Below are 144,179 nucleotides of genomic sequence, written 5' to 3'. Positions count from 1 at the left end.
TAAAAACACAATTAGACAATGCCGTTAAATAGGGTACCTAATTATCACCTGTCTGCTGTCTCCCCATTTTGGATTAAGTGATTAGTTTAAAGAACTTTGGGTAGTTTTCATGGAGAATGATACACATAACACAACAATATTATAGGGTTTTGAGTAAAAATATTTTTATTTATTTATAGGAATTAACACCAACTTTTTGTTGTCTTACGTAGAGCTAATAATCTATGTTTTTTCTCCACTGTCACTTCCTTTTTATTTTTTTAAGCAGTAAGGGGTAGGAACGGTAATCAAACTTATTTTCGACGGATTTCGATTCGATTCGATTTTATTGGATCGATTTTTTTTTTGAAATTCGAGTTTCGAGTCAAGTCCGATCATATAAAATTAGGAAATAATTGGGGTCGGGTCGGGTTTACCTCAAACTCGATCCGACCCGACATTATATAAAATTTTTTAAATTAATTATTTAATTTTTTATTTATATATATATATTTATATAATTATATTTTTAAATATTTATATTTAAAAAATAATATTTTATATTTTTAAAAAATAATATTTTATTAATTTCGGGTCGGATACGATTTATATAGTATCGGATTAAGTCGGGTTCGGATATAAAAAAATAAAAAATTTTTTAGATAAGATCAGATTCGAATTTAATAAAATATAAAATCGAATCGAATTCGAGACGAATTTTACCTTAAGGGTTTATAAATTTGCTCAATATTTTTTTATTAGTTTAAATAAATATAAAAAAAAATTAATTAACTGCATCTTTTTTTTAAAAAAATTACTTTCATTCGTTGCAATTTATACAAGTAACCAAACATAAATTCATATTTGCAAACATGTATAGCACTAATTACATGATTAATATGGTAGTTGTTAATAGAGAAAAACACAGACATTTCAGCAGAACAGATAGTTTATGTTGCAATTGAATGATTGATTAACAGACATCATTAATTATTGAATGGGCAAGTTTAATTAATAATATTATGTAGATGTAACACATGACATGCTGGTGATAAAAAATTCAAAGTGAATCCTCATTAATGTATATGGACTTTGATTTTTTTTTCAAAAACAAACAGTACAATCATTGCAAAAACATATGCATATAGATCTCAAGAAAAAGATTAATAAAATTATGTAATAATTTTTAAAAATAATATTTAATAAATTTAAGATTTAATTTTAAATTTTTTTATTTTTATACTCATGATTTTTTTTATATAAAAAAACCTCAATAAAGGTTAGTACAATGAAAAATATTCATAACGTACTGTATAATCCAGTCAAATATAAGCTAAATTAAATGTTCAGGTGAATTTTTTTATGGAATTCGTTTTCTATTAATAGTAGATATCATATGATTTATTTACAATTCAAGAGGAAGAAAGAGAAAGAGGATAGCGGGCTTGGTGTTTTTTTTTTTTTGTTAGAGAGGGAGATGAACTTGGATGAGAAAGGCAAGCGTGTGGGTCAGTCGATGTGACCTAGATTTCAGGATTGGAAGGGCAGCAAGCACGGAGCAAAGCCACGTGTAGGGCGAAATGACTGTCGTAAGAGGTAGGAACGCGGGTTTAGACGTGTCCAACGGACCAATAACATCGCTGCCACCCAAGCCCTTTTTAGTCATAATGGTCCAATAGCCTAATACTCAATCCCCCCTACCCTGCCCTACCTTACTTTTTTTTTTTAGTTATTTATTTTTAATAAATAAGGGATAAATCTCTTTATTTATTTATTTTTTATTTATAAGGGATAGATAAATCTCTAATTATTTATTTATTTCAGTATATAAGGGATAGATAAATCTCTTTAATTATTAATTTTTTATTTTTAAAATTATTATTAATTAAATTTCAATCATTAAAATTAAAATTTTAATATTTTATTAACAAATCATATAATTATGGATATAAATTAGCTTAATTATAAATGTTACTAACAAAAAAAATTATCTATACTTAAAATCACATCCTCTTATTGACAAGATAAATAAACTAAGCATTTGAAGCAATATGCCATTGATAATATATGATTTTAAGGTTTTTTTTTTCTAGCATCAAATAATTAAATATAAAAATAAGTAAAGATAGATAAATTGCTCTAATTATTAATAATACTACCAAGAGATGGACACACTCAATGTCATATTCTCTTATTGACAATACAATGAATTGAGTGTTTAAATCAATCTGATTTTGACAATGTAGTATGATTTAAGCTTATTGTTGTTTTCTCTATTTTTTTATACAAAAGATATCATAATTTTAAAATAAAAAAATTATAAATCCCATTATTATTCATGTGTTACTGTTATTATTTTAAATTTAACGTCTTTTTTTCTTTATTTTATAATAAATTAATTTTAAATATTTTTAAAATTTAAAATTAAAATTAAAATTTATATACTAATAATATATCATATATAAAAATTCTAAAATTAAACTAATATTAAATACTCAACTGGGGAAGGGAGTGATCGTGTCAAAGGAATAAGCAACTATGTCCCGCAACCCTTTCCCCAGACCTCGTTTAAATGTCACTCCTTTTGAGTCGCCCATTTGTCTCTTGACTCTTCCAAAGTGCAACACGTGGTCTTCTTAAATGTCTTAGGTGGACATGCTTGCCTCTCTTTTTTTTCTATATATATCATGTCTCTCCCATTCCCTCTTCAAAACACACTCAATCCATTCTCTTCTCTTAAATCAAACATCAATTAAAAGTTTCTTGCAATTCCAATACTTATAAAGTGAATCTCACATTCAAATTTTTACTCTTTCAAAGCCAATCAAGTTTCACCATTCACTCTAATTGGCCAAAATTGAGCACCCATGGCTTCATATGCATCTGCATCAACAGCGGCAGCTACTGGCAATTGTGTTAAGCCTAAATTTCTAGTTTCAAACTCGTCTTCATCTCCAGACTCGAGCCCCATTTCTTCTTCTATACCTTTCAAAAGGCCTAGTAGAAAGTCTAACATTTCATGCTCTCTTCAAACTCCTTCCATTCTTCATTTGCCTAAACAATCACCAACATATCCTCCATCACCATCTCCAGCTTCTAGTCCAACCTCAAAACACCCCAAAAACATTTCTTCAACTGAGAAAACACAATCCCAACAATGGAATCCTTTTCAAAGAGCTGCAGCTATGGCTTTAGATGTGGTAGAGAATGCTTTGGTCTCCCATGAGCGTCAACATCCTCTACCTAAAACAGCTGACCCCAGAGTCCAAATCTCGGGCAACTTTGCTCCAGTACCAGAGCAACCAGTCAAGCATAGGCTTCCTGTTACTGGAATAATCCCAGAATGCATACAAGGAGTCTACGTTCGAAACGGAGCCAACCCACTTCACGAACCGGTCGCCGGACACCATTTCTTTGATGGGGATGGGATGGTTCATGCAGTTCAGTTCAAAAATGGTTCTGCTAGCTATGCTTGTAGGTTCACTGAAACAAACCGTCTGGTCCAAGAACGAGCTTTGGGGCGTCCAGTTTTCCCCAAGGCAATAGGTGAACTCCATGGTCACTCTGGCATAGCTAGACTGTTACTTTTCTATGCTCGTGGCTTGTTTGGGCTGGTTGATCATAGCCATGGTACTGGAGTTGCTAACGCTGGAGTTGTTTACTTTAACGGTCATCTCCTTGCTATGTCTGAAGATGATTTGCCTTACCATGTTCGTATCACTCCATCTGGGGACTTGAAAACCGTTGGCAGATATGATTTCAATTGTCAGTTAAAGTCTACAATGATTGCTCACCCCAAAGTTGACCCTGAAACGGGTGAATTCTTTGCTCTTAGCTATGATGTCATTCAAAAACCGTATCTTAAGTACTTTCGTTTTTCACCGGATGGTAAGAAATCGCCTGATGTTGAAATTCCAATCGATGGTCCAACAATGATGCACGATTTTGCAATCACAGAAAATTTTGTGGTGATTCCTGACCAGCAAGTCGTTTTCAAATTGCCTGAAATGATTCATGGTGGTTCACCAGTTGTCTATGACAAGAACAAGATTTCAAGGTTTGGGATATTGGACAAGAATGCCACTGATGCTTCTGGGATTAGGTGGATTGAAGCACCTGATTGCTTCTGTTTTCATCTTTGGAATGCTTGGGAGGAGCCAGAGACTGATGAAGTTGTGGTAATTGGCTCCTGCATGACACCCCCAGATTCCATTTTCAATGAATGTGATGAGAGTCTCAAGAGTGTTCTGTCTGAAATTAGATTGAATTTGAAGACTGGCAAGTCAACGCGCCGTCCCATCATTTCAGAATCTGAACAAGTGAACTTGGAGGCAGGGATGGTGAACAGGAATTTACTGGGAAGAAAAACTCGGTTCGCATATTTAGCTCTTGCTGAGCCTTGGCCTAAAGTGTCAGGATTTGCCAAAGTTGACCTTTCAACAGGAGAAGTTAAAAAATATATCTATGGAGACCAAAGGTATGGTGGTGAGCCTTTGTTCTTTCCTCGAAACCCCAATTCGAAGAAAGAAGATGAGGGCTATGTTTTGGCTTTTGTTCACGACGAGAAGACCTCGAAATCAGAACTGCAGATTGTGAATGCTATGAATTTACAGCTAGAAGCCACAGTGAAGCTCCCATCTCGAGTTCCATATGGTTTTCATGGAACATTCATAAGCTCCAAGGACTTGGAAAAGCAGGCCTGATTCAGCTTGAACAGCCTTGTTATCATCAAGTTTTTTAGATGGTTTAACAGGTTAGGGGGAGAGATTTACTGGAGGGACTTTTGCATATATTGTGCCCGGAATCTCTTCCTCTGCTTCACAGCTTGGCAACCCTGTTTTTGGGCTATTCCTAGGCTTTTAACTTTTTGGTTATTTTAAAGTGGAAGGTTTTGATAGACCAGCTTGTAGCTTTGGGGTATAGGTAGTGTTGAAGCTCAGCTGGCTTCTGCTTATTCTTTCACCTATGTGCATGAAACAGTACATAAATTACAAGAACATATGTAGTGTGTATTTCTCTGTTTATCCCTGTAATTCTCTGTTTTGTTGTAATTACTTAAAATTTTCAGCACATATATAAAAATAGCAGTATCTTTTCTCCAATTACCCAATCTTTAGTCTTTTTTTGTATACTATTAATTTCTTTGTTTTAGTATTGAACATCAACCTTGAGCAATCTTATCGATGTTTGGCCAAAGAGATTTAATCTAGAGTGAACAATTAAAAAGAAGAAAAAAGAAAAATCTAACATTGCGAAGAAAAGTGCCTAGATTATGTTTGCACAGACAGCCGACAAGAAGTCAATTTGCCTCTGATGGTTGGTCTATTTTAAAATGAACGTAAGTAGAATTTAGAACAATGAACAAATGAGAAATCAGCACGATTAAATCTTAAATCATTTGAGGATTGGTTAAAAAGACACAGTGGAGTCTTGACCTCCTTTTTTTGAGTCATCAAATCTGTTAATTTATAACCCTTTTCACAGTTTTCGAGTTTTAACTGATCCGCTGGAAATCCTGAAGTTGATAGTCGCGACATACCATTGGCAGTGTAAGGTTCATTTGCTACCCAATCACGGCTCGAAACATCATGGTGGGAAGAAACTAAACACCTAAGATATTGAACAATAACTGAGATATTTAACATGGGGAGCATAAAGGGTGATTTGACTTAATCTGTCCAATCTCAAAGTTGAAGAGATGATGATTTCAGGTCCACTTTGATATCCATTTGATTTTTAGAAGAAGTTGAAAAAGTGATAAATCCAGATTATCTCGGTGAAAGTAGCCAAGCTTGTTTCAGACGTAGAAATCATAACTCAACAGTTAAAGATGGGAATGGTGTTCACAAAAGAAATGAACTATGCCTTTAAAATATTGGTCACATTAAGAAATATCAGTGATATTTTATTGAATGCACATTCCAGATGATGAGATAAACTGATGCAACAATATATAGCACCATGTGGGCATGCCATTTGTTGATGAAAATTTTAACTTTTCTAGTACTTGAAGGAAATGAAACTCTACGCATTACTGGGGACTGAATTTCAGTCATAGATTGTGGTTTATCCATGAAACTCAATTATTGGGGTGACTAGGGAGAGCTTTAAGCTTTTATACAGATAATATTAGTAGTGCTGTAATGCTTGGAGGGTCCATATATCCAATACAAAGTTTTTCAATCTGAAATGAGGTTTTGCCATCATTGTTACTTTGCCATGAAGGATATGGGCTAGCTATCCGTTGAGTTTGGATGGTGTTTCAGCATATGGGATAAGTGTCCTTTCCTTTCTATTCTGTTCACTGGGTTGTGGTTGGTCTTTCAGGTTTCTACATTGTTAGTGCTGGCTCAAAGTCATGGCCTCGTTTTGTTTTTATATCCCAAGAGCAATGCGCAACATGCGTGCAATGAGCAGCTTCAAATTAAACATATGAGGTGCCGCCCCGTAGCTATCTTTTCTTGCTATTCATCCTGGTGGAGCTGTCTATCTATATAGCAATGGCCTGCTTGAATATGGTAAAGCAAAATCCTCTTTGGGTTATCAAATTTACCGGGAAGAATAAATCAAAACAGAGATTTGGCAACGCCTTGTCTCAGGAGAGTAGTAGTAAGAAGGGTTAGAATAGTCATTAAGCGAGAGTTTAACCAAGTTTGATCCTTGAGCACTTAGAAGTAAAATCTTAAATAGATTAGAATGATGTGAGGGTTTATGCCCTTAAGACCGTTCGGAGAGTGAATTAGACTTAGACAAAACTTGAAACACCCTAAACAGTTGTATGATCATAAAATAAAATCTCTGTGGAGTATATATATGACAAAATTTTTCATTTTCAATAAAATGAATGATTTTTAAGAAAAGTTTCTTTAGCTTAAACACATGTTAGACTAGGACCATTAGTATAACTTAAAATATACAATACTGCCATTTTTTTTTTTTGGAAATTATGTTAATTAGTTATTCCACATATAGGTCAAATTTATTGACTTGTGAATCCTACCAGTTGACTCATATGAAATCGGACATTAACAATGTAAAAGAAATCATATCAAACTCGAAAATACCCACTCAATAATAAATTTAATAAGCAGATTAATTTTTATATCAATTGGTATAATATTGAAGTTGGCACTTGAAATTTACGAATTTAAATAAATTTTTACGCGTAATATTTTTTTTAAATTAGATGAGTGTTCAAGGGTAGATTAAGAATTAAAAAATAAAAAATTTGATAAGTGGCTGCTCTATCAACATATTTAATTAGAAACAAACTACAAAAGAAAAGCATAAAATGTAGGCAAAAGTTCTGCATTGATGAAGCCATCCTGGGATGAAAACTAAACTTTTATTCACCTTGTTGAATGCCTTTTTATTAGTTGGTGCACGTGAGGAAACCAATATTCTTTCATAAACCTTACATGTATCAACTGGTCAAGGGAAATTCAGAGGCTGCTACTAGGGAGGCTAAAAGACAGAGAAAATTGCAAAAAGGCTCCAATAAAATTGAGTCATGGCTTATTCTTCACATGAAGGTCATGTGCCCCCAACAACTTATTTCGGGTGTGAAGTCTTTTTCTTTGTCTAACCATGTCTGATTGCTGAAATCTCTTTATTAGGCCAACCGCCGTGTGATTTGGTATTAGATTTTTTATTTTAATCGTCAGAATTTAATTTTTGAAAACCTTTAATATTTAAAAAAAAATTCTCTTTAGCCCAAACAATTTATACTAATTAAATGTTATAAGGTGAAATCTAATATTGGTTTTCTATTGATGTTTTATTTAGTTTACATATGATGATTAAATAAACAGCGGAAACTTGGCCGCCGGAGGATGCTGTTGCTTTTGGCCTGGCATCATCGTTTGTGTCTGCATGGAAGACTAAGGGCTAACCGTGTCCTTCAATTTCCACCATTTAGTCATCCTTGGTCGTGGTCTCCACCAGTAAAGGGAAGAGGATATGCAAACAAGAAAAAAAAAAGCTTGTGAATAAATATTGTTGACATTCATTTTCATTATTCCATGATTTTCTCAGCTAATCCCATATTTAGTGGAGAGGAAAATTTTACAACATAAATGATATTGACACATTTATAGCCCAAATGTAAGAAGAATGGAAAAGAAGAGAGAAACTTTTTAATTTAAAATTAATTTCATAAAGAAAATGTGGTTATAAAACATTATTATTAAATTAAAAAAATTATTGGGAAAAAAAGTCATCGTTCTCTTTTTAATAATTCAATAATATGCACTTGGAATCGAACCATATGGCCAAATAGAGCAATATTGAAGGTCAAAATTACCTTTAATAATTAGATTGATGCATCATTTGGATGGATGTTAGAAAGGGATTCTCACCACACCATTCAAAGGAGGCCAGAAATTGCTAAGTGTCAATCTTTCACATTTAAGGTAATAATTTTAGGATCTTTATCTTGACTTTAATGATTCTGAAATCCACCAAATAAAGGGCATAGTCCCTTGACTTAGATATCCACTTGAGTAATTTGTCAATGTAATTCTTTTATGCCTTGGATTCTTGGTGTTGTTATCCAAAAAAATTTTTTATGAAAATTCAACTTAAAATTAATTAACACTAGATAAAGAAAATTTGTTCATTTTAAGATTCATTTTGGCTAGAACACCTCAAATTTAATCTATATGAATTTACTTTGGCTAAACGCTCATTTTAAGATTTAATATTTATAAATTCTTCATGTTAAAATTCAATTAATTATTATTTCTTTAAAGTTAGATGCAAATTTTTTTTTAATTTTATCTTTTTAAGAAAAATTGATGGAAAAAAAATTTAGCTTAAACAGTTAATGGAATAAACGGTTGCAATGTGATAGTAACTTTTAACAATTATATAGGCTAATCCTTAACTCTTTTTATCAAGTTTCTTTAAAGGATAAAATTGAAAAAGGTTATATCTCAAAATTGAAAAACAAAAAAAAAAGGTTGAGACTTTACCAATTTATTTTTCATACCATTGTTTACCTAGTTTGAGGAAGGGGAATTTATGTTAGAATTTTTTCTACTTGTGGGTTAATTGAAATCTTGCTTTATAAAGTAACAAATTAAATAAGTCCATAGATTTAATTTTAAGAGAAACATGCTGTAAGCTCAATTAAGTTAAAGGAATCGATTTAGTTATAAATTTTACGCATCTTATTTGGGTTTGATTAATCCATATATGTAGACCTAAACCCAATAAGAGTCTTGATGGGATTCTATTAAGGTTTATATAAATATGACTAAGTCTTCTCTTGACTCCTTACTAACAGATTGTATCCACTTGGAGCTACTTAAAAGAAGATATATAGTGAAGCAGAAGATATTAGCCCTAATCAAGAAATTTTTTATAGCTACCATTTAATTTGTAGGTGTCAATATCCATGCATGTTATATTATTGATGTTAATTTAGTGTTCTATCTTCCATAAATGTGATTTAGAAATTAACTTACACTATTTAAATTCGCTTTTTGAGCATGAAATAGCATCAATAATCGCTAAACTAAATGTTCGGATGCTTTTTATATATCTTTAACAGTATCCAACTTTCTATAAATAAGAACAACCAGAACAAAAGCTGAAGTTCAGTATGGAATCCCATTTTGCCGACTTCAACATATAATCGTAAACGTGGAAACCATGTAAAATTATTGGTGCAATAGTAAACGAGGAAAAAAAACGTGGAAAAAAACTTCTAGGGTTTTCATCTTTTTCTCTTCTGACACTCCAAAATAAATCAATTTTGGTATATATTGTCATGATGCACAAGAATAACATGATTATATAATACAATCGTGAGAAGAAATATGTTAATAAAATTAAAAAATTGCAAGAGATCTTTGGCAATAATATTTTTTGTCGTTAGTTTTGTTGTCAAGTGTTCGATTGATATTTTAGGGAAAAAAGTCATTTAATTGATGATCAAAAAGCATTATTGTACTTTTAGATAAAAAGAAAATGCAATATATATATATATATATATATATATATAAGTGGGAGATATGTTCATAGGTCAATGCTTTTTTCATCATCACGAGGGAGGGAAAAATTGCCTTTAGCTACTGAATTATCAATGTCGGCCCTTCGTTAAATAGAACCTCATATACTTGCAATTGTGTTTACATATAACTTTATTTAAATAAATTTATTATTAATAATTAAAAAAAAATCACTGCACTTAAACATGAAGGATATGGTCTAGTTATATACTTTTTGTCATTGTAAGTAAATAATATGTCATCCACATAAAAATGATAAGATCACAAATTTATTTTTGTCTATTTTGATATATATATATATATATATATATAGTGATTCCCATAAATCATGATAAAATTATATAAAATTATCACTTGATGAAATTTAATATGCCACTGGCTGAAAGATTATTTAAGACTATAAATCGATTTGAACAACCTGCATAATTTGTGCTCTTGATATTTATCAATGAAACCTACAGGTTATTCCATTTAGATTTTTTTTTCATTCATTCATTTAAAAAGATAGTTTTCACATCCATTTGATGTAACTCCAAATATAAACTGGTTATAGTGGCTAAAATTAAACGTATTGAAGTAAATCTCACAACAAGAAAGAAAGTCTTTTCATAATCAATTCTTTCTTATTGAGTATACCTTTTTGCTACCAAACAGGCCTTATCTCTTTCAATGGTCCCATCCAGCTTAATATTTCTTGGCTTTTCTTCATATTGTAAGGTAATAAAAAAGCGCTTCGCCCTTCTATGTTAAAATGATGTCAGAGAATATTTGCATGATTATTTTGCGTGACTTATGATTCTTGGGAAACTAATTTATCAAATTTATCATCTTTAGTCATGCTCCCACTTATATAAAATAATGTTGGTTTTTAATCAGGAACATGCATTAATTGATTTGGAACTAACAAATCATTTACTTCTTTAATCTCATAAAGAGATATTTCTTGATTTATCTCACCTCTATTTGGAAACTCACTTTTCAGAAAAATGGTATCCTGAGATCCAAATTCAATTACACTCACACTTAACTGTTCATAAATGAACACGTATATCTTCAAATGCATGGAGTATCTTACAAATATACTTTTTTTACCTTAAGTACTTAGTTTGCCATGTGGGTAAGCTATATCATATACATAGGCAACATAACCCCAATGTCTCAAATTACTGAGTCCATAATTAATAAGGGATAGATGTAACTGACTTGAAAGATACTTTATTGAGTATATAAACAATAGTTAATAACGTATCACCCTAAAAGGTGATTGACAAATTTGCTTGGGTCATCATAAACCTTACCATTTCCAAAAGAGTTCTATTTCTTCTCTCTATAATACCATTTTGTTGTGGAGTCATTGGAATGGTCAACTACCTATCAATATCCTTTTCACCACCTAATTGTTTAATTGATGATAAGTACTCATGTCCTCAATCTATTCTTAACGCCTTAACATTTATGTTTAATTGATTTTGTTTTGTTTTGTATTACACATAACTTTTATTCTTAGGTATTTCCTACAAGAAAGTAGACGAAGTTGTACCTAAGATTGGTTTCCTAGGCTTATTACATGCTAGGTTTGGATTGACACGTGTCTAAAAGTTTTCAAATTGTTCCTCACTGTCATCCACGTTGGACTAGTAAGGGACCTCGATCCTCACCCATTACAGGCTATGAAAGAAAATGATTCAATTTGAGTGAAAGTATTTCGCTTGTCATTGCGGAGGTTATCACCTCACGAGGGCATAGGTACTTTACTTTCCTCCTATAAGGGACAAAGCTCGGATATAGAGCTCATGTATGAGATGCAGCATGTAATTGTGTGTGCAAATGTATCTTAATTTATTGAGAGTAATATATACAGAAAAATAAAGTACAAAAAGAAACATAGTAAAAGAAATGTGTGTGAACTTTTTGGTTTTTGATTTGGTTTTTTTTGTTGAAAATAAAAATCTAAAAAATCAATTAGGATTGTTTAAATCAAAATTTAAGGATAACACGTAGTTAATTTTAGCCTGACTCTTAAAAACAAATGTTTTCCCAGCGGAGTCACCAAGCTGTTGTAACGGTTTTGTGTCCGCTCGACGAATTTGAAAACGAAAAAAAAAAATAACGGAGTCGCCATCAATATTTTTTTTGGCTAGGTGCGATTGGTCACCTATTAAAACATATCATTTTAATGAAATCTTAAAATTAATTAAATTTATTAAAAAGATAATTTTAGGGTCTGCGTAACAGTCTGGGTTCGAGAGTCGATTATGTGTGAAAAAAAGATTAGCACCCCCACAGCGCTCATTTAAACAGTACCAATTAACTACATGTTATCCTTCGATTTTGATAAAAACAGTCTTATTTTCAGTATTTGAAAATTAATTTCCTTGATTTTTTTATTTTTTTATTTATTGTTTTTATATTCAAATATTATTTGAGAAAAATAAATTAGAACTTTTTTATTAAAATAATTCCTAAAATATTTTAGTACGTTGGTAACATTAGAAAAACTCTTTTTTACCTAGAGATTTTTTAGGCATCACTTCTCGAAATACCTTAGAATCTTATATTTGGAAGTCTGAATTTACTTTTCGTAAAAAAATTATGCATGTATGCAATGCAAATAATAACATGTTGATGCACACATTTTATTCTTTTTGAAAAATTTTATTAATTTTTTTTTATTTTTAATTTTGAAAAAGAAAAAAAGATTTTTTATCATATTGAAGTTTTTCTATAAATATTTCAGTACACTGGTAATATTTTAAAAAAAATCTTCTCACCTAAAAATTGTTTAAAGCATCTCTACTCGGAATACTTTTGAAATCCCATCATTGGATAAATTTTCTTTTTTTTTTCTTATTTATATTATTATTTTTTAATATATTAATTAATTTTTATTTATTGTTAACAAAAAGAAAATTTTTATTGTATTGAAAAATTTTTATAAATACTCTAATACGCTGGTAGTATTTAAAAAAAATTCTTCTTACCTAGAGATTTCATAGGCATCACTACTCGGAATACCTTTAAATCCCATCATTGGATAAAATTTTTTTTTCTTATTTTTTTATCAATATTATTATTATAAAGTTTCATTATTTTTCATTTTATTATATTTTAAATTTTATTTTAAAATTAACAAAATTATAGAAATTTTAACTACATAACAAATTATTCTAAAAAATTTAAATATTTTAGTATGCATAAATATTATAAAAATAATATATAAAAAAAATTTAAAAATATTTTTTTTACCTGAATCAGACCAATCAATGATCCAATCAACGCGAGTCCGATTAGATCGACGGCTCAGTTTGGTCTGACAGTTTAGAGACGGTTCGGTTCTAATGTTACCGGTTTAGCGATGGTCTGGTTCGATTCACCTGAACCGGTAGGGTCTGAGGATGAGTCAGGTAATCGAGTCGATTGCACGGACCCCGGGTCAAGTCATGGGTCGACGCGCGGATCTTCAGAGGCTAAAACAATGTCGTTTTGGGCTTTAGTGAAATGACGTCGTTTGGGTTTTGGCTGCTTATATAAAATTAAAAATTTTTATTTTTGGTCATTTTTTCTTTTCCCCACAAAAAAATTTTTTTTTTTCTCTCAGACAAAAAAAAAAACTAGGAAATCGATCTGCCTTCGTCGCTGTCGTACACCGGTAGTAAAAAAATCCCAAAAAACCTAAAAAAATCATCATCGTCCCTCTAAACACAGATCTGGACTTGGTTTCACCTGAAAGTATCCAAAGTGACCTAGATCGACCTTCAAAGTTTCGACCAAAAAAAATAATTTTTTTGTGTTTTTTTGGTTTGCCTTTTTTGTGTATAGGTATATTTTGGTGCTGGGTTCCCCGTTCTAGGGGACTGTTTCTGTTTTTTTTTGTTTCTACAAAAAGCTCTATTTTTTTTTGCAATTTTTTCTTAGTTTTTTCGATTTCTTCTTTTCGTTTTTTTCGTAGATTACAAGCTCTATTTATAGAGCTTGCTAGGATTCAAATCCCAAATCTTCAGGGATTCGAGTCCCAATTTTTCAACTGGCGTGATAAGCTGATATTCACGTGTTGGCTAGTGTCGACAACTGTCGATGGTGGTTTTGGATTTTAAAGAGAGTGCATTTAATGCACTCATGCTTAGTCAACTTGAATCGGATAAGGAAGAAAAAAAAGGAAAAAGAAAAAAGAAAGAAAAAAAAATAAAAAATAGAAAACGAAAAAGGAAGAAAAAAATTAAATAAATAATAACAATAATAATAATTAAAAAAATGATGTTTACGAATATAGGTTTATACCGATAAGAGATTACTGACAGTTAAAAGTTCATCAGAATACATATTTTGATCATCGATATAAAATTTATGATACTATACCGATAGATTTTGAAATTTTACTGATATTTTTTTTAATTTCACTATATGTCAGATTTTTTATAGTGTTGATTGTAATGGCCTCTCGTTATTATGAATAAAAACATATATTTTACTTAAAACAAAAAAACCTAATACTTATTGGCTTTAGGTTATATACTTAAGATGGTATGTACTAGAGCTCAGGTTTGTTCTGTTCTTTCTTGCACGTTACCTTCTATTATGTGGTAAGCCACTCTATTTCAATTGTTGGTGGTGAGTTTACACGTGGAACGGCATGTTAAGTGGTGTTATTTTACATTTATTAAGCTTTAAATTTTTTGTTTTTTTTTTTTTATATTTAAGTTAAATCTTTTCAATTATAACTAATTGTTTCTAAGTTAGATATTTTAATTGCCGAATTCAATTATATAAAAAAAATCGAATGCAAATCTCCTTTGTATCAAATTAAATAAGTTTATTAGATCAACTTTATATTTCAATAATTAGAATTCTATTCTTATAATTTTAAATATATATAATATATAAATAAAGGTTAGATTTGTTCACCAAACCCCATCTCCCGCACTTGTAATCTCATAAGTTTTTTTAATCCAATAATGTGGCTAACGTTACCCATAATAAAGGAACAATAAAAGTTTTAAAATTAATATCTCAAAAAAATTAATTTAAAATTTTAAAATCTTAAAAAATAAATATACTTAGTCTTAAAAATATATTTAAAATTATTTTATTGTGGAGTGTCATTATTAATTTATTGATAGTGTATACCATTTATATATATTTTGATTAATTTACTAATAGTGTATACTATTTATATATACTAATAGTACATTAAATATTAATTCTTTAAATAATTATATTAATTTTATTAATCTTTTTAAATAGTTAAGTAGCTATTTTAAAACTGTTCATGAGAGCATTCTAGAGTAGAAAACATCTTGGAGATCAATATATAAATAAAATTTCAGGCGTTCATCTAAATAATCGAAAAGCAAAAAAAAATTTCCTGCATGGAAGTCGCCAGGAAGCCAGAACTAGAACAGAAGCATCGGCATAAATCAGTAAGCAAATGGTTGAACAAGAAAATGTTTAGACCACACAATTCCATGCCTTGGCCATGCTTAATAAAAGCTGTTAGAATTTCTTACCATTTGGTACCTTCAAGTCGTATTAATTATATATTAAACAATTAATTGGTGGTTCATGGCTTCAAAATTGTGAAAGTTTCTAGCTAGCTTGATGAATATATGACGGCATCTCATTCTTTTTCTTTTTCTTTTTTAATTTTTAAGAAAGAGAAATTCGAACTTGTCCTTTGATGGGAGATACAAGCATTCACCATTGTTTTATACGTGTGTTCAATCACATGCATTTCATATTATCTTTGAAATCAGTTGACTATATATATATATATATATATATGTACGTGTGTGTGAAGTTATGCTACGGCCACACAAACAAAAATGTAACAAATACAAAAAAATTTTGAAAATATTATTAAACAATAATCCAAATCGAATCGGGTTGGATTCAAACTTAAAAAACCTTGTTTAGTCGACCAGTGGACAAGTCTACTACAGCCGGCAGTTTCTGAAGGTAGAGATAGGTTGCCAAAATTTCTTCATGGATTGCATGGATGACCGGAAACCCCTCGTTTCCACACAAATTAAGGTGACATCATTGGCATTGCTCAAAACTTTTGGTGAAAACTATGTGCAAAAAGTTAATTGTCTTGTCTAAGCTGCCGCAAATGAATAATGATTTACAATATTTGTTGGAGAAAGATTCAGGAAACTGGAAACTGTTGAAGCGTGAAACATGCATCACCATGGATATATGTGCGACTGACACTCATAAATGTGGTGAAAAATGGGGTGAGATCATCGATCGATGCATCAGCTTTGGTACGTAATAATTTGTACCAAAAAAATTAAACAATTTGCATCAATTCGTGCATACATTTTGGTTTATCATGGTATTTTAATTTTCCATGAAACAGATTCTCACCGTACCCTTCTGAAGATTTGCATCTAACCTTTGTTGACAAGTTCAAACTGGAGTTGTTTCAATTATCACCTGTTTGGGGCTGCTGGTGTAAAGTGACAACTAAGAAATGGAAGGTTGTGAAATTAGAAAAACGCGCATCGTCATGGTTCAAAGCATGCAGGCTGAAGGTAAATTAATGTGCCTGACATTTTGATGACTTCTTCCTAAGAAAATGTCCATCGAGCATTTAAAAAATTGGATAATTCAGGTGAAAGAAAATGTTGAATAAGGCAATGAAGAATGCCTTTTCAGGAAGGGTATATATACCAAATAAGAGATAAATAATAATATGTCACAACTTTCACAATTCACACACCACAACCATAGAATCAACTGGTCCACACCACACAACAAAACCAAACACCCTTTTTCTCCCTACAAATTTCTAAATTACTCTGAAATAACACTCAATTAATATTAGACTGATGAATCACTAACTAGCTAGAACAGTATAATGCTTTTAGACGAAATATTTGAAAGCTGTTTTCATTTCCCCTCTTAAAGAATCCAGGAGAAAGGATGATACAAGAGACAAAATTTTTGTCCAATGGAGAAAATTTGGTCCCCCCTCTCCCCTTGATCAAGGTTGACATGGAATTCAGGAAGGCATAAAAAGACACTTTTGGGTCCTTTTCAGGCAATTTGCAATGTGTCATCTCGCCATTGATTGATTGGATCCAGCTCATTTTTCTTTCTCTCTCTCTTTTTCTGGGATGAGTACTTGCAATTCTGCTTGCATCATGGTTCATTGTATGTCTCATCGACATGGTTATCCGAAATGAAAGACGATTGATTTCGGAAAAAAAAAATCTATGTATGCATATGTAGAAGAAAATGTTTTAATGATTGAAAATGAATCAACGTGGCGAGTGTAAGGCCAGGAAGAACATTAACATATAGAATTGCTACCAAATGGAAACGACATGGACAAATCAATAGTACTAAAATGGTGATGGTATGAAAACCACAGCCCACCCAAATTCGAAGCAAGCTGAGAAAAGAAATTGTGGCATAAATGCAATCTTCAATGCTGATCAAGAGAAGTAAAAGCAGCTAAAAGGGCAAAGAAAAAATTGGAAATTTGATCTTTTTATCAAGTGATTGGCTCGGATGATGATGATAGACGGCGGCTATATATCCCATTTCTTGCAGGTCCAAGCGAACCGTTCCAATCCCCATCCAAATTCCAAAGGCATCAACAGTAATATATCTATATAGTACTATTCTAATCTCTATTGGGCCTTGCCTAAAAGTTCTTTTGATCCAAAAAATTTTTTAAAACAAAACTTGGGTACACTTTCAGCCCTAAAGAGGATATTGGCCCTTCATACACATATTAAATATTTTAATTGTTTGTCCTGGTCTTCACTTTTAACAAGTTTCAAATTACTCATCAGGGAAAGGAAAACATTTTATTTTTGCCCATTTGCTTTTAAGCTATAATGCAACATTTTTTTAAAAGTTATTTTGCAATGATTTTCTATAATGTATAAAATATACGGATGGGAAGAATTTTTTAAACCGACAAAGCTTGTATATATACACGATCATCAAAACTACCAAAATTTTTTTGAAAGCATTTTTGTTGTCTCAAAATTGGATTTGTATGATTAGAGTAAATCATCAATACAGATATAGAATTCTTCTGACAATCCCTGCCGATGCCTTGTTGTAAACCATCACTGCTGTTATTCCCATTAACCAAATGTGCTCAAGCAAAAACTATATACTGCCAATTGTTTAAAGAAAGAATATACAGTGAAGGCAGCAGTAGCCATGATCATCATTACAAAAGTTTTTTACTCATTGAAACAGAAATGTGTTTCAAAGAAAAGGCAGTGTGTCGAAGACCAAGTAAAATAAACCAATCTATCATCATTAATTTATGCCATAATTGCATTGCAGATGCTAATACTCGAACCATGGATCTATAACCTGGGGAGTGGACGACGGTGAGGACTGTCCCATTCAGTCACAATGTGCTCACGGGTGATTTCTTTGAGTGAACGACAACCACTCAGCGCCATGGTTAGTTCGAACTCCTCACGCAGCATTGAAAGCACTTTCCTCACACCAGCTTCTCCTTCAGCAGCCAATGAAAACACCACAGGTCGTCCAATCTGAGAGGACGATGATATTTTTGTGATGAAGATAAAAAGGATTATTTCAGTGGTGAAGAACAGAAACTGTGTGAAATATAACGACTGTTCCACGAGGCAGTCTTATACTTACAAATATACCAGAGGCTCCCAGGGCTAAAGCTTTGAAAACATCCGTTCCACGCCTAACACCACCATCCAAGAAGACAGGCACCCGCCCTTGTGCAGCTTTGACAACCTTGAAGTTAAGGATTTGTTAAACAATTGTTTTGGTATCGTTGTCCCATGCAAAATAAGTATGAAGCATTGGCTTACCTCTTCTAGGGCCATGATAGTGGCAGGAACATAATCAAGCTGGCGAGCTCCATGGTTAGAGACAATGATACCAGCTGCTCCAGCCTGTATCGCAATCCTTGCTGCAAGAGAATCATAGATCGTTCAAAATCAGCACCATATGTTATCAAAATGGCCCAAGATGCAGATGAATTCAATCTTTCTTACTATCTTCAGCAGTGAGTACACCCTTCACAAGAATTGGCAATTTGGTAATGGTCTGAAGCCATTGCACATCCTGGACATAGCCAATAGAGTTCATTTAATGCACTGTTAATTGAAAGAATCTTCAGACATAGCCAAACCATAACAAGCTCACGGTATTCAAATATCTGCAGCAGAAACAACGGCTTGGATTCCCATTACTACCAACTAGAATGAAGAATTTAAACCCGAATTCTAGAATGTATCGTAGATAAATTAGTTACAACATTTCATCTTTTCAAAGCTTTTTAGACAAATTTTAAATTTAAAAATTTGAGCGGTATCAAGAAAACAATATAGCATATAGATTATAGATCAACCAAAAAATCTCCCGATGTCATGCATGTACGTACCTTCCAGCTAAGGGTACGATCAATTTGTCCAGCAACATATGAAGCAAGTCCTGAGTCATCAGCCTGCATGGCTCGCAAGAACAAATTAACTCATTATTTGAATAGAAAAATTATATGGCTCTTTACTAGGTTGATAGCTGTACAGTTAAAAGGACTACTCACTTTATCCATCTTGCCAAGGTCCAAACCTTCAAAGTTCTTCAATGTCAAAAATGGTGGTAGAGTAAATCTGCAAGAGAATATTGAAGCAGAAGAATTCTTGAGTGTAACTTGACTTTCACATTTACATAATCGAACATCTAATGCGAAGTTGAACCAACTGTCACATGAGATATTTCAGAGAATGTTTCAAGGGAAACTGAGACTCTGAGAGAAAATGCTACCTGTTCTTGATGTCAGCTTCTCTGCGGCCGAGCCTTGGAGTATCAACTGTAAGAGCAATTGCCTTGAAACCGGCCCTTTCAGCTCTTCTCACGAGCTGGGCAACTACATTCCTGTCCCTATATACCTGGAGGTTACACATGCATTAGAGATCAGTTATCACATAAAGCCTAAAAACTTATCCCCAATGAATAAATAGGAAGATAAATCAATTGATTTTAAAAGATAAGACATCAATATACCATTTTAAACTTACATAGAGTTGGAAAAATCTAATGCCTGGTCCTGTTGAAGCAACCTCCTCAACACTAGAAGTGGCCCATGAGGATAATGTCTGAAATGATTACCGAGCAATTTATAAATGAAGTAGATTTAAAAAATCTGGTTGGATGATGAAGAGCAAATGAATAACAGCAATATCATGTAAATAAAAGAGTTCCAATATTTTGTCAAAGATTGGAACTTACCTATAAAGTCTGGCTAAAAGTTGTATTTAAAGTACTCAAAATATGATGGTTGTTTCTTTTTCATTTAGAAAAGCATGATGTGCAAAATGCAACTGATATTCGAAAATGGGTAAGCTCTAGGTTCATAACTAGCCATAGCAAGAAAGATGCAGCAGAAAGTATACATCTTAGACTTTTAACCAACATTACAACATTCTTGAGGCTTTGGGAGCACCACTAAGTTAATTGACAATTCTAATGTACTCGCATCACTTAAGATTTGCAGGTTATATCATTCATATCGCCAATTAAACTGGCTCGTATGGGTCATTTGGCGGTGTGAATATCCATTATGAAACTATGAACAAGAAATCAACTAAATTGGTCTTAAATATATATTTATATATATACATATTATTTTTTTATGAGAAAAATATATTATTTTATGAATTGGCCTTCTTTTCAAAAAAGGGAATGTTAAAAAACATAGTCAGAAAGGAAATACATGTATTTTTCTTCTTTTTCCATCAATTTCTTCTAAAATTGATAGTATAAAAACATTTACCAATTTGAAATTTTATGCTTCCCGTTAAACGGTGTCCTTTTCAGATTAGCTAAGGATAAATAAATATTAAATGGAAAGCTGGAGTGGGAAGCCAAACCATAATTGTTCCAGCTGCTGATGCAGCCCTTGCTGTTGCATACTCCCCTGTCACAAATTGAAAGATCTAATCATTAGACTGTCAAATCAAAATGCTTTCCATGAGACTATGAAGATTCATATTAAATTATGTTAAAAGAAAAATATGCTCCAGCACTAATGACAAATAAAAAAGCAGATCAGATATGCACATGATGTAATGGTTCAGTTACAGCTCTTCTTATAAATGCAATAAGATGTACCACGAAAGAAGCAACAAAAGTGAGTTTAATAACATGGCTATGCACTTGGAGAAAGTGTTTTTTCAATAAGAGAAGTACAATTAGGTCAATCATGGCTAATCCACCGAAGGTATCTGACTTTCTAGTTTGTCTACTTAAGCATATATGAAGTGATATGGTCTCATCCAATTCCTTGATTATAATAAAAATGTTCAACATAAAGGAGGGTAATCCTTTGAGAAAACAGTGCCATACCTTCAGGATGAGCCATTTTCTGCATTGCTGTTGGGGCAATCATGATGGGCATTGATATCTTGAAACCCAAAACAGTGGTAGTCATGTCTATCTTGCTTACATCAATAAGAATGCGAGGACGAAACCTATGCATTATAGGAATAAAGATTTCAAGAAATGAGACCTAAAACATTTGGACATAAAGGAATAATCTATTGTTGTTTTGCAATAACAGATAGAAAGCTCACAGGATCCTTGAGAATGCATTTCTGTTCTCCTGCAAAGTCCATTGGTCCTCTGCACCAGATGCATAGTAGTCATACACCATCTTCGGCAACTTTTGCTTTGCAATTGCCTCATACTCACTGACATTGGTTATCTCCATCTTTGCTACGAAATTTTAGTGTTCTGCCTGAAAATTTTACACTTGTTAGCACTTCAGCAACAAAAAGAATATGAAAGACTGATGGTTTACTCATTAGGACAATGATCCAATCAAATAGTGGGCTTAAAACTAGACCTGTTTTCTTCTAGACCATATCAAAAGAATATAACAAAAGAGTTTCAAATGCATGCATAAAACTACAGAGAAGGGAAAAAAAACTGATTTTCAAATGCATCCATTCACCAGAATTGACTGGATAAAATATATAAGATACAAATCCAGGTAAGTAAATGAATCTTTCATGTTTGAAATTGAGATTTTTGAGTTGACAGTATACAAGAAAGCAAGCAAACTCATATAATCTCGTATCCAAAATACATATACAATCAAGAAATCGACTATTCTGGGACATTTACTACACTTTAAGCACTTGCCTGATACAAAAATTATTGAAGCTCTTCCATTTGGTTGCTAGAAGAAAGATATCAAAAGAAAGAAATGAAAAGTAAATGAAGCAACCATTTTCAGCATTACAACAAGCGTACTTTGTTATTAGACCTTAAAATAAGGCAATTAAGTTTAGTTTTTGTTCTGGGAAACAAAGAATTAAGGTAAGTCTGTTGTCTTTGTATCATCTTACATATAACTCAAAAGTAAAAATTATGAAAGAAGGAAGGAGGAAAAGCAAAGACGTAAACATAAACGTAAACAGAGTGAAAACACATAATCATAAACATGGTAATCTGAGAGAAGTGTTGAGCCAAAAACGTAAACATGGTAAAATGTCACGTTATAAGAGAATTGAAGCAGAATCATGACAAGTATTTTAGCCTACTGTCTGAACCAACATACGGAAAAAAAGTAATGAAAAGAGAATGAAATGGAGTACATAGAAGCATACCTTTCCAAGACTATGCACCAGAGTGCATGCAGAGAAACCAGATAGAGATAAACTCTACTATATATTTTAATGTAAGAGAAAGAAAAGGATTGGCTATGAAAAAAAAAAAACAAAGGGCTTATATATGAGTTTGAATGTGACAAAAAAATAGTGGGGTACATATTATAGCATGTAGAATACATAAACCATACAAAAAAGGAAAGAGAAAAAAGTAGGAAATGATAAGTTAAGTGGATGAGCATTTGGAGGTGAGAATTTGAGACCAAATCCCGTTAGCTATTAGGGAACTCTCGTCCACATAACCTTTATGTGTTTCACGGTTTTTCTTTCTCTATTATCAATTCTTATCCAAAATAAATATAAATAAAAGGATACGGAAAAAAGATTAGTATAAAGAAGAGATATAATCAATCAAGAAATTTGTGAGAAGTGAAAGTGACAATGGTGGTTCTCTCTTCATATATATAAAATTTGAATGCAACGTTTTTTAATTTTTTTTTTTTATTTTACAAAAGAGATCACAGTAGTATCTGTTTAAATTTAAACTCAAATAGCTTTATAAATAATCAGAGTGAAGGTCCGGATTCATTTTCAAGTAGTCCTGTCATTTGTGTTTTGATTAGTTAATTCTTTTTAATTGGGACAAAGATTGTTTTTATAAGTCATAGGAAGTGTTACCACTGCTTTAAATTTAAATTAATTCCATGCTTTATTTGGGCTTGACCAACCAAAAGCCCAACGAAAGTTCAAAGAATCAAAAGCACGCCAACTTTGTAAGGTCAACAAATTATCAAAATATCCATTTGAACAATACGTGTCACGCAATGGATGGTCTACCACTTCAATTTTTTTTTGGGATCTAAATCTAAAAGAAGAGGTAGTATACCTTTCAAAAGAGAAAAAAAATTAGTGTAGATTCAACCAAAAATATATATAATGGTTGAAAAATGGTTAAATGATATAAAAACTCTATAACTATAATTAAAAATTCATATAAAATTTTTTTTATTATAATTAATCACTCCCTATAACAATTATTTGTATTTATTTAAATTTTAAATTAGTTTTTTATTAAATTAAATCGGATACGAATTATATGTATATATATATATATGATAGATTTGAATTGAGTATAAAAAATAATAATTTGATATCGAGTTGAAGTTAAAATGAATATAAATTTATTCTTATAAGTTCAGTTATCACTTTTAAGTGAAAGTATATATGTGATGGGTTTTTTTTTTTTTTTTTTAATTTTGAAAAGATAAATTTAAAAGAATAAATTTGTATGATTGATTATGCAAGTTATGAGAATGAAATGCATTCCTTATCTATAAATTAATTCATAAATTTTCACTTATCATAATTTTTATTAAAAATTTATATAAAATTATATTCATTAATTTACTAAATTTAATATTTTTAAGTAAAAATAAAAAAATTTTGGATCCGGGATAAAGTGTAAATACATTAGTTATCTTATATTTGGTTTCAATAATTAGGTTTAAACAAGTTTAGGTGTTGACAAATTTAGTAGAATTAATTGGCTTACACCATGCTCCATCAATCGCATTGACTAAAAAAAATTGTTAGAAAGGCATAAATATGTTCGGTTTTAGTTTGGGGCCTCCTAGATATTGGGTTTGGTCCGCATCGTTTATTTGATGGCATGGATATTAAATTTATTCAAGCCTTAGTTTAAGTTTGAAATTCTATCCTAATTAACTTTCATACACTTGTATAGTTATCGTTGCATAATGCAAGATTTTTTTTTCACTTAAAGATAAAAAATGTTCTTGAATTATAATTTAATAATTATTTGAAATTTTAAAATTTTATTATAATTAATTAAATCTTTAATTTTATATTCCAACTCAATTGAATATTTAAAATGAATAAAATCTGATAAACTTTAATCAATCAACTTTTGAATTATAATTAATTAAATCTTACAAGATTTTAAAGAGAAAATGGAAGAAAAAAAATAAGAAAAACAAAAGAAAAATAAAAGAAAATTATTTTATTTAAATTTTACATATATTAAATACAATACATTACAAACTTTAATATATTTTATTGACATTACATTAAATTTTATCTTTATTAAAAAAATTAATGATATTAACTTTTTATCTTGATTTAATTAAATGTAAATAAATCTTAAAAAAATAATTAATTATAATAAAGAGATAAAAAGTTTGAATTTTTTTAATTATAGTTCATGAGTTTTTTTTACCCTTAACAAACTTTATGTATTTATGATTGCAATACTTTTAAGTTTTGTTTATGCGTTATCTTTAAGAAGCAATTATGATGAACATCAAATTTTTTGGTTGATGAATCAATTTGAAATTTAATAATCATTATTTTTGAAAAATAAATTATTGATGTTATTAATAAAATATTAAGTTTTTAATTTTAGTGATTAAAAGATAATTTCAAACAAAAAAAAAAATAACACTCATAATTTTTATGAAAATATTCAAATGTTTATATTTCTAAAATGTAATGATTTATTATGTACTTTTGTCATCCTTATAACCAAGCTATACGGAGAGACCCAATTAAAAAGGACTTTAAAAGCCCAAAGCCCCAAACTCAAATAAATAAATAAATAAATAAAAATCTTCGTTTTTAAGGTTCTCAATTTTTGACCGCATTTGAAGCTCAACTTGCATCAAAGGTCTTCCTTTCGTTTTCAATATTCAATTACAGAGTGAAAGACAGTACAGCAAAGCCACAGCAATGGCGGATCCAATTAAGAAGAAAATGTTGAAAGAAGAAATCGTTACTTATGCTTACCTCCTCCTCTACATCGCTCTCTCCAGCGGTCAAATCTTCTTCAACAAGGTCGTTGTTCTTCCTCTCTTCTGGATCTCTCGTTTTCATTAACTTCATTGAGATTGAGAAAGTTTAATTTTTTAGACTTTATATTGTTGAAATTTTTATATTTTCGTAGAAATTAAGATTGTGTTTCTGATGTTTGTAAATGGTAAATTTGTGATGTAAAACTTTGCCTTTTTTGAGGTAATGCTTCGTATGTAACTTGATAAATACATCGATATTGAAGGCGTGCTGTTGTTTTATCAAACTTGCTTAAAGAAACATTGTTTTATTTGTTTAATTTGTCATGCCTTCCCCAATTTGAAATACATATTTTGCTGGTATTCTTGGTGGAAATGAGTGTCAAGGCAGTTTGAAGGCGACAATATAATAATTTATTTCGATGATTTTATGCAAGGAGACATATTTTCTTAATAGTATTCTAGCTTGCTTGTACTCCTCATGCTTGATGGGCCTTAGTTTTACATTATGTTTGGTAGGAAGGAGGGAAAATGGAGGAAAAAGAAAAAGGTGAGGAAAGAAAAAAGGAAGGAGCGGAAAGTAATTTTTCCTTTGTTTTGCTTAGCAGGAAGGATGAAAAATAGAGAGAAAGAAAGAAGTTAGGAGTAAAGTTGTAAATAAAATTTTTAATTTTAAGTGGAATGAGTTTTTGACTTTTTTCCTACCTCATTTGGAAGCATTGGATTTTGAGGGAAGGGAAATGTGCAAATCCACTGATTTTCCTTCCCTCTTCCTATTTACATCCTACCAAACAAAGGGAAAGATGGAAATAGGGGAGTTTTTTCTTCCACCCCTTTTTCCTTCCTTCCTCCTTTCCCTCTTACCAAGCACAATTTAGGATAGCTATATGCATTTGTGAATGATGTTTGACAATATGTTGGTAACTACTTAGATCCTCATGTGAGAAAATGCGGTTTTACTTATACTTTGTTATATGTGTCTGAAAAATGGTGACTCTTCAGTGGAATGGCGTAAATTGCAGTTAGTAACTATCTTTACTGCTTATGCATAATCTTTTTCCACAAACTTTTGCAACTTCAGAGTTTAGAGACTATGTTGTTAATGTCTAATACAATGTTTTCTCTATAAGTTCAAGCATTTTGTGCATTATTAACTGGACCATGTTGTCCTTCAATTTTCAACGTTGCTTGTTATTTTTGAACTATAGAATGGTTGTTTGATATGGTAAACAACAAGAAACTCTTATAACTTTGATTCATAAGGCTGATATTGGGTTTTTGTTTTCTTCCATTTCTTTGGAAATTGCAGTGGGTTTTGTCATCTAAGGAAATAAATTTTCCTTATCCCCTTGGGTTGACTCTGCTTCACATGGTCTTCTCTTCTGTACTATGTTTTTTACTCACTAAAGTCTTCAAGGTGCCCACAACACTATATATTTATGATAGACTGGTACTGTGCTATGATTTTTTAGTTTATTCGTTTGGCAAATTTTGATGGTTCTTTCTCTATTTTCCCCCCATCTCAGATTATGAAAGTTGAGGAAGGAATGACCATAGAAATGTAAGTTACTAACAGAGCACCTTATATATGATGCTTGAATTCTTAAGTTTAGTTCTATGTATTATTAGCTGCATGTTTCTTTACTTGCTGATTCATTAGTGTCTTTAATAGTAACTGAATATGAACAGACGCACTCTTGCTGAAAGTTGAAAGGTCACAGATGTGATCCGTTTTATTGATAAAAGGAAAGAAAAATGTTTCTTTGATGATACAAATGCACAAAACTTCTTGCTATGTCAGTTCGACAAGCCTCTAAGTACTTTATTACATTAAATTGCAAACTCTTATCTGGATGTGATCAAGATGGAAGCAGTTTTATGAAGAAGAGAAAGATAACAATTTTCTGATGATAAATTGAAATGCATCTCATACCATCTCTTTGGTCATAACATATCTTCCTAAGCTGTCTGATATATATCTTTTGTCATACATCTGATCTTTAATTGAGATTATTTTCAGAATAGCAGTACATCCTTGTTGCTATTTCATCATTTCTTGTATATTCTTCTTTTTCATTTTATGTATACATTTAATTTGATGAAGTTATATATGCTCAGATACACAACATCTGTTATCCCTATTGGTGCCATGTTTGCAATGACTCTTTGGCTGGGAAACACTGCCTACCTGTATATATCTGTTGCATTTGCACAAATGCTGAAGGCAATTAGTAAGTTGTCAAAATTCATTAGGCAAATTATGCTTAAACCCTATGTGCTTTTTGTGGGATTCATTTTAAGTGCATGTGCTTTTAAAATTTATTCTTAACCCCGTGCTTTTTTGCCTTTTGACTAATGGGGTTATGCTGTTAAAAGATGGCACATATGTGACAGCTTCTTCTGGTTTCTCTTTTTAAGCAAAAAGGCAGTCCTTGCTTCAGTTTGTTATGCCTTTTTCTTGATTTTTGAAGATCCAATAATCGTTATATGGAACCTTTAGAGACCAAAACACAGAAGGAACAAAGTGTTAAAGGAGATAACATATTCCTTTGATTCACATCAATTTGTTATAACAGTGAGCCCTTTCCTCAGTTTCTTCAGCAACAAAGAGAGCGAAATAGAATTATAAAGGGTATGAAGGAGAATTAGAAAATAAACATAGCTTAAGAACTAAAACCCTTCTTTTCTATATCAACTAAGTCGAAGAAAACAAAAACCTGAAGGCTCGAAAGCTCATTTTCTTCAAGCCACAATAGAGAGCACCAAGAGGGAAAAAATTTACGCAAAGAACCTTTCAAGCAATCACAACCCTGATACCTCGAGTGGTATAACAGTCAGCTATATTTCCTCAACATAATGCCCCTCGGTGTGCCATAGTGATACCCTCTCAGCAGAAAAGAGAAATGATAATATGGAAGCTGTTAGAAATATTAAAAGAAGAGGAAACAGAAAGAAAAATATCAACTAAATAAATTATTTTCAAGGTTCACTTGCTTCCTGTTCATAAGTCATATTGCTCATGAACCACAGCAGGGAGTCAAAACCTGTATGTTATTTGAATGCACACCACCTACATCTTTGAAGGAGCAGTTTGGCCACATTTGAAGCCATTGACTCGATGGACTAGTAAGTGGAGCAGCCATGAAACTTGACAAAAAAGACCAAAATCCTTGTCCAAGTGCATGTTCATGGTGGGTTTTGCATGTCAAAACTTGTCCATGTTTTCCATTCTGAATCGTATCTGCTTTTTCTTCTTCATTCACCTCAGTTTCTCTGTACTTACCAAAACAGTGGTTGAATGCTGGATCAAATACACACGCACACACACAGGTGTGCATGCATATATATTGACGAGGTTGTTTTTGCAAATTCATTCAAGTGGGTAATGGTTTGACTTGTTGATAAGTCAAACAGTGAGATGCGTGAGGTTAAGTGAAACTTTTATAGCATGTTATATGAAGTTAATTCTGCCCAAACCACGAGGGATTAAGTGTAATTGACTCTTTGTTGGGTTTTTCTACCTTTTCAGGTGGATAAGTAATGCCTGTATAAAAGTAAATGGGTCTCCACAGCTGTAAATTGTTTTTTGATTTTGCGTCAGATGTTAGTTTGGTGATTAACTCCTAGGTAATTCAAACACTGTGAATTAGGGTCAAGACTATGTGAATAAATACTTTTATTTTATATGTTACTTGTTATTTAGATGGTAGGTTGTGATATCACTACTTTTCTTGAATGATTTTTGCAGTGCCAGTGGCTGTTTTCATCCTTGGAGTTGCAGCAGGACTGGAGGTAATGAGCTGCAGAATGCTTTTAATAATGTCCGTGATAAGTTTTGGTGTTCTTGTGGCATCTTATGGAGAAATAAATATTAGCTGGATTGGAGTTGTTTACCAAATGGGTGGTGTTGTTGGAGAAGCTTTAAGACTTATATTCATGGAGATTTTGGTTAAGCGAAAGGGCCTCAAATTAAACCCTATATCTCTCATGTATTATGTTAGTCCTTGCAGGTATGTATTACATTATTCTTCTAATTTAGCCAGTATCCTCTTCACAATATTTCACTTTCATTTCTCTATATAGAATTGATGCCAGTTAGGATTGAATTTTGAATTTTTCCGTTCTTTGCAGCGCTATTTGTCTGTTTATTCCTTGGATCTTTCTGGAGAAACCAAAAATGGAAACCCATGGGATGTGGAACCTTCAGCCTGTTGTGCTAACACTCAACTCTCTTTGCACATTTGCACTCAACTTATCAGTTTTCCTAGTGATCTCACACACTAGTGCTCTAACCATTCGGGTTGCTGGAGTTGTCAAGGATTGGGTGGTTGTTTTATTATCTGCCCTTCTTTTTGCAGATACAAAGTTGACAGTCATAAATTTATTTGGTTATGGCATTGGTTAGTATCTGAAAGTACATTATCTTTTGTATCTTTACCTTTTCTAATGAGCATTTATCTATTATCATTTTGAGGATATAGCCAAGGGCTGACAATCCATTTACGTTATGGAGGGTTAGGATGTAGCTCAGTCATTCAGGTTATTCTTAAAAATTGACCTTAACTGCAGATGGTTTAGGTAGAATGAATTAAAGAATTCTGAATTGGTTGATAGGAAGAATGACTCCTTCAGGCATGGTTGGGCTTATCCGTGGGTTTGTTGGACTGGCCATGAATTTTTATGCTTTAAATATGCCAAAACTGCTTAATTTGTCTTGTTTTTCCAGTATCTTATCATGGCATTGCGGGACTGTTTAGTAGTATTTATGCCTTTCATAAACCAAATCTCTGCATTAGCTGTTTAATCTGTTCTTAGGGATATCTGATGCTACACGCTATTATTGATTTACTCCTGTTTTTTTTTTTTTTTTTTTTTGTTGCATTTAGTGTCAGTTCATTGTTGAAATTTATTTTAAAGGTTGGAATGACCATGGTAGACTGAGTGTTCTTGCTTTGGTTGCAATGGAAGAAAGGGTTCACATAAGTCATAACTGAACTAACTAGTTTGAGATTAAGGCTTACTTGAGTTTGATAGCTTTGAGATTCGGAAGACGTATAGGATTTACAGGATTATACTCTTCTGTCAGAAGTTTAGTTATCATTTTTGATGGCTACATTTCTCTTTAGTTTTAATTTCCAACTAGGTATATCTATAATCTTGGAGCTTACCCTGCTTAAGAAAAATTATTTTAACAATTAGATGCAAGCCATTTCTCACATACCTAATTTGTAGCTTGTCTAAACTAATATCTTATGCATGGTCATTTCGATGAAGTATGTAGTACATTTATTTCATTATGAGCTTGAATGACTTTTAAATGTTTCGGAAGTTATTCTCTCTAAAGCAGTTTCTTTGCAGGAATTATCCTGGTGCAGTCCTAGCCTTCAAAAAACTTGCATGTATCAATATTGTTAGATATTGGAGCAACTTCTTGCCTATTTCTTTTCGATGAATTAATTGAATTTATTTATTTTATGTAGCCATTGTTGGTGTGGCTGCATATAATAATCACAAGTTGAAGAAAGAAGCTTCTCGTCGTGTCTCTGATGACTCCCAAGAGGGGCAGGCCATACTGATGGCTGCATCCTCAACTCCAAATAGATAGTTATGTACAAGATGATTTTGAAGTATATAATTGCATCCGACAGAGCTATTCCGAATTGCCAGTTGATCACATTGGTCTCTATTTATTTTTTTTGCCACTACCAAGCTGCAGCCATTGTTATATTGGAGAAAGTGACATGTTGAGATCTAAGGTAAAGAAGAAAAACTGTAAAGAAATACTTGGAAGCTATAGTGATATGACTTTTACCTTTGATGTCTTGAATTTTATACACATTGACAATTGAAATGCACATGGTTTTATTGGTATGGATTTAGCAGGGTAAAACTTTCAGCTTATTTTGGGATATATTTTCAGTTTTTTTTTTTTTTTTTTGTGATATTGGACTACAGAATGTAAAGTAGTCTTCTCGCATTCCCTAAATCTCATTCAATCGATTTTCATAATTCGATGCTACAAAAACCAAAAAAAAAAAAAAAACACACACACACACACACGCACACAATACCTACTTGTCTGACGCATGAGGTGGGGCAACTCGAATGTACCAAGTCAAGGCCACCGTGCAAAATTTGGACAATCTGATGTGGACTGAGGTTATGAGCTGTAACAAGTCACCAAAGTCCACTTGAATTGCACTGAACTTTTCCACCTCTCCCACTTGTGGTAGTGCATTTGTGTCTAATAAATCCTATGTGTCCCCTCCATTTCCTTTTCTTGGTGTCTTATGCAATATGGCATTTTTCGTGTTTCTAGCTCTAGAAGAAGGAAAGCAAATGTTCCTATTAGTGATGTCCTTTTGCTTTGCTCCTTTTTTTTTTCCTCTAATTTATTGTAACATTGGTTTTTGTTCGTGTAAACTAAAATGACGTCATTTTTAAAAGAGTTTATAATTTTGAATACGATATAATAGAATATATAATTTTAAATAAGATATAATAATATAATATAAAAATTATAAAAAAAAAACATAAAAATGATTTGATTTAAAATTTTAATAAAAATAATATATATTTAACAAAAATAAAAAATAAATTTCATGTTTGACATATTTACATGAATTATTAAATAATAATTTTTGTATTTTATATATATTTTACATAAAACATGTATGACATAAATACATAAATTATTATTGTATAATTTCTAATACTTTAAATGAACCTAATCTATTCCTGTATAATTCGGGACGGAGGGATGAGAATGGAAAAAAAGGGCATATGATAAAAATGGATTATTGCCGAGTAGCTAAACGGGTATGGGAAAAGTGGGGTCCAATTTTCTTTGTCCAATTTCTGTCTGGGGGCCCACCACAAATTATTGATCCAGCTATAAATATGCTGTTACAAATAGAAAAAGGCCCAAAATAACAATTAATTAAGGGGAAAAAAGGGCTTTTTTTTTTTTGTTTTTTAAATGAAATAACGAACCCACACGAGATTTTTCTCCTTCTTTTGAAAGGCTAGCAAAGGGGAAATTTTGATTTTGAAAGCAAATTTTCCCTAAAAAAAATTAAAAGGAGATGCGACTACAGCGGTGTGGGTGGGCGTCCGATGAGAGATCGTCGAAGGAGGACCACCACCGTTGATGGGATTTGTCAAGTTGCAAATGACTTGGCAGCCGAGTCTACTCAGTGAAAAACGGAAGAAAGGTCCTCCATTAGGCTTAAGAAACCTCGGCAACTCTTGTTACCTCAACAGCGTTCTTCAGTGTCTCACCTACACTCCACCACTCGCCAATTTCTGCCTCCGTTCCCAACACTCCTCCTTCTGCGACGCCTCCGCCTCCAAAAATCCCCGCGACTGTCCGTTCTGTATCCTTGAAGCTTGGATTACACGCTCCTTAACCCTTGATCTCACCCTCGACGCGCCTTCCAAGATCCAAAGTTGCCTTAAAATATTCGCCCAGCATTTCCGGTTCGGTCGACAAGAGGACGCTCACGAGTTCTTGCGCTATGTAATCGATGCTTGCCATAACACGTGTCTGCGTTTGAGGAAATTGCGGCGAAAGGGAAGGGATGAAGAAGGAGGAGAACCGGTGAATGGCAATACCGTAGTTAAGGAGATCTTTGGAGGTGCTTTGCAAAGCCAGGTTAAGTGTTTGGGGTGTGGTGGGGAGTCAAATAAAGTTGATGACGTTATGGATATTAGCCTTGATATATTGAATAGCGGTTCACTAAACGAAGCTATGCATAAGTTTTTTCAGCCTGAGGTTTTGGATGGGAACAATAAGTACAATTGTGACCAGTAAGCTCAAATTTCAACTTAATTTAATTATTAGTATTAAGGTTTAGGGTAAGTAGCAAAAGCAGCCTTATTTGTTTAGGTGTTGTTGTTTGTTGTTTGATTTTGTTACATGCTTTTACTTTCTGAAGCAGAAAAGTAAAGTAGGAATTTTAAAGACTAGTACTATAGCTTTTCTAGAGAACAAAATATGTGGTTTAAATTGTTGTAATGTATTATGTTAGAATTGGTGTTATATGATTTTAGTCTATTATGATTTTGTATCTTTTATCATTGTTTTTGGCTTTATATAGACTTTTTAGGGAGACAAAAAAAAAAAAAAAAAGAAAGCAAAATTCAAGAGGAAAGCAACAACCAAATTGAGCCTGATTAAACACTTTTGTTTTTCTTTTGCTTATTGATTGTTTTTGAATGAGAAACTTATGGTTGTTTAGTTGCAAGAAATTGGTGGCAGCAAGGAAGCAGTTGTCAATATGTCAAGCACCGAATATACTTGTTATCCAACTGAAGGCAGGTTATGTATTTCTTTAAATTCATGATCATGGTTTTCATTGCCAATATTATAGTTGCTTAAGTTATTTTTTTATTGGTTTTTGGAGTAAAGGAGTATTGTTGGATCATTATGGCAGAGATTTGAGGGGATATTTGGTACGAAGATTGATAGACTCATTAAATTTGAAGAAGTTTTGGTTCTTTCAAGTTTCATGTGTAAAGCAAGCCAGGTGTGTTAAGTTTCCAATTCAACATATAAGTTTGTTTGGTTGGTACAAGTTGCATTTGGAGCATTATATGAGAATCTTAGTTTATCTTGGTGAATAATAATGATATAATATGAGTTGGAAGTTGACTAATAATATCTCTCCATAATGATAATGATAACTTGGGATGGTTTCCACTTTACTGAAAGAAGATAACCAATTAGAAAACTTAGATGAGAATGATGGTAAAGGAGGATGGAGCGGCAGACTAGCACAAGCTGAATAATCTGATTTGGCTGAATCAAGTTGGTTGCTGCTGAGAGAGTGCTGTGGATGTCATATTAGCATTAACGGCTTATGGGCTTTTCTTTTGCTTTTGTGGAGACTAGCTACAGAGCTTGCCTTGTTTGTTTTACTGAATGATTGTGGAATATTGTAGCATCTTAATGTGTTTGCTAGCAATCTTTATTATTTGACTTTTCTAGGACCGTTATGTCAAACATATGTTTATATTTAGTGAATGATGAAAATAGCCCTGGACTTTGTTATAGATAAGAGGTATGTTTTAGGGGTTAGTACTTATCCTATTCAATATTGCATATGCTTCAGTCATTTCATTGGTTGGTCAGCAATGTCGAGTAAGTCTGTCACCCTTATGTTAGAAGAAGAAAAGTGAATGGTAGTGATCGTCAAGGAGTGCATGATCTGTTTGAGGGAATTTCTGCATGTTTCTACCCAACAGAATTTGCTACTGTCAAAAACATTTTCTTTGTTAACCCCTATAAACTAATGGATTCTACTTGTTATATGACATATATCCTTTCTTTTGCTTTTTTTTTTCTTTTTGTAATTTTGTGTCATTTTCAATGCAGGATCGGCAACCAGAGTATAATCTATTTGGTACTATTGTGCACTCAGGATACTCACCAGAATCGGGACATTATTATGCATATATCAAGGTGCTTATGCTGTCCTGTTTCTTTCACTTTATATGTTTGCTTCAGTGCAGCAATGTTGATTAGTTGCTGACATTAGTTCACTGTTTTTAAAGGATGCAATGGGAAGGTGGTATCGCTGCAATGACTCCTTTGTCTCACTTTCAACTCTGCAGGAGGTCTTGTCAGAGAAGGCTTATATTCTTTTCTTCTCTCGCACTAACCCGAGGCCAGGGTATTTAGGTTCCACATTTTCTTCCAATGGAGTTAAACCACATGATTCTAATGGAAGTGAGGCATCCAAAATACTGAAAGCTGTTCAATTGAAACCGGTCCAAACAAAACATTGTATCGAACAATATTCACAGGAGGATAAGGTTGAAAAACTGTCTTCAAGCCCACAGGTTAAATTCAGTATTTCTGAAAATCCTGGTCCCAAAAAGCTTCCTGTTACAAATAATGGAAAAGTTGGCTTCCATAAGACTCAGAACATCGCTGTGAATGGAGTTTCGAAGGAGTCAATCCCTGTGGAGAAGAATGTGAAAGATATGTTGTCATTCATGAGCAGGAATGGTATTGACAAGAGTAGAAAAGTTGATGCTGTTGGTAGTGAAAAAAGCCAACCATTTGCACTGGCAAATGGAAATTCTATGAAATCTGATCCTTTTGCAGCTAATGGTAACAGGAGCAAGGTTGTTGGGGGGCAGGTTGATACTGCTATTTTTGATGCATGTAACAAATCAGTGCAAAAGAAAATTTCAGAAAATTCTTGTGATATTTCAGGGCCAAAGAGAAAATCAGAAGATTCTTGTGACACCTCAAAGCCAAAGCAAAAATTAGAAGATTCTTGTGATATCTCAGTGCCAAAGAGAAAATCAGAATCCTCTTGTGATATTTTGGGGTCGAAGAGAAAACCAGAAGGCTCTTGTGATAACTCAGGTCCAATGATTAAACCAAAAGAGTCCTTTGTTAACTCAGGGCCAATGAAAAAGTCAAAAGACTCCTGTGATTACTCAGGGCCAAAGAAAACAGAAGACTCCTGTGATTACTCATGGTCAAAGAAAACAGAAGACTCCTGTGAATTCTCCAGGCCAAAGGGAACATCCTGCATTTTGCTTTCCCAGGATGCTCAATCTCATGCCGAAGTTGAAAATATGAAAGAAATGTATGCAACAATTCTATCTCAATTGCTTTAGAGAAGCCTTTTATGGTATAATATTTACTAATTACTCTGTTGGTGCTGCATATTAGTCGTTTGCGATTATGAGGTTTTCTTTTAATGGCATTGTTTTTTCATGTCATACCTAAAATCTCTTTGGTTCTGAGATCAATTAGTTTGAACTAGAGCGTGGCTTAGCTGGTCTGAGAATTGTGGATTTAATCATTCTAGTTTTCCTTTTTGGAATTATATTAGAAATCACTTGTCAAGCAAGTGTCCTCTGCCCCCTTACTTGCTGTTAACTTGCACAGATAAGCAAGAACTTTTGTGTGTTAGTTTCTTAATTAGTTGAATTATAACCAAATTTTTGTTAGTGTGAATGTATACTTTATTGATACATATATTTATATATCTATCAAAATAGTTGTCTTTGCTTGTTTGTTATACTGTATCTGACAATAGTTATCCAGGTTTAGAGAATTGATTCCCTTACTGGCGTCAATACATTTTAGTTATGTAGGATTTCTTTACTGTTCAGCTATTCCTGGGTTGTGTTTAACTTTTCAAAAAAAATTTTTATTTACTTAATTTTATTTATTAATTTGGCTTGTTTTCAATTCGATGCACTATTTACCAGGTTGAAAAAAGAAGCTTCTTCAGTTTTGCGATCATGTGGCTGGTATGGTGATGTTTACAATTTCATGTTTTCGAGGAAGCAGTTGTGCTCACTGGAGATTGGAAGCACTCTGAGTGGCAATGATTTAGTGTAAGCCTTTCTTAAACTGTTTTGTAACATGTTTATTTATGCACAATTTAATTCTATGTTCACTTCAAGTATGCATGAATTTTTTAGGAATTTATGAACTTTGATGTAACAAGTTTTTGATACATTTGAGTTTTGACCAATTTCAATAAAATTGGTCTAAATTGTTTTTAGGTCTGACAAACTTCTGCTGAAACGTACTTACATAAAAAAGCAAGATTTTTTTTTGTTTCTAACAACCTAAAGCTGATTTGACTTTGGATTTGTGTTGCCATAGCCCGGTTTGGACCACATATATAATGCTGATTGGATTTAGAGTTTTCTGCTCAAACTAGCTTTTGAATCAAGAAAGTGCTTTGCACCACTTTTTTCCAAACCACAGTATTTTACTCCACCACGGGACCTGACTAAACCTTTTTCAAATTAACAATTATGCATTGAATTTATGTAGGTTTGTTATCCAGTTTTTTTACTTGTAGTTTAAAATATATATATATATATATATAACCTGTACTATTGTTTATGTACTATTAGTCAGAAACAAAAACCAAAAGATTGTTAATAAGATGCATTCCTTTTTCTTTTAATATTTAGTTTGTGTGAGGTGCTATTTTATGAGATTGATGTGATAGAGTGGGAGACAATTGCAGAAGTAAAAATCCTTTGGAGTAGAAGTCAATTCTAAAGGAGCTGAGGTGTAGTGGCTGGAAAAGGAATAAAATGATTGGAAAATAATGCAAGCTGACTGAGCAAGTCGGGGAGGTGAATAGTGTGAAGTACACCGTTGGTGACTAGGACTGGTGTAGTTGACTTGTAACCTTTTAGTTTTGGTTTCTAGATAATTAATGCAGAGCAAGGGTGGGGAAAAGGGAGAATGTAGAGATCAGGAAAAAAAAAAAAAAAGAGGGAAGGGGAGACAACCATAAGAAACTTAGAGAGAAAGAAAGACAGAGGAAAAGGGGGAAGCAGGAGATGCCCCAAAAATAACCGGCTAAAGTATCGATTCGTACAAACCATAATTCCCTGACACACACACACACACACACACTTAGGCACTGGACAAATAGAAAGAGAAGTTTTGCTGTGTGGAACTAATATGCATTAGTGGTTAATATTGGGTCTCAACAGAAGCATCTGTAGTAGTAGCATCTGAAATTGGTATCCCCTGCTCGCTGGCACGTATTGGCATCCTTTTCCCACGAAGCTTTGGTATTAATCTTTCCTTCTTGTCTGCAAAAAGGTTGCTGGCATCCTTCAGAATGTATTGATTTAGGGTAATTGGGCATTTTCAGATTTGGTTTTATTAGGGACACCATTTACGCGCATTTATAATCAGTTCCCTTTGACTGTGGATTTCAATTTGTACATCTGTTATACTCGCAGTTAGTTTTTTCCTTTTCCTTCAATTACTTTTGTAAGGGCATTTGCATTTATTTCATTAAAACATTAAAAATGGCTTTTTATTTCCTTTGCTAGATGCACTATCCAAAATTCATTTATGAATTTCATATTCTATTTTACTGGCAAGCAATCTCCCATCCTCTTATTACCGTTGTATACAATATCAGCATTATTAGGTTTCATGGATAGGAAACTTTGATTCATGCCTTTGCAACTTTTATGCAGGAAGAAGTTGATTGCAGATGCAAAGCCAACTTTTATTCCACAAATACCTGAGTCACTGAAGGAGGAATTAATTAAACGTCTTCAATCTTTTAACCAAACAAAACAAGATCCTTGATCAGCATAGTTGGTATTGAAGCAAATAAAACAACTTTTCAATTCTCAAAATTCAGTTATTCTGATTTCTGGTAATCATGGATTTGACTTCTTGGCTAACTTCTATTCTTGCCAATGTCTTTTGCAGTCCTTTAGCCTGGAACCTTGTTGTAGCATCTGTATTACTAATTGGTGTTTTAGAGAAAGAATATCATTTTGTGCATGTTACTCCTGTCGGGATCAACTGCCAGCAGTGGCAGGAGATTGCCTTCTTGTCGCATCAACATTTGCTGATGGCAGCAAGCATGATGCTCGTCGGTGCCCTATGAATGATTTTGAGATGACATGGCTGAGTTCAAATATTGCCTAAAGTTTTGATATTCAAGGCCTGAGCTATTTTTTTTTGGCAGAGAATTGAGGAAGCTTATTCATTTTGTATTATATCCATTTTGAATAAATCAGTAACATAAAATCTTCATTTTATGGTTGCATTAACAAATTTCCCATCAAAATGTGGTCGGATGATACACTCTGTATGTACTACTACCAATGAGTCAAAATCCTACCATGGCTGTTTCCTCATCTTTCGGTTCTTCCCCGTCGTTCGGAACTGTTGTAAATTGTAGGTAATTCATGGGCATTCTGTGGTGAGGTCTCTGCCTGGGTTTGCCATTTTCTTATTTTTGGTTTGCAGGCATGGTCGGAATGGCATTAGCAATAACGTACCATTTTAGGTGTACAGACGTAGGTGCTTGTTCTCTTGAATTTTCGGCCTGGCCTTTATGCAACGAGAGTGAGGATGGCCTTGGCAGAGAAAGGAGTGGAATATGAGACCAAGGAAGAGAATGTGTTTCAGTACCAAAAGCCAACTGCTTCTGAAGATGAACCCAATTTACCAGAAAGTCCCAGTTTTGATCCAAAAAGAAAAACTTATTTGTGAATCACTCATCATTGTTGAATACATTGATGAGGTTTGGAATCAGAATTCTCCATTGCTGCCTTCTGATTCTTAGCAGAGAACTCATGCCAGGTGTTGAGCTAATTATATTGACAAAAAGTTATCCTATTTATCCTTTATTTACTCCTACTTGATTATTTGTTTTACATTTATAAGCAAAACTTTGAGATAGATAGGATTTAAATCTTGATTATTAGAATTAAGAATTCAACACTTGGATTATGTAACTATTGGCAAAAGAATTGTGTAAATAGTTACATAAAAAAAATGTTAATCCGTGCCTAATAATATTGGTAAGGAAGATATTTAATTAGAAAAAACTGGGACTAAAATAATTGCATTTCAAATTCGACCTAAATAGTGAATACTGTGATAAATTGGATACAATTTCGGGACTAGAAATCACATATGGTTTTATAAGATTACTTTTTCAAGTTTAATTTTGGATTATTTAATAAATAATTAGCAAGGTGTTATTATATGCAGATTTTCCTTATTGGAAGCAAGTTATGGACAACAGCAAGTGATGAAGCCAAGAAGGCCGCAAAGGAACTAGTTGAGAGCTTTAAATATTTAAACATTAGGAGAACTTGGAGACAAGCCACATTTTGGGGGTGAAACCTTTAGCTTCATAGATTTAGCTCTCATTGCTCTCTCCAGCTTTTTCCATTCATTCGAGACCCTTGGAAGCTTCTACATAGAAGTTGAGTGCCTTAAGATTGTGGAATGGGCAAAGAGATGCATGGAAAAGGAGAGTGTCTCTCAGTCTTTATTTGACAAATTTAAGACCCATGAAGCTGTTCTAGAGATCACAAAGATGTTGGGTTTTGCGTTATACAAATTTATTTTGCTCATGCTTTAGCAATTTAAATAAGGGTTATGGCAATTAAAAAAAAGAAAGTCTTTTAGTTGGTTTTATAACGTCTTCAATGGGTTTTCCCTAATGGGCTATTCATTTCATTGTTATTACTAGAGATATAAAACTATTTGATTAAATTTATTAGATGCAAAGTTTGGTTTATCTTATAATAAAAAAGTTTGGCTTCTTCTTTTGACTCCAATTAAGAATTAAGTTGGATATTCTATTTTGTAATTAATACAGAGTTATGTTACGAGCCGTGTATTATTACCATAGATGTTAAGTAAAAGTGTAGTGATGTATTCAGTTAAGGTATCTAAAGCATTTTATCTGTAATTTTTTTTTATTATAATCTTATAATTATTTAATTATAATAAAAAAAATTATAAAAGAATACATTACTTACAAATGAAGGATCCATATAAAACTTTGAAAAACCTTATATAATTTTGAATTTAATTGATTAATTATAATACAATAATAATAATGATATACTCCCTCTAAGAAATCGATAGTCTTGAATCTTATTCCTACTCTTAATTTGATTAGGTACTCATGATTTATTTTCATTGTTCAATTTTTTGAAAAAAAAAAAATCTCATTGTTCAACTTTTTGCATGTTTGATTCTACATAAAAAAAAAATAAAAAGCTCTTGTTCCTACTTTTGTTTATTCTTTGCTCTCCTTAGTTGATTAGGTGGTTGATATATAGTATCATAATATATATGTCTGTAAACCTATTGTTAAATATGACTTTAGGAGTCGTCATTAATTTTTTTTTAAGTGCGATTAACCATCTAATTGAATTTTTCTATTTTTAACGAGAATTTTCAAACTTGACTTAAGTATCTTTAAAAGAAAGATTCTAGTTTACAAAACCAAAACTATCTTATTCCTACTCTTAATTTAATTAGATACTCATGATTTATTTTCATTGTTCAACTCTTTGCATGTTTGATTCTACATAAAAAAAAACTTTTGTTCCTACTTGTGTTTAGTCTTTGCTCTCCTTAGTTGATTAGGTGGTTGATATATAGTATCATAATATATAGGTTTGTAAACCTATTGTTAAATATGACTTTAGGAGTCATCACTAATATTTCTTTTAAGTGCGATTAACCATCTATTTGAATCTTTTCATTTTTTACGAGAATTTTCAAATTTGACTTAGGTATCTTTAAAAGATAGATTTTAGTTTACAAAATCAAAATTAGGCTTGAAAGTATGGTTACACGTAAGAAAAGATATAACATCCTTACAACACCTATCCAAAAGATGGTATTAGTTGATTTCATATTATCTAAAGCCTTAAAACATGTTTCTAATTTACCAAATAATTTAATTATTAAAAATTATTCTTAAAATTACTTCAATAGCTTGGTAGCAATTTAAGAAAATTTTCTTATCTTAGGAGTATTTATGGAGACTAGTGTCTCACTCTAAAGAGCCTCTGAGTCAGATTCATGAAGGTTTCCTGAAAAATTTATTATTTTCAAAATCAATAAAATCTTTCAATAGTTTATAAGATTTTATTTTATGGCACATGTAGATACTTCATTTAGTCTAGGGTTAATTTTATGTTTAGGAATTAAATGTTTAGATATTTTTATTGTTGTTTTTCATTTTATTTTGAGCAGTTTAATTAATTACAAAAACAAAATTAAAAATTAAAAAAAAAAGAAAAAAATTTTAAAAAAGTTTGGTCGAGAACAACATTAAGAGATTGAATTGAAAGTTTAATTAATAAAAGAGTGTATTTAGGAAGAAGAACAAGAAAGAGACATGGATTAAAATACAAAATTGAGTTTGATTAGGAAATGGAAACCAAGAAAAACTTATTCTATTGTGATTATAATTAGAGGCCTATAAAAAAAATTCTCATTAGTAGTCATAAAAATCAATTAGAAACAATCAAGAAATAAGTACAAAAAGAATAAAAAAAATAAAAAAAGTTGGCAAGAAAGCAAGAAAAAAATCGTGGGTCAATTGGTAAAAAAATTTAGGTATTGTTGTTTTCTTATTGATTTTTGGAAAGTTCTTAGTTAGATTATATGATTATTTGGGAATTAAGGGATTTAAGTTTGGGAAAACAAAACTAGAGGAAGAAATAGAAAAAAAAATTTATGGGTTTTTTTTTTGAAAAAAATTTTGGGTTTATTGAATATTTCGACGGCCAATCTGAATTTTTTGGTGACTTTTTGTTAGATTTTATGTTTTTACGCTGTGATATAGGTTGCGTTGGAGTTTTTAGCTAGTGTTTAAAGGTTTCTTAGAGAGAAGTAAAAGGAAAATTTTTTGAAGAGAGAGAGAGCCAAAGCAAAAAAATGAAGGGAAAGAAAAATGTTCGCTTTCATATTCTCACTAAAATGGTACCGTTTTGGCTTAAAATTTTTTTGAAGATCCACACTTGACCGATTGCAGCCACGTGCCTACCTAGGTACATCCCAACCAATTTGGCATAAAATCTCTTTTCAATTTTCATTTGATTTTTCGTTTTGATTTGATTTGATTTAATTTAAATTTTTTATTTTTTATTTTATTTAAATTTTGATTAATTTATGTTGATTAAGTTATTTACTATTCATAAAAATTTTAATTTAAAAAATAAAGCAAAACAATTAGGGATAAATAAAATTTCATGCAATGATGAAATTCTAAGGAAGATACGAATATGTAATTTTTTTGAAAATTTCTAGATGAGAACTTTTTCTAAATTCGATCAATGTGTTAGAGAATTTAGAAATTGGTCTCAATATAAGAAATTTTTTTTATTTTTAATTTGAAAAAATTAACATTAGAAACAAATTATGATTTTATTTAATTGCATGATTGATTATTGGATAAATTGTGATTACATGTAAGGAGTTTTGTATTGGATAAATTGTATTTTATAAATTATTATGCAATAAACTCTATAAAATATTTAATAAATCCGACAATGAACCTATTCAAGAAAATAGGCGTACTACTTGAATATTCTTGAGGTGAAAAATATTTTTAGGGGGTCGATTAAAATGTTGGGAAAAACTTAAAAATATGTCTAATATGTAAATATTAAAATTAACAAAAATAATAAAAAAATAAGAGTAAGTTAGGACTTTGGAATTAAGGCTAACTAGATAATTTAAGATTAGTTGATACAAATTTATGGGCATTATAGAGGTGCTATGACCTTTCTAACATGTAATTAAACTCACAAACCTAATTTTGTTTAGAAGACGAAAACTTATTCTTTTTAGGAATTCTTAGTCAAGTTAGGAAACCTTAAAATGGTAGATTCATTTAGGTGATCAATCACACCTAGTTATAAAAGATTGTCAGTGACTTCATATGTTGTATTTTATAGGTTAGTTTTCAGATTTACACGTTATGATAGTTTAACGACCCACTGGGGACTTAGAGAGCCGAGCTAATTTTTAATGTTAGATTATTTAAGCTTTATTTGGATGGTCTTAATTTAATTATGTTTGTTATTTCATGTTTACTTATTTGTTTGTTCTTTATGTTTCATCTATTTGTTTGGACAAGGAAGTTTGTTTAATTGTTTTTATGTTCCTTAACACATATTGCACATGTACTTCATACGTAAGCTTTTTACTCGAGCTTTATCCTCTTTTAAGAGGGAACAAGTAACTAAAATCTTGTAAGGTGATAACTTTCGTGTAAGCTAGTGAAAACTCTCACTTAAATTGAATATTTTTCGTTTGAAACTTATTATGAGTGAGGATTGGGATACCTTACTAGTTTGTAATGGACGATGATGTAGGAAACAATTTAAAAATCTTTAGATTATCAAAATATCCTAATCCTGCAGAAAACCATAAAAAGCCAACCTTACGTTAAAGCCATGTCCACCCATTGTTAGAATGTAATCCAAATTAGGACACATGAAAGAACTTTTGTAGTTTCATTTGTATGAATTTAGTGATAAAGAGTTTAAGTTTATATAATCTTTCATGTGTTGTTATGCGACAAATATTAAGACATTCATACATTTATTCACCCATGCATCATTGAATTTTTATGTATCTATCATCTAATATATGTATTCATCCATTAATGCATTATTAAATTTTTATGTTAACATGCATCATTGTAGGGGCAAACATTAACTCATGCATCTATTCATGCAGTCATTTATTAATCTATGCATCATTAAATTGTTATGTGCAAGCATTTATTCATTTATGCATCATTGAATTATTGTGTATCACATCTAATACATACATTCATCTATTCATTCACGCATGTAGAAGAATTTTTCTAACAAGTTAGGATAATTCTTGGCACCTAGCAACATATCATCCTAATTGTGGTAAAAAAATTCAAGGATAGCTCAGTCATCACATAATCTCTGACAGTCTACTCATCATTGCTATAGCACTCATTTTCAAGTGAAGCTTATGGAACAGAAATAAGCTAGTCAAATTAAAAAGGTTGAGAAAGCCTAAATGGAAATTAAGGGAGAGTTAGAAATGATTATGGATATACTTAATAAGATGAATAAAGGAAAGCCTATATATGACACTCTCGCTTTGCTAGATCACCCATCCTAAGATGTTGTAGACCCTTTATACCCTATTGGGTATAACTTATACCAAGCCCAAACATCTCAAGGGGCGTAAAGACAATAATTTTTTTGGGGCATATCTATATGCAAATCCTAGAATGCTATCTACAATTCCCTAAAGATCATTCCAAACTTATACCAATCCTTCATTTAGTGGGAAAGAATTTAATCCTGTTCAAGTTCTTAATCTAGATGGTCCTAAGGAACAAAAAAAATTAAAGATAAGTACTTTTAAGGTAATGGAAGATTTTTTCACTCAAAAGATGAATATATTAGAAGAGAGATTTTAGGTTGTTAAAGGGATGAACTTTTATGGGTTTATGGATGCTTCTGAATTATGTTTAGCGTCTGATGTGATGATCTCTACTAAATTTAAAGTCTTTGAATTTGAGAAATACAATGTGACCAAATGCTCTGTGACTCATGTCACCATATATTATTGTAAAATGGTTGCATATACTCGTAATAAGAAGCTTATAATTCATGTATTTCAAAACTATCTAATAGGTTATATCATTAAATGATATGTCTAATTTGATAGAACTCACATCAAAATGATGAAAAGTGTTGGCAAGGGCATTCATTAGTCCATATTGCCATATTAAAGATTTGGCTTTTGATTGATTGTCTTTACAGAATATGAAAAAGATAGCTATTATGAGCTTTAAAGAGAATGCACAAAGGTAGAGAGGCATGGCTGCTTAAGTCCAACTATCTCTTACCGAGAAAAAAATCACTATTCTATTTGTTAGTACCCTAAAGGCTCCTTACTATGAAAAAATGATTGGAAATGTCACTAAAAATTCTGTTAACATGGTGGTCTTTGGTGAAAGTATTGAAAATACTGTAAATAATAAGTTATGGATATGAAACTATCGATGTAAAGAAAGTTGATGCACCAAAGAAGAATGAAGGTAAAGCTTAAACTATGAGCTATGAGGGGTAAGAAATTGAAAGTTTCGCCTCATATTACCATAATCCAATACACCAAGCCCATATAGCAGTAGCATATTATCAGCCAGTGCCAATATCAATTTTTCAACCAACCTTTAAGCCTCCCACTTATATGTGTAGGCCTACCTTCCTACCAATTGTTAAACCCACCAACCAGACAAGTAATTTGAGGAAACTTTGAAACAATCAAGAAAGAACTTGCATTGACCCAATTCCTATAATATATACTGAGTTATTCCTAGAACTTGTTGTTAAAAATCACTTGGTAGCACCTATTCAGTTGAAATTGTTAAAGCTGCCCTATCCAAGTGGTATGATACAAATGCCACTTGTGATTATCATAATGAAAATGTAAGTCATTCAATAGAAAGTTGCCCAGCTTTCAAGCACAATATGCAAAATTTTATTTGAGCAAGCTTGGTGAGTTTTGATAAGCCAAGTAGGTTGAACATTGATAAAAACCTTTTTACCTAACCACATGGGGGCATATTTTGATAATGATAAGGATAATTGGAGCTATTTAAAGTTGCTTGCTATTTTAAGATTTTTTTGAAGTAATGTTAAGATTTCTTTTATGTATTAAAATTTTATTTTATTATTTTATTATTTTAATAAAAGTGGCAAATAAGATGTATTTTCATGACATTTTTTCTTTTATGAGAATTACTAATAATTATATGCTTTTATCTTCACATATATTTTTCTATACCTATTCTCATATTTCAAATAGTGAATGTTTAGACAATAATGATAACAATATATGATTCAATTTTAGGAATTCATTCATATTGATAAACTTGATCTAAGAAAATTATTTAAGTAAGTTGTGTAAAAAAGAGTTCAAAAGCAAGTTGTGAAATTATTTGATCATTTATTTAAAAGCAAAATAGAGATGTCTCATAAGCATTGGTCCTTTATGATGATTTATCCACAAGACAAGTCTATGTTTAATATATGGCCTTTAAAAAAAATTCATATTTGAGATGAGAGACGTCCATATTTCGTTTACCTTTCACAAAAATGAAATTTGTTTATTTGCTACCCCTTTGAGCCTATTATGATTTTTTTTTAAAAAACCTAACCAAAGATCACCTTTTACATTAAGAACAAATTTTATGAAAGATTTGTTTGTAAAAAAAAAAAGAAAAAGAAAGAAAATATCACAAAAGGTCTCAAAGATGAAGATTAAAAAAAAAAAAACCCTTCATTAAAAGAAAGACAAATGTCACAAATGATTTGAAGGGTAAAATAGAAAGAATTCTTTGTGAGTAAATTCTTTTGGAAAAGAAAATAATAAAGAAGAATAGATATAAAGAAATAAAAAAATGAAAAAGAATAATTAAAGGAAATGTAAAGAAATGATGAAGAATGGGGCAAAATGCCGGGGTGTTTCAAATGATGAAATGAACTTTTGGTTTACAATCCTTCAAGCACATGTTTAAAGCCTATTTTATCATTTTTTTGATAACCTTTTACCTTAGTCTATGTTATGTGCTTTAAAAGTCCATTTTGATCAAATATGAATGCTTGAATTGGAGAGTCAAATATTGAACTAAGGCATGCTTGTGAAAGGATAATGAAACCATGATTTGTTTCAGTATTTTGGGATTGGTTTGAAATTAAATGGGGATATCAAGAAATGATGAAAAATAAAAATAAAATAAAATAAAAAGATAATGAAAAGTGAAAAATGAAAAAAAAAAGAAAAAAGGAAGACTTAAATTAAAAATCTGAAAAGGCGATTTGGGTAAAAAATATTTGAGTTAAAAATATCAGTGTCATTTGAAGATCCTACTAAATTGGGGTAAGATTTGATGTGTTCAAAATGCTATGAAAATTCAATGGAATGAGTTTTTAAGAAAGAATTCTAAATTAAAATTCAAAATTGTTTGAATATTCATTATTTGGATGTTGATATCTTATCCAAATAGTCACAGTAATTTGCTTTTATTCATTCTTTATTTATTCTTGACTAGATTTCTTTTGTTCTTTTCAATAATAAATAGCCATTTTCTCTAATTTTTCTTGTTCTTTACTAGTTTTGCATTTCTGAATGAATTGAGAAAATTTATGATTACATTACATTTGTTGTAAGATTGAAATAATAATGAATAAATGAATGATAATATTTAAAAAAAATTATTGCATTCATTTGAAAAGAAATCTAAAATGATAGGGGCAAGAAAAAAATGAAATGAGAAAGGTGAAAGAAGCTTGAGAAGATAATTTGCAAATATGATGACCAAGTGATGAAAACAATGATGGATCAATCTATGGAGTTTGTAAGTTTTGACTAAATGATGGAAATGATAATGGATAAATTGATGGAATTTATAAGTTAATTATGAAATTATTAGTATTGAGAATCTGAAAAGAAATATTATGAACGATGAGATTAAAAAGAGATCATAAGGTAGTTATGATTACCTAAGAGATGAAAAATAAGGACTTAGAAGTTGAGTAATGAAGGCCATGAAGGGGTCTTAAGAACTTTTTTGCCATGATTAGAGTTTCATTGATGCATTGCATTCATAAACATTGAATTCATTAAATTTGTTAGATGAGAAGTTATGACCTTGGATCTTGAAATGATGATTAATGAGGGTGTGAAATGTTTTTACTTGATTTTTATCCTTGGTAGGGGATAATTTTTTGAGAATATGATTTGATTCCTGATGGAAAATTTTTTTTGAAAGAATAAGTAAGGTAATAATCCTTGATTCAGGAAATATTTTTCAAAAATAAGACATGATGAGATTTTTGAGGAAAACTTGGCAAAGATAAAGTTTGAAACCTTTGGATGAAGAAAATGATCTCAAAAAGGGTGGTAAACCTTGGTTAATGAGCTCTTCATTTTTCATAACCTTTGTTTAGAGGAGTTTTGTCATCACAAGATGAGAATCTCTTATATAAATCTTTGAGACATTGAAGTTTAGATTTGAACTTATCAAATGAAAACCTTTTGAATTTTGAATGTGAATATCTAAGATTTTAAATGTGAATCTTTGAATCCTTGATGTGAATGTTAAAAACTTATGTAAATCTCAAGAATCATTTGGTGAGGATCCAGAATCTTTGATTTGAATATTTGAATGAATCCCTAATCTTTTTCAAATAAGAGTCCCTTTTATATTTTTCAAAGTTGTTGAATCTCTAATGAGATGAGCTTTTTAAATTTTGAAAGTTGTTGAGCCTCTGATGAAATGGTTTTTTATATTTTTAAAGTTGTTGAGCCTTTAATGAGAGGACTTTTTTTTTATATTTTTAAAAAGTTGTTGAGCTTCTAATGGAAGAAGCTTTTTATATTTTTCAAAAGTTCTTGAACCTTTAATAAGAGGAACCTTTTATATTTTTCAAATTTGTTGGGTCTTTGTCTATGGTGTTTTATTAAGATGAGATTTTAAAACTATTAAGAAATTTTTTTTAAATGCGAATCTTTGATAAGAATCTCTAAATTTTTTGAATGTGAATTTTTGAATTTTAAAAAATTTTCAAATGCAAATCTTTGAGCTTCAAATGCGAATCTTTGGATGAGAAATGAAAAACTTTGAAAATTTGGATGTGAATCCTTAAATTTTGTCGAATGTGAATATTTGAACCTTAGATATGAATCTCTAATGTGAATTTTTGAATCTTGAATGTGAATCTTTAAGACTATTTGGATGAGAATCTATGAGATTTTTCAAATGTGAACCTTTTAATCTTTAAGACTTTTTGAATATAAATCTTTGAAACTTTGGATGTGAATCTCAAACTTTTTTAAATCTGAATCTTTGAATTTTAGATTTGAAGCTTTAAAATTTTATTTGTGAATTTTGAATTTTTTTGTGAATCTTAAATCGTTGCAAATTTTGAATCTTTACGGTCTTGAATCTTTTATGAATTTTTGAATGTTTTACAAATCTTAAATTTTTTGCGAATATTTGAAATTTGTAAATTTTTGAATTCTTTATGAATCTTAAATTGTTTGTGAATCTTGAACTTTTATGAAACTTTGATCTTTTGTGAATCTTTAACATGTTACGAATCCTTAAATTCTTATGAATCTTTAATCTTTGCGAATCTTAAAACTTTTTTTCGAACCTTTGAATCTTGCGAATATGAAAGCTCTTGCGAATCTTTGAAATTTTGTAAATCTTTAAATTCCTACGAGTCTTTAAAACTTTGAATTTATTTGTAAATCTTTGAATTTTTAAGAGAACCTCAAATGTTTTACAAGTCTTTAAATTCAAATTGAGAATCTTTGAACTTAATTGTGAACTTTTAAAGTTCAAGATGCGAATCCTTGATTTCAAATTGCTAATATTTGAATTTTGAGTTGTGAATTTTTGAATATCAATTGTAAATTGCGAATCTTTATTTTAGATGAAAATCTTTAGACTTTTTTTTTTTTGTATCAAACCTGGATGTAATAGATGTTTATATCTTTGCATAATTTCTATTTTATAGAAAATACGCAAATAGGAGTAGCTATAGATACCCATTTAGTTTAGGGTTAATTTTATTTTTTAAGATTAAATGTTTAGATTCTTTTTATTGTTATTTTATTTTATTTTGAGCAGTTTGATTAATTACAAAAATAAAATATTAAATATTAAATAAAAAAAAGAGTTTGGTTGATAACGAAATTGGGAGGTTGAATTGAAAGTTTAATTGATAAATGAGTATATTTGAGAAAAAGGACAAGAAAGAGATTTGGACTAAAAATCCAAAACCTAGTTTTATTAAGAAATGGAAATTAAGAAAATCTTGTTCTATTGTGATTAGAATTAGAGGCCTATAAAAAGATCCCATTAGTAGTCATAAAAATAAATTAAAAACAATCAAGAAATATGCAGAAAAAAATTTTGAAAAAGAAATCAAGAAAGTTGGCAAGAAAGCAAGAAAAAAATCGTGGGTCAATTGGCAAAAAATTTTAGGCAATGTTGTTTTCTTATTGAGTTTTGGAAAAGTTCTTGGTTAAGTTATAGAATTAAATGGAAATTAAGGGATTTAGATTTGGGAAAACAAAAATAGAAGAAGAAATTGAAAATTTTTTTGGGTCTTTTTGAAAACAATTCTGAACTTGTTGAAGATTTCAGCGGCCAATTGGAAATTTTCGGTGACTTCTTGCCAAATTTTGCATTTTTTTTGTCGTGATTTGGCTTACGTTGGAGTTTTTGACTGGCATTCAAGGATTTTTTAGAGAGAATTCAGAGGAAAATTTTAAGAAAGAAACCCAAAGTAGAAAAGTAAAGGGATAGAAAAAATTTGGCTTTTATTCTGGTTGAAATGATACTGTTTTGATTTAAAATTTTTTTGAAGATTTGTGCCTGACCCATTGCAACCCACGTGCCTACTCATGTATGACTTGACCCGTTTAGCATAAAACTTATTTTCTATTTTCATTTGATTTATCGTTTGATTTCGTTTTGATTTGATTTTATTATAGTTGATTTATTTTTTTCTTTTATTTATATTATGAATAATTTATGTTGGTTAAGTTATTTACTGTTAACTAAAATTTTAATTTGAAAATAAAGTAAAATAATTAAAGATAAATAAAATTAAGAAAGTTACAAACACGTAAATTTTTTGAAAATTTTTAAGTGAAATGACTTTTTTTAAATTCGGTTAAAGTGTTTGAGGCTTCAAAATTTTGTTTTAATATAAGAATTTTTATTCATTTCTAATTTGAAAAAATTAAGATTAAGAACAAATTATGATTTTGTTTAATTGCATGATTGATTATTAGATAAATTGTGATTATATATAATAAATTTTGTATTGGATAAATTGTGTTATGTAAGTTATTATGTATTAAATTTCATAAAATATTTTAATAAATTTGACTATAAAATTAAAAAAAAAAAAAAATGAGCGTGTTACTTATATAGTATTGAGGTGAGAAATATTTTTTAAGGATGACCAAAGTGTTACACCCTCACGGAAAGGAATGGGTATCTCAAGCTTTCACCTCCAATGCTTGCATTTCACTATGTTGATGAGTTGGTCCAAGCAACCTGACGAACCAGCATTACTGTGGTGAGAAAATGATTACTGAAATCATTGATTCTTCAATAACTTCGAACAGCTCCAAAGAAATTTCCACTCCCCTTGAAAGAAAGGATAAGCACTAATTTCTTTCCGTTGCAAAGCATGATGTAACTGATTTATAAAGAGATCGGGTGTCTCCACGTCGGTAACTCAGAAAAACATCATGCTTTGGTTGAGGGGAGGAGGCATCAGGAGAGGAAAGGGCCATAGGACAACAAGAAGATACCCTAAATCTGTATGAGAGAGCAAAATCTATGAACGGAGGCAATTTTATACTAACCTTAATTTAAATTCTCGGCTTATCTTGTTAGAATTGTAAAGTAGAATAGGTTATGTAAGAAATTTGAGGTAACTACTGGCATGTATCTTTGAAAAAAATATGCAAAGGGGAAAGGAAATTAAGACGCCTTTTTTCCTTATCTTTGTAAACCGTTCGTGTTCACCACCACAGGCAAAAAAAAAAAAAAAAAAACTTCAAATTTGTCATTTTGTCTTAGTGCATTTGTTTAGTGCTAATAACATTTATAATATAATAACACCTTTGGATTCCATTAAATTATTCTGCAATGGTCTTTATTTAGTGTAGCTTCCTTAAAAATTCTACAAAATAAGAAAGAAAGATAAAACATTTTTTTTTTGTAAAAAAGTGTATTTTTGACCAATAAAAAAAATCTTAAAAGAAAAAAGCACATTTTTTTCATAAAAAACGCATTTTTACCAACAAAGCAATCATTTGTAATCCTTAGTATAAAAGATTTTGTTTTAGTATAATTTGGATTGAATCATAAAATTAATATCGATGAGATTAAAAAAATAATGATAATAAAATTAATTACAATAAGATAAGATATTATAAAAATAAAAATAAAATTAATGATGATATATGTATTTTATGCATAAATAGTTTTGATAATAATAATAATAACAGGAACGACATTAATAAAAATGAACTAAAAAATTATGTTCATGCATATTTTTCTCCGTATAAAGTAGGGGCATACGCCTTTGAAACTAAACTAATCTAAAATAACCTATTCCCATTTCATGTGCCAACAACATGGCTAGTTCTTCTTGCACAAACTCGAGAATTATGATTCCTCTTGGTTGGTTCAGGTTCTACCCTATCAGCCAATCAGCAAAATTATCGTCTTGTCTTAAAATATAATTGAGTCCCCAATTCAAACCATTGTCTAGAAGTTGGCTTATCTTTTTTTCCATTGAATGTTGTACCTTGGATGTGCCTCCTCTTACTAGCTTGACTGATGTTAAATAGTCGGATTCAATTTCCAACCTGTTGATATTCATGGATTTAACAGGAGTAACCCCACTAAAAATGGCCCATAGTTCAGTAAAGTCAATAGAGAAATCCCCATTTAAGCTTGTAAATCCTACAACTCTTTTGCATGTTTGATTTTACAAAAAAAAAAAAAAAAAAAACTCGTCCCTACGACTGCTTATTCTTTGCTCTCCTTAGTTTATTTGATAGTTGATATATACATCTCCTGTAAGGTGAGATTTGGATCAGGAATCCAGAAGTTTTTGAGCTTATTCCTTGCCACCAACACAAGGGATCTTTGGCCTGTTTTGTCTTTAATAGGAAACCTTATACTTGGGTCTTTGCCTACAAGAGAAGGGACTTTGTTAAGAACACATAGAAATAGATAATGAACATGACAGAAGTCACAGAACTATAGATTATTTCCTCTGCAGAAGCAAATAGATCAATCCTTTACTGTGAAAAGTTATACCTCAAATCCCCGTTTAAATGATGGTGATACAACATTCTCATTGCTAGTAAATTTAGAAAGGGCCATGCATATGATGAAGATGACAGAAACAACAGATACTTTGATAGGATTCTCGCGGCCCCTGCGATGATAGCAATATGCCACAACTGAAAAGATGTACTGCACAAGGCCAGAAATCAAAGCAAACATGTCGATGAAGGAATAGAACGACTTTTCACTTGAAGATGGGTGGTAAAACCAACTTCTCAGGCCCTGTCGTTTGAATGCAACTTTAGCTTTTCGTCCCCTGTCAAAGAGCTCAATGATGCAAGTAAACATGGCCACAATGGACACGACCATAGCGATTAGCGAAAATTGAGGTCTTTTAGGGGAGGCGCATTGCTCCAAAGCCACCAACAATACCTCTAGAACTACATTGATGAGCAAAAATATCCATTCCTCGTTAACCTACGATCTTGAAATGCATTAATAAAATAAACAAATTAAGATGGTGCTAAGAAGGCATATTCAAACAAAAAGTTGAAAGGTTCCACTAGTGGGTAACTAAATCATAATTTAACTGAATTTTCAATTTACTTTATCCATTAATTAAAAAACTTCGAATAAAATATTAAATTTTTAAAAACTTGAAAAACTTTAAAATACTGAATTCATGATTATAAAAATTATTTCGCTTGCTAGTGAAATTTATAGATTGTGACGCTATAAAAATGTAGGTTTTTCCAATTGAAATTAAGTTTAAAAGAAATAAAAAAAACAAAAACTCATAGTAGTAGTAATCTAATTGGATCAGTTGCTTTTAAGTATGCAATTAACTCTTTGTATTAAGCAAGAAAAAAAATCGAGAATATGATTTTTCGACTTTATTTGATAAAGTACAAATAAAAATGAAAAAAATAACAAGAACAGAAAAGTATAAAGATAAAAAAATTATATATTTTTTTCATTCGTTGCCTTTTTTTTTTCTTTTTTAACAAAAGAACACGACAACGATGTGCCTTCGACGGTCAGTTTTCCAAGCCTGTTGTTTTGCCTACAAATTCGTTTATAAAATAAACAAAAATGATGTTAAAAAATAAAGATGTGAATTTTATTTATATTTAACGATGAATTATATTTTTTATCTTAACAGAGATGAATATATATATTATATTATGAGAATAAAAATAAATATAATTTTAAATTTTTTATTGAGTATAAAGATAAAAAAAAAAGTTATATAACGATCATTCCATACTTATACTTTATATATTTATTTATATATATTTAATAAATAAATTTTTTATTAAATAATATAAATTATTATTTTAAATTAATTAAAATTAATATATTTTTATCTAAAATATATATTAACATATTTATAAAAAAATTACATAAATATGAAAAATAAAAATTTTATAAAAAAATTAAAAAATATATTTTGATTTTGATTTTTTTAAAATTTATAAATACAAAAATTATTCGTATATATTAAATACTTACAAAAATGAAGATAAATTTAAAATATTCATTAAATATGAATATAGAAATGAATATAATATAAAAATTTAAAAATAACGATGAAGAATATTTGATCCAATTTCTACTCTAGTCATTAACATCCTTATTAAAAAACAAAAATAGTAAATCAAAAGGTGAAATGTTAAGTCTATGGAAGAAGAATCCATTTAAATTAATAATGACGAATCCAAAATTTTTTAGGGATGTTTATTTACAATATATATAAAAAATTATTGATAGATTTATCATCAAGTATGATGTTCAAAAATTTTTTTTCTTTTAATTTTTTTTTTCATTTTCGGGTTGTTCAAAAATTTTTTTCGAAAATGTCTAGTGAATTTTTTTTAATTTTACTACTTTTTAATTTTGGGATGTCTATGTACACAATCTCATTAAAAGTTGATCTGTCACTGTAAATTAGTATAAATGTTATACTTTTTTATAATATTAAATCAGAATTAAATTCATAATTAATTTGAATTAAAATAATATTTTTAATTTTAACTAGTTTGAACTAATAATAAAAAAAATTTTAAAAATATAAAACTTCTTTTAATGCAAAAATATATATTATATAAAAAAGCTTATGCTTTGTGCAAAATAACACTTGGCCACTAAATAACCTTCGTATCTCGACTTCTACTGCATTTCATACCAAGTAAACAATTCATCAGCTACTTAACCCCCTTAATAAAGGTATTTTATAAAACAATTAAGTAAGACTCATTAAAAAGTTACCTCCCAATGTCCGATTCGAAGAATGGAAGCTAGAAATTTTAAGGCTTTAAGCTTATCGGTAGCAGCAGCAGTTTTAGCCTTCGTTTTTACTCCAGAGCTCAAGTCTTCAGCTTGGGAAGCTGAGACACTGCTTTGGGAAGGACTCTTACTTAGCCTCAATTCAGGGGGGATCAGCTCATCCGACAGATCGTTCTGCGATGGCGGGATCGGTTGGGAAGCTGAGACACTGCTTTGGGAAGGACTCTTACTTAGCCTCGATTCAAGGGGGTTCAGCTCATCCGACAGATCGTTTTGCGATGGCGGGATCGGATGGGAAGCTGAGACACTGCTTTGGGAAGGTCTCTTCGTTGGCCTCGATTCAATGGGGTTCAGCTCATCCGACAGATCGTTTTGCGATGGCGGGATCAGGAAAGCATTAGCATCGGAGTTCCGCTGACAAAAAAATCATCACCACCAAAATACAGCAAAAAAAAAAAAAAGAAAAAAATAAACCTCTCAATAACACTGAAACAAAATATTTAAAAATTTAAACGTCCAATAATAAGCTCTTATTTTTTCCCAAATAGTTGAGATCTCTCTCCAAAATTAGGTAAATGTTTTATTTCATTTTAAAAAAAGGTAAACTAAATTGAAAAAGAAATTACGTGTTGAAGATCCGGAGAAGAAACTATGGGCATTACTGTTTGAGGTATCTCATTTAATATCTTTTGATGAATCCGTCTTCTTTTCGGGGGTAGCCTCATCTCAGGCCTCCGCCAAAGATTTCTCGGTATCATCGATATCTCCATCCAATCCCAGCGAAATCCCGAGTTTCCCAATACCAATCCCAAAAACCACGGAAATCTAATTTTAAGTTTTCTCTGTCAAAATTGAAGGAAAGAAAGAAAATTTCGGAGAATCTGAAAACCGTAGAAAATTAAGGGAAATCTAATTAACGGTATTAAAAGAAGAGAGAGGAAAGGGCCATAGGAGAACAAGAAGGTTACCCTAATTCAGTACAAGAGAGCAAAACCGATGATCGAAGGAAATTTGCTACTAAATTTAAATGCTCGGATCTTCTTGTTTGAATGGTGAAGTAGAATAGATTAAGAATTTCGCGGTAACTACTGATATGTTTCTTTGAAAGGAAATGTAAAGAAAAGAGGAAATTAAGACGTACTTTCCTTCCTGACCTTTTAAACAGTTCGTGTTGACTACCGTATGCTTTTGTGTTGGTTTGACGATGACATTACAATAATAGGTCTGGATTCAATGCACAAAAAGGGCTTTTGCGAATTTAATTGATCGCACTAAACAGAGCGGTAATTGTCAAAAAAAAAAAATCTTCTCGAAAATTCTGCAAAATAAGAAAGAAAGAGAAGAAAAAGCATTTCTTCATAAAAAAGGCATTTTTGACCGACAAAGGAGTAGGTCATGATACTTCACATTAATATAAAAAGGAATTAAAAAATTATTTTCATGCATATTCTTCTTCGGACAAAGGAGGGCCGTACACCCTTGAAACTAAACTAATCTAAAATAACTTATTCCCATTTCATGTGCCAACAACATGGCTAGTTCGTCAGGCACATACTTGAGAATTATGATTTCTCTTGGTTGGTTCAGGTTTCTACCATTGAATGTTGTACCTTGGATTTGTCTCGTCTTACTAGCTTGACTGATGTTACAGAGTCGGATTCAATTTCCAACAAGTTGATATTCATGGATTTAACAAGACTAACCCAGCTAAAATGGCCCATAGTTCAGTAAGGTCAATAGAGAAATCCCATTGAAGCTTGCAAATCCTGCAGCCCACTTACTTCCCCTTTCATCTTTGATAACTCCTCCAGGTCTCACCTTGTTGTTCTGCTGGTCGAACTTCCATATATATTAAGCTCATGCCAACCTTTTTCAGGCTTCCTCCAATGAACTAAGATTTTTTTGTTTCCTATTCCTGGCATCAATACTTGGGGTTAAGAACTTTCCATTCCTGCATTACTTTACTCACCAGCATCCCATTTAGTATCCTCCGAAATTTTATTCTTTGATCATCTCTGCTCTGTTTCTTCACTTCCTGCAAAGACCATTGTCCAATCGCAATCTCCTACCACCACATATTTCCACTGGGACATAATAGTATCAAACCGATCTAAATTCGAAATGACTCAGTGTTGTAAAATCTATCCTTTTGTCTTTCTTTTAGTACTTTGTTCCATATTACTTTTGCCTTGGGGCAAAATCTTAAGATGTGTAATTAAGGTACTTTCCATGGCTCCTCCACAAAGACAACAACTTGCATCTTGATGCATGTTTATTTTCATTCTAAGCTGCAAGCCAAACAAAAGGGTTGTATTTTTTGTTGAACTTGTAGTTTCCAAATAATTTTGAACAGAGGGCAACTTAGAATGGAGAACGCGTACTTGACTGAGAAAATTCCACTTGGTGTGAATCCCTATCTGGCCATATAATGTTGTGGACTGTGAGTATTAATTAGTAAACCAACAGTTCTATTAACGATTGCTTCTGGAAGACAATTCAATAACTTTGTCACATCCCAATTTAATTTTTTATTAAAATTCCAAAGTTTATTTGGACGTTACTGATTACCCCTAATTTTTTTTGCTATAATTCTATAAATAATAAACAGTGCCAGTACTTGATTTGGTGGCCCAAAATCGAAATTCTAAAAGCAAGAAGCCCACTGGAAAGGTTTCTTTTTCAAAATCCGAAATGGGACGGGGTCGGGCTCAGATTCTCGGACCTATACCTTTACTTTTTACACGTTCGACTTTCCAGTTTTCATACCTCTTCCCTATCAAACCAACCAAGACCCTACGGTCTACGCATTTGTTTTAACTTTCTTTTTTCTCTGTTCAAAATCGATGGCACCGAAGCGCTCAAACCCTATTGAAAACCCACCAGCTGCTTCTTCATCTGAAGAAGAAGAAGAAGAGGAGGAGACTTCTGAAGAAGAAGAAGAAGAAGGATCTTCCTCTGAAGAAGAAGAGGAAGAACCAAAAACCCAAAATGCTCCACTAACCCAGAAAGCCCAACCTCCCAAAAAGCCTGAAGCTGCTGCCCCATCCGTCGCTGTTGACGAATCTGACGAATCTGATTCCGAGTCTGAGTCTGAATCCGATACACCGTCTCCCAATGTCAAGCCTATTACTACAAAATCCATTGAGGAAACTTCACATGTCAAAAAACCTAGATCCAAACCTTTGGCTTCATCCGTTAAGGTTTCTTCAGTCAAGAGGGCAAACGAGTCTGAGCAAGAGCCCAAGGAAGCCAAAAGGGCCAAGAAGAAAACAGGGGAAGAAGGGACTGCTGCTGTTGTTGTGGAGGAGGTGAAAAAGACTGGAGAAGACGCAAAGAAGCAGCTTTTCCAACGGCTCTTCAGTGAAGACGATGAAATTGCTGTGTTAAAAGGTATGCTGGATTATTCTGAAAAAAATGGATCTGATCCTATTGCTGATATGAATACATTTTATGATTTTGTTAAGAAATCAATTCATACTGATGTTACCAAAGCACAATTGATGGATAAGATTAGGAGGTTAAGAAAAAAGTTCGAAAACAATGCAAAAGGTAAAAAGGGTGAGGATCGGACTTTCTCTAAGCCCCATGAACAGAAAGCATTTGAGTTGTCAAAAAAGATATGGGGTAAAGATGGAATTACTGTGAAAGTTGAGTCCTCTAGTGCTAAGTTGAATGGGAAAGCAAAGGGAAATGCCAAACCATTGACTGAATTGAAAGGAGAGTTGCTTTTTTCAGCTGTAAAGAAAGTTGATCCAATGGAGGTTGATAAGAAGGGATCTAAGAGTTTGGGTAGCTTGTTTGATAAGAGATTTGGTGTGGCTGGCTTGGAAGGAGAAGTTCTAAAACATGGATTGGATATGATTGATGGAGAAACGAGGGCAGCTTTGGACGTAAAGTGGAGGAAACTGCAAATTGCTGAGTTGGAGCTGTTTTTGCAACGAAATGAGTTGGTCAAGGAGCATGCCAAGTTGATGCTGGAGTTTTACAAGTCTGAAGATAAATAGAGTGTTGGTATAAGTGATGATATTTTTATGTGCATTTTAAACAAATGTAATTTTGTGGTTATTTGGTATTTTGTTTATGTTTTGCCAATTGTGGGGTATAATAGTGCTTACTTTTGATAACTGGGATTATATTAATGTCTTTTAGACAGTAACTTCTCTGTTTATGTGCGTAATAGCAGTTCTGAAACTGTTGCTTTGCTGCTTTTGTGCATAATAGCATGCTGTTGGGCCTAATTTGTCATGCTTGGATTTGCTTAATGTTTGGATTATAGGTTATCTTGATGTTTCCTCTATATGAATTGCCTGATTGCTTCTTATATTGTTGATTTTTTTATGTTGCTCCCTTCTTCAATAGTAGTTTATGTGAAAGGTAATTGGAGAGGAAATATCAGTGTTAATGAGTTAGATATCATTTTGCAAATTTAAACTTTTGCTTCTTGATTGACTTGGAAGACCTTAGCTTTCATGAAAATGCCATATTTTCTTTTGATCCACTAGCTCTTCTTGCTCTATGAATGTATTATGCCGTGCTCTAATAGTCACTACACTTAGTCTTCACACTTTATATGAGTGATGGCAGTTAGTACAAACATGTTCTAGTCTAGTCTTTGCAACCAGAAACCTTTGTTAAAGTTGACCTTATTGATTATCAATATGTTTTCAAAAATGAATGTAACAATATAAAGTTTTGCCTAGTTATATTAATAGGTATGATGATTGCTGTATTTGCTTTGGTTTCAATTTTAGTTTTATAGTAGCTTATACTTATGTTTGTATTGTCCTTTATTCTGACATATCTTAATAAACATTCCATTTAGCTATTTATGGAATACATATCTCTTTCATTTTACAAAGAATTATGGAACTTTTTACTGCTTCAAATAAGATTTTTTTCAAATATTGTGAGCATGTTAAAACTTAAAGCATTTTGCTGTGCCTTGTCCAAGCATATATTGCTAAGGTTTAAATCTGAAAATATCTTCAACTTTTTAGCATTGGTATTTGGGATATTTTGGTTTTTTCCCTGTGATACTTCTTGAACATTATATTTCAAGTTGAGGTTATTGAATGTCTGCTACACTGCTTTTTCTGTTAGTTTTTTATATAGGAATATAAGTATGTTGGCTAGCAACTTAAGTTGGAGAGTAAGGGTGATAATTTTGGAAACATTACTGCTTAAAATTGATGGTTTTGCTTAAGATTGGGGTGATTGGATCTAGTTTCTTTTGTTGAGATGGTGGCTTTGCTTTTTTATTTCTGCATAATAACCTAATTATAGGATATTTTTATCATTACTGCTGAGAAACTTGGAATCAAGGATCCCAAATTAACTTAGATCATATTATTCTTTACTTACGTTTTGGATCATTACATGTGGAGCTGTCCAAGTCAAGTCCTAGTAAATGTGCATAGACATAAAGGAGATTCATTATCTAGGGTTGAGTTTAAGGTTAGTAAGAAGTGTGCTGGTATTGGTATATCAGTGAGTTGGTTGAGTTCTCTATAGGAATGAGTTGTACTAGGCAAGTTTCTATGGCTGTTGAGAAGCACTAAAGTGATCATACTGTTTTATTTACAAGGTCTTTTAACCTCTTTTTTCCATTATGATAATGCATGCTTACTTGCTTTTTAAGTTTTATTTTGATCATTACTTTGAGCTAGTTTTATTTCTGTTCATGTATAAAATTTGAGGATTTTGGACTGTGTTTTAAATTTGCAAAAATCTACTGGAATAGCAGCTGTTTTGGTTGATCTGGACTGATAAATGAATTTCTGGCCAATGCACCCCTAAGAGAAAATTATTGTCTATGATTTTCAACATAACTTTGATACAACCAGACATCTTGGCTTATGTACCAGTTTTATGTATGAAAATTGTCTGTTATAGTCAAGAATTGTACTGATGCTGGTATTTTACTTGTTCAAATTCATAATTCATTTATCTTGGGAGCAAGAAGGATGACAATGTTGAATTCTTAACAAAAAAGCATGCAAAGCTATTTCAATAAGATACAAACAAGTTATCTATTGTTTCTTAGTTCCCTATGGAGATGGAATGGTGGTTGATTGGGTTTTTACAAGCATTATTAGTTTGTCACTATAAACCGACCTATGCTATTAGGTATGTTTTGATTCATGATATGCATAATCGAAATTATCCACACCAGATTATATGTTTCATTAAATTTTATATTCATAATAAAGAATAATGTCAGCCTCTGTAACACTTTTCTGTTAAGTTTGATTATGATCAGTAGTTATTTTAAGCTAAGTTTATTTGGCTGACAAAAATATGCTAGCATCCTTTATCTGTAATTATTTGCTCTATGTTCCATTTGTGTCTGTCTATACTCTATATACAAAAAACAGATCAATCTTATTGTGAGGTACTGTCCAAGGAAAAGGTTACTTTCGGATCAGGGATAATAAATAAAATTGAAACAAGATAAAATCGTATATTGAAACGATTTCTGGCATCATCGAAAGAATCGAAACAGTATTCGTAGGCCGGCAATTTTTCTGGACAGGTCGAAGTATTGGAAGCAAATGGAAAAGGAAGACCGAGTAGGATCAAAGAAACTGGCGGACTTATCACTAAATAGATAGAAATAGGTGTAAATTCTGACATCACCACAGCCCACTTGGTCCTCTCGCTCCTTGTTAGCGGAGCGGCATAGCGTAAAAAAAAATGATAAAAGGGTGCCGTAGCAACAACTACTGAGGCTCGACAAGAAGTTTGGTTTTGGACTGTGTCTGAATTTGCACAGTTGCTACGAGATTGCAGTTGTTTTGGTTAGTCTGATCGGAATTGTTGCCAATGCACCCAAAGAGAATGCATGCAGTCATTTTGTATGTTTTCTGCAACTTCTTTTAAGTATTAGAGTGAGTGAATGAAAGTGTGAAATTCAATCAGAATCTTGATCATAATGCCATTACTCATGGTTTATGTACTAATTTTATGAAACAAAAAATAAGTAGACAAGTTTGTCATGGTCATACATAAATGCACAGAAAGAAGTAAAAGAGCTGGGAGCTTTATTATCCTGATACTACTAGTCTCATCATATGCTGTCAAGAAATTTTCCAGGCAAAACAAAATGGAAAATAATGTAAACAAGGCAAAAACAACACAATGCTGCATGCATAGCAAATTTGGTTTTTCTCCTTATCTACTTATTCAGGTTAATTATAGTCTTAATAATTTTCCTAAACAACCATATCAAAACCGGCTGTTTCCTTTGCCCATTACAGCTTGGTAATGAGAAATAACATTGACCTCTCCAGCTGCCTTGAGAGACGAAATGTGGCAACTTCACACATTGATGAGGATGCTACTGCTCTGATTTCATCATCCCTGAAATCCTTTTCTTCCTCAGCTATGGTAGCTAGCATTTTTCTCGGTGGACGCTTGACGACTGAGATAAGCTGAGGAGGAGCAACTTCGGTCATGAACCTTTCATGGTTTTGAAACTTACCCATTGTTTGTTCCATAGAACAGGTAAAAATACTAGCAAATTGATGGGCTGAAGATTGATACGGTTTGAGGAGAAAGGTAGAGGAAAAAAGCATGTAGAGGAACAAACCTTGTAAAGGGTCATAAAAGATAAAAGAGAAGGATTGGAAAAGAGATTGATTCATGCCTCAATTGCACTAGAGGCAAAGGACTTATATAGGAGTAATTGGGGTGAAGTTTGAGAATTGAGACGAGGAAAATGTAGCTTTCATTAGGTCGGTTGGCATGTGGGGGCATATGCTTTTTTCTATTAAACATTGATGCTTAATCACCATGGAATTTCTTTTTATAAGAGTCAGCCATCTTTTGAAGAGTTCAAATTTGTCATTAGCTATAACACCTCTAATTAATTAGCTTAATAATAAAATTATTGATTTAGTTTAAATGTTCATGTATAAATTCATACATTTTAATTTCACCCATGGTTCTTAAATTTTTACTCTAGTTCCATTTTGGTTTCTAATTTTTGAATTGTTCCACTTAGATCTTTAACATTTTAATCAAAGTGGTTTAATTTTGGTCTTTTGTCACATTTTTCTATTAATAATTGAAAAAAAAAAAAAAAAAAAACACACGAGGCATGTCAAAGGAATATCCAGCTACAACATGGACGATGTTTCCATTTTAAAAGTCTAGGAAAATGGACCAATTCAAAAGTTAAGGATTAAAGTGAAATCAAAATAAAAAGTTAGGGGATTATGGATGTAATTGACCCCTAAAATTGGATTTAAAATTTCAAAGTAAATTGAATAATTAGTCTTTGATCTTTTCATAATGTTCCATTTTCATTCTTATTAAAAAGAAACTTGATTTTTTCATCTACAACCTTTTCAATTTGTTTCAAATCCATTATGTGTCAATACCCTGCTAGAATTTAGATGAAATATGAATGAACATATCAAGTGGCACTTTGGTGAATACATACATGACAAAATGTTACTCTGGTAAGTTCAAACGGTGCGTGATGAATGAATTTAAAATAAATTCAAAAGGTCAAAAATGAAAAGATCAAAGTTTTTAGGTCATAGAATGAAAATAAAATCTTGCCAAAAAAATTACGAAATTACCATGAAATTTATGATAAGACCTATTTATTTCGCGAAAAATAATTTTTGAAAAATATTTATATTTTTTGAATTAAAATTTTTTTTATTATTTGGATGAGTTAATAAAAAATATATTTCATTTTGTAGAATTTTTTTTTCAAATAAAATTAATATAACTATTAAATTTTTAAAAATTATTTGTTATTAAAATTATTAATATTAAAAAATAATTATATTTTAATAATAATATTTAATATTAAAATATTATATTAACATAAAATACTTAAAATAAAACTATTTATTATTGTTATATTATTTATTAATATATGAATATATTATTTATTAATATATTATTATAATATTTGTTAATTAATATAATAATATTTATTAATATATTATTTATTACTATAATATTATTTATTAAAAGATTATAATATTATATATTAATATATTATATTAATAGTATATTATTTATTATTATATTATAATATTATTTATTAATATAATATTATTTATAAGTAAAATTATACTCAAAATCATCAATAAATAATTTCACTCATAAACAGTTTTTTTGCAAATTTTTTTTTCTTTTCAAATCCATAAGATAATTTTTTAAAAAATAACATTATTTTTTATTGACTAATAAATCATTTTTCCTTAATTAGCTAGTTTTCCATCAAATATACACTTGAAAATGTAAAAATTATTTTTTGAAAATCATTTTTCGCAAAACAAATGGAGCTTAAATTTTCATGTATAACAAGTTTATAATTAAAATTAAAAAGCGATTCTTATTTCTTACAAGAAAGTATAAATAATCAAGAGAAACTATAAATAATCAAATTTAAGTTGAGCTTTTCGTTACTATAATAATAGTAATAATAAAGTTTCCTCAATACATTTCCAAGTCAAATGGTTGGAATTATCTCGTCATTCCCTCATGCTTCATTTTTTTCCTCTTCCAAACAATTTCTTTACATGACATGTCCATTGTCAAACTAGAATTGAACATTCAAACAACTTTGAGCATTGATTGCAAAAGATATGGCAAGAGATTGTTTTTGGCCGTAGGGAAGAGACCATACCTTCGAGGAAGCAGCCTGAGGCACCCATCCACACCACAAACTATGACTTTTACACAAGAGACCAAATCTTAATAAAATATTTTACGTACATTCATTGCAAGTATAACTTAGCAATGAAATTATGTATTTGATATGTTATGGCATGTAAAGATTACCCGAATATACAATATTTCATTGACTTAGGAATGAAATTAATGGGCTTTTACATACATATCTAAAAAATATTACTTAAGTTTTAATTATTGTGATTCCACCGTGACAAAGTTTTGTCTTCACAAATGAATTATTAAAATAGGATTAGTTTTATATATACTTTTCTATTGATGCAAGAATTATTGAATTGCGTTTGGTTATAACGTGTTTTACTAGAGTTTGCCAAAAAGTTTTATTATTAAAAAAAAAGTTTCTAAAATAGGACTTTACTTATAAACCACATTTTAATTCTTTGATTTATTAATAATGTGAATAGAGATATTAATGAGTAGAATATGAGATGGATAGAACATTTTTAATCTTTATCTTAATTTTTTATCTTATATTTATCTCTATGCGTATTTCAAACTCATCTACATCTCCATCCTATGGGTATGATAATTTTTGTACCCATCATTTTTAAAAATAAATAAATAAATAAATTTGTTTAGTTATTTATTTTTATCTTGCACATTTAAATATTTTTTTATAAATATGTATTGAATACAAATATATTAATTCTAATAAATCTAAAATAAAATTTATATTATTAAATAAAAAATTAATTTATTAAATATATATAAGGTATATGTACAAAGCAAGAGTTATATTAACTGTACCTATGTCTGATAAAAATTTTAAAACTATATCCGTCCACATTTTCATCCCCAAAATTTAATATCTAAACTAAGTAACAAATCAAATTTTTTTGTTGAATTTGAGTAAAATCAATATATCTAAATATCAGATCTTTTCTCATCAACACTAATGCTCCAAATAATTATAAGCCACAAACTATTACTCTCGTTATGAATGTATGAGATATTTTCTTTTCAACACTAACCTCAATTATGCGTGTGGACTCAATCATATTTCGAAATCATCATATGTTGATTCAAAGATTGTTGGATATTTAGTTTGGAAGATGATAAATCATTGTTTATAAATCACACGACATTTCACTTTCAAGACAATAAAATTATTATTCTATATACATATGGTAGAAATTTTAAAATCCACAAATAGACTTATATAATTAACATGGATCAGTTTGATAATTATTTTAATGTATTAATTTTCTTAATTACAATTTAAATGATATATGAAAATCTTGTAAATCGAGTCTTAAAGTTTAAGTTTTAAAATTTTATCTTTAAATTTTTAATTCAAATATTTAATCTAATGATTAAATGCGCTTGAAAAAACATAAAGAATCAAATTTTAAATTAAATATTTTCCCGTTCTCTTATTTATACTAAAATTTTATTCTTCTATATAATAAAAAAAAAAGTTTTAAATTCCATGGCAGATATAAACAAAATATATAAGTGCAACGGGCATGTACTGAAATGTACAAAAATTAACGAGTGTTGGACATGGCCACACATATCACTGAAAGGACTGAACGGTTTTGAGTCTATACATTCAACGACAAAGCAGTGATGATAAATGGGAGGGACCAAGAATACTGTGGTTGAAAATTCTAACGGCATCAACACGTCGTAGGGCAAAGAGCGGCCAATGTCAGTAGTGGTGTCTTGTAATTGTCCGTCAAAAAGCTGGTTTTGTACTGTTTATTTCAAATTGTTTTCACCATTGCCGGCCTTTGAATGCAAAACACTTGGCTTTAGCATGCATTTTCTGCGAAAACGCTGGATTCAAATATATCTCATCGATGAAATTTGGAAGAATGTGTTAAGCATTCAATTTATGATATTTATTAGATATAAAATAATTTATTTTAACAAGCTTTATCTTATGTAGGTAAAAATAAAAAATACTTATTACGTGACAGATTAAAAAAAAACAATTAAAAATTTTTTTTACTTTGATATTATGTTAAGCATCCACTCGTTAAAGTGAATTATCTCATATATAATAAATATATGATTTCTTATAGTTTTTTATTTAGGTTGGACCTCTAATTTATCGTCAATTATTCTAAATTGAATGTATAATATGGTATCAGGGTCAAGATTTTTTATTTTATCTTTTCTTAATTTATCACATAAAATGTTTTTTTCATCTTCACTAATGAGAGCCTATTAAAATGGGTTATTTCACATATAATAAATTAGATATTTATTAGATGTTAGATAACTCACTTTAATAGGTCATTATCACATTAAATTGAATGCTTAACATGGTATCAAAGCTAAGATTTTTTTTCATTATGCTTTCTTAATCTGTCACGTAATAGGCTTCATTTATCTTTGTCTATATATAATGGAAGCTTGTTAAAGTGAGTTTATCTCATATTTAATAAACATCCAATTTCTTATAGTCTTATATTTAAGTTATGTCTCTCAATTTATTGCTAATTATTTTAAGTTGAATGCTTAATATAGTATCAAGCCAAAACCTTTTTTGTTCGTTACCTTTTCCTAATTTATCATATGTAAGGCTTTTTTTTCGTTGTCTTTTTCTAATTTGTCACATATAAGACTTTTTTTATTTTCCTTTACTCATGATGAGAGCTTATTAAAATAAATTATCTCATATCTAATAAATTTTTAATATATTATAATTTTATATTTAGGCTAGATCATTCACTTACTATCAATTGACTTTAAGCTGAATGCTTAATAAAATGTATAATTAATTGATCACTTTGCAATCACCTTTTTTAATTTTATTTCCACTAAGATAAAATTTTTTTCACTATTCATACAAATTGTATTCTTTCAGATTTTTGTACATGTAAAAGAATAATCTACTAGTTTGATGAAAAACAAAAATGTAAAATTTAATTTTAACTCCAAGTTGAAAAGAAAAAGTGAAATGTTGTAATAAAATTTTTTTACTAGAAAAAGTTGCAAGTAATTAACAGGATTTAAAAAACAAATTTTAGGAGTTGTTCAATATTTGTTTATTAAAAAAGTATCGAAAAATTTATCAATTCTACTAAAAAAAAGTATCTAGAAAAAAATATTAAATACCTAAATTCCTTTTGTTTTTTAATCTTTGAGTGTGTCTATAAACATTCTATTAATAGACTTGTGTCTACCTATAATAATTAAAATCAGCAAAATTAGTACGAATTCAAAAATTCATCTAATTTGTTTTAACATGACTTAATCCAATTTGATAATGAAAATCAACAATATAAACTCATCTAACCCAAATTTTTTATAAAAAAAACCCTGTAGTTAAATTAATTAAATTTTATTCAATCAATTGAATAAAAATTTATATAAACTCGAATAACTCTAAAGTTAAATTCAAAAAATCCAACTTGAAACTATCCAAAATTTCTTTGACCTCACCCCAACCCAACCTAATTGCCACCGCTAGTAACAGCAGCAACAGATATCGGGCAAAGCTAGATTGCTTACAAAAGTAATGGTCTAAAAGCAATACAATAAAAATCGCATTGAAGTTTTATTTTTATTATAAGTACTTCTTCGATATCATCATATGTAGTTGGATCACCACAACATTACCCTGTTCTCCAACGCTTGCTGACAAGGATGAGTAGAAGTCGTTCAAAAAGGCAAATACGGCTTAATACGGTGATAACAAATTACATAATATAAAATGATAGTACAATTTTGTGATAACAGATAAATTGTAATAGTAACAAAATTTAGTATTATTAGCTTTTTATTACATAACATAATAATTAAAAAAAAAAAAACTAATTCGATTATTTGACATAGCATTTTTCCCACCAATTTCATATTTTTCCCCAAACAAAAAAAATTTGTCACTCTCAAAACTCCGGTAAACCAAAATGACCTCTTATGTTTTATTTATAAGGTACATAGCACCCAATAGAAACCAGCGAAAAAAAAAAATCAAACAGAGTGAAGAAGATTCAAAACAGATTTCCTGTCAGGCATGCTAGGAATGGCTCCCTTCACTTGAACACAAAGAGAGGCTGCTGCGGCTGCAAAATTGTTATAACAAAATATATGAGAGGATATATATGTTGCATTAAAAAATCAATTAAGAAAATAAAAAAACATATAAAGCTTTTAACCCTTGTGTGGTGTTAGCTACAAAGATCATATTATGCCATTGTACTATGTTTAGGATCAATCCTCAGTAAAGTTTATAGAAGAAATGTCCTATTTTAGATTTTTTTTTTTGTATAGAGATCAAATCTTGTTCGATGAAATTAAGAGTTCAACACTTTACTAACACGCCACATGTCTGCTGGTTTTTTGTAGAATTATATGAATATACGAATGATTCATAATCCATATCATTACTCATACTAAAATTTACAAAGTCTTCCTTTTAAAGATCCAAGAAATTCCCCTTTTAATTTAATACATTTTCGTTTTTTTTTTTTGTTTTCATTTTTAAGTGACATAGACCCAAGTCATCTAGTATTACGAGGATAATGCGTCGGTAATGGTTGGGATAGCTCAGTTGGTAGAGCAGAGGACTGAAAATCCTCATGTCACCAGTTCAAATCTGGTTCTCGGCGTATGATTAATTTGTATGAGTATTTACTCTACAAATTAATTGATATAGATCGACATAATACATACTTATCTAGCTAGCTATCTGGAGAGTATAGAAAACAGAGAGAGAGTTAGGAATACCAGCAAATCTCAAGCATTCCTCTTTGGACTTCCCCTCTACTAGAGCCACAGCAAAAGATGCAGTAAAAGTATCACCCGCTCCTGTTGTATCCAGAACTTGTGCAGTAGGAATGATAGGTTGTCTAATTGGTTTCTCGCCTTCTACAAATAAAGCAGATCCTTTGGCACCAAGTTTCACAAGAACTTGCTTAACACCCTGAAAGGTATTCACGTTTAAATTGCAGTAAGAACTTGATATTGGCCTAGAGTCTTGTATAATTGCATTGCTCACCAGTGAAGGCCATTTGCTTTAGTTAAAAATGATATGGTCAAACAAAAAAATACAACAGAACCTCTTGTGACATTTTGTGTTAGTTAAAAACTTCAGGATACAACATGTATTCTGGGTTAAATAAATGCCAAACTCACCATTTTATGACATTTTGCAGCCGCTTGACAAATCTGCTCAAAGTTTGCAGTAGGCATTCCAATCAATCGGCCAAGTTCAGATTCATTTGGGCTAAAGATGTCAACAAAATTCAACAGTTCTTGGGGCATTGGTGCATCCATTCCACCAGCATCCATAATTACAGTAACACCTGCACTCCTTGCAGCCTGAAAAATTATGGCACAAAATTATGAAAATTGATGTAAAAGAAAACCTTGCAAGAGAAAAAGAGAGAGAGAAAGTAAATGTTGCCGCCTAAAGTCCATTTCAGGAAAGCAAAAAATAGCAGAGCACCCTTGCATAAAATTAAACTGAGAAATTATACTAATCACCTACCAACAACCAAGTTCATCTTCCAAAAGCAAAAAGAATTCATTTTCAATGGAGAACCCATGACTTTAGCTTTCAGACTGTTAAAGTATAAAGTTTATCTCATCCGGCTGTTGATGCACCAGTCACAATATTAACAATTATCTCTTAAACTCTGAATTGAGGATACTCTAGACAAGTACAGAATCGAGGTAGACTTCTCTTTGCAAACCAGTCACTTTCCTCTTCTAACCAGAGAATCCAAGTCCACAAATACTCAACCATCTCCAAATAACTACGACAATCCCCAATGTCTTCTCTCCCAGAAATAAAGCCTACTGTTGATGTTGCTGTCCCAAAATTCCAACAACTAGATCTTTAATCCATGACTGCTTTGCCAAAAAAACCCACCTTTTCAAACTTATCTCACATTAAATTAAAAAAGCTATGTGACTTAACAATATAAGACCCTAACATCCCATATTTTCCAAAGACATCTTTAACTCATCTTATGTGGTTTTCATAAATCATTGTTGCCTCTTCATCTTAGTACTTAATATTTAAGTTACAATTTGTGTTTCAACTTTTTATTCATATTTGAACTTGAACTGATGACACATACAAGTACCATGGTACTTATTCATGAAAGTACTTTGTTTCCAATGCCAATTGCCACATTGAATATCAGTCAACTAGTTTGTTTGGTTTTTTCCCTTCACCTTTTTGAAATCTAAAATCCCTTAGATAATGGTCCACTAACTTGTCAATGGTTCTTGCCACTATGTATGAGTTTCTCTTAAACCCTCCTCTGTTAGTTCTTTTTTTTCTTTTGGCCAATCTCTTCTTTTAGTTCAGTGCAGCTAACAGATCAGGTTGCCAATTCATCATATGGAAGACCAAATCCATTCACCATAAGAAAACAATCTTGATGTCAAAAGGAATGCTATTAGCACAAGTAATCAATCTATTGCAGACTCTGCATCTTTTAGGTTTCAGTGAAATCTTTCTCAATTTACAATTTAGAGTACATGAGTCTTCTCCAAGGCTTAAATGAGTCAATCATAGCTAGATGGGTGTTAATATCTGAAAAGGATGAATTAGTTCAAAAGAATCCTCCAAAGGATTTATTTTCGTTTCATTAAAGAACATTTTGATGAAATTGTTCACATAGGTGTAAAACCTACACAATCCAGATAGAGTAAAGTTCAACCTGCAGATAATAATTGCAATAACATTTTAATGGCTGCCAAAGTTCAAATATAGGAGAACTTTCATGGGTAGAAATTTATTTGAGATCTGACCACGTATGCAGCCTGCTGGTAAACCAAATAGTTGTATGTTTTACTAAAGAGAAGAAAACCCAACCTAGGTCTGTTTGAAAACAATCTACGAAGTAAGCCCCAAAGAAACTCGTATAAACTAGAACAAAAACATTCAGGCGGAGTAAAATCTATGGCATATGATAGTTGAAGCCTGCGAGCCAAGAAGGGAGCCTTCAATGTGCGATAAAAAAGAATGCTTCCTAGTCTACCCAGAAAACAATCTACTATTTACGCATGAAGACACCCATATAGACTAAAATGGATATGTCAAGGTGGGGCCCTACTAATGCTAACTAACTTTGAATTTCAATAGGCAAATCAAACATTTAGTGTGCTTTTATACATAAATCCCATTCACAGTTACTTCTATTATATTATCACATGCAACAAAACTTTTAGAGGGCATAAAAAATTGTATAACTCAAAGCACTTCAAATATGACTCAGATGTTCAAAACCTCAAAGCTTAGATGGAGCACTCTCTAAGGAACAGGGAAACGCAATAGCTCCAAGTTCAAAATGAACCATGTAGAAGATCCCAGTGGCACAAAATCATAACAAAGGTTCTAAGAGAATGATTTTAAACAGGAAAGAAATAAACAGTGCACCAACTTAAGGATATTGTATTTAAGATGCATAACAACTGCAAGACAAATTAGCTCCTACTTTTGAACTCTTATTTTATATCTAGTTAATGAGATCCACTCTCAGAGGCTTGCAAACAGAAAGTCTTTTGGCATTTCGAAGCCCTGTGATACTTTAGCGATATGCTTGGCAGCAGACAGAGATCATTTAATACATAATCAATTTGCAATCTGAAGTTAAGAATCATCAATTAACTTCTACATTCTTCAAAGTTTTACAATTGACCTAAAGCACAAAGCTAAACCGAAAAGGGCACAAATGTTGCTTTTAATTAGCAAAACTAGCACCACCATGGTATAAGATTCCCTGAGTTAGAATATTACTTTTCACCAGATATAGGCACATCCTTGATATCAGAAAACTACAATCTTGGCATAATATTAGATGAACATATTGATTACTGCTTAAACATATTAATTTAGGATGTTAAGTGACAAAAAAACCAGATTGTTCCAATAAACTAAAACATTATGTAAAAATAAACATAAAGAGGCTACCGAGAAAAAAATTTGTGTAGTTTTATGGTTGCAGCCCTCTAGTTCCTTACTTACACAGTGTGTCTCTCTAGAGCTTAAAAGCATCTGCCCTTTTCCAAATTGTCATATCATTCAGAGGGGTTCTAATTTAGTTAACAAAGTCCGCATTCTATATGTATAAAAGAATATTTTCACAATTAATTTATGAATTCAATTTGGCACCCATAAGTAGAATCATTCGTGCTAAAAGAAAATTTCTATTTGTAAAAGAAAAGACACATAAGCAAAAAATTCAGATATAAAGAAAGGTCCTGACCTTACCAACTTGAATATTAACAGAATCAGGAATTTCCCTCTGAAGCAAAACAATGCCAGCCTTCTTAACAACATCCAAGTCCTGATCAGACAACTTGTCAGGCCAACAACTCATATTAGCACCACCAACAATTATAATAGAATTCTGCCCATCAGACTGCAACATCACCACAGCATGACCAGTATGCACACCACCACCCAAACTCTTCAAATACTCCAAGCGGACCCCAGCATTTCTCAATGCCTCACTTATCAATTTCCCATGTGCATCATCACCTACTTGCCCTACAAAATATGTTGGGTAAGAAAGTTTGGCTCCACAGGTTGCCTGGTTGGCTCCTTTGCCTCCTGCAAGAGTTTGGCCATTTTTGGCTGAAATGGTCTCCCCTTCTTTGGGTAATCTGTCGATTTCCACATAGATATCTGCATTTGCTGAGCCAACTACTACTAAGGGGGGAGGTTGGGTAATTGGGGTTTGGGTGGTTTTGGTTGAGTTTATGGAAAACGAGAGAGGGGGCAGGTTTTGGTTTTTGTGGTTGAATAAGGGAAATGGGATTTGGGTTAAGGATTTAATGGGTTGGGGTGTTTGATTGGTTTGGATTTTGGAGTAGCAATTGAAGTTGTTTGATGGTGAAAACGTGATTCCTTTCATCTTTCTTTCAGTGGTTTGCTGGAAAATTTAGACTTTTTTTCTTCTCCCCTCAAAGTGATAACTGGGATTGAACTGAAGTTGTCAACTCGACCTCAAAGACAAACAGGACTCGGGAGTTTGAGTTCGACTTTCCTTGATCCACGTGCGACTCGCGAAGATTACAAAGGAACTCCAATGTTAAAACAAACGGCCCTTTATGCCATGTATCATTGTTTTGCTACCTAGCTTTTCTTTGAGGGTAAAATGGATTTTCTCCGTAAGGTGCATTTCATAATTGATCACAATTTAAGTTCATACTATCTCATAAGATTCCTTTGATTTATATTTTTGTAATTTATTTTTGTAATTTTATTATTATATAAAAATATTACTCTCTTATCTCAATTAAATTATAACCATTGAATTTTTTGTGGTAAAAAACTTTTTTAAAATAAAAAATTTGCAATCTAAAAATAAAAAAGATATTTACCTACTTGAAATTTGAATTTAATTTTAAATTTAAATGTTATTTTTTAAGATTGATTGGATTTTTATTATATTAAATATTTTAATTAATTAAATCTTATAATATATATTTAAAAATTAATTAATTAAAATTTTTTAAATTATTTTTTAAGTAATTCTCTCAATAGTAAATATAAAAATTAAAATTTAAAAAATTTTGACCATAAAAAATCAAAATGTGACAATTTTTTAAACGAAAAAAAATTAAATAATAAAAACATCAATCATAAAAAAATTTCTTGAAATATACATACAAATTTTATATAAATATGTATTCTTTTATACAAATAAAATATTTTTCTTGTTCAAAATAATAAATTAGTTTTTCTCTCTTGGCCCTTGAGGAATTTAATCAACTTGTTAGTCTTGTCAAATTCTAAAAGTAATTACTAATTTTATCATGAAAGCTTAGATTTTTTTTTTGTTTGACAAATTAAATTCATCTTTATGTTTACTGTTTTACTTTGCATTGACAATTATAAAATAAAAAAGTATTACTAAAAACCTAAAATTTTTTATAAAAAAGAAAAAGAAAATAATAAGTTTGAAATATTTCTCTCCTTTCACGAAAAGACGAAACTGAGAGAATCCAAAAGCTCTTTTTTTCCCCCCTTTTCAAAGGAACCCAAAACTTTATCCTCGAACACTAGAAAACATGCATTAAATATATGAAAAATAAATTAAAAATCCAATCAATAACTAAGAAGAAAAAAAAAAAAGGAAGGGGTTTTGAATTTTTTTTCATTAATTCATTTGATCGGTTAAGTTAAATTTGAAATGAAATATTTAAAATTAAATTGATCAAATTATTCTATTTTATTTTTATTAATCAAACCATATTTAGTAATTTAAAAAATATAATCAATAGAATTTAATTTGATTAATTTTTATGTTTGATGGTGTTATAGCATACATTAAACTTAAATTATATTTTAAATTTTAATTTTTTATTTGTAATTTAAGTAGTTGGGGACTTTTTATTCTGAACATTTTTAGACTTTAAAATTTTAAGCATTTTGAAAAATTTTAATTAAAACAATAAACTTACAAAATGGAAGAGGAAAGGGTTTTATTGTTTTTATATTTCAATTATTAATTCGATTGTTTCAATTATTTTGATTTATTAAATTATATAAAAATCAAAATTTATATTAATTTTTTTTTAATCATTCAAATTCGATAACCAAACTATTAATTAAATTAAATCATGATTAAAATCAAATTACGAATAATCCTATTTATAGATATCATTTTCATATATATTTTTTGTAACATTAAAAAAAGATAAAATACATAAAACAACTTTATATTTGAGGTGGATTTAAAGTGATTTAGGTTTAAAATGTAATACTTAATTATTTTATGATTTATTTCATTATTTTTTTTTTGTCTAAAATCATGACTTTTTTCGTTATTTTCAATTTTTTTATTTTTTTCTCCAATAATTCATTCTTTTTTACTCTATTTATTTAAATCCGGGCAGTATATTGACTTGCCCTGCAGGCTCCAAAATACAGGCCTCTTTCAAATTCTGCCATATATCAGTCAAATGGTAAATGATGTGCTTTCTTCCAAAGGGTTGCCTTAGCATATTATGTTTTTACTAGAAAGGCCCTGGTTAACAGTTTAAGAGTGATTACTAATATGTTTTAATTAGAATGCAGCTCATATACAATTAACCTCGAAATAGTGCTAAAGATCCTTGGCAACCAGTCTAAATGCTCAAATCTTGATCTCAGAGCCCTAATCTTTGAGGTTTTATGATGGTGACGGTAAAAATAAGATTTCTGAACCTTTCGAAGAGAAACGTGCATGAATGAAAGTATTCGGTAATCATTTAATTGTAAAGTACACCTTATGGTGGGGAATGTAAATATGCCAAGCATATTGTCACAGGCCTCACGTTTCTTATTCTTAAACCATATGTTCGTACGGCGCAAAAATTACTCATAGTCAAGTCCATTTTTTTCAAATCCATTTTCACATGGACAGCTTGATATACATCGTTCAAGTCCCACATTAGTGAGCTTTTTCTGGTTTAGACCTTGTACGGTCGCACATTCTTAAATTTGATAGAGAGAAACTCAACTCCCTTCAATATATTAATCCATAATTCTTACAGTGTTTTGAGCACTTATCTCAACATATAGAGTTTAAGGTCCCGAGCACCAACCCTTAAATTCACATAGGTGCGCACAGCCTTGGTTTTATGATAATATTACTTTTTGGCACGGTGAAAATCCAACACCATGTCTGCCTGCATCATACACAAGCTTTTGTATTAAGATTTCGCAGGCATAACACATATACCGGTCAATAGCCAGTTTGAAGTCTCTAGGCTTATCTCATCCCATGCAACTCGATTTTTAGGACCTAAGCCCTCAGTCTTAATTTAGACTACTTACACATATGATTGATACCTAACATCATGCTAGTTTCGCATTGGAGACTTGGATGTGCTACCCTAGCTGCAGCACCCCTTTATCAATTGGCTGCAAGGGTCTGCAATGTGCTTGCCTGCTAGCCTACTCATCTCTTAGGCTTGATCGTGCCCTTCCTATGTAAATACCATCTTGTAATCCTTCCAACTCAAAGAAGGGAAACAGAAGAATATAGTGAATGTTACCGCTTAACTCCATGGCTGAAAGCAAATGTGTGATATAAGGCTCACTGGCCCTAACTTCCCTAAGTTTACCATGACTCAAGGAGATATTGTGCCACACTCGTGACTTTACAATGCCTGGCCACCTAGACACCATATGTGCCTAAGAGTAGCTCACTTCAGACTAGTTAGGCCCATGCTTGCTCGCTAGCTAAGGGGGTAGTGGAGAGTTGACACCAATCATCTCTCTATAAAAAGTATAAGAGATTTTCTAGGTTCCCAACCAAAAATTATAAGATTGTCTAAAATAGAGATACTTTTTTCTCTAATTATCTCAGGGCTTTTCTTCAACTAACTTAGGGCCCTTTGACTTTCCTTTTGATCATCATAATTCTTTGATTTTACTCGTTGCTCCACTAATCCACTCGAGAATGCCTGCACACAACTTTGACCGACAACATCTGACTGGCTAACCGGCTCTAAGGTGCTTGCTCACTACCTTGCACTTACCTACTTATCTTGGGGCCAAGGACTCACACTGCCCATACAAAATATCAGCAACATGTTCCCATGCTCAAAATACTTGCACACAGCTTAGATCGATGGCATTTGATTGGCTACCCGGTTCGTGGGTGCTCGCCCACAATTCGAACTTACTTACGCATCTTGCAACCTAGGGTTCACATTGCTCACACATTATATCAACAATATATTCCCGTACTTAAAATGTCTACATATATGCTCTATGACTACCGTCTCGTCAACTTGGTCTCAATCGTTGCTTAGCTCAAGATCAATCATGGCAGAATCAAGACACACTAAGACCTGACCATAACACATATCGTGCTTCCCCCTATAGGAGCATAGATCGAGGAGGAAGATAAATAACCTCCCTAGAAAGCTCAGTGCATTTGTCGGGGTTTTCAAACTTTCATGTCACTTGTTGAGGAGATTTTAGAATCCATGAACCTGCTGTATATCTTCTGAACTCACATAATGCAAGGCCCTGCTATTGAAAGGCTGAAAATTAATCGTTCAAATGCTGACTGAGTTTCTATGCGTGGAGACGAGCGCACCCCAGGTGGGTATTCATTAACCTGTAAGGAAATGACCGATCTTCAGTCTTGCTTATAGAACATCACCATCCTCCAAGCTCTATGTCTATAACCATGACATAGTATTAGGGTTTTCTTTCTTTCAAATAAAAATATGAAACTTTTGGTATAATTACATAACAGAGTAAACATGTATGTCTAATTTAAGGAGTAGAAGAAGAGGATGGAAACCTGCTACTACATACTGTCAATTGGTCGAAAGCCAAATTCACGGGAATGTCTGTAAATAATGAAACCCTCGAGTATGATGAAAGAAACAAATGACAGAAGTGTACCAAAATATTGTTTTGCATCAACATTCCTAATCTGTAACATGGAAAAGGATATATATATGGAGTTAGATGGCTATATGAATTTCCATAGTTCTTATATTAACCAGCAAATTACAAGATCATAAAGCAATCTATACCGGTATCACGAGGTTAAAATCAGCTATTCGACGAACCAAAGCTCTGTAAAATAACCCAAACAGTTAATATTTTGAAAAAAAATAATTAAATAAATTATAAAATAATTAAATATCATATTTTAAATCTTAAAATTCACTTTAAATCATTCCCAAATTATATAAAGTGATTTTATGTAATTTATTTTTAAAAAATTAATTTTGAGATAGCGTATAAACGACAATAATAAATCACACAATCTATATAACTTCAAGGGTGAGGGAACGAGTGATGTACGTGGGCAGTTCCGGAGCCTCTTCTTGCAACTCTTTCACGGCAGTCATTACCATTTCCTACTCAAAATTAAACCACCAATCATCTTCCTTAGCTGAACGGTTGAGATGCCCTTTATAATTTAGCTTTATTATTATTTTAAAACATAAAAAATGTCAACAATTTTGACTGTTTGAAAATCCGTGTTACAAGTTGTTAAGCTATGGCCATTAACAGTTTAAGAGCTTATATTCCTTGGAAAACCCAATCTAATTTCAGTCCCAAATCCAAGGCTTTTGGTGTTCTTAACATACCCAGAGAGTTTACTTCTCAGTTCGATCAATGGGTTCTTCTGCTTCTTCTCAGAAACCAGACAACGTTCAAGGTATTTACTATTTTCTTTTATTTCGGTATGAACAAAAATTTGGTGAATTAATTGTTGTAAGATGGTAAATTATTATAAATTCATTTATTTCCTTCTTGCCTTTTCCGGAAGTTTACCTGTTTGATATGATACTGTTTTTTGTAACTATATTTTCTCGGGGATGATTCGGATTTTTAAGCAACAGTTAGGGGAACTATGGTTCCTAGAAGGATATGTTTCTTTTGGTTCTATAGGTGAAATTTAATGTGTCAGTGATAAGTTTTAGTTCAAAGTTAATCCTGGTTGATATTTAGGATTTCTATCAGCACCTGTACTTGGTGTGGATCTTCCATAAAGAAGCGTGGGCGTTTGGCTGCATCCTGCCTATGTGATGTGTCAAGCATCTTTGGTTTTGGGTATGCAGAGTATCTGTTCTAGTGATAGGACTTTTTATGCCTCTGGATGTTTTGGGAATTGGAAATGTTCTTTTGTTGTTGGGCTGAAAATATAGTGGTAGTGGTGGAGCTGTTGTTTATGTTTTTTGAATAGTACTTACAGTCTGAAGTTTAGTAAATTATCTTCCTTTCCTTATTGGTTTGGGTTCAATCTGGGGCCTAGTTCCACCTCTCTGACTTCATTATAAGCCGGAAATATTAGAGCATAACTTAGTTTTTCGAATTCCATCAGGATTCAAGATACATTATTTGGTAAATTTTATAGATGTCATCCACGGTTTTCTACCTAAAATCCTTCTTGCAATATACTGTTTCTACTGTAAAGATTGCCAGAATTTGATTCCTGGCAAATGAAGGAGTAAAGGAGACAAACTTTTGTGGATGGGTATTTAGTTAGAGGGCAATTTTGACATGATCATACAACATTGCAACGTTTTTTTTTTTTTTTTAATTTTTTATATATCTTCAACAGTAAAAAAGCTAATATAATCTTAAATCACCTTTTCTGGGGCTTTTTTTGGATGAATGTATTCTTATTATTTCCTTTTAAAATCCTGCATTGTTATTTTTCATTTCTTATTAACAATCTGAATCGGTTTTGCCTCGTATGATATTTGATTGTTTGTCCTGTGTAGAGACGGGTGCAGGCATGGTTGACATTGCTTCTTTATGTGATGAACAATGGAAGAAGAAGCTTACACCTGAACAATTTTACGTTACTCGACAAAAAGGGACTGAGAGATTTTTTACTGGGTATTTTCTGTTCATATAAACTTTACTGCTTTTTCGGGTTTAACTTCTGAAAATGCTTTTTTCTTTGTAAGATAATGGTTTTAACTATTTTCTAAGGATTCCACTAGTCTGAGAGATTATGGTTTCTGCATTTTTTCTTTTCTGAGCTAGTGAGAATTTCTTCCTAGTACTAATCTATTTGACAGCCCATTTTTAGGTCTTCTGAAAATTTGTTTTAGTTGTCCCACCTATGCACGTATCCTAATTTAATTAGAACATGTATGTCAGAATCTAAACTCTCCCACTTTTCTCTCATTTGATGAATGACTTCAATCTTTTAATGATGTTAATCCTTCGTCTCTCGCTACAAAGTGGGTGGTAAACACTACTATATTGTGCACACACATGCATGTGAGCATTTTTCCTATTGTTGGTGCAAATTAATTGGAGTACTGGAGAGTTTGTTTCTAAACTTCATCTCCTTTGAATATGAAGATTTCATCGTATGTAGTTCAGCTGACTTGGTTATTAAGCTGCTTTTGACTTCACTGGTGATTTATACTTTGGAAAGAAATTGAGGAAGTCAGACTTCAAAAACATATTATGCATGAGCAACCTTCCAATTTCTGTTCATACTTTATTATGATTTATGTGGTTATCACTTATGATAGTTACTTTTTAGTTAGAGTTATGAAGTAAAAAAACACAATATCAGCCAAAATCATATTTCATCAAAACAAAAGGATAAGATATAAAACCACTTCAAATGCAATAAATTCATACAAGAGCAAAATCAAGCATTTTATTATACATGAAAGTTGAATTTTTATTTTTTAAGCCTTCAGTAAATTGTTTGCTTTTGTATCCAACACATTCTTTAGACATTTTGCTTCTGGAAACAAAAATTAAGGACCAAAAGTGGTGGTGAATGGAGCCAAATTTATTTTTGGCCTCCCAAAAGTTTTCACTTTTAGCAAGGGATCTATTTACAATGCAATTCTGGAGATATCATCTGCTGTCATGTAGCCGTGAACATACAGACATTGTATAATGGGGCCTCTGAACTCAAAATTGTTCTGTATGGTATCTAAACCTTAAAAATTTTGTGCATTTTAGTTGGATAACTGATAGGATTGATAAATGTGCTAAGTAGATAGATGGGTTTGTTAACTACAGAACAGTAGAAAGTATATTTTATTAAACACTATATGTAAGCATTTGGATGGCATATGACGCCCATGTGGACTGGTTAACTACAGAACGGTAGACAGTATATTTTATTAAACACTATATGTAAGCATGTGGATGGCATGTGACGCCCATGTGGACTGGAAACTTGCCTGGATTAGAACTCATATTTCACATGCCTGATGGATATATTCATGCGATTAAATATCTGCTTGAGCTCTAATTTTATTGTATTCTGCAACATACGACCTGACACCTAGTGTGTAATTTCTTTTAGCTAACAAGTATGACTAGCTCTTCTATAATTAACAAGAAGAGAAGTCACTACTGTTAGCAATTCTGCCATCCCTGTGTGCATATAACCATTTTTAAGGATCTTGTTACTCATTGATTTTTAGTGTAGGGGTCATCTATAACTTCATTTCTTTTATTATCACATGAAAACCTATCGAGTCACAATCTAACGAACCTGCATTATCCACACTTATTATCAAACATGTAAAAATCATTTAGGCTCTCTTCGATAAGTGCTTTTGCTTTTTTACTTTTTGCTATTTGTCCTTTGTTTTCAGTTTTTTTTTTTTCACTTTGTATTGAAGAAAACAAAAGGCAAATAACAAAAGCACAAACCAAATGGAGCCTTAAATTGGAGGTGCTAAAATACTTGGTGGATGTAACATGATTGTTTTCAATCCTTACATGCATTGAACTAACTACTATTGAAATAATCTTCATTCTTCTACGGCTAATTTATTCTGTTTGCACCTTTTTTATGTGCAGAGAATACTGGAACACAAAAACACCTGGAGCTTATCATTGCATATGTTGTTATAGGCCTCTTTTTGAGTAAGTCTTTTGATTTTGTTAGGAATTTCCGAGAACTAAAATCAATTGAACCTACAACATTCCAAACACTTAGCAGTCGCGATCCTCTCCTCCAGATCATTGACTAAATTTGACAGTGGAACTGGTTGGTCATCATATTATCAGCCTATAGGAAACAATGTGAAGTCAAAATTAGACCTGTCAATAACTTTTATGCCCCGCTAAGAAGTTCGTGTGCTGCTTCCAATGCTCATCTTGGCCATGTCTTTGATGATGGTCCTCCACCTACAGGAAAGCGATATTGTATGAATAGGTAAAAAATTTCTTTTAATGCCAGGTTGTATCTTATGTTATGCAATTTATTCTTTATGGACTTCATCTGAACTATGGTTATTTTGCAGCGCTTCCCTTAAACTGAAACCCTAGTAAGAAATACTACTAAGCTTGCAGTTGCAGAGCACAGATGAGACACATGTGATTGCAAAAAATGAAATAATATTTTCACTGACTTTGGTGTATCATGTTCAATTAATTAGGCGTGATAATAAATCCTTGTAGTTTTGTAGTAATCATGTAAGCCTGGTGGCGCAAAGGCATGATAAAATGGGAGGATCTGCTTCTCTTTTATGAAGTACCTAATTCTTTTTCTTTTTTTTTTTTTTGTAAAATTTATATGCAATCAAGCTTTTACAATTATAAAAAAGTTACGATAAAAATACCCTAAAATGAGTGACTTAATTAATTTGACTAAAATTATTTTTTAATCCTTTAAAACATAATCACTTGAAAGTAGGCTAATGATTTTGATATGCATATATACCTGCTTTAAAACGTAGATGGTTGAAGGAGAGAGAAAATCAGAGATATTTATTTCTCTTCATACTCAACTATTGCTCTTGTGGCTGTTCTGAGGTTGTATAAGACAAGTTAAAGATTATTTTATTTTATTAATATCTTGAAGATAAAACATCTGTTTCAAGGTGGATCCAAGTAATATCAGTTAAATAATAATATACTATGAAAAAATTTATAATTAATAACACATTAAATTAAAAGTATATTTTAAAACAATATTTTAGCTAACTTTAGTCCTCGTTTATAGGCATCGGTTACTCAAATTTTTATTGAAGAAATGTTAGATGATATAAACAAAAGATTACAAAAAAAAAAAAGAGGTTTGCTAATGAGAACAATACAAACATTTTTTTAATAAAATTTTACTAACGAGTGTTTTTATGTATTTATAAAATTAATTAACATATTATTTACAATATTTTTTATATTATATATAATAATTATTGCAATAATTTTAATGTATTCAAAAAAATTTTCATACCATGAAAATCTTAAAGAATGCCTTAGAAAATGGTTTAGCAAAATCTTAATGGAAAAAACTTCAAAAAATGTCATAAGCTGTGATGATCAGATATAAAGTATAAATAAATAAACTTTTTTTAAAATTTAAGATTAAAATAATAGAAAGTTCATAAATTTTATTATTTTATTTGAATAAATTTTTATATTTTTATTAAACTTAAATAAATTTTTAACCTTTATTTTATATTTAAATAAATTTTAAAAATCTAATTTAATTTAAATGAAATCTTATCATTTAATTTGTATTTAAATAAATAAATTTTTAATATAAACTAATTTTTTATTAAAAATAAATAAAATAAAAATTTATTTAAAAATAATAAAAATATAAAATTTTATCTAAATAAAATAGTAAAATTTAAAAACTCTTTTAATATTTAAATCAAAATTTAATTGACATACGATAAAAAGTTAATAAAAGAAAAAGAAAAACCAAGTGAAAAATGTAATAGCTAAGTCAAAATGTCTGGTAGATGACGCATAACAATAATCTCATTTCTTATCTGAAAAGAAATGTGTCAGTAACACATATATATAAAAAATGAAAAAATAGTTTTTTGATCTTGTGATGTAAGTAATGGCATATAATCGAGACTCCGAGAATTATTAAAAGAAGGTCCTAGAATAAATCTTGAGAGTCATAAAAAGACACCAACACCCTTTAAAACTTTTTGTTTATAAAGACACTTTGACAAACTCTTCAGTTTCAGACATAGAAAAAGAGAACCAAAACTCACCAAGGTTTTTTTTTTTTTTTAAAAAAAATTAAATTTTGAGTTGAGTTTCAATTTTTGATTGTTTAGTTTATGAGAATGTCGGAGGAAATTGTTTTGTTAGATTTTTGGCCAAGTCTATTTGGGATGAGAGTGAGGATTGCTTTGGCTGATAAAGGAATAAAATACAAGGAAGAAGATTTGAGGAACAAGAGTGATTTGCTTTTACAAATGAAACCTGTTCACGAGAAAATGTAGGAGATCATGACAGTTCTTATACAATTTATTAGACAAAAAAACCTCGAGCCAATTACATCAGTGAAAGTAAAATTAAATGATTAATCAATCACATAAAAATAATAATTTAATATGATTTAACTTAATTGATTTACGTAAATAGATGAAAAATAAAATACATTAATTATAGAGAATTACAAACATATAATTCATATTAAGTACTCATAATTAATACTCATAGATCTTTTCAATCTCTTCTAATTTTATGAAATATTTTTAACTTAAACAAACATATATCTATATGCATCCATGTACCATACTTATATAGATCATTTCAATCTCCTATTTATGCCTATGCACCATACCTATATGAATACTCTCAGTCTTCTCTAATTCATTCACAAACATTTAAATATACACATCTATAAGATGTAAATCCTCAATAATCCTATGTGATGTCTATCTCATAAAACTCTATAACTTTCTTACATCTTTTTCTCATATCTAACTCTATAAAGACTTCATATATTTATAAGCATACAAACTTGCTTATTAAAAATCAATTTTCTTTTAAAATTCTTCTTCTGTAAATTTTTTGTTCATCAAGTAATATCTAATCAATCTCAAATAAATCTGTTATAGAATTTGAGTTATTATTCATAACAATCTCTATATTAACTCAAATTCCATCAATCATCAATCTTTATAGCAAACATGTTTGGCTTAACCTACAATGAAAATCTCGTAATTATCTTCTCTGTATGTCTTCACACTTAATGTAAATTGATTTTTAAAACACAAACTCGAATTTCTTCCGTAAGTCGAGCTTATCTGGATTTGCCTATTTTCATAGCTTGCACCATATTTTGATACTACTTGTTGGGGATCATGACATCTTTGATACCATTTGTTAAGCAAAAAAATCTCAAATCTAATCACACAAATAGAAGTAAAATCAAATGATCAATCAACCACACAAAAGACAACAATATAACGTAGTCGGCTTAATCGACTTACGTCCAAGGATGAGAAATAAGATCTACTAGTTATAGAGAATTATAAACATACAATCCATATTAAGCACTTATAATTAATACCCATAAATCCTCTTAATCTCTTATGTAGTATTCTCAATATAAACAAACACATACCCATGTGCATACCTATGTAGACCTTTTTAATCTCCTCTAATCCACTCATAAACATTCAATAATATACACCCATAATATGTAAATTCCCAATATTATGGGGTATCTATCCCATAAAACTCTAAATTCTTTTATATTTTTTTAATATCTAATTCTGTAAAGACTTCATCTATTTATAAGCATACAAAATTACCTATTAAGAATTTTTTTCCTTTAAAATTTTTTTTTCTGCAAGTCTTTTTATTCATCAAATAATATTTAATCAATTTTAAATAAATCTATTATAAAATTTGAGTTACTATTCTTAATAAAAAATTCATGTTTTTATCCATAATTATAAACCTGTTTGTGAGTCACTTATCTAGGTTTAGTACATTAATAAAGTTTGGCATAATAAATATCCTTTTCTTCCTTATAATCTTTACCAAAGAGCTATTTCTAGAGTTTGGGTTGATTTTGTTGACAAAAAGGTACTTTCTTTCTTTCTTTTTACTACTTTTTCTAAGTATAAGTTTTCTTTGATTTAGTCAAACTGACTTTGAATTTTGGAGGGTTTTTTTTTTATATAATATATATAAATATAAACAGTAATTGTTAAGCAAAGTGCCAGATGATAACTTTGGTCAATAGACTGATTTGATTTGAGATACTTTGTGTTTCATTTTTTTTTTTTTTGGTAATTTTGATAATTAGATGCCTAATCAAGTCAAGTTATGGTGAATAATATTTTTTTGGTATAATCGATATTGAATCAAGCAATGAGAGATAACATTCATTCATTTTCATAAATCTCATCTCACTTGTATCAAAATATACCAAGTTAAAAACTTAGAGCTTTACTCGATTAATTTTTTTTATCTCTTTTCCCATCTTAGATTGGGATTTTTTTGCCAAAAAAAAAACTCCAAATCTCTAAAATAAAATCCTAAACTCTAATCATAGAGATGTTTCCTTGGCGAGAATTCTATCTAGCTTGCTCGAGCTTCATTCAGGTCAACTTCTTATTTATGCAATCTATAGCTTGGTTAAGAACTTGAAAATGATTAATTTGTTTTTATTAATCATTTTATCTAATTAACACAATTGATTTAGAAAGTTTGTTGCTATTGGTTTAATATATTAAGCTCATTCGGAAATAAGTCAACTAATGTGATAACTTTCTAAATGATATTGATTAATTGGCTCACTATTTTCAAACCTTTTCTAGTTGTGATATTGTTTATCTTGTCACTATCGAAAATTAGATCTGATAACAGTGATGATAGTTGATTGAGACTGGAGACTGCATATAAATAGTTTGTATTCCTCCAATCTTCAATGGAGACAGGAGGAAATGATTAATTATTGATTACCTTGACCATTTAGGGAGAACTCCATCACTTAGTTGTTTTTTTTTTTTTAATTCTTAGGACTCAGGATTTTAATCCTTATTATCTGGATGTTGTACCTAAATTATTGTTTGATAAAAATGCAGGTATATGATCTTGGGAGGAAAATATGGGCAACCAAGGGAGAAGAGCAGGCAAATGCAAAAAAAGAATTTCTTGAGAGCCTGAAGCTATTGGAAGGAGAGCTTGAAAACAAGCCTTATTTTGGTGGAGAAAATCTTGGTTAGTAGATATTGTTTTTGTCCCATTTTATAGCTGGTTTTATGCCTATGAGAAGTGTGGCAACTTCAGTATCGAAGCAGAGTGCCCCAAACTGATTGCATGGGCTAAAAGGTGTATGGAAAAGGAAGGTGTATCCAAGTCTCTTCCTGATCAAGAAAAAGTTTGCGGCTTTGTTTTGCAGTTGAAAAGACTCTTTGAAACTGAGTGAAATTGTGGATCCAACTACGTCTAATTACCATGTTTTATGGTTGGTTTGAATAAATGGGCATTTAGTTGTGGCTAGTTGTTTTGTGTTGTTCGGGTGAATGGATTTTTTTTTTTTTTTCTGTTGTGAAAGATAGTTAGAGCACTTAGATGAGCTGGAGGTTGTGATTTGAAATTTGGAGTTACTAAAAAGTAATATATTTCATATATAAGTATGTTTTACCTGCTGTTCATTGTGCACATGTTCTTTGTGTAATTTGAGTGCTTTTCTCAACTTGGCTATCCATGTTGACCACAAAAAATTTTGGCCTACTTTGACAAGAACATCAATGAATTATCATTGATGTCATTTTTTTTTATTGTAATTAAGAATGTTTTCCTAATTTGAACTAAAAAAATTGCAGGTCATCATTTTTGTAAATTTGTTTAATGCATACTTAATTAAATTTTAGAGGGGATGAAATCAAAATAATTTTCAATCGATGTCTAATTAAAGGTTTTTCAAAAAGTTTACATCTTGGGTTTTTTTGTAATATTTTTAACATCAATACTGATGTAATCATTATATCAGTGCATTAAATAATAAATAATACGAGAATCTTATACGACTCTGATTATAAATGAAACTATACAGCATTTTCAGATTTTCAGGTTCAACTTCTGAAAATACTTTGTTTTTTGTAAGATAATGGTTTAAACTATGTTCTAAGGATTCCACTAGTCTGAGAGATTGCATTTTCTGCGTATTTTCTTTTCCGAGCTACCAAAACTTTCACATCTTTCTTATAAATTACTGTCCGCATTAATTGTATATATTTTTAATTTTAGATTCAAATTATTGAATAACATATTATATCAGTAATTTACAAAGAAATAAGTAATTTTAGATTCAAAATGTTGAATATGAGAATATATATTAATATTATTATATCAATACCAAGAAATAAGTAATAAAATTAACATAAATATTATAACCCAAGTTGTAAGTTACGGGGTCTTGCAATAACTGTACCATTTCATAAAAAATTAATAATGCATCCTTTCCTGTCATATTTTTTTTTATAAATATTATTTTATTTTAATTCAAAATTGTACACATGGGATGGATCGGGCTTGAACCTTACACCTGAGTCAGTTGTCAGCGTCTTTCATAGGCTAGCATGGCAAAAGTCCAACCAATGCAACATCAACGTTCAAACGGGCTTTTTCTCACCAATATAAGACAGCTACGCATACTCTCCCCCCACTCCCAACAAAAAATATCGTATATATATATATATGAACAAGAAATGGGTTATCATTCAACTATCATGAAAGTAAGTGTTAACAAATATACACGAACGTTTGAAGAGCTACTGACAAATCCATTTGACATTACAAGAAAATAGCATATTAACGGTAGTTTTGTAACGGATTTTCATTTACAAACATTACTAATTTTCGTATTTTTATAAAATTTAAGGTGTTTATTATCAAAACGTCACTAAATATTCAAATAGCGACGTTTTTACTTATAAACGTCACTAAAAACAAAAACTAACGGTATTTATCAACTAAAACGCATTAAATAATTTTTTCGAAAAAATTAGAGTGATTATTAAAGGCATTTTTATGCAGAAAACGTATTAAATAATCATCTCATAAAAAATAGAAGCAATTATTGAAGGTATTTTCTACTGAAAATACATTCAATAATTTCCCTAAAAATTGTAAAAAATTATTAAAGGTATTTTTTGACAAAAAACGCCTTTAAGAATCTTTTTTCATTTTTTATAAGGGGAGTTTCATTTTTTATAAGAGGATTATTAAAGGTGTTTTGTACAAAAAACGCCTTTAATAATCCTCTCTAATTTTTTATAAGGGATTATTGAAGGCGTTTAGGCAAAAAACACCTTGAATAATCTGCTCATAAAAAATAAAAGTGATTATTGAAGGTGTTTCTATAAAAAAAAGCCTTCAATAATTTTCTTAAAAAATTATAGAAGATTATTAAAGGCGTTTTTAGTTAAGAACGCCTTCAATAAATCTCTTTGTTGATAAATTTATTAAAAATGGAATAGCATTGTTGGTTGAGTATAAAGTCATTAACTATAAGTTTGTAGGTTCGATTCTTTTCTATAGTATTTTATGGATTTTTTAAGGGATTATTGAAGGCGTTTCTGGCTAGAAACGCCTTTAATAATCTTTCAAAAAACTTAAAAAATGCTGAAGAGACGAATTGAACTTACAACCTTATGACTAACAACCATATGTTCTAATTGATAATGCTACTCCATTTTTGACAGATTAATTGACAAAAAGATTTATTGAAGGCGTTTTTGGTCAAAAACACCTTCAATAATCGTTTCTATTTTTTATGAGCAGATTATTCAAGGCGTTTTTTGCTTGAACGCCTTCAATAATCTCTTATAAAAAATTGCAAGAGATTATTAAAGGCGTTTTATGCATAAAACACCTTCAATAATCCCCTCATAACAAATTAAGGCGTTTTTGCATAAGTGGTGTTTTATGCATAAAACACCTTCAATAATCCCCTTATTGAAGGCGTTTTTTAGTCAAAAAATGATAGGCCTAAAATTTTTTTCCAAAATTTAAACCCTTTATTTCTTCTTTGTAATTTCCTTTCTTTCCCCAGCTTTTTTCTTGAAAAAAAATGGTGAAAAAGAAAATTCAAATCAAGAAGATTGACAACGTAGTAACGGGGCAAGTGACTTTCTGAAAGAGGAGATAAGGACTTTTCAAGAAAGTTCATAAGCTTTCCACTCTTTGCGATGCTGAGATAGCTCTTCTAATCTTTTCACCACTGGAAAAGTGCTTTGAGTACTCCAACACAAGGTTGCTCTCACTTATCTCATATCTACATGTGAATGCTTTGCCTTGATTCCTGCTCTATCTCTGCTGGTTTCATATAGAAATCTTTGCATGCTGTTTGATTTAATGCGTTGAATGTATTTGGGTGAGTGTGAGAGGAAGTGAGAAACGTAATTATTTTGAAAGAAAATCTTTTGAATCAAGAGAACTGTATAAAAGTATAAATTCATGATAACTGAATGTACTTGAATATTGTATTCTATTACAAAAAGAACTTCTTTTAATAATTTATCAGAAGTTGAGGGGTTTTGGGGTGGGATGCCATGGTTTCACATGAATATCTTTATGATATTTGTTGATGCTTATTCGTACTTTCCTGAACCTTGTTTAAGCCATATTTTATGACTAATCAGCTGTCTTATAAGAAGTTTATTCTTTCCATATATCTTTTCTGGTGCAACTTAGAGCACAAACTGATATTTTACCTTTCATTTTGCTTATTAGAACTTGATTTGCTGTCATTTTCATTTTCTCTCCAATCAAATAGCTTTTAATTTCAGTTTTCTTAATTAAATCTTGTTAGTACACGCCTTTTGAATGTTCTTTAAGATTTTCATAATGAAATTTACAAATTCTCATGATTTCCTTTTCAAATTCTGTAAATTTCACGTTGAACTCAAATCTGGTTTCAAAATCGCACACTTGACCTATCTTCAGTCTTTTGATCAAAATTTAGTGAATTCTACCTTGATTTATTTTAAATTTTTTTCCTAGATTCCTAGTTCATGAGGCTATAATCCATTAAAAATTCAGCCTTAAATTCCATCTGTACATGTACAGTTAAATCTTCAAATTTAAGGCTGAATCCAAAAGGCAGAAATGATCCATGCATGAGAACTTGATGAATGATGATCCTCTCTCCTTCTAGTTATTCAATTTGATTCTCTCATACCTTACATTCTTAATTTTACATGTTTACTCATTATTTTTTAATTGATTGCATTTATTTTCATGCATTCATTTGGTGTTTGGATGGATTTAGTTGTTAATGCTCTATTTTTCTTTGTTTTAAGTATCACTTTAGTTACTAGTTCATTAAGCTGGTTTTTCTCTATTTTGCTGCCATTTTCTTGTTGAATTTTATAGCAAACTTGATTGATGAATTGTAGTAGTTGAAAGGTGCATACTGTAGACCTATTAACTTGGATTGGTCCTTTATACTTTTTCCAATTACTTTCTAATTATTCCATGATACAGTTTTTGCTGCTGCTAAGTCTAAAAAAGCATTGATCTCTATAGACACAGTTGTACCATCAGTTCAAGGTACAACATAGTTAATTTATCCATTACACAATTTGTATTTCCCTCTTAAAACTCTGTTACGTGGTCATTTTATTTTGAAACATTGGTTTATTTCCCTTTTGAAGCATTTGAATCCATTTATTTCTATGAATTTATTTACGAGCTGAAAATATGATTTGAAATAGTTTATCTAATAAACTTCATGGAATAAAATAATCTTTATCTTTTTCCACTGCAATCAAACATGAACTTGATTGAAAATCTATCTCTTAGCCTTTCATATATTCTCCTTCCCTCAAATTATATGGCACTGCATTTCAAGTCTAGCAATTTCATAATGATATATGCAAAGTGGAAGAACTATGATTATGAAAGGCATTTTCATTCAATGCACTCAGAGAATGAGTGTACATCCTTTTGCCTTGTGTATTTATCTTAATCATTGGCCAAAAAATATATCTTAGTTTGTTGCTTTGGTTAAATCTGTTTCTTTGTTATTTCTGCATGTATGTAGCAATGAAATCTTGTATATCTTTCTTGATTTTATCTTGCATTACAAATTTTATGGTACTTTTTATAGCTTACCCAATGACATTTTTCAATCAGGATGGAACATGAAGTTCTGGCGAAGATAAATGAAATGTACTATGATGCCTTTCTATCACCACATTTTGAGGTTCCTGAAAAAATGTTCTCTTTAGCAATGAAAGCCAAAAGGAGGAATGGGTGTTGTAGGCTCCATTCAAAGCAAGTGCGACTCTTTCCATGGAGTCCGTTATGGGCAAGAGGAAAACAAATGCAAAGTGGAATGTTATTGTATGTATTAAATTTTGTGTTACATGTATATTGGAACAAATTATATATTTAGATATTTAATATTTATAATATTCAGTTTATGAATTTAAATTCATTTTAATTTCTTTTAACAATTTTTATTTAATTATAATAAATATTAAAAGAAAATTAAAAAAATAAAATTTTTTATTTAGCGGTATTTGTATTTAAAAATGCCATTAAATACTGAATTTAGTGACGTTTGTATTAGAAAACACCATTAAATTTAGTGGCATTTTTACTACAAATGTTGCTATTTTTAATATTTAGCGGTATTTTAAAACACAAACGCCGTTAAATTAGCAGCATTTTTTTATACAAACTCCACCAATTTAACGGTATTTTTATGATAAAAACGTCACTAAATTAACGGCGTCTCAAAGATACAAATGCCACTAATATAGCGATATTTTTTCAGATCAAGCGTTGTTAATATAACAACGTTTTCCAGATACAAACGCCACTAATATGCATTATATGAGCTCTACACCCAGGTTTCATCTCTCTTACGAGGGTATAAAGTACCTACATTCTCATGAAATGATATTCTCTACAATGGCTAGTAAAATACTCTCTCTCAAATTGAATCTTTTCCATTGGTAGCCTTTGTTGGACAAGGATTTGGGGGCTTTACTAGTTTGTGATAGACAATGATATAAGGAACAATTTGGAAACCTATAGAGTCAATCCCAAACCACATGTAGTGAACTGTAATGGACTTAACCATAGGTAGATTCAGGTCCTTATGTAGAAATGATCCAAAATTAGGTCATATACTTTTGTTACATGTGATTTGTGCACTAAGATGTTTATCTTTTTCTTTTTTCATATTGAATGCTAACTCTATTTTTATTTGTTACTTTCTGTTTGCAAGAGTCATATTTAGGTTCATAGTTATTTTATTTATTTATTTGTTTATTTGTTTGATTATCTATTTTCATTCATTTTGATACATCTCATTCATTCATAAAGCATCATCATTCATGTAATGCATCTATCATAATATTGCATAATACATAAATCTTTTGTTTTATCAGGGGTAGCAATTTAAAAGAAATGGGTGATTAATTAAAAGCGCGAATCTAGGTGTTAGAACTCATCCAAGAAAAATTGAGGCATAATCTATAAAAAGTGAAAATAAACTTACCAAGCTAGTGGAAAGGGTTTAAAATCTTGAAACGGTCCATTCTCACATGTCCTTATCAATTCATGTGTACATTAAACAACCAATTTTCCAAGATCAAAAAGTCTCTTACAATACTGATGCTAGTCCAAGTCATGTTAGTGCATCTGATGACCTAATAAAAGATTAAGTAAGAAAAGAGATAAGGCTTTCTAACTTTGTGCCAACCCCACAGATTGGCTCATACCCAAATCTTTATCCTTAACCTCAACAACCCTTTTTGGTACCTTAAACAAAACGTGCTTCCATTCAACCTCCACAGATTGACCCAAACCTATACTATAGCCCAATTATGAATAATGTTTATTAGCCTATCTAGTAATCAAATTTTTCAATGAAACCTTAGCCCTATATACCCATTTCAACTCTAAGACCCACACCCATAAGTCCACTAATGGCTCAACCTAAGAAATCATTGAGTAAGAAAAAAATGAAAGCCATCATTAATCGAATTCCTATGAACTACAGTGACCTATTCGCATTACTTCTCTAAAACCATTTGATCATACTAGTTCCTTTAAAGCCATTAAAACTTTCTTATCCTAAGTGACATGATGCTGAGGCTCAGTGTGATTATCACTTTAAAAATACTGGCCATCGATAGAAAATTGCCTTGCCTTCAAACATAAGGTGCAATATTTGATTAAAATTAACTTGTTGAGTTTTAAGAAAAATGAAAAGCCTGAGATTGTTGAGAGGTCATTGCCTAATCAAAATAATTGAAGAACTTATTCATGGCAGTACCATGATATTGAAGTTGTATATAGGACCAGGTAATAGAGTTTAGGAATTCTTTTAGGAATGTTTGGATGTTTTGTTAGAATAATTTTTTGATTTTTAATTAAAGATTTCTTTTTATCTCTTTCGTATTATGTGATAGCACTAAATGCATCCATTCATTCATATAAATATTTTCTATTTGCACAAATTTATAGTTAGATATCATCCTAATTCAATAATTGTGGTAGTAAAGTTCAAAAGTCTTATTGTCAAGGTAATCTATTTGCCACCTATAGAGCTAAAATAATATAGCCGAATTGAAAAAATGGAGAAAGCTTAAGATGTAATAAGAGAAGATCTGTCGTAGATAGTGAAAATTCTAAAAAATTTGAAAAAAGTGAAAGACGCTTGCATACAATTATCTTAAAATGCACAATCATAGCAAGCACCACCTTTTGGGACATACTTTTATCCTGAAATACCTGGAATAATTACACCAATTTTAGTTCTTGATGATCTTGAAAAGCTAGAAAAATTAAAGGTAAGTTCATTTGAAACAATAACAAATCTAAGTTCTCAAAAGAAGATGGATCTCATACAGGAAATGCTTCGAGCTATTAAAAAAATATATTTTTATGGATCTATGGACGCATTGAAACTTTGCTTGGTATTAGATGCTATTATTCTGTCCAAGTTTAGGGTCCTAAAATTTGAAAAATATGATGGGATTAAATGCCCAGCAACGCATGTCACTATGTATTGTAGAAAAATGGTTGCCCATACTCGTGATGATAAGCTCTTGATTTATATATTCCATAACAGTATTAAAAAGTCTACTATTAAGTGGTATGATCAGTTGAATAGAATTCATATCACTTTATAGAAATAATCGTCATGGCATTTTTAACCCAATACAAGCACATTATGGAGTTGGTTCCAGATCAGTTGTCTCTATAAAGCATAGAGAAGAAAAATGTTGAAAGCTTCAGAGAATATGCTCAAAGGTGGAAGGATGTTGCTGCTCAAATTCAACCACCATTAACGAAAAAAAAACTACAGTTTTGTTTGTCAACACTCTTAAAGATCCATATTATGATAGGATGATAAAAAATGCAACTAAGAATTTTGCTGACATGGTTATATCTAGGGAAATAATAGAGAATGCCCCTAAAAAAGTGAAAAACTTAAAGAGAATGATACAAGTAGTATAAATGAAGTTGGTATACCAAGAACGAAAAGAAAAGATATTCAAGTTGTGATTTATGAAGGAAAATAGGTTGAAAACTTTACCCTATACCATCCTTACCAACCTCGCTACCCTGCCATAATAACCTTGCTTAAAATCCTATTTACCAGCCTTATCCCTAATCTACTGCCCAACCATTGTAAAGTAAAAAAAGGTTAAGAAACATTCTCGAGAAAATCTCAATTCTAATTTTTTATTTTTAGTCTCTGTTGGTAAATTATTAATACCTCACCTCAATACCTTTGTAAGTAATTTCGAATTCATCAGTGAAGAGTTATGATCAAAACAGTAAAAGTGATTATCATAAAAAGGTAATTGGGCATTCGATTGAGAAGTGTAGGTAGTTGAAAAAGAAGATTGGAAGTCTCATTCATAATGGCACCTTGACCCAAGAGCTTTTTGAGCAAAGGAAATATGCTTTATCATAGGTTGATTTTTCTCTATTTTGGATGTCTTGAACATGGATTGCGAGAAAATTTTAGAAGTTTGTAATAAGTTTTTCTTTTTTTTTTCAATTTTAATTGTTTGGATTCCTGCATAATTAATTTTTTCAAAGCATGTGAAAAAATTTCAAAAAATTGGTGACTGTTGTTAAAAATGAGCATCATAAGCCATTTCCTTAAACATTTCATTCTTTTCAACTGGAAAACTAAGAAAGTTAAGAATATTTAGGGATGAAAGCTTCGGAACATCACCTTATTAACCATGATGAATCTTAAAAATTATTGATCTTTATTTAAGCTATAAGCAATGAGATGGTTGATTAATTTGTAAATCTTTTAGGGCACCCTTCTAAAGTTTTTTGGATTTTTGTGATTTAATAAATGTCAAGGTTATTTTAAATGCTTCACCATCAAAATTCTCCCGTAAATCCCAAACTTTTATATTTTCTCATGTTGTTTAGTGCAACATTTTTTTCCTTGACCAAGTAATCTTTCGACCTTATCTTAAGACAAACTTATTAAAAAAGTCAACTTTACTTGATGTCTTAAATAACCCTTTTTGACAATTTTGACCGATGAACATCCTAATGGATTGCGAAAAGGAAAATTGTTATGTTTCGTTTCACTTGAGTAAAAAGTTAAAAAAATGTATTATGAGTATGAGTTGCAGAAAAAAATATAAAGGAAGAAAAAGAAAAGATATGATTGTGACATTATGCATCTAAAATCAATGAGAAAAAAGTCATCTCCTGATAATTACTTTTCAATTGAAGTATGCATACTTGAAATGAAATAGGGCCATTTTTCAAATTTTCTTCACAAAAAAAAAAATCCTTTTGTAACCTGTTTCTGTTGATTTTTCTTTTTGAACCCTAAACTAAGAATCATCCTCTAAATTTGAGGGCATGTTCAAAAATGAGGATCTCATCAAGGGGGCATTTGAACATAATTTGAACTTTATGTTGAAAGGCTAAGAAATAAGGCTTTATGTTAAGGAGGGAAGTTTGAAATAAACAGAGTTCCAAGTTTTTTAGCTCATGCAAAAAAAAAAAAAAATAGGGAAAATGATGAAACGACATTCTTGGTTCAAATACCCTTGAACATGTATATTGGGCTTATTTATCCTTTCTTTTAAAACCTCAAACCCCCTCCTGTGTTACATACTTTAAAAAGTCAATTTTAATTATGTATAGATACCTAAGTTGAAAGGCTTGTTCTTTAGGAAAATCATCAATTTGGTTTTAAATGAATTTTGAGTGCTCAAATGAATAGTGGAATAATCATAAAAAATAAAAAAAAGAATAAAGCTCTAGGGTGAAAACCCAAAAGGGTAGTCTAGATTAAGAGTGAAATTTGAAAACAATTCATAAAACTTATTAATGTAAAATGCATTAGGTAAAGCCATTTTTGAATGAACCTTGATGCATTGAAGATTTTAATCAACCCTATTTTGATGAATTGTTCTTAAATCTGAACCTTTTCTTTATTTCCCAAAGCTTAGAGCCTTGCATGACTAGTCTTGGCATTTATTAAATTCCCATATATCAAGAACTTAAAAGAGTGCCAAAATAGATTATACTTTAAAATATCATTTTCATTTGTGAATCTAAATGAAGAGACATTGATATTCCTTTTCTTGTTCAGTGGTTAACCCTTTGATAACTAAAGTCATGGTGTGCCAAACCATTACCTCTCTTTTGGAAAACCAAGTTATGATTCATCATATTTATTCTAAACAATACTCACCAATTTTTAAAAGATATGGTCACTTGTGAAATATTGTATTAGAGTGGGGCAATGTCCATTACTATTAGTGAAAATTTTAGGAAATATTCAAAAAGTTCTTTTGAATCTCAATGCTGATTGTGGGAAATAGATAAATACTATGATGAAAAAGATGTTTACAAGGCAAGTAGAAATGCCAATTTAAGGGACATATAGTGAAAAAGACTTATAGATAGGAAAAATGATTTTTAAAAATGACGATGCTTGAGCCAAGAAAATGTGAGAATGTTTGCTTTGAAAGAACTTGTCACTTTATTTTGAAGGTATATGGTGGAAAGTTGGAAGGAATGCTTCAAGAATTATGGTATCACAATTAAGGACATATGGTATTGATTTCATGCATTGCCTTCATTGCATACCTTTTAATACATTATATGTATCACATTATTTATTCTATTGCACTTATTGCATACTTTCAGCCAATGGGAAAGATAGAAGCTCAAGTTTGAAACTTTGGTTGAGAAAAGAAAACTTTGCAAGATAAGATTTTTTTTATTAGGTCAAAAACCTTTGATGATGATTTTTTTTATTAGGTTAAAAACCTTTGATGATGGCATCAAATGAAGTTTTATTTCAGAGTATTTTGTTAAAACTTCCAAGTATCAATTTTGAAAATTTTTGGGTAGTACTTCTTAAAACCTCTGGATACATCTTATAAGCTTTAGAATACTCTTCTCGAAGTTCTCTGGGCACGATTTATAAGACTTCTAGGCATAATTTTCAAATCCTTCAGGTATGATTTGCAAGACTTCCGAGTATGATCTTTTTAAAGCCTTTAGGTATCTTTTTAAAATTTTAAGTTATAAAGCTTTTGTGTGAAATGAGCTTTTCAAAATTTGATTTATAAGATCTCTGGACTTAATATTCAAGTTCTTTGGACAAGATTCATAAGTTTTTCTAGCTAAATCTGTTTTAAAGTCGAGATTTGTAAGATCTTTGGGTGTAATCTTCAAGTCTTCCGAGCAATATTTGTAAATCTTTTGAGTTGAATTTGTTTTAGAATTAAAATTTGTAAGACTCCCGGGCATAATCTTCTAATTCTTCTAACATAATCAATAAGACCTCTAGATGTGATCGTCAAAACCTTTAGGTGTTGTCCTTTATTTTTAAAATTGTTATACATTTATTATGAAAAAGCTTTTATTTTTATAAGTTGTTATGCTTTTATTATAGAGGAGCCTTTATTTTTAAAAGTTGTGCACTTTTATTTTCAAAGAGTTTGTCATAAAAATAAAAAAAACAAAAAAACAAAAAAAAGGGTGAATAATTTAGACATGGATGTAATAGATTATTATATCTTTATATAATTATTGTTACATAAAAAATGTACAAAGAGGGGCAATTATGACATTCAATTTAGTCCGAGCTTAAATTAATTAGGCTTAATTTAATTTTAGACCCAAAAGCCCAAATTAGTTGGACTCAGACCCATTTCATGACCAATTGCTGAATTTCTTTTATTTTTAATTTTTAATTTTACTTTTATTGTATTTATTTAGGTACATATTTATCTTATTTATTTTTATTTGTGTTAAATTTTTATTTTTATTGTGGTTTATCTTTAATTTCATTTTTTTTGAATATTTATCTTTTTATATTATTAGTTTTTATTTTATAATGTTTATTTATTATCTTTCACTTATTTATTTATTTATTGATATGGTTATTTAAGAAAAGGGATAATGAAAAAATGTTGGATGGGCGGATGTTGATAATATGGAGATAAGTTTGTTATTATCATTATTTAAACTTGTGAAGATAAATTTTATTTTTAAAAGATAATTCTAGTTTTTTGACTTGGAGTTCATCTGAAATTCTTATTGAGTCCTATAAATAGGACTTGTGGGAGGAGTGCAATAACACAACAATCAACAGCAAATTAGAGAAACACAAAATGAGACAATCGAGCAACACAGAAATCAGGGAGAGAAACACAAAGGAAATAAAAAAAAAAAACACGCATTCTGTTTGGCTTAGCTCCTAGTTGCCGATTACCACTTTTTCCACCTAAACCAATTTTCCTCAACCTCTTGCAATCACCACCACACATAACCCACAATCCAAATTGCCATAATCCACACACGATGACAGATTTGGGTCGTGTAATCTTTGGGATCTAGGGTTCATTGAATTAATGTTAGATAATTGAAGAGAAAATAGCTCTCGGTTGATTAAAGACAGCGTTGAAAAAAGTGGGTATTTTGGTTTTTTTGGATTTTTGAGTATTGGAGATTCGAACTGGTGAGGAGGGATCGAGTTTCGACCGTTGAGGCACCAGGATACTGGAACCATTGCTTGGAAGAGTTTTTGATTTCTTTCATATCGTAAGAGCTTTAGTTTAGGAAAAGAAGAAGAAAAAAATTTATTATTAAGGAATTCAAGCTCTACAACAGTGTTGCTGGTCAGAAATGGCGAGGTAGTATGGTTGGTGGCAACGTCTCGTGTGTCAAACAAACAGAGGAAGAAAGTAAAAGAGATAATGGAAGCTATTGAGGTTGTCAATAGCTGTAGTTTAGTGGTCAATTGTTCTGGTCTTGTAAAGAAAGGTAAAGGCAGGTGCCGTTTGAAGAAAGAACAGAAAGGGAAGGAAAATTTCTTCAATTTATAACCCAAAAGGCAACCTTCTAGTTTGAAGTGAATTTCGGCTTTAGGTTTGACAACTTTTAATCCAAGCCTAGCACCTAGCCTAAGCCTAAATGGTGAAAAAAAATAGATATATTTACAATAAAATAAAACTTAATAATAAAAATCAATGATTAGGCATTTTACCCAACGACATAATTTTTTTAAAAAATGAATGATATTCTTAAATACTCTTGAAGTAAAAAAATAATTTTAAGAATTTTATTAGATTAATGGAAAATCTTAAAAGTTATTTTCAATATTTAATAGTAAAATTTAATAAAAGACCATTAGGACTATAGATTTTTAGGATAATTTAAAATTAAATGGTACCATTTTTTAATTGTAAGGATACTATAACATTCACCATACGTAATTAAATGCTTGAGCCTTATTGTAAAACATAAACCAAAATTTATTTTTTTAGGAATCCTTAATTAAGCATAGGATATCTTTAAAAAGATAGATAGATTCACCTAGGTAACTAATCGCACTTAAATAAAACAGATTGATGGTGACTTTTTAGGTTGTGTCTAGTGATAAATTCATGGATATATACATTATAAGAACAAAAATCTTTAATTTCTAAGAATTAATCATTGTTAACCAAACAAAGTGATTTCAAATTATAAGTGCTAAGATCACTTTAATAATTACATTACCATGGTGATCTTACAAAAGATATAAAATGCTACTTATGTGTAAGCATTTTGATGGTATGTGATGCCCGTATGGATTAAAAACTTGCCTGGATTATAACCAATATTTCACATGGCTGATGGATACATTCATGCAATAAAATATCTGCTTGAGATCCAATTTATTGCAAGCTATAACATACCACCTGACACCTTGTGTGTAATTTCATTTTTTTTTCTAAGTATGACTAACTCTTCTATATATAATTAACAAAAAGACCAGTCAGTGCTGTTTGTAATTCTGCTATTTCCTTTGTGCATATAATCACATTGCTTAAAATTTCAAAATGTAGGTACCAGATGGAATATTTTCTTTTTTTAGTTTTAAAGATCATATTACTAGTTGATTATTAGTGTAGGGGTCCTTTATAGCTTCATTTCTTTTATTATCACATGAAAACCTACCAGTATAGTGGCTATAAGGTGTCAATAAATTACCTAAATCCTATCGAGTCACAATCTTATGAACTTGCATTATCCTCACTTGAAATGTGTAGATACTTCATTTTATCCAAAAAATTTTTCGAGATCAAAAATGAGTTTTTGACCATTAATTGGGCCCAATTATGAAAATTTGAAACTAATAATTTTTTTTTTAATTTTATGTTTAATTTTTTTTTGGTTTAATGTTAGTTTCTGTTATTTTTTTTTTAAAGTAAAAAAAGTCAAAAGTCTTATTTAAAAAAAAGGAAATCAAAAAAATGAAAAAAACAAAAATTTTGTTAAAAAGGAAAGCCACGGAATTTGATTTTGGGAATCATGCAAAATCAAGTCCCAAAATTAATTCATAGAAAAATCAAACCAAATTGAATCACATTCAATTCAAATTGGGTTGATTTATTTTTAAGATTTAAAGTGATTAAATCCCTATAAAGAATGATACGTAGAAACCATTTAAAGGGAAATTGAGTTTTGCCTTTGGTAGTTTTTGGAATTGCGAATTTCCAGATTTTTATTTTCAAGGTTTTTTGGGATCAGTTTCGATTTCTTTTTTTTTTTTTTTGGGAGTCAAAAAGCTTTTTAGGAAGTTTTGGGTTTTTTGGACTTTTTTTTTTTTAAGTTGCTTTGGGTTTTGATTTGGTTTTAAACTTGGCTTTTTAATTGATTCAGGCTTGTGATTTGAATTTATGAGGAAATTCTGATTTTTTTAGGTTTAGATTGGATATTTGGGTTCTTTTGGAGATTTTTCTAGGTTTTTTGAAAAAAAAAAAAGCTTTTCTGGGTTGGGTACGAAGATTCCATTGAATTTTTTGAGTTTCCAATAAAGCTCACAATGGCTGAAGGATTTTTACAGTGGCCACTTTTTGGGTTTATCTGATTTTTTGGAAAGGTTTGAACATTCTAGCTGCCAGTTGAATTTCTTGAAGTCGAAATTTAGGAATTTGGGTTGTTGGATGAATTTTTCATTTGAATGTTAGAGAGAGGTCAAAGGAAAATTTTGTAGAAAGAGAAAGAACCAAGGCCATACGAGAAAAATTAAAATTTTTTTATTTTTATAGCAGTACCAAAAAGGCACCACTTTGGAGAAGACCTCTGACCTGCCTGAACCCGTAGAGATCCACGCGTAACTCGATTTTGATCCGACCTATAGCGTAGGTTTTCCCTTTTTTTTGTTGATTTTTTTTGCTTTGATTTTCTTAATTTATTTTTCTATTTTGTTTTTTTTATATATTATTTTTATTTTTATATTTTAATATTTATTATGATTTTTTGAATTAATGTGGTGAGAAAAGAAAAAAGAAAAAATAGTTTTATTTTTGCATGATGCTTTTTTTTATATATAATTTCATGTTTTCATATTTATTATGTGATCTATTAAATACATTTTGTATAACTGTATGATTATATTTAATTGCATGATAATTAATATTATTGCATGATATATTATATTATTATTGCATGATATTATTTACATGATAATTTTTCTTTATTTTAATTGATTTTTAAATTAAAAAAAAGTTTTTCAAAAACATTTTTTTTCAATCCTACCAAACTATTAAAAGATTTAAATATTAAATTAAGTCGTACCAAACTTTGAAGGATTTAATGAATTTAAAAATATATATTTAAAATCTTACCAACATATTGAAGGATAACTTTTGATGGAAATCTTACCAACATATTAAAAGATATTTTTGAGAATAAATTATTTTCACAAATAAAAATTTTTTTATAACAAAAAAATTAAATGAATCCAACAACGGAGCCTCTTCAAAATAAGTCATTAGTCTTCATAAATACTTTTGAGGTAAGAAAATTATCTTAAATTACTACCAAACTATTAGAGTAATTTTAAGATCAATTTTCAATAATTAAATTATTTGATAAAATTACAAAGAGACTTTATGGTTTGGATAATTTGAAATCAAACTAGTACCATACTTTAGATGGGTGTTGTGAAGGTCTTATAATCTTTCTCATAAATAACCGTACTCTTAAACTTAAAATCTAGTTTTGTAGACTAGAATCTATCTTTTAAAGATATATAAATCCAGTTTGAGACTCCTTTTTAAAATAAGACAGATTCAGTTAGTTGGCTAATCACACCTAAATATAAAAGATTGGTGGAAACTCCTAAAGTCTATGTCTAACGATAGATCCATAGATCTATATATTATAATAGTTTGGTGACTCCGCTGGAGGCATCGAAAATCAAGCCAATAAATGATTTCTTATTATCGAAGCCTAACCTAATAAATTTAAAATTTTTTTCTTGTTTGTATTTTATTTATTTTTTTATTTTATATATCTGTTATTCATTTGCACATGTATAACATGAGCTCTACATCTGAGTTCTGTTCCTTATGAGGGAGTAAAGTACTTACACCTTAGTGAGATTTCATGTCTCCGTATGGACTGGCAAAAACTTTCACTCAAAATGAACCCTTTTCGCTTGTAACTTATAATGGGTGAGGATTGGGATGCCTTATTAGTCTATAATGGATAATGATATAAGGAACAATTTAGTAACCCTTAGATTATCAAACCTTTGAACCAGCATAAAATAAACCCTAAATATCTAAACCTAAGTTAGAGCTATGTATTCCCTTGTGTTAGAAAATCCTAATTAGGACACATGCAGGGACATTTATTATACTTGTAAATTTATATATTATTTGTATATACTAACCTTTTACATTGTTTTTTTGTATATATTATTTTTTTTTGTATATATCATGTTTACTAACCCTTTTCTTTTATTGTATATGTATGCATTCACATCATGAAATCTTTTTTATTGCATTCATGCATTTCTACATTCAATCTCATGCATAATTGGATGGTTCCATAAACATCACTTTAAATTTGGACCATAATTGTGAAAAATCAAGATTCAAAGATAGCTCAACACTAGTATAACATCCAGACCCAAGCTAGAAGAATGAAATAAGATAATCAAGCCATGTTGAGAAATTAGAAAAAGCCTAAGAGGAGATTAAGAAAGAGTTGAGCAAAATCTTTAAGGCAATAGGCAAGTTGAATAAAGGCAAGGTCGTAGAAGAAGATGTTTGACATGATGTTACTAATTCTTTATATCCTCCAAGTTATGGCTCGTATCAAGCCCAATCCACTCCAAGCTTTCTATCATGATAGTTAGTATTTTCGATAGGCTATACTTATTTAAGAATGCCATTTACACGCAACCATGGGAATGTTTAAACCTACAACAACCTTATCTTTGCTAAAAAAGTAGTTAAATTGGTTCAAGTTCCTAGTATAGACGTCTTAAAAGATAAATTGAAAATGGTTGAGGCTTTGGAAGACACAAAACATAAATAGAAGATGAACCTGTTGAACGAGAGATTACAAGCCGTTAAGGGCATAGACTTTTATGGCTTATAGATGTTGCTAGGATTTACTTGGTTCTGGATGTTGTGATTCTTTCAAAATTTAAAATGCCTGAGTTTAAAAAATATGATGGTACAAAATGTTTTATCACACATACTGCCATGTATTATCAAAATATGATTGCTTACACCTATGATGAAAAGCTATTGATGCATACATTCCAAGACAACTTTACTGGCTCAGTTACAATGTGGTATGTTCAACTAGATCGAACTTGCATATGCCTTTAGAATGAGCTCACTTGGACATTTATTAATAAGTATTATCATATCATAAATATGGCTTATGATCATATTTCTTTACAGAGTATGGAGAAAAAGGTAACTGAATTATCTAAGAATGTACCTAGAGATGGAGGGACATAGTTGCTTTGGTTCAGTTACTCTTAACTGGAAAAAAATGATAGCATTGTTCATTAGCATTTTGAAAGCACCTTATTATGAAAAGATAATAAAAAAAATGCAACAGAGAATATTACTGATATGGTGATCTAAGGGAAAATTATTGAAAATGCCATCAAGAGTGATAAGCTTGAGGAATGAGATGCTAGTAATTCCAAGAAAGGGGGATGCCTAATAAAAAAGAAATCGAAGCCTAAGTTGTGAGTTTTGAGAGGCAACAATTTAGAGGTTATGCTCTATATTCACCACATGTTCATCCTGCTTATTACTCGATAATCAATAATATTACACAAGTCTCTTACTAGCATCATTACTCAAACATGACTAATATCTACCTAAGCCTTTTATCAATAAGCCTTTTAAGCACATGTATATGGGCCTAATCCTGTCACTATACCAGTTTCAAGGCGTAACAATCAAGCAAGTGATTTTGGGAAGATTCAAGGGCAACCAAGAAAGGGCTCGCATTAATCCTATCCCCATAAACTATATTGAGTTATTCCCAAAATTGGTCAAGAATGACCTGGTATCCCCAGTTTTTTTTTAGCCATTGAAGCCATCCTATCCTAAATGGTATAATATTAATGTCATATGTGATTATCATAATTGAAATATGAGTCACTTTATAGAAAACTGCCCTGCTGTCAAGCATAAGGTGCTAAGTTTGATCCAAGCAAGCTCGATAGGTTTTAATGAATCAGAGGAGCTAAATGTCTATAAAAGCCCTTTGCTTGATCAACTAAGGGCACAATTTTGGCAAGGATACAAAAAAGTTGACTGAAACTACTTGTCATTTTAGAATTTCTTTAGAATAATGGACTTTTTTTATTCTACTAGAATTTCATTTTATTTTTCATAATTTTAATAAAAGTGGCATATATGATGCATATTCAGGACATTTTCTTTTTTGTGTGAATCATCATTTTATGCTTTTATCTTCTTACAGCTTTTTCTATATCCATTCTTAAATTTTAAATAATAAATGTTCAGACAGTTATGACAACAATTCAAGATTCTATTTTGAAAACATCATTCATGTTGATAAATTAAGATTGTTGGTTCAGATTGCTGAATAAAAAAAGATAAATTTGGCTAAGAATTTTGCTCATTGAAAGATGAAATTGATGCGGAACGTGATTTTTATTTTTAGTGAATAAATGTTCTTCATTAAGAGTATTCATGTTTGAAGTGAGAAATGACCATCTTTCTTATACCCTTTACTTAGTGAGTAAAATTATCCTTTGTTATCCCATTTGAGTTTATTGAAATTTTCTTTCAAGAAACCCTAACTAGGGATCACATATTCACATTGGGGGCAAAGTTTGAGAAGTTTAGAAAAGTGAAGATCCTTAATGATTTTAGAGGCAAAGCCCTTTTGTGCTCAAATTTTTCTTGAAAATGATAAAAATAAAAAGAAAACAAAAGCAAAAAAAAGGAAAAAAAAATTGATTGGGCAAAGTATCAATGTGCTCTACATGAGAAGAAATTATCTTTAGTTTAATTACCCTTCAAATATAGTTTGGGCCTATTTTATCCATTTCTTTCATAAGCCTTTACCTTAGCCTATGTTATGTCATTTAAAAGTCCATTTTGATTAAATGTAAATACTCGAGTTAGAGAATTATGAGTTGAACTAAGGTTTTAATTGGATTGATTGGGATTTTAAAGGAACAAAGGAAAATGAAATAAAAAGAAAAAAAATGAAAAGGAGATGTGAAAAAAAAACCAAAAAAAGAAAAAGAAAGACTTAAATTAAAAACCTGAAAGGGTGGTTTAAAAAAAAACTTGGAAAAATAGCTTCATTTGAGGATCCTAGTGATATATATAATATTTGGTTCAAAGATTGAGAATATCAATGGAATGTGTTTTCAAAAAAGAATTCTAAATTAGAGTTCAAAATTGTTTGAATATTAATTATTTTGGATTTTGATATCTCATGTAAACAATCGCAACATTGTGCTTTTGTTTATCTTTGAGTTGTTCTTGACCATACTTTTTTTCAATAATGAGACCCATTTTTCTTATTCTTTACCAAATGTACATTCCCTAAATGTATTAAGAAAATATATTATACTTGTCATAAATTGGAATGATGATAAATACATGAATGACAATGTTTGTAAAATATTTTTTCATTCATTTAAAAGAAATTCAAGATGATAGAAGTGAAAGAAGTTAAGAAGATGAGTTGAAAAGGGCAAATAAGGTCAATATAACTTGTAAGTTATGATCAGATGAAGAAACTGACATGGATCAATTAATGGAATTTGTTCTAAAATTATTAATACTGATAAGCTAAAAAGGAATATATAAGATGGTAGAGTCTTAAAAACCTAGTTACCACAATTGAAATTTCATGATATTGATTTAGTGACATCTTCATTATATACATTATGTTTACATTATTTTTTAAAATCTTTGATAATTGCATTTGCATCATGGTTGGAGCATGCATTTGAATCATAGTATGACATTTGCATTATGGTTTAAAACATGTATTTGCATCATTTGGTAAGAATCTAGATTGTTACATTTGCAATATGTAGAAGACATTTGCATTGATATTTATTGTATAAAAATTTGACTTTGATTGGAGAAAATTTTTGACTTTTGAGTCCTTAAATTAGGAAGATCTTTCCTAATGAGATTTTTTTTATGAGAAAAACTTTCCAAACGTTTTAAAATATAAAGCTTTTGTTTAAATGAGCTTTTTGAATAATAATATTTGAATTTTGGATGTGAATCCCAAACTTTTTTCAATGTGAATATTCAAAATGTTAGATGTGAAACCTAGAAATTTTTCGAATAAGAATCTTTGAAATCTTGATATGAATCCCAAAATTTTTTGAATGAGAATCTTTAAATTTTGGCCATGAACCATGAAATCTTTGATGTGAATCCTTGAAATTTTCAAATATAAAGCTTTAAATTTTAGATGTGAATCACTAAAAAAATTTTGTTTGAATGCAAATTTTTGAATCTTGTATGTGAATTATAATTTGTGAATCTTGTGAATTTAAAGTTCTTATGAATATGAATTCTTACAAATCTAAAATTCTTATCTAAGTTCTTACGAATCTTCCATTATTGTGAATCAAAAATTCATGCGAATCTGAATTCTAGCAAATTTTTAAATTCTTGCGAATATAAAATTCTTACAAATCTTTAAATTTTTATGAATTTGAAAAGCCTTACGAATCTCGCAATTTTTACAAAATTTTAAATTCTTGTGAATTTGAAATTCTTGTAAATCTTTAAATTCTTATGAATATGAAATTCTTGTGAATCTTTAAATTTTTGTGAATCTAAAAACTTTACAAATTTTATAATTCTTGCATTTCTTTAATTTCTTGCAAATCTAAAATTTTTGCAAAATTTGGAATCTTTGTGAATCTTGAAACTTCTATAAATCTTTTAATCTTGAATCATTTACGAACTTTTAAAATCTTTGAAAAACTTGAAATTCTTGTGTATCTGAAAACTTTTACGAATCTTGAATCTTTTCAAAATTTAAAATCATTACGAATTCTTTGCGAATCTTAAAGTCTTGGAATCTTTCAAATTTTGTTATAGAACCTTGCGAATCTTTACAATATTGTGAAGCTTTGAATTTTTAAATTGTGAATATTTGGATTTCAAGCTAAAACTTTTGAATATTTTTGGACCCGAGTAAAATGGATGTCTTTTGACATTTCATATTTAAAGCTTTTAAAGTTGTTTAGCCTTTATATAGGGAAATCTATTGCTTAATTTAGAATTGTTAAGCCTTTGTTTAAAGGAGTTATTTGAAGTTTTTTTTTTTCAAAAGTCGCATGCTTTTATTTAGAGGATTTTTTGCTTAATTCGAGCCCCAACATAATTGGTATCTATGTTTTTGCATAATTCATGTTTTGTAAAAATTGTGCAAAGTGTGACAACTGTAGATACCTTATTTTGTTCAAGAATTTTTTCGAGATCGAAAACGGGTTTCACCATTAATTGGACTTGATTGTGAAGCTTTGGGCCCAATAGAAAAATTTTCAATTTTATGTTTAATTTGATTTAATTTGATTTTTGGTTTTAATGTTAGTTTCTATTTTTTTGAAAGTAAAAAATAAGTCAAAAGTATCATTAAAAAAATAAAAGAAATAAAAAAAATGAAATTTTTGTTAAAGAGGAAAGCCACTAAATTTGATTTTAAGAATCATGCAAAATTAAATCCCACTATTAATTCCTAGTAAAATAAAGCCAAATCAAATCCCATTCGATACAGATTGGGTTGATTAATTTTCCAAATTTAAAGGGATTAAATCTTTATAAAGAATGATACGCATAAGCCATATAACGAGAAATTAAGTTTTGACTTTGGTAGTTTCTGGAATTTTGAATTCCAAATTTTTTATTTTTAAAGCTTTTTAGGATCAGTTTTGGTTTTTTTTTTTTTCATTTTTTTGAAGTCAAGAAACTTTCTAGGAAGTTTTGGTTTTTTGGACTACTTTTTTTTAAAGTTGTTCTAGGTTTTGATTTGGTTTTAGACTAGGCTTTTTAATTGATTCAAGCTTGTGATTTGAATTTATGGGGAAATTTTGATTTTTTTTGGATTAGATTGGATATCTAGGTTTGTTTGGAGATTTTTATGGGTTTTTTGAAAATTTTTTTTGGGTTTTTCTAGGTTGGGTATAAAGATTTCATTGAATTTTTAAAGTTTTTAGTGAGGCTCACGATGGTCGGAATGTTTTTATGGTGGCCGCTTCTGGGTTTATTTGATTTTCTAGAAAAGTTTGAACATTTCGATTGCTGGTTGAATTTTCTGGCATCAAAATATTGGAATTTACGCTGCCAAATGAATTTCCTATTTGAATGTTAGAAAGAGGTAAGACGGAAATTTTGTAGAGAGAGAAGGAACCAAGGCCATATAAGAAAAACTAAAATTTTCTAACTTTTACAATAGTACCAAAATGGCACCGTTTTGGAGAAAATCCTTTGACCCACGAGAACCTGTGGAGATTCACGTGTAACCTGACTTGGACTCTGACTCAACCCATAATGTAGGTTTTCCTTTTTTTTGGTTGATTTTCTACTTTGATTTTTTTAATATCTTATTTTAGTTTTTTGTTTTTTATATATTATTTTTATTTTTATATTTTTATATTTATTATAATTATTTGAATTAATGTGGTGAGAAAATAAAAAGAAAAAATAGTTATTTTTGCATGATTTTTTTTATAACTAATTGCATGTTTTTATATTTATTGTGTGATCTATTAAATATACTTTGTATAACTGCATGATTATATTTAATTGTGTGATAAATAATATTATTGCATCATAGTTTATTATTATTGCATGATATATAATATTATTATTACATGATATATTTACATGATAATTTTTCTTTATTTTAACTGATTTTTTAAAAAAAATTAAAAAAAAGGGTTTTCAAAAAAAATATTTTTTAATCTTACCAAACTATTTGAGGATTTAAGTCTTGAATTAAGTTTTATTAAACTATTAGAAGCCTTAATGAATTTAAAAAATATATTTTTTAAAATCCTACCAACATATTATAGGATAATTTTTGATGAAAAATCTTACCAACTTATTGAAAGATATTTATGAGAATAAATTGTTTTCACAAATAAAAGTTTTTTACAACAAAAAAATTAAACGAATCCAATGACAGAGCTTCTTCAAAGTGGTACACTAATCTCCATAAATACTATTGATGTGAGAAAATTATCTTAAATTATTACCAAACTATTGGAGTAATTTTAAGATCAATTTTTAGTAATTAAATTATTTGACAAAATTACAAAGAGAATTTATGGTTTTGATAATTTGAAATTAAATTAGTAACATCCTTTGGATGGGCGTTGTGAGGGTGCTATAATCTTCCTTACGTATAATTATACCCTCAAACCTAAAATCTAGTTTCATAAACTAGAATCTAACTTTTAAAAATACCTGAATCAAGTTTAGAACTTCTCTTTAAAATTAGACAGATTCAGTTAGGTGATCAATCACACCTAAACAAAAAAAAATTGATGAGAACTCCTAAAATCTCTGTCTGACAATAAATCCAAGAATTTATATGTTATAACAGTATGGAACATATAAAAATCATTTAGCTCCGTTTGATTAGTGCTTTTATTTTTTCACTTTTTGCTATTTGTCTTTTATTTTCAATTTATTTTATATTTCATAAGTTTGACTGGCTGTTCTATATATAATTAACAGAAAGACCAGTCAATGCTGTTAGTAATTCTGCTATACCCTTGTTCATATAACACATTGCTCATAATTTCAAAGTGTAGGCACCTGATGGAATATTTTCCTTTTTTAAGTTTTAAGGATCATGTTGCTCGTTGACTATTAGTGTAGGGGTCATTTATAGCTTCATTTCTTTTATTATCACATGAAAACCTACAAGTATGGTGGCTGTAAAGTGTCAATAAATTACTTAAATCCTACCGAGTCGCAGTCTGCTCAATCTTTATTATCAACACTTGGTATGGAACATGTAAAAATCATTTAGCTCCATTTGATTAGTGCTTTTGTTTTTTTACTTTTTGTTATTTGTCTTTTATCTTTTTTTTTTTTTTTGCCTTTTTACTTTGTATTGAAGAAAATAAAAAAGCAAATAACAAAAGCGTAAATCAAAGGCAGCCTTAAATTGGAAGTGCTAAAATACTTGGTGGACGTAAAATGATTGTTTTCAATCTTTGTCAGCATTGAACTAACTCTATTGACATAATCTTCATTCCTCTACTGCTAATTTATTCTGTTTGCACCTTTTTTATGTGCAGAGAATACTGGAACACAAAAACACCTGGAACTTATCATTGCATATGCCGTGACAAGCCTCTTTTTGAGTAAGTCTTTTGATTTTGTTAGGAATTTCCAACTAAAATCAATTGAACCTATAACATTCCAAACATTTATCAATGCATGATCCTGTCCTCCAGATCATTGACTAAATTTGACAGAACTGGCTGGCCTTCATATTATCAGCCTACAGGAAACAATGTGAAGTCAAAATTAGATCTGTCCATAATTCTTATTCCTCGCAAAGAAGTTCTGTGTGCTGTTTGCAATGCTTATCTTGACCATGTCTTTTGTGATGGTCCTCCGCCTACAGGAAAGCGTTACAGCATAAATAGGTACACATCTTTTTTTAATGCCGGGTTGTGTCTAATCTTATGCAATTTATTTTTTATGGACTTCATTTTAACTATGATTATTTTGCAGCGATCCCCTAAAACTGAAACCCAAGCAAGAAATAGTATTAAGCTTGCAGTTGCAAAGCACAGACGAGACACTTGCAATTGAAAAAAATGAAACAACATTTTCACTGACTTTGGTGTATCATGTTCAATTAATTTGGTGTGATAGCAAATCCTTGTAATTTTGTAGTATTCATGTAAGCCTGATGGCGCAAAGGCATGATAAAATCCTTGCAACAAGTTATTGGCATATAAAACCCTTAAAAAATACATATGAAGTTGTATAAAACAAGTTAAAGATTGTTTTATTTTATTAATATCTTGAAGATAAAACATGTTGTTCAAGGTTGAGCCAAGTAATATATAAGAAAAAATTTATAATTAATAATACATTAATTTAGTCAGAATAACACATTAAATTAAATATATAATTGAGAACAATATTGTAGCTAACTTTAATCCTTCCTTATGGGTATCCGTTATTCAAAATTTTAGGGAAGAAATGTTACATGATATAAACAAATGATTACATAATAAAAAGAGAGATATTTGCCGATGAGTACAATACAAACAATTTTTAATAAAATTTTACTAACGAGTCTTTTTATATATTTGTAAAATTAGATACCATATTATTTGTAATATTTTTTATGTTATATATAATAATTATTGTGATAATTTTAATGTATCTGAAAAAATATTTTCGTACCACGGGAATATTAAAGAATGACCTAAACAATGGTTTGGCAAAATCCTAAGTACTGAAATAACTTCAAAAATGTTATAAGCTGTGATGATTAAATGTAAAATACAAATATATAAACTTTTTAAAAATTTTTTAGGTTAAAATAATAAAAGTTCATAAATTTTATTTCTTTATTTAAATAAACTTTTTTTATTTTTATTGAACTTAAATAATTTTTTTTTATTTTACATTCGAATAAACTTTTAAATTTTAAGTTTATCTAAATATATATTTATCATCTAATTTGTATTTAAATGTATTATTTAAATACAATAAAAATATAAAATGTTATCTAAATAAAATAATAAAATTCAAAAACCCTTTTAATATTTTAGTCAAAATTTAAATGACATTTATTACTATCATAATATTTTTGTAGTAGCAAATTTCTTGAGACCGAAAGAAAATATTAAATAAAAGAAAAAGAAAAATCAAATGAAAAACGCAATAGATGAGCGAAAATTTCAATGTATGTTTGATGGCGCATGCAATTGTATAACCGCAACATCTTTCTTGTCAGAAAACAAAAATGTCGGTAATACATATTTAGAAAAATAAAAAACTAATTTTTATGGATCCTGTGATGTAAGCAATGACATATAATCTCAGTATCCTTTTATGGTAAAAGAAAGTCCCAGAAGAAATCTTTATAGAAAGTCCGCCAACTTCCCTAAACTAATTTTTATGGATCCTGTGACATAAGAAATTACATATAGTCTGAGCATTCTTTTATGGTAATAGAAGGCCCTCGAAGCACCAACGCTCCTAAATTTTTTTGTCTATAAATACATTTTGACAAACCCTTTTTCATCGAAAACCAAAACCAAAACCAAAACCAAAACAAAACCAAGGGTCTTTTTGAAGTCTTTTTAAATTTTGAGTTCAATTTCAAATCTTTGATTGTTTAGTTTATCAAAATGTCGGAGGAAGTAGTCTTGTTGGATTTCTGGCCAAGTCCATTTGGAATGAGAATGAGGATTGCTTTGGCTGAGAAAGGGATAAAATATGAGTCAAAGCAAGAAGATTTGAGGAACAAGAGTGATTTGCTTTTGCAGATGAATCCTATTCACCAAAAAATCCCTGTTCTTATCCATAATGGTAAACCTGTTTGTGAGTCACTCATCCAGGTTCAGTACATTGATGAGGTTTGGCATCATAAATCTCCTTTGCTTCCTTCTGATCCTTACCAGAGAGCTATTGCTAGATTCTGGGCTGATTTTGCTGACAAGAAGGTACTTTCGTTTTTTACTTTTTTCTACTTTTTCTAAGTTTTCTTTGATTTAGTCAGACTGACTTTGAATTTTGGAGGGTTTTCTTTTTATTTATAAACCAGCAGTCTACTAATTAAGAATTGACTGCTAATGCTAGTGTGATAACTTTAATCAATAGACTGTTTTGATTTGAGATACTTTTGAGTTTCAATTTTTTTTCTTTTTTTTTGGGGTAATTTTGATAATTAGATGCCTAATCAAGTCAAGTTGTGGTGAATAGTATATTTTGGTATAGTTGATATTGAATCAAGCAGTGAGAGATAACATTGTTTAATAAAAATGCAGATGTCTGACCTTGGGAGGAAAATATGGGCAACTAAGGGAGAAGAACAGGCAAATGCAAAGAAAGAATTTATTGAGAGCCTGAAGCTGTTGGAAGGAGAGCTTGGAGACAAGCCTTACTTTGGTGGAGAAAATCTTGGTTATGTAGATGTTGTCTTTGTCCCATTTTACAGCTGGTTTTATGCCTATGAGATGTGTGGTGACTTCAGCATTGACGCAGAGTGCCCCAAACTGATGGCATGGGCTAAAAGGTGTCTGGAAAAGGAGAGTGTATCCGAGTCTCTTCCTGACCAAGAAAAAGTCTATGGCTTTGTTTTGCAAATGAAGAAAGCCTTTGGAATTGAGTGAAATTGTGGAGGGGCTACTTTTAGTTTTCATGTTTTATGGTTGGTTTGAATAAATGGGCATTTAGTTGTGCCTCGTTGTTTTGTGTTGTTAGGGTGAATGTTTTCTTTTTTTCCTGTTCTGAAAGATAGTCAGAGCACTTAGATTTGGTTGTGATTCTGATTTGAAATTTGAAGTTATTAAAAAGTAATACGTTTCCTAAATATGTTTTACCTGGCATTTTTTGTGCACATATTCTTGTTAATTTCAGTTTTTTTTTATCAATTTGGCAACTTGGCTATCCATGTGGATCGCAAAAATTTCTGGTCTACTATGACAAGAATAGGATAAATTATCATTGATGTCAATTTTTTTTATTGTAAGAATGTTTTCCTAATTTCAACGAAAAAATTGCAAGCCATCTCTTTGTGATTTTGTTTTAAAGCATACTCAACTAAATTTTGCTGAGTAATGTATAAGTCAAAATCAATTTCGATTGATGCTAAAATTTGGACCTAATTAACCATTGCAAGGTTTTTCAATAAAAAATTTACTTTTTGGTTTTTTTTTTTATCTCTTTAAATTCTAATGTGATGTAATCATCATATAAATGTATTAAGTAATAAATAGTTTAAGAATTTTACATAACAATGCTCTTAGATTGTTGATAATAATCATATATTATTTTATATGATGATTAGATTTTCATCCAAAAACGTAAAAAAAATTTTATCAATGAGAGTTATTTTTCAAATCATTTTAAAATAAATTAAATTTCTGATTGGTATCCATCAAAATATGTCTCTTTTTTTATAAATAAAATTTCACTTTTTAATCATTTTATACAAGACAATTTATATGATTTTAAATACGAACATGTTAATAATTTTGAATCATACTCATGAGAACTTGTTCATACCTTATATCTTTTGTAGAACAATGATTCTTATTTTATAATTTTTTTTTCATTCAATAAAAAATTAAAAACGTTGGTTTCTTTTAAATAACCTTAATAATAATAATAAGGTTATTTTGAAATTTTTTTTATTTTCAATGATTTTTTTATGCAATATAAAGAAATGATTTATAATATTATATTAATCATGATGATCTAAAATCATTACTCATCAAATTATTTTAATAATTTTATAATCACGATAATTAGATCACTACAATTATTTTAAAAGTGATAAAAAAAAAAAAAAACTATTCTTCAACTTTAACTTTCTCATGATTTTTTGAGGTTTAATATGTTTGGTGTGATAATCGGCTCTTAAGCCCAAAAAAATTAGATTTAAAGGCGATGGATAAGCCTACGAATTAGTGCTATTTTCATTGAATCGTTTTTGTCTTAAATTTTGTATTTCCTCACATGATATATATTTATATATATATATATATATAGTTATTGAATGAATTCACAAATGATCTATTAATTCATGAGTGAGTAAATTAATTCATAAATGAAATATTATAATTATAATTAAAATAATTATTGTATGCTATATTAGGGAATACAAATATTTTTTGGGTAACTTGGCTGTCCATATGGACCGCAAATTTCTAGCCAAATTTGACAAGAACAGGATGAATTATCGTTGATGTCATTTTTTTTCTATTGTAATTAAGAATGTTTTCCTAATTTCAACTAAAAAAATTGCAAGCCACGTCTTTGTAATTTTGTTTTAATGAATACTTAATTAAATTTTGAGGGGTTTGTAGAAATCAAAATAATTTTGAATAGATGTCTAACTTTGGACCTAATTAACCATTGCAAGGTTTTTCAATAAAAAGTTTACATCTTGGTTTTTTTTTTTTTAAATGTTTTAGAATATCTTTAACATCGAAAGTGATGTAATGATTATATAACTGTATTTAAGTAATAAACAATTTCATAATCTTACATGATAGTAATTTTAAATTATTGATAATAATTAAATATTCTTTTATATAATAATTTAATTTTCATATAAAAAATATAAGAAAATTTTATCATTGAGAGTGAGAATGATTTTTAAAATCATTTTAAGATAAATTTATTTTTAAATTGGTATCCATCAAAATATGTTTCTCTTTAAATTTTTTAAAAAAACAAACTTTCACTTTTTTAAATCATTTTGTACAAGATAATTTATATGACTTTAAATATGAACATTTTAATAATTTTGAATTATACTCATAAGAACTTATTCATACCCTATAATTTTTTTTTTTTCTAAATGGTATAAAAAGCCCTTTGAACTATAATTAAAATATCATTCCAGCTTTTATTTTTTTATTGTAACCAATCAATTCTTTCAACATTTACATGCATCCAATTAAATTTTATTTGGATGAAAATGTTTCCTTAATTTTTTTTTGTCAACTAATATAAAATTTCTTGTGAAATCTATAAAATAGATGAAAGTTTATCACGTAATATAATTAATATTTAAAAATTAAATAAAATAAGCTTTTCTTTTTTTTTCTCTCTCTATTTTCTTTGTTTCCTTTTCTCTAAGATCTCTATAAAGAATTAATTGACTAAATTTTATTACATAATTAGATTTTATTCATTTAAAAATTTATCTTTTTATTGAGTCAGTAATAAGTTTCAGTTCAAAGTTAATCCCAGCTGATATTTAGGATTTCTATCAACACCTTTACTTGGCGTGGATGTTCCATAAAGAAGCGTGGAGTTAAGGATGCATATGTTAAGCATATTTGGTTTTGGGTATGTAGAGTATTTATTTTATTGATAGGGTTTTCTATGCTTATGGATGTTTTGGAAATTGAAAATATTTTTTTTGTTGGGAATATTGACTCAAATATCATAAACGATTTATTTGGAATTAAATTAACTAAATATTACTTTATGAATAAAAATACTTGCAAGAAAAAAATTTTAAGAGAAAATAGATTCTTAATAGACAAGTTTATATGCTTATAAATAAATAAAGTTTCTATTAGGTTAAGTATGAGAAAAAATGTATGAGAGCTATAGGGTTTATGGGATAAACACTCCCTAAGACTATTGAAAATTTACGAAGGAGACTGAAAAAGTTTACATAGGTATAGTGCCTTGGTGCATATAGATATGCGTTTATTTGGATTAAGAATACTCCATGTAAATTGTTTGCTTTTGTATCCAACACATTCTTTGGACATTTTGGAAGCAAAAGTTAAGGACCAAAAGTGGTGGTGAAAGGAGCCGAATTTGTTTTTGGCCTTCCAAAAGTTTTCTCTTTTAGCAAGGGATCTATTTACAATGCAATTTCGGAGATGTCTTCTGGTGTCATGTAGCCGTGAACATATAGTCATTGTATAAAGTGGCCTCCGAACTCAAAATTGTTCAATTATGTATCTAAATCTTAAAAATTGTGTGCATTTTGGTTGGATAACTGATAGAATTGATTAATGTGCTAAGTAGATAGATGGGTTTGTTAACTATAGAACAGTACAAAGTATATTTTATTAAACACTATGTGTAAGCATTTTGATGGCATGTGATGCCCATGTGGACTGGAAACTTGCCTGGATTATAACACATATCTCACATGCCTGATGGATATATTCATGCAATAAAATATCTGCTTGAGATCTAGTTTATTGCAAACTGCTACATACCTGACACCTTGTGTGAAATTTCTTTTTTTCTCTAACAAGTTTGACTAGCTGTTCTACATATAATTAACAGAAAGGCCGGTCAATGCTGCTAGAATTGAAAGTGTAGGCACCGGATGGAATACTTCCTTTTTTCAGTTTTAAGGATCATGTTACTCGTTGATTATTGGTGTAGGGGTCATTTATAGCGTCATTTCTTTTATTATCACATGAAATCCCACCAGTATGGTGGCTGTAAAGTGTCAATAAATTACCTAAATCCTGCCGAGTTACAATCTACTCAATCTGCATTACCAACACTTGGTACGGAACATGTAAAAATCATTTAGCTCCATTTGATTAGTGCTTTTGTTTTTTTTACTTTTTGCTATTTGTTTTTTTATTTTCAGTATTGTTTTTTTTTTTTCTTTCTCACTTTGTATTGAAGAAAATAAAAAGCAAATAACAAAAGCGTAAATAAAAGGCAGCCTTAAATTGGAAGTGCTAAAATACTTGGTGGACGTAAAATGATTGTTTTCAATCTTTGTCTGCATTGAACTAACTGCTATTGATATAATCTTCAGTCCTCTACTGCTAATTTATTCTGTTTGCACCTTTTGAATGTGCAGAGAATACTGGAACACAAAAACACCTGCAACTTATCATTGCATATGCCGTGACAAGCCTCTTTTTAAGTAAGTCTTTGATTTTGTTAGGAATTTCCAACTAAAACCAATTGAACCTACAACATTCCAAACATTTATCAATGCATGATCCTGTCCTCCAGATCATCGACTAAATTTGACAGAACTGGCTGGCCTTCATATTATCAGCCTACAGGAAACAATGTGAAGTCAAAATTAGATCTGTCCATAATTCTTATTCCTCGCAAAGAAGTTCTGTGTGCTGCTTGCAATGCTTCTCTTGACCATGTCTTTTGTGATGGTCCTCCACCTACAGGAAAGCGTTACAGCATAAATAGGTACACATTTTTTTTAAATGCCGGGTTGTGTCTAATCTTATGCAATTTATTCTTTATGGACTTCATTTGAACTATGGTTATTTTGCAGCGATCCCCTAAAACTGAAACCCAAGCAAGAAATAGTATTAAGCTTGCAGTTGCAAAGCACAGACGAGACACTTGCAATTGAAAAAAATGAAACAACATTTTCACTGACTTTGGTGTATCATGTTCAATTAATTTGGTGTGATAGCAAATCCTTGTAATTTTGTAGTATTCATGTAAGCCTGATGGCGCAAAGGCATGATAAAATCCTTGCGACAAGTTATTGGCAGTATAAAACCCTTAAAAAATGCATATGAAGTGGTATAAAACAAATTAAAGATTATTTTATTTTATTAATATCTTGAAGATAAAACATCTTGTTCAAGGTTGAGCCAAGTAATATATAAGAAAAAATTTATAATTAATAATACATTAATTTGTAAGAATAACACATTAAATTAAATATATAATTGAGAACAATATTGTACCTAACTTCAATCTTTACTTATAGGCATCCGTTACTCAAACTTAGGGAAGAAATGTTACATGATATAAACAAATGATTACATAATAGAAAGAGAGATATTTGCTGATGAGTACAATAAAAACATTTTTTAATAAAATTTTACTAACGAGTCTTTTATATATTTATAAAATTAGATAACATATTATTTATAATATTTTTTATGTTATATATAATAATTATTGTGATAATTTTAATGTATCTGAAAAAATATTTTCGTACCACGGGAATATTAAAGAATGACCTAAACAATGGTTTGGCAAAATCCTAAGTACTGAAATAAATTCAAAAAATGTTATAAGCTGTGATGATTAAATGTAAAATACAAATATATAAACTTTTTAAAAATTTTTTAGTTAAAATAATAAAAGTTCATAAATTTTATTTCTTTATTTAAATAAACTTTTTTTATTTTTATTGAACTTAAATAATTTTTTTTTTATTTTACATTCGAATAAACTTTTAAATTTTAGGTTTATCTAAATATATACTTATCATCTAATTTGTATTTAAATGTATTATTTAAATACACTAAAAATATAAAATGTTATCTAAATAATATAATAAAATTCAAAAACCCTTTTAATATTTTAGTCAAAATTTAAATGACATTTATTACTATCATAATATTTTTGTAGTAGCAAATTTCTTGAGACCGAAAGAAAATATTAAATAAAAGAAAAAGAAAAATCAAATGAAAAACGCAATAGATGAGCGAAAATTTCAATGTATGTTTGATGGCGCATGCAATTGTATAACCGCAACATCTTTCTTGTCAGAAAACAAAAGTGTCGGTAATACATATTTAGAAAAATAAAAAACTAATTTTTATGGATCCTGTGATGTAAGCAATGACATATAATCTCAGTATCCTTTTATGGTAAAAGAAAGTCCTAGAAGAAATCTTTATAGAAAGTCCGCCAACTTCCCTAAACTAATTTTTATGGATCCTGTGATGTAAGCAATGACATATAATCTCAGTATCCTTTTATGGTAAAAGAAAGTCCTAGAAGAAATCTTTATAGAAAGTCCGCCAACTTCCCTAAACTAATTTTTATGGATCCTGTGACATAAGAAATTACATATAGTCTGAGCATTCTTTTATGGTAATAGAAGGCCCTCGAAGCACCAACGCTCCTAAATTTTTTTGTCTATAAATACATTTTGACAAACCCTTTTTCATCGAAAACCAAAACCAAAACCAAAACAAAACCAAGGGTCTTTTTGAAGTCTTTTTAAATTTTGAGTTCAATTTCAAATCTTTGATTGTTTAGTTTATCAAAATGTCGGAGGAAGTAGTTTTGTTGGATTTCTGGCCAAGTCCATTTGGAATGAGAATGAGGATTGCTTTGGCTGAGAAAGGGATAAAATATGAGTCAAAGGAAGAAGATTTGAGGAACAAGAGTGATTTGCTTTTGCAGATGAATCCTATTCACCAAAAAATCCCTGTTCTTATCCATAATGGTAAACCTGTTTGTGAGTCACTCATCCAGGTTCAGTACATTGATGAGGTTTGGCATCATAAATCTCCTTTGCTTCCTTCTGATCCTTACCAGAGAGCTATTGCTAGATTCTGGGCTGATTTTGCTGACAAGAAGGTACTTTCGTTTTTTACTTTTTTCTACTTTTTCTAAGTCTAAGTTTTCTTTGATTTAGTCAGACTGACTTTGAATTTTGGAGGGTTTTCTTTTTATATATAAACAAGCAGTCTACTAATTAAGCATTGACTGCTAATGCCAGTGTGATAACTTTAATCAATAGACTGTTTTGATTTGAGATACTTTGAGTTTCAATTTTTTTTCTTTTTTTTGGGGTAATTTTGATAATTAGATGCCTAATCAAGTCAAGTTGTGGTGAATAGTATATTTTGGTATAATTGATATTGAATCAAGCAGTGAGAGATAACATTGTTTAATAAAAATGCAGATGTCTGACCTTGGGAGGAAAATATGGGCAACTAAGGGAGAAGAACAGGCAAATGCAAAGAAAGAATTTATTGAGAGCCTGAAACTTTTGGAAGGAGAGCTTGGAGACAAGCCTTACTTTGGTGGAGAAAATCTTGGTTATGTAGATGTTGTCTTTGTCCCATTTTACAGCTGGTTTTATGCCTATGAGAAGTGTGGTGACTTCAGCATTGAAGCAGAGTGCCCCAAACTGATCGCATGGGCTAAAAGGTGTCTGGAAAATGAGAGTGTATCCGAGTCTCTTCCTGACCAAGAAAAAGTCTATGGCTTTGTTTTGCAAATGAAGAAAGCCTTTGGAGTTGAGTGAAATTGTGGAGGGGCTACTTTTAGTTTTCATGTTTTATGGTTGGTTTGAATAAATGGGCATTTAGTTGTGCCTCGTTGTTTTGTGTTGTTGGGGTGAATGTTTTCTTTTCTTTTTTTTTTTTTCCTGTTCTGAAAGATAGTCAGAGCACTTAGATTTGGTTGTGATTCTGATTTGAAATTTGAAGTTATTAAAAAGTAATACGTTTCCTAAATATGTTTTACCTGGTATTTTTTGTGCACATATTCTTGTTAATTTAATTGTTTTTATCAATTTGGTAACTTGGCTGGTCTACTATGACAAGAATAGGATGAATTATCATTGATGTCATTTTTTTTTTATTGTAAGAATGTTTTCCTAATTTCAACTAAAAAATTTGCGAGCCATCTCTTAGTGATTTTGTTTTAAAGCATACTTAACTAAAATTTGGAGAGTATTGCGTAAGTCAAAATCATTTCCAATTGACGCCAAAATTTGGACCTAATTAACCATGGCAAGGTTTTTCAATAAAAAATTTAATTTTTGGTTTTTTTTATCCCTTTAAATTCGATTGTAATGTAATAATCATATCAATGTATTAAGTAATAAATAATTTAAGAATTTTACATAACAATGCACTTACATTATTGATAATAATTATATATTGTAGACACCTCAATCTGTCTGGGGGTCTACAAGATCAACTTTGACAATTAAAAAATAAAAAAAAACAAAACAAGGTGTTTGAGTTTGTATAAAACTGGGCTGGTAGAGTTTGGATTAGATGCAAAGATTGAATCTCAATCACAAGAAAGAATTGGAATTGATTAGAAACTCTTTTGATCAATCTTTATAAATAAACGTTAGAACACACAAGAAGGGGGGAGAAAAAAAATTGATAACAGGTAAGGGAACGTGAAGCTGCTGGCACCAAAAGAAAAAAAAAAGAAGAGGAACCAAAAAGAAGACTGGGCAACAAGAACAGAAGAAGCTAGCAAGAACCAAAAAACAGTGGAAGGCAATAGTGGAGGGGAACCACATGCGTGTGGAGCAAGTGCCTTAGTGTGCTTTGATGCCTTAGTGTCATGTGATAGGCTAGCACATTGATTTGGTAGAATTTCTTCCTAAAGGCTCACGTCAACTTTGGTACTTGCTTTTTTTTTTTTCAAATTCTTTAATTGTTTGGTACTTATTTTTTTTTCTCTTTATTTGATTGTTTATTCATTTATTTTGTTTTATGCATAATTGTTTATTTATTCACTTTGTTTTATGGTTTTCATTATTTGATATTAAATTTAATAAAATAATAAAAAATAAAAATTTTAGGAATAAATATTAATCATCCAATGATAAAATTTATAAAAATTTCAAATGACAAATTTTTATGAAATTCCTAGGTGAGAAATTTTGTTTAAATTTATCCCAAATTGTGGAATAATTTAGATAAAATTTCAATAATAATAATTAATATTTATTTTCAAACCAAAAAAAATTAAAAAATTAAAAATAATAAAAAACATAAAAATATAAAATTTTTGGAATTAAATACAAATTACCCAAGGATGAGATTCTTAGAAATTTCAAATGGTAAATTTTTAAGAAATCTCTAGGTGAGAAATTTTCTCTAAATTTGGCCCAAATGGTGAAATGATTTAGATGAAATTTCAATACAAGTAATTGTATTCTTTTCTAAATAAAAATTTGGATTGAAAATATTTGATAATTATCTAAAGATGAGATTCTTAGAAATTTCAAATGGTAAATTTTTAATAAATCTTTAGGTGAAAAATTTTCTCTAAATTTGACCCAAATTGTGGAATAATTTGGATGAAATTTCAATAAAAATAATTGTCATATTATTTTCTTTCCAAGAAAAAAAATTTCTAAATAGGCCCAAATGGTGAAAATTTTAGAAATTCAAAAGAAAAAATATTTCTAATTTGGCCCAAATGGTGGAATAATTAGATTTATTTTCGACGAAAATTGATAATAATAAATAATAATAAATAAATCATTTTTCGATGACAGGCCTCTTCAAGAAATCAAATGGGATTCTTAAATACTCTTGAAGTGAAGAAGTATTTTTTAAGAGTTCTACCAGATTGATGGAGAATTTTAAAAATTGTTTCCAATATTTGAAACTATTAGACTTCGAACCTTAGGATAAATTTGAAATAATATGGTACCATCCCTTGGATGGGCATGTGGGGGTGCTATAACCTTCCCCATATGTAACCAAACTCCCGAACCTTATTCTGGTTAATAGACCCGAACCTATTCTTTTAGGGACCCTTAGTCAAGCTTAGGAGTTCTTTAAAATGATAGATTCCCTAGGTGACCAATCACTCCCAATAAAAGATTGGTGGCAACTCCATTAATTTGTTAAATCTAGCGATAGATTTTTGAATCTATATGTTATGACAGTTTGGCGACTCCGCTGGGGACATTAGAGAGTCAAGCCATAATTTCTGAATTTATCCTATCCTTTGAACTAATGGCTTTAAGTTATTTGTTTACTAACATTTTTCCTTTTTTGGTTTCTTATTTGATTTATGGGATTGATAATTTTGTGTTCCTTCACACACACTACCACATGCATTTGCATTACATGGGCTCTATACCCAGGCTCAGTCCCTCTTAAGAGGAAGTAAAGTACCTACGCTTTCGGAGATGATAATCTCCGTAATGGCTAGCGAAATACTCCAACTCAAATTGAATCTTTTTCATTGGTAGCCTGTGATGGGTGAGGATTGGACTACCTTACTAGTCTATGATGGACAATGATGTAAGGAACAATTTGGGAACCTTTTAGTGGTCAAAATTTTCTAACTTTGCATATAGTTCACCCTTAAGAAACCAACTTAAGCCTTTCTTATCCATCAATAGATACAACCCAAAATTAGGGCACAAGAAGGAACAATTTGTTATCTACCCATTTTGTCTGCTTGATTTTATGCATCTATATGTCATTTCATTCTCATGTTCTAGCATTATCATATCATGATCATATTTAACACTATCATTTGCATCATTTTCATATAGAAAATATTTACTACATATCAGTTATTGATAAATCAGATCTCACACTTACATCCATGGAAAGCCAAATGCAACCAAAGTCTACATCAGTCCACTATGAGTCTGCTCATCAATTGAAAATTAAGTCAGAAGAGGGTAAAAGAAAACAAAGAGATTGCTTGCCTAAGGATTTTATTTCATCATTACTCAAAAGAGTTCATCTAGAGCTACAACAAAATGATCTATCTGACTTAAGCAGTATATGGGGATGTATGAATAGAATAAGACATGAGGAATTTGAGAATAGATATAGAGACATAACTTTACTACATAGGTGCAAGTGGATAATAATTTGATTAGGGCTATCATTCAGTTTTGGGATCCTTCATATAGATGTTTTGTTTTCAATGAAGCAAACATGGTGCCCATAATTGAATAGTATATGATCCTACTTTGTTTCAATCTAGCAAACCCAGACAAGATTTGTTGGGCCAACAATGTGGGCTATCGTAAAAAACTAGTGCAAATGCTTGGACTTAGTTTACCTCAAGTCAATTCATGTGTCAAGATAAAAGGTGAAAGTAAGGCTATTCCATGGAGTTTTTTACGAGATTTCATCCAGGGGCACATAGATGATGATCACAGATTAGTAGCTATGGCTATAGCTTTATATGGATTGGTGATCTTTCCGAAAGTCATTGGATATGTTGATGTTGCAGTGGTGGATTTTATTGATCAGTTAGCATATCAGGTCAATGCAGCACCAACCATTTTGGCAGAAACCATTCGATCTTTAAACTTTTGTTGCAAAAATGGTAAAGGTCGATTTAATAGATGTTTATAGTTACTTTATGTATAGATCAAGAGTCACATGGAATGTAAAGAAAGTCAATTTCGTAAGTCATACCTTCGTTCCAGTATCCCTATCAAAGAATTCTGTTATAGCATATGGCCTCAAGCAAAGTCAAAAGAGGAATGGGTTTTTTATTTTCGAGCCCTTGATAGTCAAGGGATAGTTTAGAGAGCACCTTGGATGCGTCATGATACGGTGTCATACAGTTGTGAAAATCAACCATGGGTGTTTTTATTAGACCTATGGGGTGCTATTACTTATGCTCCAGCTTTAGTAAGAAGACAATTCGGGTGTGAGCAATTCATTCCAAAAACCTATGGACTTAACCAAGGGGAGTTCTCATTCATTGATAAATGGGCATATGAAGTGGTTGAAAAGATTAAGAAAGCATGAAAACAAACCACCAGGGTTAACCAAGAGAGGTTTACTTATGATGTCACTCCAGAATATAGTGTATGGCATGAGATGAGGGGAAAAGACATTGTGATTCCCAATGAACAGTTAGGGTATTCCCCAAAACCCATTCTTTAAGATCATTTGCTTAAAATGGAAATAGTTAAGAGAAAACTCCAGTCTGAAAAAGATGAGTTAAAATAAGAAAACAAGTGATTGAAGATAGAAATGGGAAAGTGTTCACGACTTTAAGAACTGAAAATCTAGAGCCTTACAGAGCAAAAAGATCAATGGAGAGCCTTATTTAATGATTTAGATATGACACCTTTGTCAGTCACACTCGAGCTTACCCGATTTTTAAAAGAAAATGAATTGTTAAAAGTGAAGGTGGAAGAAGAACAAACGTCTACTGCTAGGGCATATAGACATAGCCAAATGCTACAAGAGATAGTGGATTGAACACAGCATAAGTAGAAGCTTTGTCTGATGAATGCAGGAAACAAGCTCAACAGAGTGAGTTATGGAAAGACATGTGTGTCATAACATCTAGATCCAGAGATCTATCGCTAGACATTGACTTGAAGGAGTCGCCACTAATCTTTTTTATCTAGGTGCGATTGGCCACCTAAGGAATCTATCCTTTCAGGTAACACCTGAGTTTAAGGGTCCCTAAAAGAATAAGTTCAGGTATACTAACCAGAACAGGGTTCGAGAGTTCGATTACGTGTGAGGAAGGTTATAGCACCCTCACAACGCCTATCAAAAGATGATACCAACTTAATTTTATGTTATCCAATAAGCCTTAAAAATTTACCAAGTAATTAGTTATTGAAAATTATTCTCAATTGACTCTAATACTTTTAGCAAAAAATTGAGAAAATTTCCTCACCTCAAGAGTATGCAAGGAAACTACTGTTTTACTTGCAGATGCTCTATCGTCGGATTATTTAACATTAAAGAAAATTCAAAAGAAATAAAAAAATAAAAAAAATGATTGCTTTTGTACTTGAGAAAATTGATACTTTCAACTTTTCTCCGAAAAATTTTTTTTTGAAACTTTAATTTCGAGAAAAACTAATACTTTCAACTTTTTTTCAAAAAAAAACTTATTTTTGGAAATTTATTTTTAAGGAAAATTGATACTTTCAACTTTTCCCCAAAAATATTTTTTCGGAAAGCTTGTTTTCAAGGAAAATTGATACTTTCAACTTTTCCTCAAAAACTTATTTTTTGAAAACTTATTTTTAAGAAAAATTGATACTTTCAACTTTTCCCTAAAAGTATTTTTTTGGAAAGCTTGTTTTTAAGAAAAATTGATACTTTCAACTTTTCCTCAAAAATATTTTTTTTGGATTTTATTTAAAGAAAATAAAATAATAAAATAAAATAAAACTAAAAATAAAAATAAAGAAAAGTAAAACAAAAATAAAATAAAGATAAGAATATTAAACAAATCTAATCTAATAATAATAATAAATAAATAAATATATAAATATATTAAAAAAAAAACTTGGAACAGCTCGGCTAACGACTCGGCTCGACTCAGCTTAAGGAAGAAAAACGGCTTGGAGAAGCAGCTCAAGGGTGTCGGCTTGGCTAGGCTAATGGCTCGGAGAAGCGGGTTGAAAGCGGGTCGACGCTGGGTCGGGTCGCCCGATTTCAAAACGCACGGATCCTATTGGCACAGTAACGTCAAAACGACATCATTTTCAATGGGTATAAAAGGCTAATTGCTTCATTTTTTCAGTAGACCGAGCCTTATTTCTCTCTCTCTTCCTTCTCTTTCTCACTAAAATACCCAAAGAACGCTAGTTGAATATTCACCGGATTCTGAAAATTTCACCAAAATCTAGATTTTTTGTCGGAAGTGCGTCGAAAAGTTGGTCGATTTCTAAAAATTCTTACCGAAAACTGGGCAGCTGGCCGAAAAATTCAAACTTGGCCAGAATAGTCACCGAAAAATTCAACCTTCGTCGAAAAATTCAATCGAAATCTGAAAATTTTCCAGAAAAAAATTCGTAAAAGTTCTTCAAAAATTCCTATCGACTCTTAAAGCTGTTTTAAATGCACCAAAACCTTTTTAGCCTTTAAATCTTCTCTGTGCTTGCCTTTTTTCATCTCAACCAATATCTCTCTTTTTTTTCTATGTATTTTTCTTTTAATCCGTGGGTCCTTTTATAAGGATTGATCCGAAGAGTTTCTGATCAATCCCAACTCCTTTTCGGATTGGATTCAATCATTGAATCCAATATGGACTCTGATTGAATCCTAATTCACAGTGAGATTCCTCCAAAACCAATCCAATCTTCAACCGAAAAAAAAATTAAAAAAATAAAAAATATTAATATATAATTAAATGAAGATAATCAGATAAACCAAAAAATTAACAGATAAATTAACAATAATAATAGATAAATAATAATAAATATATAACTAGATAAGTAAAAAATATATATATGAATATTAACAGAAAAAAAGAAAAAAAAAAGAAGAAAAGAAGAAAAAAAATAAAGATATATATATTAATAAATAGTAATAATAAATAAGCAAATAATAAATACATAAAAGATAAAGAAAAAATATATATACAAAATATAAAATAAAAATATAAAATAAAATAAAATATAAAATACAAAAATAAATAAAAAAAATAAAATGGACCAACCCATTTGGACCAGGCCCAATTGATCCGGGCCTGGACCAAATTGGGTGTCTATAATGTGTACAGAAAAACAAAGGCATTTAAGGCATTTGTTTGATCAGATATGCATTGTTGCAGACAAAGCATCAGAAATGAAGGCTATGGTGCAACCAGTGGGAGTGCATGGGTGATATTTACTTGATTTTCTAGATAAGGCACAAAATCATTACCAACAAGCTAGGAAGTTTATAAGGAGGCATTAGAAATAAAGAATGATGTTTAGGACTTTAGAATATTGCTTTGACTTTATTAGGACGTAATTTTAAAATTTTATTTAATAAAGTTTCAAAGGGAGATTTCTTTTATCAATATCGATGATGTGGCAAACATTAGTACATTTCATGCATACGTTTGCATAGCATACATAGTTTCTAATTGTAATTGTGATGCTAAAGGTTCAAGAATAGCTCTATCCAGCAGAAACCTCGTCTACTGATATAATACAAGAGCCAGCGCCAGACAAATGGAGCAAGAGAATTCTCATCGATTTGAAAAATTGGAAAAAGCTCAGGAAAAGATTGAGAATGAGTTAAGTAAAATTTTAGATGCTCTCAACAAATTAAATAAGAGGAAAGAAGTAGAAGAGAACACAAGCCAATAAGGCCCTGCATCGCAAGAAGTGACTGACCCCCTATATCCACCTGGTTTTGGTCCACCTCAGCCCATTCTACATAATAGGTTTCACCATAACACTTCACATATCTTACATATCTTGAAATTCCATCAGCCTCTAATCCAGGCATTACCATAGCTATATAAATCCTGTCTTTACTGAAAAGGTAGTTGAACCAATTTAAATCCCTGATCTGAATGAACTGAAAGGAAAAGACAAGAAAAAGGTAAAAGTGGAAGCTCAAGAAAATTTCAAAATTAGTATGCTAGAACAAAGGCTACGGGCTGTGAAAAAAATTGGTTTATATGGTTCAGTTAATGCTGCTGGACTTTGCTTAGTCCCTGATGTGGTCATTTATCCTAAGTTTAAAATACCAAAATTTGAAAAATATGATGGTATAAAGTACCCAAAAACTCATATTACCATGTATTGTCAAAAGATGACAGCCCATGCTCATGACAAAAAGCTACTAATACATGTTTTCTAAGACAATCTTACTGGTTCTACTATTAGGTGGTATATTCAGCTAGACAAAACTCGCATTCAATCTTGGAGTGACATAGCCCATGATTTTATCAGTCAAAATATCGACATATCATGGATTTGGCCCCTAATCATTTATCTTTACAAAACCTGAAGAAAAAGGCCAATGAGACTTTTAAAGAGTATGCTCAGAGGTGGAAGGATATTGCTTCTCAAGAACAGCCTCCTCTGACTGAGAAAGAAACTACAGTGTTGTTTGTCAGCATTTTGAAATCTCTCTATTATGAAAAAATGATAGGGAATACAACAAAGAATTTCGCCAACATGGTGATCTCTGGAGAAATTATTGAAAGTGCCATCAAGAATGGCAAGTTGAAGGGAGGAGAAACCAAGAAAGCATTAGAAAAGAAAAAAATTGAAGCTCAAGCTGTGAGCTTTGATAGACAACAATTCAAGGGTTATCAACCCTATCTACCCCATGGTTACTCTCTATACTATCCTGCTGTGAATAATGCCTCATCCTACCTATACCAGCTAGCTTCACAAATATCTTATTCATCCACATACCGATCAATTTTTAGCCTTCAAGATCTTACATGTAGCCTTAACATTCAAACTCCTATAAGAGCCCAAATTTGCCCTACTAACCCAGTAAGTGATTCACGAGAGCAACGGATTACTCGAGGAAAACCTGTATTTGATGCAATCCCCATGACTTATACAGAGTTATATCGAGAACTCTATAATAGCCACTTGATTGCTTCCAGTTGTGTGGAGCTGCTCAAGCCATCCTATCCTAAGTGGATGATTTTACAGCCCACTACGACTACCACTATGGAATTGCTGACCATTCTACTAAAAATTACACTGCTTTAAAGCATAAGGTGTAATGGTTAATCAATGATGGAATGGTAAGTTTTGATCAAGGAAAAGCAACAACACCTAATGTTGTGGCAACCCATTACCAAATCATAATGCTCTAAGTGAAAATCAAGAACACATTGGTCAGAAAGGATCGGAGAGTCACAATGAATCGAGAGGCAAGATGTCAATAAAGATTCTTCACCTGATTGCATAGAGGGATAATTTTAGAGAATGGAGATAAGGCTGATTGAAAGTTTCTTGTCATTTTAGGATTTTTTTAGAGTAATGTTAGGTTTCTTTTAGGTAGTAGGATTTCATTTGTTATCATTTCAATAAAAGGTAATTTAATGTATTTCATTACATTTTCTTCTTTATTCAACTACTGTTCTATGCTTTGTCACCTTTCATAACTTTTGTTCCCATTCTTGAATTTCGAATGATGAATGTTTAGACAATGGCAGCAATAATTTTGAAATTTAATTTTGAGAACTCATTCACATTAATTTAAGGAGATTATTGGAGCATAAAAAAAGTCAGCTACTAATAGATGTGAGATTAATATATCTTGAAGATGGGCATTTTTTTTTTTGCAAATCAATGAGCTTGTTTTTGCTCAATAGATGAGGTTCAAGAAAAGTATTCACATTGAGATAAAAATGGTCATCTTTCTTTTGCCATTTGAAAAACCATTCATTGCTACCCTTTTGAGCCTATTATGATTTTCTTTTCTAAAAAACCTTGACCAAGGATCACCCTCTATACTAGGGGGTAATTTTTTTTAAGAAAAAAAAATCTAAAATATCTAAAAAATAATAATAATAAAGAAAAATGCCACAAATAATTTGGGATAAAAAAATGAGAATCTTTTTATGAAGAATGAGATAGAAAAAGGGAAAAGTAGTAAAATGATATAGAGTGGGGCAAAATGCCAAGCTGCATCAAGTGAGGATCCTTTGGTTTTGAACCTTTTAAACATATATATTGAGCCTATTTTATCCATTTCTTTCATTACCCTATACCATAGCCTAAATTACAACCTTGAAAGTCCATTTGGACCAAGTGTGAATGCTCGAATTGAATAATCATATGTTGGACAAAGATGTGCTCATGATGAAATCATGTTATTGCCCTAAAAATTAATGTGTGAGAGATATCAATAATGGATGAAAGATGAGAAAAAAAATGGTGAAAGGTGAAAGGTGGAAAAAAGAAAAAAAATAAGGAAAATAAAAAAAAGAAAAAAAAATGAAAGAAGGAAAAAGGAAAAAGGAAGACTCAAATTAAAAACCCGAAAGGGCAATTTGGGTAGACTAAATCTCTAAGCTGAAAGAGATGAACAGTTCAAATATATAGAAGATCAATGCATCTAAAGATCCTTCAAAGCTGTGATAAAGTTTGATGAACTCTAAATGATTTTGACAATCAATGGAATGAGTTTTTTTAAAAAATCTTGAATTAATGTTCAAAATTGTTTGAATATTCATTTGTGCCAATGTCATACATCCAACTTGTTTCTTTCTCTATTTGCTTTGGTATTAAGACTCACTTCTCCTTCTCTCAATGCATTTTCTGCTCTTTTGTTCTCACATCTCTAAAATGAATTGAGAAAATGCTTGATTGCATTATATTTGTCAAGAATTGAAATGATAATGAATGAATATGTGCTTAAAAGAGTCTTGCATTCATTTGAAAAGAAATCCAAGATGATAAAAAAAAATGAAGAGATCGTAAAAGCCTGAGAAAGATGATTTGAGTAACATGTGGTGTGGTCAAATGATGAAAATGGTGATGGGTTGGCCAACAAACGAAGAAAATGCAAAAACTTTAAGAGGTGATATGACCAAGTGATGAATTAGTCGACATGACTTGTGAGTTATGGTTGAATGATGAAAATAATATGAATCAGTGGATAAAGTGGTTAGGGTTGATAAACCTATGAGTGTAACCTAGTGATGGACGATGAAGTTTGTTCGAAATGGTTAATTGTGAGACACCTATGAGTAGTGACCCAGTGATGGTGGATGAAACTTGTTCTGAAATTTATTAGTGCTGAAAAGCCTATGAATGATGGTCAAGTGATAATCGATTGATGAAACTTGTCCCAAAGTATTGAGAAACTGAACAAGGCAGAAATACGAAATGGTGGAGTTTTGAGAGCCATATTACCACAATTATTTAGGATTTCATGACATTATTAATATCCGCATCATGTTGGCACCATTGCTTGAATAGTACATACACATAATTTGATGAATTAAACTTTGTTTGGACATGTATGGCACTATGAGAATCTAGGTTGTTGCATTTGTATCATTAAGAAGGCATTTGCATTTTTGGTCATAACATTCATTCATGCAAATTTTTGAGTCACTTGAAAAAAAATTGTGAATATTTTGATGAGAATTTTTGCAAACTCAAATGAGAATCTTTGAGTTTTAAAATGAGAATCTTTGAGGAGTGAAACCCTAAAGTTCATCAAATGTGAATCTTCGAACAAATGAAAAGTTTTAAACTTTTGGATGTGAATCTAAAAAATACAAAGCTTCAACTTTTTGGATATGAATTTCTAATGTTTTAAATGAGAACCTTTGAACTTAGATGTGAAATTCTAATTTTTATTGCATGTGAGCCTTTGAACTCAAATTAGAAGCTTTGAATTTTTGGATGTGAATCTCCAAAATTCAAATAAGGATTTTTAAATGTTGGATGCGAGTCTTGCAAGTTGCAAATGGAAATCTCGAGATATTACAAATTTGAATGAAACTAAAATTTTGACAATCAAATTTCAGTAAATTCTTATGAAGTTGAAAGATTTTTACGAATCTGAACCTCTGAATGTTGAACCCAAATTGTGAATCCTTGAGTTCCCATTACAAAATTCCTTCATTCATGATCTATAACTCCTTTGGACATGATTATTAAGGAGCAATTTATTTTTCAAAGTCGTGGTGCCTCTGTTTAGAGGAGCAATTTATTTTTCAAAGTCGTGGTTGCCTCTATTTAGAGGAGCAATTTACTTTCAAAAGTCGTGGTGCCTCTGTTTAGAGGAGCAATTTACTTTTCAAAAGTTGTGGTACCTCTGTTTAGAGGAGCAAATTACTTTCCAAAAGTTGTGGTGCCTCTGTTTGGAGGAGCAATTTATTTTCAAAAGTTGTGGTGCCTCTGTTTGGAGGAGCAATTTATTTTCAAAAGTTGTGGTGCCTTTATTTAGAGGAGCAATTTGCTTTCCAAAGTCGTTGAGCCTTTGTTTAGAGGAGTTTTGTTTATTTTCAAAGTCGTTGAGCTTCTATTTAGAGGAGCTTTATTTATTTTCAAAGTCGTTGAGCCTCTATTTAGAGGAGCATTGTTTATTTTCAAAAGTCATTGAGCCTCTATTTAGAGAAGCTTTGTTATTTTTTCTTTTAAAACAAAAAGTGTCAAATTGATTAGGTTGTCTACATCTTTGCAAAATTTTTGTTTCACAGAAAATGCACAAAGAGGGGCAGCTGTAGACACCTCAATCTGTCTGGGGGTCTACAAGATCAACTTTGACAATTAAAAATTAAAAAAATAAAAAAAAAACAAAAAAAGGTGATTGAGTTTGCATAAAATTAGGCTGGTAGAGTTTGGATTGGATTCAAAGATTGAATCTCAATCAGAAAAAAGAATTGAGATTGATCATAAACTCCTTTGATCAATCCTTATAAATAAACGCTAAAACACACAAGAAGGGGGGAGAAAACAATTGACAGTAGGCAAGGGAACATGAAGCAGCTGGCACTAAAAGAAAAAAAAAAGAAGAGGAACCAAAAAGAAGACTAGGCAGCAAGAATAGAAGAAGCTAGCAGGAACCAAAAAATAGTGGAAGGCAATAGTGGATGGGAACCACATGCGTGTGGAGCAAGTGCCTTAGTGTGCTTTGATGCCTTAGTGTCATGTGATGGCTAGCACATTGATTTGGTAGAATTTCATCCCAAAGGCTCACGTCAACTTTGGTACTTTTACTTGCTTTTTTTTTTTTTTTCAAATTCTTTAATTGTTTGGTACTTATTTTTTTTTCTCTTTATTTGATTGTTTATTCATTTATTTTGTTTTATGCATAATTGTTTATTTATTCACTTTGTTTTATGGTTTTCATTATTTGATATTAAATTTAATAAAATAATAAAAAATAAAAATTTTAGGAATAAATATTAATCATCCAATGATGAAATTTATAAAAATTTCAAATGGCAAATTTTTATGAAATTCCTAGGTGAGAAATTTTGTTTAAATTTATCCCAAATTGTGGAATAATTTAGATAAAATTTCAATAACAATAATTAATATTTATTTTCAAACCAAAAAAAATTAAAAAATTAAAAAAAATAAAAAACATAAAAATATAAAATTTTTGGAATTAAATACAAATTACCCAAGGATGAGATTCTTAGAAATTTCAAATGGTAAATTTTTAAGAAATTTCTAGGTGAGAAATTTTCTCTAAATTTGGCCCAAATGGTGGAATGATTTAGATGAAATTTCAACACAAGTAATTGTATTCTTTTCTAAATAAAATTTTGGATTGAAAATATTTGATAATTATCTAAAGATGAGATTCTTAGAAATTTCAAATGGTAAATTTTTAATAAATCTCTAGGTGAGAAATTTTCTCTAAATTTGACCCAAAATGGTGGAATAATTTAGATGAAATTTCAATAAAAATAATTGTCATATTATTTTCTTTCCAAGAAAAAAAATTTTCTAAATAGGCCCAAATGGTGAAAATTTTAGAAATTCAAAAGAAAAAATATTTTTAATTTGGCCCAAATTGTAGAATAATTAGATTTATTTTCGACGAAAATAGATAATAATAAATAATAATAAATAAATCATTTTCCGACGACAAAGCCTCTTCAAGAAATCAAATGGGATTCTTGAATACTCTTGAAGTGAAAAAGTATTTTTTAAGAGTTCTATCAGATTGATGGAGAATCTTAAAAATTGTTTTCGATATTTGAAACCATTAGACTTCGAACCTTAGGATAAATTTGAAATAATATGGTATCATCCCTTAGATGGGCATGTAGGGGTGCTATAACCTTCCTCATATGTAACCGAACTCTCGAACCTTGTTTTGGTTAATAGATCTGAACCTATTCTTTTATGGACCCTTAGTCAAGCTTAGGAGTTCTTTAAAAGGATAGATTCCCTAGGTGATCAATCACACCTAATAAAAGATTGGTGGCGACTCCATTCATTTGTTAAATTTAGCTATAGATTTTTGAATATATATGTTATGACATTTATTATTTTTATGATGATCAGATTTTCATCCAAAAGTGTAAAAAAAATTTATCAAGGGGAGTAATTTTTCAAATCATTTTAGAATAAATGAAATTTGGGATTGGTGTCCATCAAAATATGTTTCTCTTTTTTTATAAACAAATTTTCAATTTTTAATCATTTTATACAAGACAATTTATATGATTTTAAATATGAACATGTTAATAATTTTGAATCATAGTCATAAGAACTTGTTCATACCTTATATCTTTTTATAGAACAATGATTCTTATTTTATAATTTTTTTATTTAATAAAAATTAAAAGCGTTGCTTTCTTTTAAATAACCTTAATAATAATAATAATAATAATAATAATAATAATAATAATAAGGTTATTTTGAATTTTCTAAATTTTCAATGATTTTTTATGCAATATAAAAAATTATTTATAATATTATATTAATCATGATAATCTAAAATCATTACTCATCAAATTATTTTAATAATTTTATAATCACGATAATTAGATCACTACAACTATTTTAAAAGTGATTAAAAAAAAAAAACTAGTCTTCAACTTCAACTTTCTCATGATTTTTGGAGGTATAATATGATTGGTGTGATAATGGGCACTTTAAGCCCAAAAACTGAGTTTTAAAGGGGATGGGTAAGCCTACGAATTAGTGCTATTTTTATTGAATCGTTTTTGTCTTAAATTTTGTATTCCCTCACATGATATATCTATATATATATATATATATATATAGTTATTGAATGAATTCACAAATGGTCTATTAATTCATGAGTGAGTAAATTAATTCATTAATGAAATATTATAATTATAATTAAAATAATAATTCTATGCTATATTAGGGAATACAAATATTTTTGGGGTAACTTGGTGGTCCATATGGACCACAAATTTCTAGCCTACTTTGACAAGAACATGATGAATTATCATTGATGTCATTTTTTTCTATTGTAATTAAGAATGTTTTCCTAATTTCAACTAAAAAAATTGCATGCCATGTCTTTGTAATTTTGTTTTAATGCATACTTAATTAAATTTAGGAGGGAATTGTAGAAATCAAAATAATTTTGAATAGATGTCTAACTTTGGACCTAATTATCCATTGCAAGGTTTTCAGTAAAAAGTTTACATCTTGGTTTTTTTTTTTTTTTTTTAGAATATCTTTAACATCGAAAGTGATGTAATGATTTTCTAACTATATTTAAGCAATAAATAATTTCATAATCTTACATGATAGTGATTTTAAATTATTGATAATAATTAAATATTCTTTTATATAATAATCTAATTTTCATATAAAAATATAAGAAGATTTTATCATTGAGAGAGAATGAATTTTAAAATCATTTTAAGATAAATTTATTTTCAAATTGGTATCCATCAAAACATGTTTCTCCTTAAATTTTTTTAAAAAACAAACTTTCACCTTTTAAATCATTTTATACAAAATAATTTATATGACTTTAAATATGAACATGTTTATAATTTTGAATTATACTCATAAGAACTTATTCATACCATATAAATTTTTTTTCTAAAGGGTATAAAAAGCCCTTTGAACAATAATTAAAATATCACGTTAGCTTTTATTTTTTATTATAATCAATCAATTCTTTCAACATAGATTTGCATCCAATTAAATTTTATTTGGATGAAAATGTTTTTTTAAAATTTTTTTGTCAACTAAAATAAAATTTCATGTGAAATCTATAAAATAGATGAAAGTTTGTCACGTAATATAATTAATATATTTAAAAATTAAATAAATTAGCTTTTCTTTTTTTCTGTCTATTTTCTTTTACCTTTTCTCTAAGATCTCTATAAAGAATTAATTGACTATAAATAAAAAATTAATTGACTAAATTTTGTCACATAATTAGATTTCATCCATTTAAAAATTCAATTTTTAACTGAGTTAGTAATAAGTTTTAGTTCAAAGTTAATCCCAGCTGATCTATCAACACCTTTACTTGGTGTGGATTTTCCATAAAGAAGCGTGGAGGTATGGCTGCATATGTCAAGCATCTTTGGTTTTGGGTGTGTAGTGTATTTATTGTATTGATAAGGTTTTTTATGCCTATGGAAGTTTTGGAAATTCAAAATATATTTTTTTGTTGCGAATATTAACTCAAATCTCATAAGTGATATGTTTGGGATTAACTAGATATTATTTGATAAATACTTACAATAGGAGAATTCTAAAAGAAAATGGATTCTTGATAGGCAGATTTATATGCTTATAAATAAGTAAAGTTTCTATTGAATTAAGTATGAAAAAAAAATATAAGAGAACAATAGAGTTTATGAGATAGACACTCTATATGATTACTGGAGATTTACGGAGGAGATTAAGAGAGTCTATATAGATATAGTGCATTGATGCACATAGGTATGTGTTTATTTGGATTGAGAATACTCCATAGATCAGAGAAGATTAAGAGAGTTTATGGGTATTAATTGTAAGTGCTTATTCATATGTATAGTATGATTGTGATTCTTTACAACTAATGAATTTTTTTTCATCCATTGATGTAGGTCGATTAAGCCAAACTGCATCAAATTGATATTTCTTATGTGATTGATTGATTATTTGATTTTGCTTTTACTAGCGTGAATATTCAATTTAATTGGATTAGGATTTTTTGCCTAAGAAGTGATATCAGCGCTATCATAATCCTAACAAGTGGTATCGGAGTTGAAGGTTGAGACATATAAAAAGGTAAGCTCATATGAGTTCTATTTAAGAGAAAAATTTGAGTTTGTGTTTTGAGAATTGATATAAATGAAGCTGTAAGGCACAGAAGAGAAGATAATTGCAAGACTTCCATTGTAGTTGGAGCTAAATATGTCTAGTATGAAGACTGATGATTTGATAGAATTTGAGTCAAAGTGGAGATTATTGAGAATAGTGACTCAAAACTCATAAGTGATTTGTTTGGGATTGACTGGATATTACTTGATGGATAAAAATACTTGCAAAAGAAGAATTCTAAGAGAAAATGGATTCTTGATAGACAAGTTTGTATATTTATAAATAAGAAAAATCTCTATTGGGTGAGGTATGAAAAAAAAAAAGTTGTAGGGTTTATAGGATAAACACTTTATAGAACTACTAGAAATTTACATCTTATGGATGTATATATTTGAATGTGTGTGAGTAGACTAAAAGAAACTGAGATGATCCATATAGATATGATGTATACGTGTACATGGGTACGTATTTGTTTGGGTTGAGAATACTCCATGACTAGAAGAGATTGAAAGGATTTGATGAGTGCTTATTGATATGGATTGTATGATTGTAATTCTCTACAATTAGTAGATTTTTTTTTTCATCTGTGAACATAGGTTGATTAGGTCAAACCATGATAAATTGCTGTCACCTGTATGATTGATTGATTGTTTGATTTTGCTTCTACTGACATGAATGTTCAATTCAATTAGATTGGGGTTTTTCACCTAATAAGTAGTATCAGAGTTATTGAAATTCTAACACTTTTATTATTTGGTTGAAAGATATAATGGTGGAGCTCGTGTTTGTGCTTTTTGAATAGTACTATGAGTTTGAAGTTCATTAAAGCATCTTCTTTTCCTACGTTTTTTTTTTTTTTTTTAATATATATTTTTAACAATGAAACAGCTAAAACAACGTTAAATCACGTTTTCTGGGGCTTGTTTGGATGAATATATATTCTTCTTCTTTCCTGTCAAAACCCTGCATTATTATTTTTCTTTTATTATTAAAAATCTGATTCTGTTTTGCCTCATGATATTTGATTGTTTGTCCTGTGTAGCGACGGGTGGCGGTGTGGTTGACGTTGCTTCTTTAAGTGACGAAGAATGGAAGAAGAAGCTTACACCTGAACAATTTTACATTACTCGACGAAAAGGGACTGAGAGAGCTTTCACTGGGTATGTTCTGTTCATAGAAACTGTACTGCTTTTTCAGGTTCAACTTCTGAAAATGCACTTTACTTTCTAAGATAATGGTTTTAAGTATGTTCTAAGAATTCCTCTAGTCTGAGAGATTAGTGTTTCTGCGTACTTTCTTTTCCGAGCTATAAGAATTTCTTCCTAGTACTAATCTATTTGACAGCCCCTTTTTTGGTCTCCTGAAAGTTCGTTTTAGTTGTCCCCCCTATGCAAGTGTCCTAATTCAAATAGAAAATGTATGCCAGAATCTAATTTCTCCTACTTTTCTCTCGTTTGATGAATGATTTCAATCTCTTAATGATGTGAACCCTTCTTCTCTCCCTACAAAGTGGGTGGCAAATACTAGTATATTGTGCAGACACATGCATGTGAGCATTTTTCCTATTGTCGGTGAAAATTAAATGGAGTACTAGAGAGTTTGTCTCTAAATTTCATCTCTTTTGAATATGAAGATTACATGGTATGTAGTTGAGCTAACTTGGTTAGTAAGCTTCTTTTAACGTTTCTGGTGATTCATACTTTAAAAAGAAATAGAGGGAGTCAGACTTCATAAAAATATCATGCATGAGCCACCTCCCAATTTCTGTTCATACTTTATTACGGTTTATTTGGTTATTACTTTTGATAGTTACTTTTTAGATAAAGTTGTAAAGTACAAACACATAATATTAAGCAAAATCATATTTCATCAAAACGAAAGGGTAAGATATAAAACCAATTCAAAAGTAATGAATTCATACAAGAGCAAAATCAAGCATTTTATCATCCGTGAAAGTTGAATTTTTATTTTTTTAAGCCTTCAGTAAATTGTTTGCTTTTGTATTCAACAAATTTTTGGACATTTTGCTTCTGGTAGCAAAAGTTAAGGACCAAAAGTGGTGGTGAAAGGAGCCAAATTTGTTTTTGGCCTTCCAAAAGTTTTCTCTTTTAGCAAAGCATCTATTTACAATGCAATTTAGGAGATATCATCTGATGTCATGTAGCCGTGAACATATAGTCATTGTATAAAGCGGCCTCTGAACTCAAAATTGTTCAATTCGGTATCTAAATCTTAAAAATTGTGTGCATTTTGGTCGGATAACTGATAGAATTGATTAATGTGCTAAGTAGATAGATGGGTTTGTTAACTATAGAACAGCACAAAGTATATTTTATTAAACACTATGTGTAAGCATTTTGATGGCATGTGATGCCCATGTGGACTGGAAACTTGCCTGGATTATAACACATATCTCACATGCCTGATGGATATATTCATGCAATAAAATACCTGCTTGAGATCCAGTTTATTGCAAACTGCAACATACCACCTGACACCTTGAGTGTAATTTCATTTTTTCTCTAACAAGTTTGACTAGCTGTTCTATATATAATTAACAGAAAGACCAGTCAATGATGTTAGTATTCAAAGTGTAGGCACCGGATGGAATATTTTCCTTTTTCAGTTTTAAGGATCATGTAACTCGTTGATTATTAGTGTGGGGGTCATTTATTGCTTCATTTCTTTTATAATCACATGAAAACCTACCAGCATGGTAGCTGTAAAGTGTCAATAAATTACCTAAATCCTGCCGAGTCACAATCTACTCCATCTGCATTATCAACACTTGGTATGGAACACGTAAAAATCATTTAGCTCCATTTGATTGGTGCTTTTGTTTTTTTTTACTTTTTGCTATTTGTCTTTTATTTTCGTTTTTTTTTTTTTTTCCTTTTTCACTTTGTATTGAAGAAAACAAAAAGCAAATAACAAAAGCGTAAATCAAAAGCAGCTTTAAATTTGAAGTGCTAAAATACTTGGTGGACGTAAAATGATTGTTTTCAATCTTTGTCTGCATTGAACTAACTGCTATTGATATAATCTTCATTCCTCTACTGCTAATTTATTCTGTTGGCACCTTTTTTATGTGCAGAGAATACTGGAACACAAAAACACCTGCAACTTATCATTGCATATGCCGTGACAAGCCTCTTTTTGAGTAAGTCTTTTGATTTTGTTAAGAATTTCCAACTAAAATCAATTGAACCTACAACATTCCGAACATTTATCAATACATGATGCTGTCCTCCAGATCATCGACTAAATTTGACAGAACTGGCTGGCCTTCATATTTATCAGCCTATAGGAAACAATGTGAAGTCAAAATTAGATCTGTCCATAATTCTTATGCCTCGCGAAGAAGTTGTGTGTGCTGCTTGCAATGCTCGTCTTGAACGTGTCTTTTATGATGGTCCTCCACCTACAGGAAAGCGTTACAGCATAAATACGTAAAACATTTTCTTTTAATGCCGGGTTGTGTCTAATCTTATGCAATTTATTCTTTACGGACTTCATTTGAACTATGGCTATTTTTCAGTGATCCCCTAAAACTGAAACCCAAGTAAGAAATAGTATTAAACTTGCATTTGCAAAGCACAGACCAGACACTTGTGATTGAAAAAAATGAAAAAATATTTTCACTGACTTTGGTGTATCATGTTCAATTAATTAGGTGTGATAACAAATCCATGTAATTTTATAGTATTCATGTAAGCCTGATGGCGCAAAGGCATGATAAAATCCTTGCAACAAGTTATTGACAGTTTAAAACCCTTAAAAAATGCATTTCAAATTGTATAAAACAAGTTAAATATTATTTTATTTTATTAATATCTTGAAGATAAAACATCTTGTTCAAGGTTGAGCCAAGTAATATATAATAAAAAATTTATAATTAATAATACATTAATTTAGTCAGAATAACACATTAAGTTAAACATATAATTGAGAACAATATTGTAGCTAACTTTAATCTTTGCTTATAGGCATCCGTTACTCAA

General features: G+C 30.3%; 10 protein-coding genes, 1 long non-coding RNA gene and 1 pseudogene across 18 annotated transcripts; 9 read left to right on the top strand and 3 right to left on the bottom strand.

Moving 5' to 3' along the window:
* Positions 1–2,678: 2,678 nt before the first annotated feature.
* On the top strand, positions 2,679–5,081 carry LOC111276007 (9-cis-epoxycarotenoid dioxygenase NCED2, chloroplastic-like). The gene has a single exon (XM_022861706.2). The coding sequence runs from the start codon at positions 2,847–2,849 to the stop codon at positions 4,680–4,682; it is 1,836 nt and encodes a 611-aa protein (XP_022717441.1). The 5' UTR covers positions 2,679–2,846; the 3' UTR covers positions 4,683–5,081.
* A 13,021-nt stretch (positions 5,082–18,102) lies between these two features.
* On the bottom strand, positions 18,103–22,761 carry LOC111276008 (glycolate oxidase 1). 2 transcript variants are annotated; one of them, XM_022861707.2, is made up of 12 exons: positions 22,613–22,761; positions 21,575–21,738; positions 21,348–21,472; positions 20,873–20,919; positions 20,021–20,098; positions 19,767–19,891; positions 19,546–19,612; positions 19,384–19,446; positions 18,995–19,064; positions 18,809–18,909; positions 18,627–18,731; positions 18,103–18,514 (listed from the first exon to the last, which is right to left on the bottom strand). In XM_022861707.2, the coding sequence occupies exons 2-12, from the start codon at positions 21,709–21,711 to the stop codon at positions 18,323–18,325; spliced, it is 1,110 nt and encodes a 369-aa protein (XP_022717442.2). In that variant the 5' UTR covers positions 21,712–21,738; positions 22,613–22,761; the 3' UTR covers positions 18,103–18,322. The 2 variants fall into 2 exon arrangements, with proteins under 2 accessions (XP_022717442.2, XP_022717443.2); XM_022861708.2 differs by having other exon boundaries at positions 21,571–21,738; positions 22,613–22,748.
* Positions 22,762–25,248: 2,487 nt separating this feature from the next.
* Positions 25,249–31,287, top strand: LOC111276009 (Nucleotide/sugar transporter family protein). Of its 2 annotated transcripts, none has more exons than XM_022861709.2 (7): positions 25,249–25,462; positions 26,726–26,833; positions 26,943–26,977; positions 27,535–27,647; positions 29,165–29,426; positions 29,548–29,816; positions 30,897–31,287. In XM_022861709.2, exons 1-7 carry the CDS (start codon positions 25,358–25,360, stop codon positions 31,019–31,021), a joined length of 1,017 nt encoding a protein of 338 aa, XP_022717444.2. In that variant the 5' UTR covers positions 25,249–25,357; the 3' UTR covers positions 31,022–31,287. The 2 variants fall into 2 exon arrangements, with proteins under 2 accessions (XP_022717444.2, XP_022717445.2); XM_022861710.2 differs by having other exon boundaries at positions 30,775–30,907.
* A 1,054-nt stretch (positions 31,288–32,341) lies between these two features.
* Positions 32,342–39,564, top strand: LOC111276010 (ubiquitin carboxyl-terminal hydrolase 25-like). Of its 2 annotated transcripts, XM_022861712.2 has the most exons (8): positions 32,342–33,225; positions 33,657–33,732; positions 33,852–33,944; positions 34,793–34,879; positions 34,972–36,020; positions 36,652–36,780; positions 38,404–38,530; positions 38,645–39,564. In XM_022861712.2, the coding sequence occupies exons 1-7, from the start codon at positions 32,567–32,569 to the stop codon at positions 38,516–38,518; spliced, it is 2,208 nt and encodes a 735-aa protein (XP_022717447.2). In that variant the 5' UTR covers positions 32,342–32,566; the 3' UTR covers positions 38,519–38,530; positions 38,645–39,564. The 2 variants fall into 2 exon arrangements, with proteins under 2 accessions (XP_022717447.2, XP_022717449.2); XM_022861714.2 differs by lacking the exon at positions 33,852–33,944 and having other exon boundaries at positions 32,426–33,225; positions 38,645–39,176.
* A 13,157-nt stretch (positions 39,565–52,721) lies between these two features.
* On the bottom strand, positions 52,722–56,983 carry LOC111276011 (uncharacterized). 2 transcript variants are annotated; one of them, XM_089754609.1, is made up of 4 exons: positions 56,540–56,983; positions 55,860–56,291; positions 53,622–54,068; positions 52,722–53,494 (listed from the first exon to the last, which is right to left on the bottom strand). In XM_089754609.1, exons 1-4 carry the CDS (start codon positions 56,645–56,647, stop codon positions 53,477–53,479), a joined length of 1,005 nt encoding a protein of 334 aa, XP_089610735.1. In that variant the 5' UTR covers positions 56,648–56,983; the 3' UTR covers positions 52,722–53,476. The 2 variants fall into 2 exon arrangements, with proteins under 2 accessions (XP_089610735.1, XP_022717450.2); XM_022861715.2 differs by having other exon boundaries at positions 56,504–56,982.
* Positions 56,068–56,351, top strand: LOC149511617 (uncharacterized). The gene is made up of 2 exons (XR_016333733.1): positions 56,068–56,197; positions 56,273–56,351. It is a non-coding gene; the product is annotated as an uncharacterized LOC149511617 (long non-coding RNA).
* A 1,649-nt stretch (positions 56,984–58,632) lies between the features above and the next one.
* On the top strand, positions 58,633–60,078 carry LOC111276012 (GLABROUS1 enhancer-binding protein-like). Its single transcript, XM_022861716.2, has one exon. The coding sequence runs from the start codon at positions 58,721–58,723 to the stop codon at positions 59,879–59,881; it is 1,161 nt and encodes a 386-aa protein (XP_022717451.2). The 5' UTR covers positions 58,633–58,720; the 3' UTR covers positions 59,882–60,078.
* Positions 60,079–69,216: 9,138 nt separating this feature from the next.
* LOC111276589 (pfkB-like carbohydrate kinase family protein) lies at positions 69,217–74,549 on the bottom strand. The gene is made up of 4 exons (XM_022862342.2): positions 73,766–74,549; positions 70,680–70,865; positions 70,272–70,467; positions 69,217–69,607 (listed from the first exon to the last, which is right to left on the bottom strand). Exons 1-4 carry the CDS (start codon positions 74,414–74,416, stop codon positions 69,516–69,518), a joined length of 1,125 nt encoding a protein of 374 aa, XP_022718077.2. The 5' UTR covers positions 74,417–74,549; the 3' UTR covers positions 69,217–69,515.
* A 4,757-nt stretch (positions 74,550–79,306) lies between these two features.
* LOC111276591 (peptide methionine sulfoxide reductase B1, chloroplastic-like) lies at positions 79,307–112,994 on the top strand. Of its 4 annotated transcripts, none has more exons than XM_089754743.1 (5): positions 79,307–79,681; positions 80,751–80,868; positions 82,816–82,881; positions 82,977–83,173; positions 83,262–83,508. In XM_089754743.1, the coding sequence occupies exons 1-4, from the start codon at positions 79,639–79,641 to the stop codon at positions 83,083–83,085; spliced, it is 336 nt and encodes a 111-aa protein (XP_089610869.1). In that variant the 5' UTR covers positions 79,307–79,638; the 3' UTR covers positions 83,086–83,173; positions 83,262–83,508. The 4 variants fall into 4 exon arrangements, with proteins under 4 accessions (XP_089610869.1, XP_089610870.1, XP_089610868.1 ...); XM_089754744.1 differs by having other exon boundaries at positions 82,958–83,173; XM_089754742.1 differs by having other exon boundaries at positions 82,958–83,508.
* Positions 85,044–88,346, top strand: LOC111276592 (putative glutathione S-transferase parC; annotated as a pseudogene).
* Positions 112,995–114,802: 1,808 nt separating the features above from the next.
* On the top strand, positions 114,803–116,091 carry LOC111276013 (putative glutathione S-transferase parC). The gene is made up of 2 exons (XM_022861717.2): positions 114,803–115,222; positions 115,547–116,091. Exons 1-2 carry the CDS (start codon positions 114,908–114,910, stop codon positions 115,889–115,891), a joined length of 660 nt encoding a protein of 219 aa, XP_022717452.2. The 5' UTR covers positions 114,803–114,907; the 3' UTR covers positions 115,892–116,091.
* Positions 116,092–122,162: 6,071 nt separating this feature from the next.
* On the top strand, positions 122,163–123,460 carry LOC111276014 (putative glutathione S-transferase parC). The gene is made up of 2 exons (XM_022861719.2): positions 122,163–122,576; positions 122,905–123,460. Exons 1-2 carry the CDS (start codon positions 122,262–122,264, stop codon positions 123,247–123,249), a joined length of 660 nt encoding a protein of 219 aa, XP_022717454.2. The 5' UTR covers positions 122,163–122,261; the 3' UTR covers positions 123,250–123,460.
* The last annotated feature ends 20,719 nt before the right edge of the window (positions 123,461–144,179 follow it).

Source organism: Durio zibethinus, chromosome 25, assembly GCF_047325235.1.
Source record: "Durio zibethinus cultivar Kanyao isolate XHJ-2024 chromosome 25, ASM4732523v1, whole genome shotgun sequence".
NCBI classification, from domain to species: Eukaryota; Viridiplantae; Streptophyta; class Magnoliopsida; order Malvales; family Malvaceae; genus Durio; species Durio zibethinus.
Note: the sequence above shows the minus strand (reverse complement) of the source record. Positions and strands in the feature narration are given on the sequence as shown.

What these genes read in the sequence shown, in the direction of transcription:
- LOC111276008 (XM_022861707.2), bottom strand. Translation starts at nt 21,711, where the DNA reads ATGGAGATAACCAATGTCAGTGAGTATGAGGCAATTGCAAAGCAAAAG. An exon ending in CAGCAGCTGGAACAATTATG is followed by an intron (nt 20,099 to 20,872) that starts GTTTGGCTTCCC and finishes TAATCATTTCAG; the next exon opens with ACATTATCCTCATGGGCCAC. An exon ending in TGGGAGCCTCTGGTATATTT is followed by an intron (nt 18,515 to 18,626) that starts GTAAGTATAAGA and finishes TCGTCCTCTCAG; the next exon opens with ATTGGACGACCTGTGGTGTT.
- LOC111276589 (XM_022862342.2), bottom strand. Translation starts at nt 74,416, where the DNA reads ATGAAAGGAATCACGTTTTCACCATCAAACAACTTCAATTGCTACTCC. An exon ending in TTAATATTCAAGTTGGTAAG is followed by an intron (nt 70,866 to 73,765) that starts GTCAGGACCTTT and finishes ATAATTTTTCAG; the next exon opens with GCTGCAAGGAGTGCAGGTGT. An exon ending in CTGCAAAATGTCATAAAATG is followed by an intron (nt 70,468 to 70,679) that starts GTGAGTTTGGCA and finishes AATACCTTTCAG; the next exon opens with GGTGTTAAGCAAGTTCTTGT.
- LOC111276013 (XM_022861717.2), top strand. Translation starts at nt 114,908, where the DNA reads ATGTCGGAGGAAGTAGTCTTGTTGGATTTCTGGCCAAGTCCATTTGGA. An exon ending in CTGATTTTGCTGACAAGAAG is followed by an intron (nt 115,223 to 115,546) that starts GTACTTTCGTTT and finishes ATAAAAATGCAG; the next exon opens with ATGTCTGACCTTGGGAGGAA.
- LOC111276014 (XM_022861719.2), top strand. Translation starts at nt 122,262, where the DNA reads ATGTCGGAGGAAGTAGTTTTGTTGGATTTCTGGCCAAGTCCATTTGGA. An exon ending in CTGATTTTGCTGACAAGAAG is followed by an intron (nt 122,577 to 122,904) that starts GTACTTTCGTTT and finishes ATAAAAATGCAG; the next exon opens with ATGTCTGACCTTGGGAGGAA.
- LOC111276010 (XM_022861712.2), top strand. Translation starts at nt 32,567, where the DNA reads ATGGGATTTGTCAAGTTGCAAATGACTTGGCAGCCGAGTCTACTCAGT. An exon ending in TCATGTGTAAAGCAAGCCAG is followed by an intron (nt 33,945 to 34,792) that starts GTGTGTTAAGTT and finishes TTTTCAATGCAG; the next exon opens with GATCGGCAACCAGAGTATAA. An exon ending in ATTATTATGCATATATCAAG is followed by an intron (nt 34,880 to 34,971) that starts GTGCTTATGCTG and finishes CTGTTTTTAAAG; the next exon opens with GATGCAATGGGAAGGTGGTA.
- LOC111276012 (XM_022861716.2), top strand. Translation starts at nt 58,721, where the DNA reads ATGGCACCGAAGCGCTCAAACCCTATTGAAAACCCACCAGCTGCTTCT.
- LOC111276011 (XM_022861715.2), bottom strand. Translation starts at nt 56,647, where the DNA reads ATGGAGATATCGATGATACCGAGAAATCTTTGGCGGAGGCCTGAGATG. An exon ending in CTTCTCCGGATCTTCAACAC is followed by an intron (nt 56,292 to 56,503) that starts GTAATTTCTTTT and finishes TTTTTTTGTCAG; the next exon opens with CGGAACTCCGATGCTAATGC. An exon ending in TTCGAATCGGACATTGGGAG is followed by an intron (nt 54,069 to 55,859) that starts GTAACTTTTTAA and finishes TCAAGATCGTAG; the next exon opens with GTTAACGAGGAATGGATATT.
- LOC111276591 (XM_089754742.1), top strand. Translation starts at nt 79,520, where the DNA reads ATGGCCATTAACAGTTTAAGAGCTTATATTCCTTGGAAAACCCAATCT. An exon ending in ACTGAGAGATTTTTTACTGG is followed by an intron (nt 80,869 to 82,815) that starts GTATTTTCTGTT and finishes TTTTATGTGCAG; the next exon opens with AGAATACTGGAACACAAAAA. An exon ending in TGTTATAGGCCTCTTTTTGA is followed by an intron (nt 82,882 to 82,957) that starts GTAAGTCTTTTG and finishes AACACTTAGCAG; the next exon opens with TCGCGATCCTCTCCTCCAGA.
- LOC111276009 (XM_022861709.2), top strand. Translation starts at nt 25,358, where the DNA reads ATGGCGGATCCAATTAAGAAGAAAATGTTGAAAGAAGAAATCGTTACT. An exon ending in GAAGGAATGACCATAGAAAT is followed by an intron (nt 26,978 to 27,534) that starts GTAAGTTACTAA and finishes ATATATGCTCAG; the next exon opens with ATACACAACATCTGTTATCC. An exon ending in ACAAATGCTGAAGGCAATTA is followed by an intron (nt 27,648 to 29,164) that starts GTAAGTTGTCAA and finishes TGATTTTTGCAG; the next exon opens with TGCCAGTGGCTGTTTTCATC.
- LOC111276007 (XM_022861706.2), top strand. Translation starts at nt 2,847, where the DNA reads ATGGCTTCATATGCATCTGCATCAACAGCGGCAGCTACTGGCAATTGT.